This window comes from Dama dama, chromosome 13 (assembly GCF_033118175.1).
Source record: "Dama dama isolate Ldn47 chromosome 13, ASM3311817v1, whole genome shotgun sequence".
Classification (NCBI taxonomy): domain Eukaryota; kingdom Metazoa; phylum Chordata; class Mammalia; order Artiodactyla; family Cervidae; genus Dama; species Dama dama.
The window spans coordinates 62,058,629-62,180,524 of NC_083693.1; the positions used below are offsets into that span (position 1 = coordinate 62,058,629).

The following is a 121,896-nucleotide window of genomic DNA, read 5'->3' on the forward strand; positions in this document are numbered from 1 at the left end:
TACTTGGTATCCAAGGAAATAGTTCAACTATATTAGTTTCAGAGGTGTATTTTCTAGTGTTTAGCCCCAGGTAAAAGTTTTATATAGAGAATCTATGCAAAAATGTTTGTATTTCTTTTTTCTTAATCCCAGGTTATTTTTATACAAGCATATTTTATGTTGAAATAAAATATATCTTGTAGCATTTGTATTTTTTATTTATATGTACCGCAAAGGTTTTTTACAATTCTGTCTTTGAATCTGAGAAAATAATTCATCATTTGAATTCTCAATTTTTCCTTTTGGATATCCAAATAAAACCTGGGTACAAATCAGTTTTCAGTTTATGTAAACTTAACAGTTCAAAATACCTGACTGTATTTATTTGCCCTACCTCATTATAATCCAAAGTGCACTATTGGATCTAGTGTGGATTTGAATGTACAACTTAGAGATGGTTTAGTCTATTTTACCTGACTTGCCTAATGTCCCTGCAGCAATTTTTTTAAAATACTTTGGTAAGAATGTTTCTCTGGACTTAAATTATTTCTTTATAATGGCAAATAACTTCACTTGCTAAAGTATTAAAAACCTAGCAGTGGATTTTAAGTGTTAACTAAGCTCCAAGCTTAATTAAGCTTATTTTTACTCAAATTATATAACTAATGTTTAAATGTAATAGAAGTTCTCTAATAAAAATTTATTTTGCAGATAAGACAGCTATAAAAAGTGTTAGGCAAACTGTGTGTTTACTAATGTTGAATGAACAATGGAAATGTACTTTAAACATGTACTTAAGAGAAAATGGGTGCCTGAGAATACAGTTGACTCTTGAACAACTTGGGGGCTCGGGCCCTGATCCCCCAAACAGCCAAAATTCCCCCATGTAACTTTACAGTTTTCCCTCAAAACTTGTGGTTCCACATCCTTGGATTCAGACAACTTCGGATCATGTAGTACTACCGTACATGTGAACTGAAAAAAATACCTGTATAAGTGGGCCCACACAGTTCAAACCCATGTTGTTCAAAGGTCAGTTGTCTTTCTCTTCCTAGTAAGTCACATTGGCACAGAGGAAAAAATACTTACATTTTGGGGGTAACATCTGTGTGCTGCCTTAATAATAGTAAATTGATACCATGAGACTTTCTTTGATTTGAAGTATAAATCCCCGGAAGTGTGTAGTTATCAGAATGTTATGTTTCTTTTCAAAGACCTAGGATCTCTCTTCCTTTTGCAATGTAAAGGAAAAGTAATAAGTAATGTTCTCAAGGGAAAATGCTTTTTGAAATCTATCATCATTTATTTTAGTGTTTTCAGTGTGGTTGACCCTAGGTTTGGGGTTGAGATTGAGTGCAATATATTTGGAGATTTGTACACAGCATCACAATTCACTGCCATTTACCAAATTGCTAAGGTTTAATTCAATAAATTAAGTCTTACATTGCATTGGTGCCATGTTAAGATAACTTACTGAAGAATGGATAAATATAAGTGCAACATTGATGAGTATGCCTTTTTATCATATGTAAAAAAGGAATATTCATTGTATATGCTCAAAGTCGTGATCTATTTTATTTTTTTAAAAATTCACACCAAAGTTTATTTAAATAGTTTCCGCACGTATTTAAATAGGGTTTGATTTATAGTCTACTTTTCTGGGAACACCTTACTGCATGAATCAAAGTATACAGAAACACAAATATTAGCATATACATAAATGATATCATTAACAAAATTATTCCTGATGCAGATTTATTTTTTTGAATTGCACTTTATTTGGAATAATTCTAGCTTATCACGAAACAGTGACATACCTACCTCACAGGGTTGTTGTGAGGATTTAAATGTTTGTTAACATCTTGACTACCTTGAACATGCTAATAAAAAAAAACATTTTTTCTACCTCTTTCATGTACAGGCAAGTTTCCTAGATTCTCCCTTACTAATGAACTTTTCAGATCTTTTTAAAAATTATTTGAGCAGTAGTTCTTATCGGTAATGGAATTAATGTGTAGTGAAATTTAAGTATGCCTTCTGGACCCCAGATGATTAGGATTTAAGGGTAATAGATATTTTATTGTTATGGTGGTAATTGAAGACATTATTCCCTCCAAATAGTGACTAGGAAAGGGGTGAAAAAGTATGAAGTAAACAAGATTATCAAAAAATGTGAAGGTGAGTGTAAGGAAAAAATTTTATAGCCTTAAACACTATTAGAGAAATTGGAATGCTGAGGGGGACAAAAGGTATGAGGGAATAATCAAAATATATTTTTAATCCTAATGTCACAAACCACAACTACACCTAGGGTAGAGCAGAAATTATTTTAAAGCCCTACCTCCATCAAAGGGGGATAAAGAACAAAGCAAATTTAAGGGGAAATCTCCAACATGGCTTCCTTGGTGGCTCAGATGGTAAAGAGTCTACCTGCAACACAGGAGACCCGGGTGTGATCCCTGGGTTGGGAGGATCCCCTGGAGAATTCCATGGACAGAGGAGCCTGGTGGGCTACAGTCCATGGGGTCACATAGAGTTGGACACGACTGAGTGACTTTGGCTTTCACTTTCTCCAACATATAAGTAGAAATCTCCAACTTTTCTTCAAAGAAACTTTACCCTCCACCCAAAACTTAACAAATGACCTTAGATTTATCCTTCAAAGTAGGTTTTCATTACTAATTATTAGGGTTGATTTAAGCTAGATTGTCACTGGATCCGATCCCATCAAAGAGGAGGAGAAAGATCATCACCACAAGCATGAATCCTAGGTTCTATTTTATTCCTAGAGTATGAACAAACAGCTAAGCTATATAAGCAGATGACTACTGTGACACATAAAATGCCATATTTGTTGAGCACATCAACAATTTAATGATTAAACAATTTAATAATAGTTATTTGACAATAATTGTAATGCACTGTAAGTAAGCAGGAAAGGTAAACAGTTCAATGTAAAAACGACAGCAATTACTGAACAACAGCCTAAGCAAACATCTATAACTTACCATCTTCCTTTATTAAAATCAAAAGTTAAAATCACATAGGTTTTGAAATTCACCTTGACAACTTGATGCCTTACTAACAGTTCCTACCCACCCAACTGGCCCAGGGTTCACCAGCTGCTCAACTGGGCAGCTTTTAACTTCAAATTTAATTCAACCTGAGGGAAAGCAGCCTTTTACTTTATCTCTGGGAAGTTGAGAAAGTTGGTGGGGAGCTAGGTGATTTCTTCATATGTTGATATCTACCTGAGGATATATCTTAGATTATTTACCCTCAAAGAGTCATCAGTTCCATAGTCCACCCATTGTTTTCACAGTGAGGTATAATATAAGGTATCAAAAGGAGTACCACTGAAAATGAAAAAGTGAGCTGCTCTGGTAAGGCCCTCAGTAACGTTTGGAAAACCAACAACATGGTAAAATTAGAAACCTGCTGTTTATATCCTTAGCTATATTTTTATTACTTGCCTGTTTTCCTTTTGAATTTTCTAAGGTCTGATTTTCAAGATGATTATAAAAATAATACATAGATAAGTAAGAAATCAGTAACCCCCAAAAAAGGCTAAAGAAGAAAATGATCATCCATGATATCTCCACCCAATGGTTTACACCAGTAAAGATGTTTTGAAAAATCCAGCTCTATAGTACTGAAGAGAACCAAGGAGTTCAGGCTTTGAAGAAAGAAATGTATATTCCTGGGAGCCAGCATGAGGGTGATGGAAATACTTGGCACAACAAAAAGTCTAGAAGAAAATGAGTCTCTGAAGAAAACTGCAGCCGCCACCTATTCAGACATCTCTTTCTACCTGAAAACTTGCCTTCAGATGCTTTTTTCTCAAATCTTCAAGAACTTATTATTCTATTTTAAGAAGGATATCATTCCTTTACATTCCTCTATCAATATCTCAAGACTAGTATCCAGGTTCCAGAGTTGGAAAGCAACACTCTGATGATATAAACTGTTGCCAGATACAGCCCAAAAGATTTTCTATGTATCCCTGTTAAACTAATAGGAGTGTAACAACTTCTGTGAGGTCTTTGAAACAGTCCTTTCCTAGTTACTCCCTAGCATCCCTGGAGGAGGTTTGGAGGAAAGAGACTCCAGGTTGGCCAACTTGTGATTTCAAAGGCAGTTGTAAGGTCCTCTTGAAACCACACAATTGGGACTTGAACCCACTGCCTTTTAATTGAGATCATACATCTGATCTCAGGACCTAATGAGGCTCAAGTTCTTTATGCGTCATCAGAGAAAGAATTCAGTGAGACAAAAAGTGTTAGGTAAGAAGTGGATTTATTTAGAGAGATATACATGCCATAGAATGTCATCCATCTCAAAGATGAGAACAGCCTTGGGAGAAACACATCCCACAGATAGAGTGTGGGCAAGAGGCCCTGAAACATGAGGGAGGTAGTTTTTATGGGCTGGGTAATTTCATAGACTGGGCTTCCCCACTGGTTCAGCAGTAAAGTATCCTGCTGCAATGCAGGAGATGAGGGTTCAATCCCTAGGTAGGGAAGCTCCCTGAAGAAGGAAATGCCAACCCACTGCAGTGGTCTTGCCTGAGAAATCCCATGGACAGCAGAACCTGGTATGCTACGACCCATAGGGTCACAAAGAGTTGGACACAACTGAGCAACAGAACACAAACACAGTTTCATATACTAATGAACAGGAGCATTATTCCGACTATTTTGAAGAAGGGGCGGAGATTTCCAGGAATTGGGCCATTACCAACTTTTTGATTTCCTATGGTCAGCCTCAGAACTGTCATGGCATCTATAGGTGTGTAATTTAGCATGCTGATACATTACAGTGAGCATGTAATAAGGCTCAAGGTCTGAAGCTGAATCTTCTGCCATCTTGGACCTAGTTGGTTCTAACCAGTTTTGATGTGTCCTCAAAGGCTATGTCATTCTTTTAAAGTTATGCCCTGTCCCCTTCCTTTCTGTTTCATTATCACCTTTACATCTAACTTCAAAGCCTAACCATTTTTAATTTCTAATCAGTTCAGTTCAGTTCAGTCGCTCAGTCGTGTCCGAGTCTTTGCAACCCCGTGAATCGCAGCACACCAGGCCTCCCTGTCCATCACCAACTCCCGGAGTTTACTCAAACTCATGTCCATCGAGTTGGTGATGCCATCCAGCCATCTCATCCTCTGTCGTCCCCTTCTCCTCTTGCCCCCAATTCCTCCCAGCATCAGGGTCTTTTCCAGTGAGTCGACTCTTCGCATGAGGTGGCCAAAGTATTGGAGTTTCAGCTTCAGCATCAGTCCTTCCAATGAACACCCAGGACTGATCTCCTTTAGGATGGACTGGTTGGATCTCCTTGCAGTCCAAGGGACTCTCAACAGTCTTCTCCAACACCACAGTTCAAAAGCATCAATTCCTCAGTGCTCAGCTTTCTTCACAGTCCAACTCTCACATCCATACATGACCACTGGAAAAATCATAGCCTTGACTAGACAGACCTTTGTTGGCAAAGTAATGTCTCTGCTTTTTAATATGCTATCCAGGTTGGTCATAAATTTCCTTCCAAGGAGTAAGCGTCTTTTAACTTCATGGCTGCAGTCGCCATCTGCAGTGATTTTGGAGCCCCAAAAAATAAAGTCTGACACTGCTTCCATTGTTTCCCCATCTATTTCCCATGAAGTGATGGGACCAGATGCCATGATCTTAGTTTTCTGAATGTTGAGCTTTAAGCCAACTTTTTCACTCTCCTCTTTCACTTTCATCAACAGGCTTTTTAGTTCCTCTTCACTTCCTGCCATAAGGGTGGTGTCATCCGCATATCTGAGCTTATTGATATTTCTCCCAGCAATCTTGATTCCAGCTTGTGCTTCTTCCAGCCCAGTGTTTCTCATGATGTACTCTGCATATAAGTTAAATAAGCAGGGTGACAATATACAGCCTTGACGTACTCCTGTTCCTATTTGGAACCACTCTGTTGTTCCATGTCCAGTTCTAACTGTTGCTTCCTGACCTGCATATAGGTTTCTCAAGAGGTGGGTCAGGTGGTCTGGTATTCCCATCTCTTGAAGAATTTTCCACAGTTTATTTGGATCCACACAGTCAAAGGCTTTGGCATAGTCAATATAGCAGAAATCGATGTTTTTCTGGAACTCTCTTGCTTTTTAGATGATCCAGCAGATGTTGGCAAATTGAAACTATAAATCCTAAAATTAAAGATAAATGTCAGACAGCATCAAATTTTAAAAGAAATTTGTTGTAGCTTAAGTTATCCACACCATGATGATGTGATCACTCACCTAGACCCAGACATCCTGGAATGTGAAGTCAGGTGGGCCTTAGAAAGCATCACTATGAACAAAGCTAGTGGAGGTGATGGAGTTCCAGGTGAGCTATTTCAAATCCTGAAAGATGATGCTGTGAAAGTGCTGCACTCAATATGCCAGCAAATTTGGAAAACCCAGCAGTGGCCACAGGACTGGAAAAGTCAGTTTTCATTCCAATCCCAAAGAAAGGCAATCCCAAAGAATGCTCAAACTACCGAACAATTGCACTCATCTCACATGCTAGTAAAGTAATGCTCAAAATTCTCCAAGCCAGGCTTCAGCAATATGTGAACCGAGAACTTCCAGATATTCAAGCTGGTTTTAGAAAAGGCAGAGGAACCAGAAATCAAATTGCCAACATTCGCTGGATCATCGAAAAAGCAAGAGAGTTCCAGAAAAACATCGATTTCTGCTTTATTGACTATGCCAAAGCCTTTGACTGTGTGGATCCAAATAAACTGTGGAAAATTCTTCAAGAGATGGGAATACCAGACCACCTGACCCACCTCTTGAGAAACCTATATGCAGGTCAGGAAGCAACAGTTAGAACTGGACATGGAACAACAGAGTGGTTCCAAATAGGAACAGGAGTACGTCAAGGCTGTATATTGTCACCCTACTTATTTAACTTATATGCAGAGTACATCATGAGAAACGCTGAGCTGGAAGAAGCACAAGCTGGAATCAAGATTGCTGGGAGAAATATCAATAAGCTCAGATATGCGGATGACACCACCCTTATGGCAGGAAGTGAAGAGGAACTAAAAAGCCTGTTGATGAAAGTGAAAGAGGAGAGTGAAAAAGTTGGCTTAAAGCTCAACATTCAGAAAACTAAGATCATGGCATCTGGTCCCATCACTTCATGGGAAATAGATGGGGAAACAATGGAAGCAGTGTCAGACTTTATTTTTTGGGGCTCCAAAATCACTGCAGATGGCGACTGCAGCCATGAAGTTAAAAGACGCTTACTCCTTGGAAGGAAATTTATGACCAACCTGGATAGCATATTAAAAAGCAGAGACATTACTTTGCCAACAAAGGTCTGTCTAGTCAAGGCTATGGTTTTTCCAGTGGTCATGTATGGATGTGAGAGTTGGACTGTGAAGAAAGCTGAGCACTGAGGAATTGATGCTTTTGAACTGTGGTGTTGGAGAAGACTGTTGAGAGTCCCTTGGACTGCAAGGAGACCCAACCAGTCCATCCTAAAGGAGATCAGTCCTGGGTGTTCATTGGAAGGACTGATGCTGAAGCTGAAACTCCAATACTTTGGCCACCTCATGCGAAGAGTCGACTCACTGGAAAAGACCCTGATGCTGGGAGGAATTGGGGGCAAGAGGAGAAGGGGACGACAGAGGATGAGATGGCTGGATGGCATCACCAACTCGATGGACATGAGTTTGAGTAAACTCCGGGAGTTGGTGATGGACAGGGAGGCCTGGTGTGCTGCGATTCACGGGGTTGCAAAGACTCGGACACGACTGAGCGACTGAACTGAACTGAACTGAAGTTATCCACAAGAATTAGCAATATGAAATATTTTCTAATTCTCATCGGAGGGAAGATAACTTGAGAAAAAAGTGAGATGCCCATAGCGACCTGTTCTCTCTAACTTTTCTGGACTTGTGGAAGGATAGGATAGTTCCAAACTCTTGCCATTTTCTTCACGAACTCTAGGTGGCAGAAGCTCCTCCATACAGAGTGTAAAGGACCAAGACAGACTCATGCCTGAACTTCTGACCTTTATCATTTGGGTGAGATAAGTCCGATGTTCCTTCAGTACTGTGACACTATACGCAGTCATAGCTTGGGGATAACATAGAGTGGTGACGTCTTTGATGAAGTTAGCTGTGTTCTCTGCCAACAAGAACCAGTTCAAATTATGCCTGTAAATTGACTCCTGGGGTTTCTTCACTTCCACTGCCATCATGTTTTCAGGCCCCCTCTCTGCTTTCTATAGTTCTTCTTTGAAAAGTACTAGGAATTCCTGTCCTTAGAGAGTTTTTGAAAATCCCGGAAGACCTGATACAGGATTGGTATTTCTCACCCAGGAAAAAAAAAAAAAATCATAAAATTTCAGACTTTTTAGGTGAGTTGTGTTATGTGATCACATTACCATTGGATTCTCTTTATCATCAGTTCTTAGCTACTGATTTTCTTGTCAATAAGAGGCAAGAGTATGGCAGTTAAAATGACTACATTCTGAAACCAGATTGCCTGGGTCCAGATTTGGACTCTGGTTATGTCACTTTGGTCCTATTACTTTAATTCTTCAATTCCCAGTTTCCTAACTGTAAAATGGAGATAATAATAGAATATATTTTGTAAGATTGTGGTGAAGATTTAATGGTGCTTACACAGTAAGCACCATGAAAGTGTTCTCTACAGTTATTGTTGATTCCACTTTCAATATTCTATTAAGAAATTAAATTTGTAGGTAAGTAGTGCTGCTGCAGAAGATGAACTAAATTCTGTGTGAATATTTCAAGTTTGTTGACGGAAAACCATTGCTGGTATTTCCTTGGCCAATAAGCTCAAAGAACAAACTATAATATCAAACTAGTGGGGGAAAAAAGTTAAATTCATGAATTAGTTTGAAATGCAAAAACAAAGCAAAAGTTAAAATGTTGGAGGAAAATGAAAAGCTTAAATTTTCCTAGACACTAAATAATAATGAAATATCACATCTTGTTTCTGCTCAAAATAGTTTATCCACAGATACTGTCCAAAATAGTTTATCTGCCATCTGACTATAAAACTTTTGAGACACAGTTCTCTATTTATTGGCGAACACCTACTCTATTAAAATTGTGTGCGTCTTCAGGGCACACACAAGAATATCCTTTCCAATACTTCCTCATTAGGACAACAAGTGATTGGCACATCCTTATTTCAGTCTTGCCTTATTCAGTAAGGGATTTAAGGTGTTTTTCATGTGCATTAAAAATAAGTTTTCATGTCTTATAGTGTTAGACATAATTTGAGTCAAAAGAAACCTGAGGCCATGTTACCTTTTAATAAGACCCTAAGCAGATGAACTAATAAAAACAGCCTGTAAGATACTCTTGTCTGTTACTGATGGGAATGCATAGTGGTACAACCCCTTAGGAGAATTGGGCAATGTTATGAACTGAAAGTTTGTGTCTCTTCAACATTTAAATCCTGAAACCCTACCCACCCCCGTACTGGTATTAGGTGAGGCCTTTGGGAGGTGATCATGATTAGATCAGATCATGAAGATGGAGCCCTCATGAATGGGATTAGTGTCCTTATAAAAATCATGAGGGAGCTTACTACCCATCTCTGCTCTCTTTCATGCGAGGATATGAGAAGTTGGCAGGCGGCAACCCTGAAGAGGTTCTCACCAGAACCCAACCATGCTCACACCCTGGTTTTGGACTTCCATCCTCTAGAACTTTGAGAAACAAATTTCTGTTCAGTCCATGGCATTTTATCTATGAAAGCCTAAACTGAAACAGGCAAGAGCTAGCAAAATTTCACATCATCTACACTTTAGTCCAGTAATTCCACATGTAAAAATCTGTGTTCAAAATACAAAATGACAAATGCACAAAGCTATTCAATGTGGCATTATTTGTAAAAGTCCAAAAACAACCCAAATGTCCATCAGCATGAGGCTAGTTGAAATTCTTAAAAACAGTAAGGTGCTATGCAATTGTGAAAAAGATTAGGAATCATCTTCATATATTGATATGAACTAATCTCCAGAATATTTTAAGTTGAAAAATGGTGTTTTTATAGTATGCTTTTTTGCTAAGGAAATGGGGAAGGATTTTCTCAAAATGAAATAAAGGAACCAGCACCTGATAAAAGTGATTACCTATGAACAGAGTGAGGGACTTCTCTTGTGGTCCAGTGCTTAAGACTCCAAGCTTCCACTGCAGGGGTCACAAGTTTGATCCCTGGTCAGGGAACTAAATGGAGAGGGCAATGGCACCCCACTCCAGTACTCTTGCCTGGAAAATCCCACGGACAGAGGAGCCTGGTAGGCTGCAGTCCATGGGGCAGCTAAGAGTCGGACACAACTGAGCGACTTCACTTTCACTTTTCACTTTCATGCACTGGAGGAGGAAATGGCAATCCACTCCAGTGTTCTTGCCTGGAGAATCCCAGGGATGGGGGAGCCTGGTGGGCTGCCGTCTATGGGGTCGCAGAGAGTCAGACACGACTGAAGCCACTTAGCAGCAGCAGCAGCAGCAAGGAACTAAGATCCCACATGCCTCTTGGCACGGCCAAAAAATAAAATAAAAATGAACAGAGTGAAAGAAAAGGAAATACACACAAAACTTATGTGAATGTATCTTTTCATTTTTACTTGACCTTGCGGTCAAGTAAATATTCCATATAATTTTAAAATGAAATTTAAAAGTATATTCCTAAAAATTAAATCTTCCATTAAAATAACCTCACTGAACATCAATGATGTTTTAACCAAATATTTCTTCATTTCACTCTAAAACCAGTATTTTTATTGTTGATACTTGTGAAATACATTCTAAGGACAAAAAAAATCACAAAGGACTCAACGGTACTTATTGGTTTTATTGTTTATATCAGTATTGTTATTTTGAAACCATTGTAAGTATGTTGTAAAATAAAATAATTAAATTATGTTAATGTTGATAGAAACCAAGATTTTCAGGCTAAGAAAAAGTCATTAAAATCCAAAAATTTAAGTAAAATAAAATTTTAAAGGAGGCATTTCCTGATTCTGCTTATTGAATAACCTACAAACAACGACAACTCAGGAACAGAAATTACCACTAGCAAAACATTGGGATCTCTACATACCATTTCCCAGCAAAAGGTGACAGGGTCCCTTTGAGGAAAGGCTGATTCTAGATCTGAGGATGAAAATGTAAATGAAAAGCCAAAACACAATTTTAACACCTGAACTGTAGTTACATAAGAGAACGAGTAGCCTTATTCTTGGGATCTATGTGTTTAAGTATTAAGGTTTAAAAAGATATACTGTATGCAACATTACAAATGGCTTGAAAAAAATGAAAGGAGGATAAAACAAGTGGCAAAATGCCAAAAACCGGTGTATCTTGAAAAAGTTATATAGTAATTTCTGTATTGTCCTTACAACTTCTTTGTAATTATTCTAAATTATGTGAAAATAATTTTTTAAAAGCAAGCAGGCGTTCAATGGAACTTCATGGAGGTATTCACAGGCTTAATATGCGTTGATTGAAACACATACAAACATATAAAAATATATCATGAGTTTTATACTTGATCACCTTTGGAGCTTTGTAGAGCACCAATTCATTATTTTAAATATTGAGAAAGGAATGAATCACATATTTTCCCCAGCTTTTCCTGTACAGACCTTATCTCAAGGTACTCAACTAAACGATGAGGAAGAGCCTTCTTTTATAGAATTCCAGCTAATAAATGCAAAAGGAATGGCAGAGACAGAAAATAACCATTTTACCACCCAATATGATGATGGATCCAGTAGTACTAACAGCTGCTAAAACCATCAACTGAGAGTTTGATGGGGAACTTGATAATGAAGGCCAACAGGTTGACAACTGAACCCAAACTGGGATCAATGTTAGCATCTCTTAAAGTGCTGTAACCAAACATAACATGCCTCAGATACAATAGGAAGTATATGCAGCATCGACTATGCTTGCCCAAAAAGAAAAAAAAAACCTAAATCTAGAGTCCATAGCCATTAGTTAATATATAGAACATTTGCAGAATAGGACATAAGTTAAAACACAAAAAGCAATCAGTCAAATCTAGACCATGGGACAATCTACTAGATGAACAATCTCATTTATTAACAAGTAAATGACATGAAAAGGGGGAGGAGGGCAGTGACTGGTAGGCACAGATTAAAAATAACTTAAGGGTGTTAACTGTCAAATGCAATGTATAAATGTTATTTAGATCCTGACTCAACCAAGTAACAGCAAAAAAAATTCTGAGACAGTAAGGGAAATTTTAATACAGACTATACTAAATATTGGGCTTTCCAGGTGCCTTAGTGGTAAAGAATCTGCCTGCTATTGGAGAGAAGCAGATTCAGTCCCTGGGTCTGGAAGATCTCCTGGAGAAGGAAACGGCAACCCTTACTCCAGTATTCTTGCCTGGGAAATCTCACGGACAGAGAAGCCTGGTGAGTTACAGTCCATGAGGTCACAAAAACAGTCAGACATGACTTAGCAACTAAACAACAAATACTAAATATTATAAAAATATTAAATGTTTAAAGTGTGATTATATCAGTGGAGTTCATAGAATGAAATTTTTAAGTGTGTTTATCACTTTGAGATGCAGCCTCAATTACTTACCAGTTATATAATATTGCTTGTTTGGGATTCTCTTTAAAGTATTTCAGCAAAAAAAAAAAAGGGGGGTGAAAAAATGAGGAAAAGTAGGATTAACAAAATGTGCTTAATTGTTGAAGCTGGGTGATGGGTAGAGGAAGATTCCATTTCTATTAAAAAGAGGGGGGAAGAAGACATACCAAAACCATCTGAACTGTTTGAGCCTATCTTAACACAGAACTCAACTTTACTCCTGGCCTTAATAGTTTGGACTCTTGAAACAGTTTTTTGTATCCCATGATGAGTCTACTGCTGACTCCTACAATGAGTCTACTGCTGACTCCTACAATCCAGTCATCCAAACTGAGTTGAAACTCACTCCCATTACCGCACTGGCCCCAAACAAGAGAAGCATCTAGTAATTTTAGAAAGAACATAAGAGGCACTGCTAGGGCTCTGCCAGAGTGGCATTCTATTCTCCCTTCCTGAAACAACAAAAACCAAAAAAACCAATGAGATGTCTTTTTCATTCCTTAAGCAGGTTGTAGGATATGGCTTATTACCCCTTTACACCTTCCATTATGTCTTAACATACTAAGCTCTAATAACTGCTGACAGATTTTCTGGGTAACATTAAAGCTATTTGTGAATGTCTTAGAATTTTGGGCTTCCCTGGTGGCTCAGACGGTAAAAGCACCTGCCTACAATGCAGGAGACCGGGGTTCAATCCCTGGGTCAAGAAGATTCCCTGGAGAAGGACATGGCAACCCACTTCAGTACTCTTGCCTGGAAAATTCCATGGATGGAGGAGCCTGGTGGGCTACAGTCCTTTCAGTTTCACTAGAGTTAAAAAGCAGAATTTCAAAAGCATCCAGTCTAGAAATCTTAAATCCAATATTTTAATGTCTTCCCAAAATGAGTATTTACATGTATCATCTATAATACTTTAAATACTTCAGTATGTATCTGTTTCTACTTCAACTCTAGGAGTTGCCCTCATTAAGAATGCAGTTGAGGGATGGTTAGCTGGCCTTCTAACCAGGAAACCCATGCTCAAGGCAGATACAAATATATCTCTTTCCCATAATTTGATCTGTATCCAATGTTTTGCTAATTAGTATATTAAATGTCAGGGATATTTACCGGGGAAATTAAAGTTTTAAGATACGTGGAATGTCTAAAGATATTTCCAGACCTTGTATGCAAAGGTTATCAGAATTCATTTGTTAATCCTGCTTTGTTAATCTAAAGAGTCTAAATATGCAGTAGAATTTAGTTTAAGACACGTTTTCATTATAACCTGCTAAGAAGGATGTACAGGAGTAGCTATCCCACATTCAACTCCAATTTTTGTGGCCACTATCTACTGAAAAGAACCTAAGAGCTGAGCATGACAAAGTTAGCTTGGGTTAATTCACAACAATGGACACACACACACAGTCTTGTTTTTCATATTTATTTTAAATATTTCACATTAAATGAAATTTAACCATATAGTCAATACAGAGCATAACCACAATAGTACACACAAAGAACTTTAAAAATAAAAGACAAAAGAATACAACCTTCAACAAGTTAAATGCCACTTTACTATGTAAACAAAAATAAAATAAAACCCTGATGCTAAAAAGATACATATTCAGAGGTAAAATACATATACAAAAACATTTAAACACTAACATAATCCACAACTAGATCACATTCTTTGCAAGAGAGTACAAATATTAGTACTCTACATCTACAAAATTTCATAATCCTGTTAAAATCAAAACCATCTCTGGTTTATGATACAGCACAATTCATAAGGCAAAAATATAGGCATTATCATCCAGTTCTTTAATTTCACTTGTTTTTAAGGCAAACTTGGAACTTTTTGCTTAGTATTTTAAAATAAACGGGACTTACACATGATAATTTGACAAAATTAACAATAAATTATCTCTAGTTAAATATGTATACAATAAAAAGACATATGGATAACAATTTTCCTCTCTGCAGAGATGTAAACTGGATTTTTGACTCCATATTCACACCAGTAAGAAAACTTGTAAACCTATAGTATTCAAAACTTTCTGTATTCCTCATTCTTTTCAAATGTATATCAACACTGAATCAACATACTGTAAGTGAAATCTAATATATATGCAGTCACAAAATAACTGTATCTAATTAAATCATGTCTAACTAAAGTGCTGTTTTACAAAGGAAAAAAAGGTTAAGAAGTAGAACTGGATGTTAACTTGACATGTGACATCTTTGTAAGTTCTTAACTTTCAAACTACAGAGGTTACAGAGGTTATCACAAGTTTATTGAACTTGAAGCAGTATATTTATTGTAGAATCTGATTTTCCTGAAAATGAGCACTTAGGTGACAATACCAGAAATCCAACACCAAAACTGAAAACAAACAGCATTGTATTTACATATTTTTTCCTTCAAAGTCAGCCAGAGCCTTGAAAGCATAATAAATATTTTTAAAATTTTCTATAATTCTGTATTTCTACTAGAAAATATATTATCCAATTTTAGGAAAGCTGGAGTTATATAAATATTAGTTTTTTAAATAATTCTATTTTATGTCATGTCAATAAAACCTAATTGGACACTAGAAGAAACAAATGTTTATACATAAATTGGATCTCTGATCACTTCTCATGATGTTGGAAACAAGGAATTAGATTCACACTACCATAACAGTTATTTGGGTATAAGTCTCCCTCACTATATTTTACTCTTTGAATGAAGACTATATTTGCTTTATATTCCTAGCTCTCATAGCATCTAGTACAGTATCTTGTATGTATAGTAAACCCTCCATATTCGTCAAGTTACCAAAATAATTTTTCAAAACCTAATGCCATTCTATTACTTGATAGTACATCCTATAATGTAATATTCATTCATGTTTAAAACAGTATTAGCAATAACATGTGGAAATTGTGTAACTAAACTATCCTTTGGACTACATTAATCACTTGAGTTCTACTACTATAGTCAACAAATATTAAACGGCTAAAAAATTCCTAACAGATTAAGTCTTATCATAATTACAGAGGGCAACTGTCTTCTAGCTGATTAGATTAATTTCTATTTCCCACTGTACTTTTTTCCAAAATAGTTTAGGCAGTCTTAAATAGCCTTTTCCTTTCCTTGAGTGTACAAAATTATTTCTAAAATCTTCAGTCCTGGGAATTTATATTAAAACATTTTGATCCTTTTTAACATAAGAAATGTGGATTTAAATTCACAATTTGTCAGTAAAGTATTCATGATGAAACTTCTCACAAATGCGAACAAGAAGGCTCTATTATAAGGTTATCAGTTGTCAGATTATAATACCTCTGGTTGTTACGCTCAGTAAAGTTGGTTTACCAAGCCTAACATAAATATTTCTAAATTTGAGGGTTTTTTCTCTTCCTTTTCCAGGTTTTCATAATTGGTTCTCTAGGATATGGCTCGTACTATTGCCCAAGATGTTTCACATTTAGTCTTCACTGAGATGAAATTTAGATTGTTCCAAAACAATGATCAATTTATGCATTGGTCTAATTTACCAAATGATTATATGTTTTATACTAACATGACAGTGGGAATGATATGTGCAGAAAATATTGTGAAAATAAGATGTATAGTATAGATCTGTTTACAATTAAAATAAATTTCTAGTCTTTCAAATTCCCTTATCTTCTGGGGAGAGGGAATTAAAAACATGCAATAAGATGTATTTAACAACTGATTAACATTTTTAGTATTATCAAGAAAAAATTCTTTTGACAGATATAAACAGAAAGAAAACTGAGTTGGGGATTTAAAATTACGTATGTGATGGAATCTATTTTAAATTGCTTTAAACTGCTTCCTTTAAATAAAATCTAGGCCAGTCACAATAGTGCACCTTGTTTCTATTCAACAGATTTATTCAAATCAATTAAAAAGTTATTGCTATATATCATTAAGTTATTCAAACAAGCAACATAGAAAATACTCAGCCTGTCAATTTTATTAGTAGCTCTTGTTGAGTTCTTAATTAGAAAGAGACTAAAATTCACTTGCAAGGTTTTATCATCTGTGCAAATATTTATAAAGCATGAAGCTACCTATATGATTAAAGATGAGTTCACATAATTTCGTAGTATATATTTAAATCTACAACTGGCAGTTTATGGAAGAACAAGGAAAACGGAAAACTGCCTGGCTATAAGTAGTTTTCAAGAAATAACACATATGCTAAAAATGAACCTATGTTTTATAATTATAAATGGCTTCTTAACAATAGTTCAGAACAATATGGCACTTAAGAATATAGTATGAATTTTTTTTTGAGACAAATATATATTAGTTTATAGAGATTATGAGACAGACAGTGGGCAGTCTTAAAAAAGAAAAAGAAAAAAGAAAGAAAAAAATAAGGAAAGGAAAACAAAATTACTACAGTACCAAAAATACAAGTACCAACCCTCTAATGCAAAGTAACGTATTCAAGATTAACAGACATTTACCAAAACATGCAGAACAAAATGAGTTAGCCAGTTCTTTTCAATAAGCTTTCACTTAGTTTATAGCAAACAATTTTACTTTAAAAGATTATTTCTTTAGTCAAAGGAGAACTGAATTAGAACCATTACTCAAGTAAACATCGAGTTCCAGTTTTCCTCAATAACTTTAAATTATTCAGTTACCTACGAAATGTACAAGGTAATGCTTAACGGCCTAGTGCTTTATATTTAATGCATATATTTCTGTTTTTAAGAAGGGCATATAACATCCAGCACAACAAAAAATGGCAAAGTATATCTTTCTTTAAATCACTGTTCAGGAACCATGAAAAGCATAACACAGGCTGCGTGATTAATTTTTGGATGTAAATATTAGTATAATCACCAACATTTTTAACAAGCACAGATGAACCAAGCTAGTAAAAATGAAAAATACTATAAAAACATGTCATGCATATTTCATATTTAACATCCAAAAGAACATTGTCACAGCCTTGTAATAGATCCTACAGTTAGCACCATTTTTATATCTGAACACTTTGAGAAAGCAAATAAAAGTCTTAAAAAACTAAAATTATTATAAGGTTACATGAAAAAACTCAATGTGCACTAAGGGTGGCAACATTTGTCAAATATTTACATCAACACCGGGGAGCCTGCCATACTGCTATAAAAAAAATTGAAACTGATATGTTTAACTCTTTCTATCCATGCTTAGCATAGCATAGATGGGTAACTAAATTCATCCAGCATTAACCTGCCCATATAAAAAAGGCATACACAGTAAATATCTGATTGCTTAAAACAGGACTCCAAATCATGATAGTAAATGCATTTGTCTTGCAAACTTATTATATCCCCAGCCCTAAAGCCATTTAGCAGGAAGAAAATCCAGGTGATTCACTACGGTATGTAACTTACAACCCTTCAAAGTACCTGGAGGCGTGGAGGCGTGGGGGTGGCGGGATGGGAAAGGACGGGGGAAGCAGCCCTTTGTTTAAAATGTGAAGCATCTGAATTTATATCCAACAGACAGTATCAGCACTGTCTAGTCACTCAGTATACTCCAGCATCTAAGCATCTCTCATCATGGTGCACAACAAGGAGAAGGAAGAAAGCTAAAATTTTTTAAAAAGCAGCAAGGTTTTTTCCACATGTACACTTAATGAACATAAAACTATTCTATCCCAATATTAGGGGAAAGAAAAAGTGCACAATCCAGTTGGCAAGATCTTTGTTTTTTTGTGGGTTTTTTTTTTGGATTACTGATTCACTATGTAATCAAGAGCAATCAAAGCTACTTGTCAGTTCAAAGTACCCAACGAAACTCTGAGTCTTCATGCCATTTTAAGTTAAAAAGAAAGCAGTGTAGCTTTGGGGCTTCAGAACATTGGGCATCCTCTCATGCAGCACAAGGTTCAATTCATCACTACACCATTTCCACAAGTCCACACTAGTTAAAGTGCAGTGAGTCCAAAATTGCAGCGACAGTATATCATGCCAGCTGAATCCAGCCACGTATCTGAGATAGGGTCATACTTCTGCACGGTGTTCAGATAGGAAGACCCTGAGTGACCACCAACTACATAAAGGTAGTTATCAACTACTGCAGCACCAACTCCTAGGAAAGGCAGGTAAAAAAAAAACAGGAGGAAAAATACGTTAACCATGAAGCCAACTTCACACTGCAAGTAAATTTGTATTTAAATGTTTTCTTAAAATACATTTCAACAACCTATTATTCATTTTACAAGCAACAGAGCAATATGTGCTTACAGGAAAAAAAAATCCCTTGGTGTATAACACAGCTGAAGTATTCCTTCATCTCTCCTCCCCTATCCTACTCTCCCTCTCCACCATAGTTAAATATTAAGAAGGTAGTTATGTATCTTTCCACATGCTTTCTTCCCAATTTAAATATGTATTTTTAAAAAATCATTGTTTTCAAATATATTGACATTTCAAACATATATTAAACTATATAATTTATGCTTTATAAATTCTACTTTATATACAGTTCTAAAACAACAAGGCTACTCAATTATTTTATATTTTAATTGTTTTTGGGCTTTCTCACTCAATGGTATCACAGAAACTAATTATAGTAGATGACTAGAACAGTGCATCCCATTTTCTCTTTTCAATTTCCTTTGTATGTTTATTTTTCAGGAGTTTTTTAAATCATAAATGCAAGGGATACTCTTAAAGCATTTGCACCAGTAAAATATTCCTCTTAAAATCATGTGATTTGAGTTTGGGTTCAAGGATAATTTCTTCTTTTCCTCAAAGAAGTTATTTGTTTATCTTTATGAAACCTGAAGTCCAATCCTTTCCAGAGCAACTGTATCTCTTGAGGAAGAGAGAACATTTGAAAGTGAACAGGCAGATCACTGATGTACAGTGTAAAAAAAAAAAAACAAACAGAACAATCCAAAGATTGTGTGTGTGTGTGTAACACATAAAACAATGACATTTGTTACATGGACAAAAAGAGCTTCTATAAGATACTTTCTGTTATCGGTATTTCTCAAAATGTATTCTACAAGTTTAAAAAAATAACAATATGTGCATTGGCATATTAAAATCACAGTAAAGAAATCTATATAATTTTGTCTAATCAAGTTGTCTGTCAAGTTCATCATAAAAGGTTTTTTCTGGACAAGTCATTTACTGTTATATCCCAAGAAACTACTATTTTAAGAATATCAGTATAAAAACATATTGTCCTATATACTTAGATATTGGGACATTATTATTACCTGTTCTGGGTTCTTTCATTGGTCTGCACACAGTCCACTGATTTTGATGAGGATCGTATCTTTCAATGCTTGACAAATGCGAAACACCATTATGTCCACCCACCACGAAAATAAAGCCTAGCATGACACCCACACCAAAGTGAATCCTTTTATCTGCCATAGATGCAACCATCTCCCAGGAGTCTTTACTTGGATCATAGCGCTCCACACTGCAAACATTCACAAAAGAAAGAATTAATTCACATATTCTTTGTGTCACTCTTCCTCCTAAAGCAACTAAAACCCACCAGAGTTTTAAAAGTGCAAATGGACATACATAAAACAAGAGCAGTTTGTTCCAAATATTTATATTTTGCTGATTAAATCGCAGGATTAAGGCTTACCTTGTAGACTGGTGCAATAATAACCATATCCTACTCCATTATACTGTATGAACAGTAAGGTGTATGAAGGGCATATAGAGCATTTGAAGTCAGAAAATTTGGATTCAAGTACTAATAATGCATACCCAGAGCTGAATAATCCCTAGCCCTACTACTTTGGATTTGTGTAATCTTAGAGAAGTCATTTCCTCTCATCTGCAAACATGGGGATAATACAACATCAAGGATTCATGTAAGAATAAAGTCCAACGAGTATGCACGTGAAAGGACTTTGAAAATCACATACTGAACACAGATGTTTCCTAAAGATACTAAGGATCTTCCACACAACTAAGGAGAAGGAAAGATGGTGAGGAGGAAAGAGGATTTTTTCTTATAGATGAATTCATGGTGACTTACTGCAGAATAAACACTACAGATTTCCAAACACAAACTGGCTAATCATAATAATCTGAGTCATTCAGGAGAATTCATTCAGGATTCAGATCAAGTCATTCAGGACTGAGATAAAGTGTGTATTCCACAGAATTCTTGGCATTTCCAAACTGGATTAGGAAATTCAAATCAAATCAGAATTTCCAAAAAAGTTTCCCTGGAAAATCCCAGAAGGCCTCCAAGCCTATGCTTTGCCCTGAAGAGGTACAAAGGCAAAGTGGGCTGAGCCTGTTCTGGTTCTAGCCTAACTTCTCAAGAAAGCCTGAAGCATTTGAGAGTCAGTCTGGAGTTCAGAATAGGCACTAGACTGTAGGCTAGACTAAAAGACTAAACTATAACTATTTCTGAAAGTACACCAGGATAAAAAGAGTAAGAGCAAAATCACCAAACAAGAAGTCTAGTGATAAACTTGTAACAAGAACTTAAACTTTTCAACAGCATTATCTCAAAATTAAAGTACTTAATCTTTTATCTTACAAATTTCTGCTAGCAGCTTTTCAAAGAACACAAATGCATGTCTGGGCTCCAAATACTTTTCCTTCAACTAAAGAAGCAACAAAAAGGAGGAAAAATTTTAGTCTGCACAGAAATAAAAATTTATAGATGAAATACTATTGTGTAACTGCTTTCTCAGTCTGTTAACAAACCACCATACACTCTTTCATTAAAATGCTTACAGTAAGTAAAATATGTACCACTATTACAGATAAACACTATTAGATTCCTGGTGAATTTTTAAGCAGAATTAAAAATTTTGTGGGAAAAAAAATATTAGAGATGGTATTTTTAAAACTTCAACTTTCAACAAAGATTCAGAATTATGATTAATTTTCCATATAAACAGTCACTTTATACTTTTTTTCTCATATCTATTTCTCCTTTATTAAAAGAATACTACAAAACACAGAAATTTCACATTTAAACTCTAGCACAGCTCAGATACATAATGATACACGTATGATTATAGAATAAGAATACAGAAAGGCATATTTAAATAAGGTTTAAAGTTTATGATGCAAAAAATAAAGTTTATGATGCATTATAATACCTTAAAAGTGTATAGAAATGACATTTTTCACTTTTTTATTCTATTAAGCAGTGCAGTAACATATAATTCACACACACACACACACACATACTTATACATATACACACTGTCCCCAAATCTAAAGTGATCTAACTTCACCATATTTTCAGACTCATGAATTTTAAAATCCAGTCCATTTATACTGAATGAATGAATGTAAAATTTAATAAGTGGGAATTGATTTTTAGGTAAGTATTAAATCTCCATGTAGATCAATTACAGACATACCCGTAGGTGGAGCAGACTAAGTTTCCCAAATATCTATTAACATTATTTTAAAATTAGAGTTCATTTATATGCACAAATCATTTTAAAATCCAGAAATCATTGTCAATGATACTTTCAAAAATCCGCAAGCATGTGCAACTTGATTAAATTAAATACCTGTTCATGTGGGCAGGACCATACCCTCCAATGGCATATATCATTCCATCCAACACCGCTGCGGCAAAACAACTTCTTGTCGTAGTCATGGGTGCCACAGGTTGCCATTTTCTTACTTTGGGAATATACTTCTCTACAGATTGCAGGTAAGACTGTCCATCATAACCACCTAAAGCATACAGTTCTCCGGCAAGTACCACTACTCCAAGGGTGCTTCGACTCTCATTCATTCTCTCCAGAGAAGTCCAGGTATTTGTATCAGGATTCCAGCATTCTACTGAATTTTCATGTTTTCTGATAGTGATGCCAGGACGCACGTTAGTTTCAATACCACCTATAACATACACTTTTTGGTCTAAAACGCATATTCCAAATTCATAGCGAGGAATGTTTAGGGGTGCCAAACCAATCCAAGAGTCATTCTGAGGAAAGTACATCTCCACACTAAAGAACAAGCAGACAAACATTAAAATTTAAAACATCAAAATGGCCCATAAACAATATCTGGCAAAACAGAAGATACATATGCTCTGATACAGCTATTGCATTCTTGTGTATCTATTCTACGGAACGCCTAGACAGACAGTTTTGCAAAAGGACACAAATAGAAAAATGGTTATAGCAGCACAGCACAATCATCTATCAAAAGGAGAATGAGTAAATGTGATGTGTCCATCCTATGACTAAGCAATTTCATTCCTAGATACACATGCAAGAGAAATGCACACATATATATATGTACAATGATGTTCACAGTAGCATTATTTTTAATAGTCAAAAACCAGAAATAATCCAAATTTTTCATCAGTTATAAAATGGATAAGTAAACTGTGCATATCTTATAAGAAAATAGTATATAGCAATGAAAACGAACGAACTACAACTACATGCAACAGCAAAGAATCTCACACATATAATGTTCAGGGAAACAAGCCAAATTGATTCTGTAATACAGTTTCATTTCCATCAAATTCTAACCTCTAGATTAGAAATGAGGATAGCAGTTACCTTCAGAGAGGACAGGGAGGGACCTTAAGGGTGGCTTCTGAGTGTTGTTCATATTCTTTTCTTGAAATGGTTTGTAATGTTTACTTGGTGATAACTCACTGAGCTGTATGCTTGGGATTTGTGAACTTTTCTATATATGTGGAACATTTCAACTAATTTTTATAGCTTTCATATTTATTGTAGAAAGAAAATGTTACATTATATCCATCTACTATAATATCATATACCAATGAAACTAAATGAACTACTTCGTCATGCAATCTCAATTTTATAAACTTTCTGTTCAATGAGAAAACACATCCTTGAAGAATATACATGGCATTACTGCATTTATATATAAAAATATACAAAACCTAACTATATATTGGGGCACATATGTGGCAAAATTACAACAAAATGCAAAGGAATAATCTATTAAAAATTCAGAATAGTGGTTACTTCTGGGGGAGAGAAGGAGATGGTACCAAGGAGGGGCACAAAGGAACTTTAAAGGTATTGTTAGCCCAACCTCAACAATACCAGTTTTAAACCACAATTAAAATGCACACTGAGGCTTTTTAAAAGATGAAGGACCCACCAATTGACTTTGATTAAAAAGACAACAGTCTCCTCTTATTGGAGGAAACCCATTCTACTAAATGTCTGGAAATACTTTAGAATATTAAATATTAAAGAAATATATTACACATAAACGCTTTCATAAAGCAATCTCAGTTAAGAGAAAAGCAAAGGTAACATCCAGCTATATTTTCAATGTACAAAAATTATCTGTATAACACAGCACTGTTAATCAACTATATCTAATATAAAATAAAAAACAGATTAAAGTTACCAGTGGAAAGCTCTAAATCATGATTACTATGGGTCTAATTCAACCCACCAGCTATTTTTTCTTTTCCTTTTTAAAATTTTTTTTTCACCAGCTACTTTTGTAAATACAGTTTTATTGGAACCCAGCCATTTCATTTGTTTATGTATTGTCTATGGCCACTCTTGCACTACAATGACAGACTTAGGCAGTTACAACAGACCATATGGTCACAAAGTTTGAAATATTTACTATTTGGCTGGCTCTTCACAGAAAAAGTGTGACAACTCCTATTTAAGTTATTAGAAAAGAAAGCACCTTTTTACTACTGTTAAAAAATATTTACATGAAGAAAATAAACTGCATGGAAATTCCAAGACTTGTATTAGTATCCTATTTTTTATTTCCTTAGAGGTGATTCTGATTAATTGCACTCATTCAGACACATTCTTGTCCCAGTCTGCCCTCATCACAGATTCTCAACTCTCTTCTTTAGTATCGTCTGAAATAGTTAGCAATAATAAATCCCCTCTGACCTAGTTTGACTTAAAGATGTAAATGATTTCACAAAGGAAAAAAAGGGCATAAAATGGTAGAAAAGTTCATGAGTAAGTAGGATGGATAAAATTTGGGCACTGGGAGGGAAGAGGGGTTAATCGAGAGTGTTATAGAGAATGGACAACAATCTGATTAAAACAAACAGGCAAGTGCTTTAAGAAGAAGAGAAAAAATCAAAAAGAAGCAAAGAAAATAAACAGGAAAATCAAACTATTTAATTGAGAGTTAATTGAGAGTGTTATAGAGAATGGACAACAATCTGATTAAAACAAACGGGTAAGTGCTTTAAGAAGGAGAGAAGAAATCAAAAAGAAGCAAAGAAAATAAACAGGAAAATCAAACTATTTAAAAAATAGAAAAACCCAGCAAATGTTAAGATTATAAAATCTATTAGTGTGTGTTGTGCTAAGTCGCTTCAGTCGTGTCCGACTATTTGCGATGCTACGGACCACAGCCCGCCAGGCTCCTCTGTCCATGGGATTTTCTAGGCAAGAATATTGGAGTGGGTTGCCATTTCCTTCTCCAGGGGAGCTTCCCGACCCAGGGATCAAACCCCCGTCACATCCATCCTTTAAAAGCCTTCTATTTACCTATCCAAACAGGCAAACAGTCCAGATTTTCCTCCTACTGCACAAAGTACTTTGGGAGCACAGCGAGGTCGTGTCATCAAGACTGTCTGATGAGACAGTCTGTGCTCGGGCATAAAGTGGTACTTCAGAGCTTCATTCAAAAGATGTTTACAAGTGCGATCGTCACGGATAAGATGATTTGCTTCATATAATCTAGTGAGAAACTTAACACTGAGCAATGGTAATCGCACACTGTTAAGTAGCTGAGCTAAGTACTTCTGGCGTTCTTGGACATCATATTTGATCCAAGACTCAAGTGCATAAAAAACAGTCTCTTCGGTAGCTACATTCAAACAGTCATTGGAAACGATTTCATCCAAATCAGCATGAGTGAGCTCAAAAAACTCTTCAGTCTGGCAAACAGCCTCAAAATTCTGGCATATGTATTTAGTGGCTGCCAAATAAAGGTCATGGCAACCATACGTTTCTGCAAAACGAGAAATTCCAATACAATTACCAGGATCAAGCTGGCTTTCAAGAAATGCACAACATTCTTTCAGGACAAGTTTTATCTGCAGTAGGTTTGCTGCTGGAAGGAGAGATTCAACTGTGTCTTGCGAAATAAAAACAGTCCCTGTATAGGCATATTCCACAATGGCCTGGAGAGCAGTCTCATCAATGCACTGAAACTCAACTTCACTGTTCTCTTTTTCAGAGAGGTTTCCAGTGAACATAGCTTTGAAATATGGGCTGATGCTGGCAAGTACCACTTTGTGAGCATGAATTTTAACATCACCTACTCGAAGAATGATGTCACAGAGTTCGTGATGTTGACGAAGAAGATTCAAGCCTTGTAGAAGTTGTTCAGAATGTAAGTGGGTTAAGTTAGCAAGCATGTAGGTCGGGGATGTGTGGTCCATCTACAGAAAAACAAAAGGCACAAACAGCTATTTCAAAATAACCTTACAAATGATTCCTTTTTCAAGTAGCACAAAATAAATGAGATTTGTTGTTTATTTGCATGTTTGTTGGTTTTTAAATACCTTATACTACATACTAGACAGAGGTTTTTAGAGTTATTAATAGAAAGGATGTTAACAATCATTCAACTCCTTTATTATACATATTAGGAAACAGAGGCTCCAAAATCATAAAAGTCTCTTGACATGGACTTTTGAATCAGAACTCTGCCAACTCTTTTGTTTCCCTTCATTAGATTCAAGTCTGAGCTATCCCTGAAACAAAACACAATTGTGAAGTAAAAAAAAACTTCTTAAAGGAAAATTAATTTTCAAACAATGCTTGTAGTTATTTGGCTATTTTTCTCAATAATGATATCAATGTCTGCCAATCTAATCAACAGATACTTTAACTGAAATGCAATTTCATGTTAACTCACATACTTTACCCAAAGATTCAATAATTATTTTGAAAAAGCATGCTGAATTTAACAAAGATACCACTACCGTCAACTGATTCGATGACAACAAAAAATTAATCTGAACACAGTCTGGTATTCTATAAGGGCAATAAGGCTCACTTACTGATCTAGACCATACCTACTCAACTCCTGATAAGTCCGGATCATACCCACTCCATCTACCTGAGACCCTGTGCTTCTGGAAGATGAAAAAGAATAAAAATAAAGAGAAAAGAAAAGATGAGACAGCAAAGATGAAGAAAAAGTGAGAGACAAGAAGAACCGGGGTATGCTGTTCTGGGGTATGCTCTGGCAAAAGACATCCCAACCTAATCCCTGGAAGCTTTGAATGGTACTTTACATGGCAAAAAAAAAAAAAGACTGTGTAGACATGATTGAGGATTTTGAGAGGGTGACATTATCCTTGATTATCCAGGTACAATCACATGTACTTTATAAGAAGGCAGAAGGAGATCTGACACAGACAGAAGAAAAGAAGGTAATCTGACCACACAGGCAGAGATTGGAGAGATGCAGTCACAAACCAATTAACACTGGCAGCCACCAGAGGCTGGAAGAGGTGAGGCACGCATTCTCCCCTGGAACCTCCAGAGGGCGCGCAGCCCTGCCAACACCTTATTTCAGTCCAGCGTTACTAATTTCAGACTTTCGGCCTCTGTGACTGTAAGAGAATAAAGTTCTGTTATTTTAAGCAACTGAGTTTGTGGTAATTTGTTATAGGAGCCATAAGAAATTAAGACACCAATACTTCAGAATGGCTCATAGCAGCCGCTTAGAATAGATGAAAGGAACATAAGGCATCTACACAATAAGAACTGTTTCTTTCCTATCTCATTCACTCTTCATACACAAGTTTCAGGGATAATAATATTTTTTTAAAAAGCAGAAGATCAGTTCCTATTTTAAAAGTATTATCAAATAAATTACAAAATTCTGAACATTAGTAAATAATATGAATGTTGGTAGGCAGGGGAGAATCTAACACTTCATTCCTGGGGCATTTTAAAGTGAAAATATTCAAATATTGAAACTTTGATCTTCACTAAGAATGTCATCATTTCACATTTGTTTCATCTGAATTTTACATATGCTAAAATTTTTTGTTAACATGACACTATAACTGATATCACCAACCTCCACTTCTGACCTCTCCAAATAATCCTATATACATCTAAGAGAATAATTCTCAATCAGGGTACAGATGAGTCTCAAGAAATTTGTTGGTTTTCCAGCAGGTACTTTATTCCAGAACAGAATATTTTAAGAAAACAGCAACCAGAAGGCATATGTTTAGATCTGGATCTGTTCTTTTTACTTACTATAGTATTGACCTCTTAAACTTATTTAACTTCTTTTTTAAGCCTTCATTTAATAGAAAAAAACTAGTTAATTATCTAGACTAAAAAGAAAAAAATGAACAACAGGAAAGGTGAGTAGACATAGAAAATAAGCAATAGGATTAAGAAAGTGGTCCTGGCTACTTCACATCATCAACTTTACCTTACCTTCAATTCCCTTATCAAAGTGAGATCATAATATTAATAATGCATGAACGTGTGCTAAAGTCACTTCAATTGTGTCCGACTCTTTGAGACCCTATGGACTGTAGCCCACCAGGCTCCTCTGTCCATGGGATTCTCAAGAATACTGAGTGGGTTGCCATGCTCTTCTCCAGGAGGTCTTCCTGACCCAGAGATTGAACCCACATCTCGTAAGTCTCCTGGCAAAGGCATGCAGGTTTCTTTACCACTAGCACAACCTGGGAAGCCCAATGTTAATAATACCTGAACTATATGTACCTCACAAGGTTTTTGAGGATCAAATTAGATAATGCACATGAAAACACAACAGACTGTAAGAATGAGGAGTACAGGACACTCTGCTGAGGCAACAGAAACGTAACAGTATCCGTGAAGAACAGGGCCCTTGGAAATACAAGATAATGAGTTTTAGTCCCAACTGGGTCATATACTATTATACGGAATTGGCACATTTCTTAACCCAAGTATTAATTCTTTCATCCATAAAACAAGAATACACCCATATTTCTCAGAAGGTTACATGAAAATGGTTTTATAAAGTTTAAAGTTCCACAAAACCTGAAGTGCTATGAATACAGCACTTGTCTCATTCTCTTCTCATGATCCTTACTTTCACTAGTTCCATTCTTTCCATAATGACCTTTCACTCCAATAAAGCTCATATAATTACAACAGCTCTATATAAATATTTTCTTACCATTTGCCAGATTTTGTCTATAAACTTTCTCCTCTCCCATCTTCTATCCAATTCAAATTTTCAAAAGGCTAAGTCAAAATTAATTTCATCTGAAAGTCTATAAACATTTAGGTACATCAATTCCTTTACATGCAATTAATTAAAAATGGTGTTTTGTGAAACATATCCCTTTCTACTCTCATTTGTCTGATTTAACAAGGAGATGTTATTCAGAATGAAAAGTGAGCAACAAACAGGAAACTGAATGATACAGAAAATAAGAGAAGGGTATGAAAAAGGACACCTGGTTAATACAATGAGACAAGAAAGGGAAATAAAAGGCATATTGATTGGAAAGAAAGAAACAAAACTGTCTTTGTTGACAGATGACATGATTGTCTATGCAGAAAATCCAAAACAAAACGAAACAAAAAACCCTCAAACACTGGAACTAGTAAGCAAGTATAGCAAGTTTGCAAGATATAAGGTTAATATACAAAAGTCAATTACTTTTCTACAAAGCATCAATGAACAAGTAAAATTTGAAATTTAAAACATATTATCATTTATATTAACACCTAAAATTTGAAATACTTATATATAAATCTAACAAAATATGTAGAAGATCTATATGAGAAAAAGTATAAAATTCTAATAAAAGAAATCAAAGAACTAAATAAATGGAGAGATAGTCCATGTTCATGGATAAGACTCTCAACATTATCAAATGTCAATTCTTCCTGACTTGCACTACAGATTCAATGTAATCCCAATCAAAATTCTAGCAAGTTACTTTGTGGATGTTGCAAACTGATTCTAAAATTTTCACAGAGAGACAAAATACCCAGAATAGACACCTCAATATTGAAAAAGAAGAATAAAGTCAAATGACTGATACTACCCAATTTCAAGCACTATTATAAAGCTATAGTAATCAAGACAGCATGGCACCGGTGAAAGTGCAGACAGACCAAAGGAACAGAACAGAGAGTCTAGAAATAGACCCACATTAATACAGTTGACTGATCTTTAACAAAGCAAGAAAGGCAATACAATGGAGATCTTTTCAACAAATGGTGGTGGAATGGTTATCCACAAATTAAAAAATGAAATTACACACAGACCTTACTTACATCCTTCAGAAAAATTAACTCAAAATGGATCACAGACCTAAATGTAAAATGCAAAACTATAAAACACTTAGAAGATAACACAAGAGTAAATTCTAGATGACCTTGGGTATGGCTATGATTATTTTTAGATATGACACCAAGGTACAATCCATACAAGAAAGAATGGTAAGATGGACATCCCTATTAAAAACAAAACAAACACACATACATTCACTTACACACAAAAAAACCCACAAAAACTTCTACTTTGGTAAAATTATTGTCAAGAGCATAAGAAGTCAAGCCACACACTGGGAGAAAATATCTGTAGAGAAAAACCACAACTGATAAAGAACTATTATTCAATTAAACAAAGAACTTTAAAAATTAAACAATAAGAAAATTAACAACCTGATTAAGAAATGGATTAAAGACCTTAACAGACACCTCACCAGAAAAGATACAGATAGTAAGTAAGAAGATGAAAAGATGTCATGGGTCATCAGGAAATTGCATTTTAAGACAACAGTGAAATACTACCACACACCTATTCAGTTCAGTTCAGTCGCTCAGTCGTGTTCGACTCTTTGCGACTCCATGAATCACAGCATGCCATGCCTCCCTGTCCATCACCAACTCCTGGAGTCCACCCAAACTCATGTCCATCGAGTCGGTGATGGCATCCATCCATCTCATCCTCTGTCATCTCCTTCTCCTCCTGCCCCCAATCCCTCCCAGCATCAGGGTCTTTTCCAATGAGTCAACTCTTCACATGAGGTTAGAATGGTTAAAATCCAGAACACTGAGAACACCAAATGTGAGGAACAATATGGGGCAAAAGGAACTTTCATTCACGGCTAGGGGGAATCCAAAATTGTACAGCAACCCAGGAAGACACTTTGATAGCTTCTTATAAAACTAAACATACTCTTACCATACAATCCTGCATTCGCCTTCCTCGGTATTTACCCAAATGAACTGAAAATTTATGTCCACACAAAAACTTGCATATGAATGTTTATAGCAACTTTATTTTGAAGTGCCAACACTTAGAAGCAACCAAGGTGTCCTTCAGTAGGTGAATGGATAACTATTAAACTATGTTATACCAAGACCGTAGAATATTATTTATTCAGTGCTAAAAGAAATGGGCTGTCGAGCTCCGAAAAGACATAGAGAAAATGTCTTCTCAAGTAAAAGAAGCCAACCTGACAATGCTGTATACTGCAAGATTCCAATTATATGATATTCAGGAAAAGGTAAAACTATAAAGACAATAAAAATATCAATGGTTGCTAGGGGTTTTGGGGGGGGGAGGGTGAATAGGCAAAGCACTCAGGACCTTTAGGGCACTGAAATTACTCTATATAACACTATAATGGTAGATATGTATCATTATACACCCGTCCCAACCCATAGACTATACAACACTGAGAGTGAACCCTAAGGTAAATTATGGACTTTGGGGGGTAATGTGTTAATATAAGTTCATCTATTGAAACAAATGCACTATTAAAGTGGGGGACGTGGATAATGGGGGAAGGTATGCACGTGCTAGTGAAGGGTATAAATGGGAAACCCTCTGTATGTTCCTTAATTTTGCTCTGAACCTAAAACTGTTCTAAAAAATAAAATCATTTAAAAAGTAAATTAAGCAAGAAAAAAAAGAGATCTAGCTACTTTATAAGATCATATCTCTCCCAGACCAAACAATTATGTCCTATGATATTTAAAAGAACCTCTGAATGAGACCCCTGAATCACTGCCAGTGCCACAGGACTAAAGACTATTTTAAAAAATAAGACAGTAATTTCTACTAATATCCTGGAAAGGATAATGTTAATATAGGTAACACTATAAAACAAATTATTAAAGATTTGATTTGTGAATACTGAGAAGATGATGTAGGGATCTCTAAGACTAGGATGGATGAGCTAACAAGAAGATACGTCACAGATGAATCTTGGGTGTTTTTTTTTTAATGTATTTAGAAGACTTGCAGATCAGAAAAATACATGACCTTTAACTACATGTTTGTAATGAATTTTATAATGCTTTCACAATTTTGAGAACAAACCAGAAGTATAATAAGCTAGTTCAGTGGGCTAAATTAGCATGTGGTTGCATAACCACCCTACAGTATACTACTTAATGGAACGAGCTCTACCTCGAGGGAGGTTTCTGCTGGTATGGTGTAAGGCCAAGATGAAGATACTGGGGGCAAGCCCTTCAGCTTTGCAGATGATACAAAGCTGCAGAGGACAACAAATCCATCAGCCAGTAAAACATGGATCCAAAAAGACCTGACATCTAACAAGAAGAAATTTAAGAGGGATAAATTTTAAGATTCTATAGTGGATTCCCGAACAACTTTATAAGTATAGAATAAGAGAAAAAAGACTCACCTGTTGGATGTGCTTAAAAGGTTTAGGGAATTTTAATTTTAGCACATTTTAGCACACTAATCTTATGGAGGTTTAATGTGCATTGATAGAACTATAATACATAGAACTAGAGAGGAGACGTTCCACTTGGCTCTGCAAATGTCAGACCATATCTGGAATACAGATTTGGAGTACCATCCTTTAAAAGGGATCTAAGCAAAGTAAAACATCTGATGAAGAGAACTTCAAGACATGTATTACGGGTATGGAGTCCTCTAAAAAAAAAAAAGGAAATCTAAGAGCTGTGTGAAAAATCAACGGTTGAAAGTTACTCAATAACAATAATATAGAATTGTTCTGAGGATTAAATGTGTTTATACATATGAAGGGCTTAGAATAGTGTCTATCATTTAGTAAGCTTGTGATAAATATTATCTTATTTCTTATTAAGCTATTACTAGTGAATTTTTTTTTTTTTTTTTACATTGTCTGCTTAAGAGTTACTCTGCTTTTTACATTCTACCATCTCTTACTATTGGGTAAGAAATCTACTTTATACCACTGACATCTTGGACTACATGAAGTGTTAAAGAATTGTTGATTCTCACAAAACCACAATGAGGTACCATTACACGCCAGTCAGGATGGCTGCTATCCAAAAGTCTACAAGCAATAAATGCTGGAGAGGGTGTGGAGAAGAGGGAACCCTCTTACACTGTTGGTGGGAATGCAAACTAGTACAGCCGCTATGGAGAACAGTGTGGAGATTTCTTAAAAAACTGGAAATAGAACTGCCATATGACCCAGCAATACCACTTCTGGGCATACACACTGAGGAAACCAGATCTGAAAGAGACACGTGCACCCCAATGTTCATCGCAGCACTGTTTATAATAGCCAGGACATGGAAGCAACCTAGATGCCCATCAGCAGATGAATGGATAAGGAAGCTGTGGTACATATACACCATGGAATATTACTCAGCCATTAAAAAGAATTCATTTGAATCAGTCCTAATGAGATGGATGAAACTGGAGCCCATTATACAGAGTGAAGTAAGCCAGAAAGATAAAGAACATTACAGCATACTAACATATATATATGGAATTTAGAAAGATGGTAATGATAACCCTATATGCAAAAGAGAAAAAGAGACACAGAAATACAGAACAGACTTTTGGACTCTGTGGGAGAAGGCAAGGGTGGAATGTTTCGAGAGAACAGCATCGAAACATGTATATTATCTATAGTGAAACAGATCACCAGCCCAGGTGGGATGCATGAGACAAGTGCTCGGGCCTGGTGCACTGGGAAGACCCAGAGGGATTGGGTAGAGAGGGAGGTGGGAGGGGGGATCGGGATGGGGAATACATGTAAATCCATGGCTGATTCATGTCAATGTATGACAAGACCCACTGCGGTATTGTAAAGTGATTAGCCTCCAACTAATAAAAATAAATGAAAAAAAAAAAAAGAATTGTTGATTCTCAAAATAAGTTGATGAGTTATTGGTTAGATCCATTTTTAATGTAGGAAGAAATCATACAGTAATAATCAAAAATTAAACTAATTTTTGTGTACCCAATTGAAGACTGGCAAATTACCATTAACATGATATGAAAGTATAACATAATACTGGTTTGTAAATAAACACATATATGTACACATGCAAAACACAAAAACATATACATGTGTATAAATATGACACATATACAGATATGCAGGACGGTATGATTTTAAGAAACTGGGCTCTGGAAATCAGGCTCCTAGGGTTACAATACTGTCTGTGCTATTTCATAGCAATGTGACCTTAGGAAAGTGATCTTTAAGTCCCAGTTTCCTCACCTATAAAGCACACACAAAATGGTAGCCATTAAGTACCCGACGCAGAGAAGGCAACGGCACCCCACTCCAGTCCTCTTGCCTGGAAAATCCCATGGATGGAGGAGCCTGGTGGGCTGTGGTCCATGGGGTCGCTAAGAGTTGGACACAACTGAGCGACTTCACTTTCACTTTTCACTTTCCTGCATTGGAGAAGGAAATGGCAACCCACTCCAGTGTTCTTGCCTGGAGAATCCCAGGGACGGGGGAGCCTGGTGGGCTGCCGTCTATGGGGTCGCACAGAGTCGGACACGACTGAAGTGACTTAGCAGCAGCAGCAGCAAGTACCCGATGACTGTTACATACGACTTATAATTATCTTCCTTAGGAATATTCAGTTTTTGCCAGCTAAACCCATGTGACTCCCTTCCATGCTCACCAAAAAACGAAGCTGACTTACTGTCAAATGAACAAATACAAACAGGTCAAGGCCAAAGTCTGACTGATCTGACCAGAAAATATACAGTAAGCCATTTTTATATTTAGACAGTTTATTACTCACAGACAGTAAAAGACTAAGCTCCCTGGATTCCTGCCCCACACATCAAAAAGAAAAATGCATACAAAGGGGGCTGGGCGGATGCAGCATTTTTGCATCCCACAGCTCTACTTTGTGAAAGGGGACACGAAAGTCCCACACCTCATCACACTTGTGTGTGTTATAGTTGCTTAGTTGTGTCTGACTCTGCAGCCCTACGGACTGTAGCCCACCAGGCCTCTCTGTCCATGGAATTCTCCAGGCAAGAACACTGGAGTGGGTTGCCATTTCCTTCTCCAGAGGGTCTTCCCAACCCAGGAGTTGAACCCAAGTCTCCTGCATTGCAGGAAGATTCTTTACTGTCTGAGCCACCAGTGAAATCCCATCACTCTAGGAAGGTAAAGAGAAACAGCTTCATGGCAGACTTCCAGGGGAGACAGAGAGGCAGGTGGCAGGTGGGAGATAGCCTTGTAGCAGTTCCTTAACGCCTTACTCTCGTGTTCCAAGAGGATCATAAAAGTGTTCCAAGACTCACAAGCTTCAGTCCCACAGTCCAAGCTTTTGCCTATGTGGATATATGCAAGGTCACCAGAATACCATGTTGAAGCAGTTCCCCTATACTTATACCCTTTATAGTATTTCTCCTTTTTTTCTCTCCAAAATAATAATAAAAAAAAAAAAGTTTTAAAAACCACTCAAAGGAAGGATACTGGTAAAGGTGACTTTGTAAAAGAACACCCATACACATTTCTATCATTGGACTGGATACAAATGACATGATGTCCACTCCCTTGAAGAACTACTGAGAATAAAGTTTAAGAGATTATACTCTTAGAACCATAATGATTTGAACTATGAACTTTAAAAGAACAAATAAATATAGGGAACTTAAAGTGAATTACATTGAAGATTTGTCATAACACATAATTTTTAACACTTTAGACTTGACTTCTGTCGCTCAAGAAATTTGACTTTAGAGAAGTTCACAGAACTTTAAAAAGAGGAAGCTTTAAAACAATGGTTCCCAAAATATGATCCTTGCACCAGCAGCATCAGTATCACCTAGGATCTGCTAAAATGCAAATTCTTGAGTCCAAGCACACACCTAACCTCAGGATTCAGAAACTACAGAGAGGAAGGAGCAGCAATTTGTGTTTTAAGAATGTGTTAGCATTCTTATGCACATTAATGTTTTAAAATCAGTTAAAATACTTCCAACACAAGTGTAACTACTTAAAAATTATTGCAAATTATAACTGTACCTCCTTCAAAACTATGTATTACAACTGTGACTATACTTGGTTCTTATTTACCCATAAATGGCTAAAAATAGCTCACAGAAGCAAGAATTCTTAAACTTCAAAACCTGACCTTTGCCAGCTTTAACACAGTTTCATTTATCTTATCAACAACCTTGTGCATAATGAAAGGTAAGTACCACGGAAAACAGAAAAGAACAGTGAGTCAAAGTGTGAATTTCAGGGCCAGAGAGGTGAGTGGGTTCAAGTCAACATTTGACTACTTAGCAGCTGTAGACTTCAGGCAAATTACTTACTCTAAACTTGAACATTCTCATTTGTAAAATCTGTTGTGGATTAAATAGAATGCTTGGTTTGGAGAAAGAAATCAGTGGAGAAGAAAAGAAAATACAAAAATGGATAATTCAACATAGGAAAATTTAGCTTATGATAAAGCCAGCATTTCAAAATCAGTGAGGAAAAGTGTGACTTTTAAATAAACATGTTGAGATAACAGAATAGCCTCAAGAAAAAAAGATGAAATTAGATCCCTTCCACATATCTATGCCAAGATAAATTCCTAATGGATCAGAGGTATAAATGGAAAAAATGAAAATATACATGTATTTGAATAAAATGGAGCAAATTTCTCTATAACTTGAGATTGAAGAACAGTTTCCTAACTATGGTACAAGTGAAAAGACAGGTCAGATTAATTACATTAAAAAACTTTGGATAGTTAAAAAGCCCATAAGCAAAGAAAAAAATGTGGATAAGATTGAGAAAAATCTTTATAATATATATAAAGATGCAACATCAATAAACAAAACATTCCTAAAATACTCTAGCGCTATAGAAAAAATAGTCTAAAGAAATGAACAGAAGGTTAAAAAATATATGGTTCTTAAGTATATGAAAAACTGTTCAACTTCATTTGTAGTCAAATGAATTAAAACTATATGGAGGCCTCTTTTTCTGCCCAGCACAGCCACGGCTAGAGGTCCCAAGAAGCACCTGGAGCCCGTAGCAGCTCCAAAGCACTGGATGCTGGATAAACTGACTGGTGTGTTTGCCCCTCATCCATCTACTGGTCCCCACAAGCTGAGGGAACGCCTCCCCCTAATCATTTCCCTAAGGAACAGACTTAAGTATGCCCTAACCAGAGATGAAGTAAAGAAGATTTGCAGCAGCGTTTCATTTAGATCGATGGCAAAGTTGCACCAATATAACCTACCCTGCTGATTTTATGGATGTCATCAGCATTATTAGACTGGAGAGAATTTTTGTTTGATCTATCACATGAAGGGTCATTTTGCTCTTCATCATATTATACCTGAGGAGGCCAAGCGTAAGTTGTGTAAAGTGAGAAAGATCTTTGTGGGAACAAAAGGAATCCTTCATCTGGTGACCCATGATGCCCCCACCATCCTTTACCCTGATCCCCTCATCAAAGTGAAGGACAGCATTCAAATTGCCTTGGAGATGGACAAGATTACTGGTTTCATCAAATTTGACACTAGTAACCTGTGCATGGTGACTGGAGGTGCTAACCTGAAAAGAACAGGTGTGATTACCAACCGGAAGAGACATTCAGGTTCTTTAGATGTAGTTCATGTGAAAGATGCCAACAGCAACAACTTTGCCACTTGGCTCTCAAACATTTTCATTATTGGCAAAGGCAACAAACCATGGATCTCTCTTCCCCATGGAAAGGGTATTTGCTTTACCATTGCTGAGGAGAGAGACAAAAGACTGACAGCCAAACAGAGCATGGATAAAATGATCTCCATGTGACGTGATTGGAAAAGTCTTTGTACTTAATTAAAGAAAATACCACACACACACACACACAAACTATATGGAGTTATTAAAAACAATGCTTTCCTGACAATATACTTTTGGTGAGGCTATGAGAAACAGGCACATTCATCCATCCCTTGGGGATGCTGAATGATAGAGGCCTCTGGAAATAGACCTGGAAAATTTAGCAAAATTACATTTGCATTTACTCATTAATCCAACAATTCTACTTCTAAGAAATTATCAAAAAATACACTGGTAAAAAATATAAAAAGACAAATGCATAAGGTTAATAATTACAGGTCTATTTGTAAAAGCAAAAGAATAATACCTTATGCTTTTTAGTTTTGTATTTGAGAGACTAAGAGGCAACAAACCAAGAATTTTAAGCTCTAATGCCCACCAACAAAAGGGTGGTTGAAAGAAACCTATGGCACATCCACACAATAGAATACTACGCAGCTGTGAATGGGAAGGAGGAAACTGTGTATACTACTCTGCAGGGTCTTCCTGATCCAAGCATGAAAGAGAAATATGTGTACAGTAGGCCACTATTTATTTAAGAAAGGGGGGGGGTTACAAATATATTTACCCACCTATTTTTTTTTTAAGGAAATATAACGTGGTATATTTTTTAAAAGGTTACCTAACAGAAGAGGGAGAGAACAGAGTGGAGGGGATAGAGATAAAGCTACACATCTTTGAACATATCCCATTTTTATAGATGTGACTGTGGAATTAAGGTGGTATTTTACATAACTATAAAGCAAAATTAAACCTTAAAAACAAAAATTTGAAAATAAAAGGAAACAAAGGAACCCAACGTAAAGTTAGCAGCCTAACCATACCATACCAAATAACTTTAAAACAGTAATTTGATGGGCCACCCCTAGAGAGGTATGCCTTAAAAAATCTTATCCTACTTCACATAGTTGGTGAAGATGTTATCTGCATTCTGAAATGGTTACTGTGCACTGCCATGGTGCATTATCTGACATTTCTAACTCTATCATCCCTGGTCATCATTTGTGATCTGGGATTTTTAGTAAAGGAGAAAAGAGAGAAAGACATAAGGCTGAGATGTTAAACATAAACCCTGCAGTCTGATTTTTTTTAAATATTTCATTTATTTGGCTGCTCTGAGTCTTAGTTATGGCATACTGGATCTTTATTGCATCATGTGGGATCTAGTTCCCTTACCAGGGATTGAACCCAAGCTGCCTGCATTGGGAGCATGGAGTCTTAGCCACTGGACCACCAGGGAAGTCCCTGTAGTCTGATTTTGAAGTAAAAATAACAGAATAAATATATATATATATATATATAAACAATATTATACACACTAACTATATAAATTATGCATATAACATAAAATATATATGATACAAATGTATAAAATGTATAATTAAGGGGGAAAAAATCATATTTTTGAGCTCTGACAACTGAAAAGGGCTAGAAATTATGACCAATCCAGTAGCAAAGAGCACTCCTAGCACCAGATGCGGTCCCTAAATATCGTTTCCCTCTAAGGAAATTGAATTCCTTGGGCAAACAGCTGATTCTAGACCTAGGACAGAAAACGTCAAGATAAATTTGGAATCATTACATACTAGATAGCAATAAAGCTATCAATGATGACTAAGGTCATAAAAAACTTTGGACCACTGTAGTAACTGCAACTGATTAAAACATAGCAGACAAGCTTAAACCCATGAGTTCATAATAATAATATAATTATTATAATTTTAAAAATTTGATCACCACTAGAAGAAGTTAATGAATCAACTCATTATTTGAAACCAAGCAAATAAAGGGAAAGAATCAAGAATTTATGATACCTTTCCTACATCTCAAATCCTAAAAGATGATGCTGTGAAGGTGCTGCACTCAATATGCCAGCAAATTTGGAAAACTCAACAGTGGCCACAGGATTGGAAAAGGTCAGTTTTCATTCCAATCCCAAAGAAAGGCAATGTCAAAGAATGTTCAAACTACCGCACAATTGCACTCACCTCATGTGCTAGCAAAGTAATGCTCAAAATTCTCCAAGGTAGGCTTCAACAGTACATGAACTGAGAACTTCCAGATGCTCAAGCTGGATTTAGAAAAGGCAGAAGAACCAGAGATCAAATTGCCAACATATGGTGGATCATAGAAAAAGCAAGGGAATTCCAAAAGAACATCTAACTCTGCTTCATTGTCTATGCTAAAGCCTTTGACTGTGTGGATCACAACAAACTGGAAAATTCTTAAAGAGATGGGAATATCAGACCACCTTACCTGCCTCCTGAGAAATCTGTATGCAGGTCAAGAAGCAACAGTTAGATCCGGACATGGAACAATGGACTGGTTCCAAAGTGGGAAAGGATTATGTCAAGGCTGTAGACTGTCACCCTGCTTATTTAACTTATATGCAGAGTTCATTATGTGAAATGCCAGGGTGGATTAAGCACAAGTTGCAATCAAGATTGCCGGGAGAAATATCAATAACCTCAGATATGCAGATGACACCATCCTTATGGCAGAAAGCGAAGAGGAACTGAAGAGACTCTTGATGAAAGTGAAAGACAGTGAAAAAGCTGGCTTAAAACTCAACATTCAAAAAACAAGATCATGGTATCCAGTCCCAGAACTTCATGGCAAATAGAAGGGGACACAATGGAAACAGTAAGAGACTTTATTTTTTGGGGCTCCAAAATCACTGCAGATGGTGACTGCAGCCATGAAATTAAAAGATGCTTGCTCTTTGGAAGAAAAGCTATGACCAACCTAGACAGCATATTAAAAAGCAGAGACATTACTTTGCTAACAAAGGTCCATATAGTCAAAGCTATGGTTTTTCCAGTAGTCAAGTATGGATTCGAGAATTGGACAATAAAGAAAGATGAGTGCTGAAGAATTGATGCTTTGGAACTGTGGTGTTGGAGAAGACTCCTGAGAGTCCCTTGGACTGCAAGGAGATCCTACCAGTCCATCCTAAAGGAAATCAATCCTGAATATTCATTGGAAGGACTGATGCTGAAGCTGAAACTCCAATACTCTAGCCACCTGATGCAAAGAACTGACTCATTTGAAAAGACCCTGATACTGGGAAAGACTGAAGGCAGGAGAAGGGGACAGAGGATGAGATGGTTGGATGGCATCACTGACTTGATGCACATGAGTTTGAGCAAGCTCCAGGAGTTTGTGATGGACAGGGAAGCCTGGCATGCTACAGTCCAGAGGGCTGCTAAGAGTCGGACATGACTGAGCAACTGAACTTCCTATATTAACTGTACAAGTGGGTTACCAAACAGATGAGGGTAAGTTTTTCTTTATAAAAAGTACCCCAATTTTTAGAGAAGGAATGACAGAATATCACCATTTCTCAATCTTAACGAAGTAACAGAGGCAGGCATTGGTTATGAAGGGCTGCTAACATCCCAAAAACAGAGACCACCAGACAACAGGGCCTTCTGATAGAAGATCATAATACCACCCATAACCCACCACACACACGCCAAAATCAAACCAAGTCAGTAGACTTGGTCCAAGTATTAATTTATAAGAAATAAAGAGAAAAGAAAAGCATTTTAAACCATAACAGAAAGATGCAATCAGCAAATGTTAGATAAAATTAGATTCAAACTTTCCATAGTCTACAGCAACTTCACAATTTTATATTCTGAAACCAAGCTAATAAAGGTCAAGTTGTAAGTTATTATACTTAAATTGACACCTAAGCTACAAAACAGTGGGGCTGAAATCAGTTGGGAGGCAATTATCTGCTACAATAAGAGCAAATAAATGGTGAGGAGAAACAAGAATTGTTTAAATTTCTTTTCCACATTTCAATTCTCACAGAATTCAACTAATTATGGCATATAATTTTTTAAATTTATTTATTTTTTAATTGAAGGATAATTGCTTCCCAGAATTTTGTTGTTTTCTGTCAAACCTCAAGAGGCATATAATTTTAACAATGAACCTATGGAACAAGGCGGCATATTTTCCTTTTATCCGAGACTGACTTTCATTATATCTGGAGAAACAAAAGTAAAATTAGAAGCCTGTTATGCAAATCACTGGACACAGATTCCAAAATAATACAGAAGAAAGCAAGTCCCCAAAGCCATTACCACATCCAGTAAAAGCTCGAATTAACCCATCTACTGAAAAACTGGTTAGAAAAAATGTTAAATTCTGTTAATTTATAAAGATTAGTGCTTAAAATGCAACCCGTTTTGTTTTTTTTTTCCATTTGTTTTTATTAGTTGGAGGCTAATTACTTTACAATATTGTAGTGGTTTTTGCCATAGATTGACATGAATCAGCCATGGATTTACATGTGTTCCCCATCCCAATCCGCGCCACCCCCCCCCCTTCATCCCATCCCTCTGGGTCTTCCCAGTGCACCAGCCCCGAGCACTTGTCTCATGCACCCAGCCTGGGCTGGTGATCTGTTTCACCCTTGATAGTTTTTATTGTTTAAAAGTACAGTTTTTGACTTGAACAATGGATGTGGGACATAAATCTAAGTAAATGAAATATAACACTGATACCACAGTAAGAAAATCTGTCTAATTCTATATGGATAAAAATAAGCTCATAATTTCTTAACCTTATTAAAGTTTTGACTCAAGCAAGAAACCAAAAAGGCTCAGAACAGAAACTCAAAGAGGAAAATTAAAATACATACAATCAAATAATACACAGTAACAGATATGAATGATTAATGATGGAAAAACCTAATTTTATCCTAGTTTCAACATCCTCCTCCCTCAAAACTTTTCCAAAGCTCTAAGCAAATAGCTAAAATGACTAATTTCAGTAATTACTTTCCAATGGAAACACCCACTAAATGTGCCATAGTACAAATGTAGATGATGTAACCTCAGAAAACTGTTGTGAGGATTAAATGAGTTAATATTCATTAAGTACTCAGCAGAGTGTATGGCACATAGCAAACACTCAATAAATAACAGTATAATTATAATTACTTGTTAATGTTAAGAGCACCTTTTATTTGCATAGCATTTCTTCACAATAACTTCTTTAACTATACAAAATTCTCAACAGTTTACAGAATGCACTTATTTCCAGTATCCCTCGATGTCTGTAAATTTGAGTAAGAATAAGGAAAAAACTACAGTGGCTAATTCAATCAATTAATATTTTATTCTGACTGTGGAAATAAGGGATGTTTTTAGGGCAACTGTGTTTATCTTAACTTCAGTTCAAAAAATTAAGGTCTGTATCACACATTCTTAGAACCCATTAATTTAACTAAACTTTCTTGAAATTATCTTAATTTTTAAAAAAGCCTGAATTTGCTATTTGCAATGTATTCTTAATTACTCCCTTTCAACTTTCAGACGTGTACTATTAATACACCCAATAGTGTATTCCACTATTCTGAAATTTAAGAAAACTTTATCTCTATATACAGATAAATACAAAACACAAGTCAATACACAATGTCTAGAATTCCCTTGATCCCTAGAATTAAAGAATAAGATTTTTTTAAAAATTTGTTTCATGACAGAAATAAACAGAATACACATTAAATGGGTGAGATTTATTTTCCACAAAATAACCCTCAAAGATGGGCTTCCCTGGTGCCTCAGGGGGTAAAGAATCCGCTTGCAATTCAGAAGACCTGGGATGGATACTTGGGTAGGCAAGATCCTCTGGAGAAAGGAAAGTCTACCCACTCCAGTATTCTGGCCTGGAGAATTCCATGGACTGTATAGTCAGTGTATGGGGTCTCAAAGAGCCTGACCCAACCCAGGGACTTTCACTTTCAACCCTAAAAGATAATTAGTAAGATATGGGATGCTGGTAAGGTCCCGTTTCCTAAAAATCCATCATAGAGAATAATGCATCTTCCAAGTCTTCATCAAGGAAGTTAAAGGTAATAGATATAAAACAGATTGCAATCTATAACATAGTGATCTACAGGGCCCTAAGAAACAGGGGTTAAAATGAAAACTCATCTTGCTTTGTTTCAAGGAAAAGGATATAAGTAGTTGATTTAAGCATTTAAATCCCTTGAAAAGTATTCTTTATAGAGAGAACAGGTAATTCTTAAACTTCTACCATAATTTTAATGATGCTATATAATTCAGGACTTTCCAAATTCATTTTTTGTTCCATGATTACCACACAACTTCCCAAGTTCTTGGATACAGGAAAGAATGCACTGGATTTTCAACCTGAAAATTCTGATCACTGGACAGGGTTATCTTCTATTCCAACATAAACTGGCATTCTAATGTTACATTCTGTTGTGTGTATCATTCTTTTACTTTAGTCTGAATTGAGTTCCTGAAGTCTTAACATATGAGTAAAAGTATGAATTTGAACTTCTTTCACTGGAAATGAGAAACTGACATTCTTTCTCATTGACAACTGTCAAAATCATGTCTTGGTTTTCACTCTTCTGCCGTTATCCTACCCACAAAATTTAAAAAAAAAAAAAGTTTTGGTCTACTGAAATCTAGTCAAACCAAATTAAGGGAGATTCATTAAACACTAAAATAATTAACTAAAATCAAGTAACATCCTAGAATTTAAACCAAAGCAGAAGGAGGATGTATGTTTACACAGGCTTCGTTTACATTTATTCTACTTCCAAAAGAAAAGGAAAAAAGAAACCTATAATAATCAAATTGTGCTTTAAGACACCATCCAGAAATGATTTTTCAACTTGCCTTACTTATCCAGCAAATTTTTTTATAAAATTGGTTTGGCATACTAAGACTTACAGAACTGGGTAGGAACACTTGCATTTTAAGTGCATAAACTGAAGACTTCAAATGATAACAATTTTCTCACTGGGTCATTCAAAAACAAGTGTATTATTCCTTCCCCAAAATATTCTCTTCCACACTTGAAAGAACTCTGCCTCACACTAGGCACTCAAGCTTTTCAATTGTTTCCGCCTACATTTAATTACAAAGAAGAAAGACTGCTTACCAAAATCACAGTTCGCCTAAAACAAAGAAATGTCTATCATCGGCTCTAAATCTATAGGGCGGAATTCTCTCAGGACGGTGAGGCAAAGAACTTCAACCGCAACTGAAATTGTCTTTGCAATCTCGGTTTCCAGGAGACTGAAAGGCTGCAGAGCTGCGAGAAGATCCTGCAGGGAGGTTGGGGTGGCAGAGGGAGCTAGCGGGGGAAAGGGGTGAATCCCACAGAGGAGCTGCATTAGACTTTGAGAACCTAAAAGGGACAGAAGTTTAGCTACAAGGAAAAATAGATTTATCTGCAGATCAAGTACGTTTTCAAAGAGAACTTAAAAGTGATGAGGATAAGGGAAAACGACAGAAAACCATCAACCCTTCACAACCCGAGGGTAAGAGAAGTAGGAAAGGGGGACTGGGGCTGGGGAGGGGGGAGGTAGGAGAGGAGAGTAAGGTCCCCAAACACCGGGATTTGAAAAAAAGTACGCGAGCTCTGCGCTTGGCCTTAGTCCGCATCTCTCGTATCGGTATGCGGACGGCAGGAAGAAAGGATCGCCCTTACTCAGGGCTGTAGACCACAACGCGTTTACTGCGATAACGAGCCCTGCACAAGAAGATGTCGCCTCTGTCCCTGCTTGCTCCCGTTCATTTCTTTACATCTTACTCTAACACCAGCAGCACTCCAGCAGAACTCTGTCAAAGCCTGCGCTGCAGAAGGACAGCAAAGGAAAATACCTGAGTCCCAGGAATCACGCCCGCAGCGACAGGAGGAGGAAGAGCGGTGGACAACTCGAGACCGGGCAAGATCCTTACTTGTCTCTAGTCAAACCCTAATTCTTACGGGTGGGGCGGGGAACTTCCGCCCTGAGCGAGGAGAGCGTCACTTCCGCTTAATGCTTTATCTGTTCCTCGCCTTCTCCATTCCAGATACGTTCCTTACGTTCGCAGTGTTCTCACTTCCTTTTCCAGAGCCCTTCCGCCTAGCCCGAATGTCTGACGTGGACTACATGACCCTGCATGCATCACGGCAGGTTGATTTCCGGGTCAAGAGGTCCGCGCTGGGTACATCACCATGGAAGCGCTAGGTTTGGTCACGTGGTGCCCCTGGTTACGCCCGGTGGCAGCTGTGGGGTCTGGGGCTCAGGCGGGGGCCATTTTGCCGAAGGCAGCCTCCGGGAGTCAGGGGCTCAAGTTGTTCATTTTCCTCCTCTGCAGGTTGAGGCTTGGAGAGGAACAGGAAGGCTGGGCTCCATCGAGCCCTTCGGAGACGATGGTTTGCTCTAGTCTCCGCCACTTGACGACCCTCCATGGCGGCTGCGCCCTCAGCCCTGCTCCCGCTGCCGCCTCTTCCATCCTTCTGTGCCTATCGCCTCCAGAGTCGCAGTCGTCCTTCCGCCCCAGAGACTGATGATAGTCGAGGTGGGGGCGCCATGAGAGGCGAGAAAAACTATTGCTGCCGTGGAGCTGCCGGAGACCACGGTTCCTGCCCCCCGACACCCTCGCCTCTGGCCTCGACCCTCTTGATGCCCGCGGAGGCAATCTCAAGTAGTTGGTCTGGGCCTGGAGGTGGTTTGTCGGGGGGAGATGAAGAGGAGACTCGGCTCCTTCAACAACTGCGGACCGCGCCCGATCCTTCGGAGGCCTTCCAGGCTTTACAGGCTGCTTTGCCGCGGCGGGGCGGTCGACTTGGCTTCCCCCGACGAAAGGAAGCGATGTATCGGGCCCTGGGCCGAGTGCTTGTGGAAGGAGGTAGTGATGAGAAACGACTCTGCTTGCAGTTCCTCTCGGACGTTCTCCGGGGTCAGGGAGAGTTAGGCCAGCTGGAAGAGGCCTTTAGCTTAGCTCTTCTGCCTCAGCTTGTCGTCTCGCTACGAGAAGAGAATCCAGCCCTGCGAAAGGATGCGCTGCAGATCCTACACATCTGTTTGAAGCGTAGTTCTGGACAGGTGCTGAGGACGCTTATACAACAAGGACTGGAAAGTACCGACGCCCGGCTTAGAGCCTCCACAGCACTACTGTTCCCTATATTGCTTACCCCTGAGGATTTGTTGCTCGACCTAGATCTTACCGAAGTGATAATATCCTTAGCCCGAAAGCTTGGCGGTCAGGAGATAGAAGAAGAATCTGAGACAGCTTTCTCTGCACTTCAACAAATAGGGGAGCGTCTTGGCCAAGAGAGATTTCAATCCTATATCTCTCGCCTGCCTTCTGCCCTGAGGAGACACTACAATCGCCGCCTGGAGTCCCAGTTTGGGAGTCAGGTTCCTTATTATTTGGAACTTGAAACATCTGGATTTCCTGAAGATCCCCTTCCCTGTGCAGTGAGTCTTTCTAACAGCAATCTTAAATTTGGGATTATTCCTCAGGAGCTGCATTCAAGGTTGTTAGATCAGGAAGACTATAAGAACCGGACTCAGGCTGTTGAGGAACTAAAACAGGTGATAGGACGCTTTAACCCAAGTTCCACCTCTCATCCTAGCCTTGTGAGTTTCATTAGTTTGCTGTATAATTTGTTAGACGATTCTAACTTCAAAGTGGTCCACGGCACACTTCAAGTCCTGCATTTACTGGTTATTCGCCTTGGAGAGCAGGTACAACAGTTCTTGGGACCTGTTATAGCAGCTTCTGTCAAAGTGCTGGCAGACAACAAGTTGGTGATCAAACAAGAGTACATGAAAATCTTCCTCAAGCTCATGAAGGAAGTAGGTCCTCAACAGGTGCTTTGCTTGCTCCTGGAACATCTCAAACATAAGCATTCCAGAGTGAGAGAGGAGGTGGTGAATATTTGCATCTGCTCCCTCCTGACTTATCCCAGTGAGGATTTTGACTTATCCAAACTGTCTTTTGATCTTGCCCCAGCTCTTGTAGATAGCAAACGCAGGGTACGCCAGGCAGCTCTTGAAGCTTTTGCTGTGTTGGCATCGTCAATGGGCTCAGGTAAAACCAGCACCCTTTTCAAAGCTGTGGATACTGTGGAGCTGCAGGATAATGGAGATGGAGTGATGAATGCTGTGCAGGCCAGGTTGGCTAGGAAAACCCTCCCAAAGTTAACAGAACAGGGATTTGTGGAATATGCGGTACTCATGCCATCATCTGCCCAGGGTAGATCGAGCCATTTGGCACATGGAGCAGATGCAGACTGGCTTTTGGCCGGTAACAGGACTCAGAGTGCACACTGTCACTGCGGTGACCACGCAAGGGATAGCATGCAAATGTATGGACCTTATAGTCCGACTGTCTGTACTCGAAGGGTACTGAGTGCAGGAAAAGGAAAAAATAAATTACCATGGGAAAATGAGCAGCCTGGAGTCACAGGAGAAAACCAGACTTCCAGTTCCAAGGACATAGAACAGGTATGCATCTTCTCTAATTTCCTTGAGTTGAAACTATGAAAGAATTTAAAATAGAAATATGCCTGTAATGACTGAGGGGTGAGGCTCCTTGAGGGTTGTCATGCTTTTGTTTTTACATCAGTTTGCTGATGTATCAATTATAATGGGGCAGAACACACAGGAACCTTCAGTAGGCTTCCTGCTTGATGGATTTGATTAAATTTGAGGCACAATTTGGTATAGACAATACCTGGATTTCAGTTTTGATCTGTCACTTTGGCATATCTGTTATCTCATTCATGCAACAAACACTGAATACCTAGTAGGTACCAGAAAAAGAACCACGTTCTAGGAATGAAGATCAAACGGGTTTTGCAGAATTTAGTTAAGGGAAGGGACCTATAAATGGGCAGCTACAAATTGGTTAAGTGCTAAAATAGAAATTTCGAGTCCTATGGAAATGCTGAAAGTAGAAAAAATAATTACACTGGTGGGGGAAAAACCTTCCAAGATCAGACATCTGAACTAAGGGATCCCCCCCACCAAAGTCTTTATTTTGAAAATTCCAAGTCTATAGTTTACTTAAAAGAATAGTACAGTGAATATTGGGGCTTCCCAGGTGGCTCAGTGGTAAAAAATCTGTCTGCCACTGCAGGAGACATGGGTTCTATTCCTGGGTCGGGAAGATGCCCTGGAGGAGGAAATGGTAACCCACTCCAGTGTTCTTGCATGGAAAATCCATGGACAGAGGAGCCTAAGGGTCTCCATGGGGTTGCAACGAATTGGAGATGACTGAGCGCGCATGCGCGCACACATGCACACACAGTGAATATTCATATACTTCATCTGTACCAGTTGTCATGTTGCCATAGGTTCTTCGTATTTGCTGAACCATTTGAAAATAAGTGCAGGTATCTTGACATTTCATCCTAAATGTTTCCGTATATAACTCGTAAGAATGACATTCTCATTTATAACCATCATACCAGTATCACACCCCGGAATACCAGTAGTAATAGCCTCTATTAAATAATTTCTGCAATTGTCCCCAAAATGTGTTTTATACTATTTTGTCTTCCAGGATCCAGTCAATCAAGATTCACATGGTTAATATGTCTTTTATATAGAAGTACATGCCCATCTGTGTGTTTTTTCATGACATTGACCTATTTTTGAAGAATCTTAATCTGTCTTGCTGTTTCTTTATGTTACATTCAAGATAAACAGTTTTAGCAAAAATACAACCTTGTGAACTTCACATTGCCTCAGTTGGTTAAGGTGTAATAACCATACCACTCCATTGCAAAGGTTTATTTTCCTCTTTATAATTAGCATATGATCTGTAAGATACTTCTGTGACACTAGGAATACCTCAACAACCTTCCACCCCTGTTAACATCCACTAATGACCCTTACCTGTATCATTTATTACGTTGGGAACTACAAAAAAGGGTAACTTTTTTGAAAATTCTAACATTGCTTCTGTATTTGTTACCTGGCATTCTTTTTTATCCTATGTGTAATAATTAAATGCATGAGTATTCCTTTTGATGCTAAAATTGTCTCAAATTTGATTTGATGGGTGGCTGGCACCTGTGTCCTGTAACATGACTCTTAAGTCTTTGAACACTTTCTTAACTTAAACATAGTATGTTTAAGTTTAAGCCCAGGGTTACTTTGTATTTTTCTTGCTCCAGACCTGGAGCCAGTGTTTTTTCCAAGAGCCCAAGAAATGCTTTTTGAATTAGAAAGTGAAATTTTAAAACCAAAGTCAGGGTATAGATGTGCTCAGTGGTATTGCTTATCATTGTGGATTGACTCTTTCAGTGGATGGAACCTAGGAATACCTTTATTTTTTTTAAACAAATTCATATTGATACCTCCAATGCAAATCCAGCACTACGAGATTCTTTCTCATATTCCTTTAGTCCATGTTTGTATCTCCCTTCTCTCACAATTTAACCCTGGTCCCTAATTTCAGTTCAGTTCAGTCGCTCAGTCATGTCTGACTCTTTGGGACCCCATGCACTGCAGCATGCCAGGCCTCCCTGTCCATCACCAACTTCCAGAGTTTATTCAAACTCATGTCCATTGACTCGGTGATGCCACCCAACCATTTCATCTCTGTCGTCCCCTTCTCCTTCCGCCTTCAGTCTTTCCCAGCATTAGGGTCTTTTCCAGTGAGTCAGTTCTTCTCATCAGGTGGCCAAAGGATTGGAGTTACAGCTTCTGGTCTGTTAATATCAGTTACATTTATTTGTGTTCATACACAAAACATAATTACTACACCAGTAACACAACAGCTGACTACCTACTACAGCTCAGTATTTCTTTGCACTTGTTTGTTTCTATGCTTAGAATTATCCTACACTCATGTGGTCAAACTTTTCTTAATTTGTTTGTAGGTGATTCAAATGACATGATAAAAGATGAATAGTAATTTGCTAAATGTGGATGTGTCCTGATGAATTTCAGACTGAAGAAAATGTTCAGAGATACTAAATTATAAAAGGATTTGCCAAATTAGTAAGAAATGGTGTATTTCTGCATAGCTGAACCTGTTTGGTGGAAAGTAGCAGATGAAACTAGAAATGTAGGCAAGAGCCCAGTATGGAGATCATTTGTGTAAATGAGTTCGTGCCTTTTGCAGTATGGATGGAAGTGAACAGTGTTCCCGCTCATTCTTTTTAATTCTAAAGTTATTTTTAAAGTAATTTTCCTATTTACATAATTTAGTGGTATGGTTTTTCTCGTGTATTTTAAACCACCTGGGAATGAATGATTTTCTGTAAGCATTGATTTTAACACTGCTTGTTATTTGTCAAATCTAAAATGTTAATGTAGGAAGTTCTGTGGCAGTCCAGTGGTTAGAACTCGGCACTTCCACTGCCCTGGCTCAGGTTCAATCCCTGGTCAAGGAACTAAGATCCCACAAGCCGTGCAGCACAACCTAAAAAAAGAGAAATGCTAGTGTATTAAGATTCTGGTGCTGGCCAAAGTGCCAAGAATCTGAAAATAGTACATTTCTGAAATTCTAGTGTAGACATACATTGCTTTTGAAAGAAGTTTGTCCCTCAGTATCTTAGGGAGATTGGTGTCTGGGCCCTGGAGCATACCAAAATCTGTAGATGTTAAAGTCCCTTATATAAAATGCCATGTTTATAGATGCCTATAACCTCCTCCTGTATACCTTAAGTCATTTCAAGATTTCTTATAATATTTCATACAATGTAAATACTATGTAAATAGCTACATAAATACAGTGTAAATGCTATGTATTACCAAAGAATGGAAAATTGAAGTTTTGCATTTGGGAACTTTCTAGAATTTTTTTTTATTTTAATATTTTCAATCCGCGGTTGAATCTGTGGGTGCAGAACCCATCGATTTGGAGGATTGACTGTACTTTCTTGCTCAGAAATGGTCTGTGGAAGAATTATTGATTACATTGGAAATTATCATAATGGATGACAGGGATTAAATACTTAAATATTTTTATGTATGAAGTTTTTAAAAGTACATGTATATTTTTAAAAAAATAGGGCAATACTATATTTTAGCAGGTTTAGGTTCACAACAAGATTGAAAGTACAGAGGGTTTCCTTAAAGCCCCTTTCTACACCCACCCATGTAACTTCCTTCACTAACACCATCTCTCCCCAAGTGGTGCATTTGTTAACAACTGATGAACCTCCATTGACATTAGTGTTTATTTTTGGTATTTGTACATTCTGTGGGTTCGGACAAATATATCCATGACCCATATCCATCATTGTAGTATCACACAAAATAATTTCACTGTCCTAAAAGTTCTCTGTGCTCCTTCTATTCATCCCTCCCTCCCTCCCTAACTCCTCGCAAACACTGGTCTTTTACTGTCTGCATAGTTTTGCTTTTTCCAAAATGGCGTGACCCCTGTTCTAATTTGTCCTGACTCGCCCAGGCTCAATTGTAACATTTGCAGTCTATTGTTAAAATGTTATTTCTGTCTTGTCCACATAGAGCAAGTTAGTGACATAAGATGCTTCAATAAAAACTCACGAATGTTTCAGTTACATACTCCTATAGCTCATTTTGAAGATAAATAGATTAGTTTCCTTAGAGGGATTATTTTGTATTACAGTGGTAAGAAAAAGGAAAGGTTAAAGAGGAAGGCCCTTTCTAGACTGGAGACCCTTGAATGCTAGATTAAAGAGTTTAGTCTATTATTTTGACAGTGATTTGAGACTACAGGGGTTGTTTGGTTTTGGTTTTTTCCTTCTCTTCTTTTTTTAAAGCAGTATTTTAGGAAAGCTAATCACAACAGCAGCAATGTCTAAGTTGTGTGAGTTTTTCTTTCTTTCTTTTTTGAGAAGGTGGAGACTGGAGACTTGGAAGATCAGTTAGTACATTTATTGGACTACTTTACATGTGCATTGTTGAGTTTCATTAGAATTAGCAGGATGTCACGTAAGAGGTATTTCAAAGGATTTAGTGGCCAAAGTGTTGGAGGAAAGGAAGATAAAGAGAAAGAGGGATAACTCAGATTTGAATGAAGTGACAGTCTACGGCCATACCACCCTGAACGTGCCGATCTCGTCTGAATGAAGTGACAAAAATGCATAATAAATCCACGAATAAGAAAGACTCAACAAGGGAAGTTAATTTGGGGGGAAAATGAGTTTTAGATAGTGGAAGAACACTTAGTTGAATTTGTTGAAGACCACTATTCAAGAGACAAAGAAAGAACTAGGATGTAGAACTTGGAAGTCACATACTGAGAAGTAATTTGTTGAAACTGTGAGATTTGAGGAGTTCTCAGAACAAGAGCATAGTGCTTAAGACTCAGTCTCCGCATACAGCCCCATTTAGGGAAAAGCAGTAGGAGACAGAACCAAACAAGGTAAAGAGAAAGAGTGCCTAAGAGTTGGAAGAGAATCAAGGAAGAACAGAGGTTTTAGAAGTGAAGTAAAAAGAGAGTTTCAGGAAGCACATCATTGCTGTTAAAGGCAGGAGAGATTTTTGAGGAGAATGAAATCTGAAAAGGCATGATTTATTCTTATATATCAGCTTGCTACTTGTAAAATAATTTTAGAAGATACTTTTCTCATAATTTTATCTTTCTTAATTTCCTCCCAATAATTCATCTGATTATTAAAAGTTGTATGTGCTTGTTATAGAAAATTTGGAAACTATAGAAAGGCAGAAAGACGAAACTTAGGATTTTCAGCAGTCTCACTACTGAGAAAAGCATTCAGTGAACATTTTGTTGCCTCGTCTTCAAGTGTCATTTCAATTTGTATATACTAATATACAGATTCTTGTGGTATTCTAGCTTTGAATCTCTTTCTGTGCTTTTAGGACTATTTTAATGGGTTAGTGGGGTCCAATAATCAGCCATCACTACCTGGCCACCATATTAGCTTTATTTTTCTTAACAGATTTCTCTACAATGAGTTAAGAGTCATGGTAACCTAGACTGAAAAGTAAGGAGCATACTTGCTTCACTTGTATGTAGTTATTAGGTTCTATAGCTTTTTAAAGGTATAAAACATGGTTACTGAAAAGTCAGTGAGACATGGAAAAAAGTGGTTTTAGAGACTAAATTTATAAGTTTAAGAGATGAACTGATAAGAAAATACTTATTAATATAAGCAGTAAACATTTATTAAGCATCTTTTTGGCCATCCACTAAGTGTGAAGCCAAGTTCAAGCTTATAGATTACTCTTAAAAGCACTGCCTAGCATTTTTTTCTTCTTTTGGTATTTAGCCCATGTGAACCATGTCTTCTTTCTCTTAAGTGATGGTAAGCACTGTGTTGATAATGACAGTTGTTGTTTGTTTATATAACAGTACTAACAGTGCTGTGTCTACAATCAGTAGCCACAAATATCTAAGTGAGAAAATAGAATCTCAGGGTTTGAGGGTAAAAGACAAGACCAAGCAAGATGTAGTAGGATGTAGCAGGATGAGTTATCACTGTGTTTTATTTTTAAACAGGAACCACGTCATTTAAAAGTAGCAAAGAGCCACTGGTGACTTCACCATGCCTACTCTGTACTGTGGTAGATCTTAGATTTCCAAGGAATATATGATTTGATCTCTCTAATCATAGTTGAGAATCAAATTGAGAGGGAAAGGCAAGGAATTAATGTCATTATATACTGAATGAATCAGGAACATGGTTATAAAAAAAAAAAAGAACATGGTTATATAGAGAGGTTAGCTTTGGAACAGAGGCAGAAGTCTTTTTTCTTCTGGACCTGGAGGAAAAAATAAAAGGAAGATAACTTAGGATTCAGAAAAACTTTGAGTCAGCAGGTTTTTTTTTTTAACCAAAAGAATGGAGCTCTGGACATTGAAGACAATGAGCTCTGGAATAGTGCTTATCAAATTTTAACGTCAATAAATATTCCCTTAGGATCTGGTTAAAGTACAGATTCTGGTTCAGTTTGTCTGGAGAGGGATTCTGAGACTACACGTCTGCTAAGCTTCTAGTTGTTGCTCATGCTGCTGATTGGTGAGTCACATTTTAAGGGCAAGGCTCAAATATTAGGCTTCCATAATCTTGTAAATGAAGAGCCAAGCTGAGAATGGAAAATAGAGAATCAGACATTTGAAGAATGTGGGAAAGATTTAGAATACTTAATGTGACAAATTTAAAGGTAATAGAAAATCCCAAATCAGCAAGTTGCAGTAATGTGTTTGGTGTGAACTTAATCCTAAAAATTGAAATTTCCTTGGATAGTACATTGTTTCCAGCAAGTAGTTTGTTTTTGTTTGTTTTTTATTGATTTTTTAATTGAAGGGAAATGGCTTTACAGAAGTTTGTTGTTTTCTGTCAAACCTCAGCATGAATCAGACATCGGTACATATATATTCCCTCCCTCTTGAACCTCCCTCCCTGTTCTTTTAGAAATATGATTGGAGTATCTAAAAGAGAAAAACCTTTAGTTTTAAAACATGTCAAAATCATGAACAATCCTGAAAATATATCTAATATCAGTGCAGATGTTAGATTGTTTCCAATAAGTAATCATTATTTTTCTTCTTAAAATTTTTTCAAGATGTCTGAAGTATTTGAAAAACTTTTTCTGTTTATTTATTTATGTTGTTGTTATTGATTGCACCACACGGCTTGCAAGATCTTAGTTCCCTGACCAGGGATTGAACCTTGGGCCAGGGCAGTGAAAGCACTGAGTCCCAACCACTGGGCTACCAGGGAATTCCTGAAAAGCTTATTTTAGTACTTGTCAAAATTAAGAGCAATCCAAAAGCATATCTATTCTCAGGTCTATTTAAAAATTTAAAAGTAATTTTAAAATAAGTTTTGAAAACTAAACCTTAAAAAGAATATTAAATAAGATAACATATACATTATATTGATTTTATGATCTAAAAAAACCATAGCAATTATCATGATAAATGGAGAAAACATACGCATTTCCTTGGGTACCTCCTTTTATTTCCCTGTAACTTTTTAACCTAAGGCAGTGTCAGTTGTATATATTAAATATAACCTCACCCAAAGATACCAACTTTTGTTTCCTCACAGACAAAAAATCAAAATTCATATAACCAAGAGCTGTCTTTTCATTCTTTTCGTGACTATATATGTCCTTTTTATAATGGTTTAAGTGACAGAAAAAAACATGTATTTGTCATCATCCAGAGGCTTTTGTATATCCTTTAACCTGTTTGTTGATGGTTATCCTACAATGTATAACAGACAAGGGTAAATTAAAAGCATATTTAACACAGAGAACTATATTTAATAACCTGTGATAAACCATAATGGAAAAGAATATGAAAAAGAATACATACATATAACCAAGTCACTTTGCCATACAGCAGAAATTAACACAATATTGTAAATCAACCATCACTTCAGTTCAGTTGCTCAGTTGTGTCTGACTCTTTGCGACCCCCTGGACTGCAGCACGCCAGGCATCCCCATCCATCACCAACTCCTGGAGCTTGTTCAGACTCCTGTCCATCAAGTCAGTGATGCCATCCAACCATCTCATTCTCTGTCATCCCCTTCTTCTCCTGCCTTCCGTCTTTCCCAGCATCAGGGTCTTTTCCAATGAGTCAGTTCTTCACATCAGGTAACCAGAGTATTGGAGTTTCAGCTTCAATATCAGTCCTTCCAATGAATATTCAGGACTGATTCCCTTTAGGATTGACTGGGTTGATCTCCTTGCAGTCCAAGGGACTCTCAAGAGTCTTCTCTAACACCACAGTTCAAAAGCATCAATTCTTCGGCATTCAGATTGCTTTATGGTCCAACTCTCACATCCATACATGACCACTGGAAAAACCATTTTGACTATACGAAACTATCAACTATATTTGATAGTTTAATTTTTTCATTCAATTTTATATTAGTCTAAAATCTTAAGAGTCTGGAAATTATAAATAATATATTAAGCATTATAAGATTTATGGCATTATAAAGTTGATCCCTGTTAATAAAGATATTATCTATTATGAAATTTAATTGAACATGTGATTTCTCAATTTTATATTTTGAAAAGGAGTAATGTTAAGGTATCCAACCAATGAAACCAATAGAGGAAATTTAAGTTAATTAGGTGTTTCCTGAGACGATAAGTTCAACTTTACACAAATAATTATACTATTATTTTTACATGGTGATAAAATATGGGCAAAAAAAATAGCTGCCTTCTAATGAGTCTGATTTGTCCAAAGAACCATCTTAAGTAGAATTTTTCTGTACAAGTACATGCCATATATTAAAAACTTTTAAGTTTATGAACATTTTTTTCCTTGTTCTTTAACCTAGTAACCAAGGTCGTTAATTAAATGCACAGTCTGTGTTTTCCCTTGAATGTGCAAAAGTAGGAGATAAAACTTGTTATATATGGTATCACAACTGTGCTTTCTTAAAGTTTACATAGAAAATGATTTGAAAAAGCATACAAATATGTTTCAGAAGGTGATTTTGGAGGTGATTGGAAGGTAATTGGAATAAACTTTTTTTAATGGCTATCATTAAGAGGCAAGGTTGAAGTCCAGGTAAAACCAGAAAGAACCAGTAGAAAATGAAGGTCCAAAAACTGGAGGCTGGAGATTAAGATAAATTTAGTATGAGCTCAATAAAGGCAGGAGTGTAGGTGGTTTCTGAGAGAGTTAGCTATTAAAAGGTGTTATCCTAATAATTTGCTACTATCTATACCAAGGTAGAATTGAAACTATTTTTGTGATGTCCTTAACACTCCTTGCCAAAAGCTGAACTAAGATGTGTTAGGTCAAAGAAATGTTTTTATGAAAAATATATTAGGAGTCAAGTCCAAGGGTTAAGAGTTACTAAATAGCGAGATTAAAATAGTAGATTAGACTATGTGAATTTCAAATCATTGTTAATATTAAATGTGAAACTCGTCTTTTATAACACTTTCATTTCCTACAAGGAATTAAATGAATTATATTTTAAGACATTAACTTCAAACACTGAAAACTCAGTTCTGTCCTTCTGAGTGTCATAAGATCCCTTAAACAGACTGCTTCATATTTTGTAAATTTAGCTCAGAACTTTTGCAAACTATATGTGTACTTTTCCCACTTATGCTAACTCATTCCTTTTCCCTTGTTTATTGTTTAGTCCCATCAAAGCTTATCCTGATGAAAATAATTTACCTACTTTTGAGAAAGAGCATAAAGGACCTCTCATGTTAATAATAATTGGTATGTCCTACAGTCTGCTTTCAAATATTTGCAGATTTTTCTACAGCAGAGTGTAATTCCTGACTGACTTCTCCAAAACTCTGGAAAATGCCACACACTGCTACCGCTACCCACTTTATGTCCACCCTCATTACCACTATCACTAGTTGTTGTATTCACTGTCATACATTCTAATGTTCTGTTCTCTAAGTAGAAATTAATTACTGGATGGGAGGGGAGTTAAGCAGAGAATGGATATATTATTTGTATGGCTGCATCCCTTTACTGTCTACCTGAAACTATCATAACCTTGTTAATTGACTATACTCCAATATAAAAAAGTTTTTTTAAAAAGAGATTAATTACAGAGTAAATCTAATGTAAATGCATTCTGTACTGGAGAATTATTTCTGTATTATTCATGATATTAACTGGGTTAGTATATTTTCTTTTAATGTATCTAATCAAAAGTTGACTGTAATTGGTTTCATTTTTATTCCATTGTGTCCTTTTCATGGGCTTCCCTGGTGACTCAGCTGGTAAAGAATCCGCTGCAATGCAGGAGACCTGAGTTCGATCCCTGGGTTGGGAGGCTCCCTTCTTTTCATTCTGACTACTATAAAATCAGTCATCATTGTTGTTTAGTCACTAAGTCATGTCTGACTCTTTGCAGCCCTGGCGGACTATAGCCCACCAGGCTTCTCTGTCCATGGGATTTCCCAAGCTGGGATACTGGAGTGGGTTACCATTTCCTTCTTCAGAGGATCTTCCCAAACTAGAGATTGAACCCATGTCTCCTACACTGCAGGTGCAGTCTTTACCACTGTGCTCGCAGGGAAGCCTATAATCAGTCTCAGAAATTATAATATTGGATTTTGAGAAAGTAAAGTCAGGCCTTTTTCAGCTGAAGCATTCATTACTTCTTACTAGTATTTGGGGGGTTAATTTTTGAACGAGTTAACAGTTTTCTCACAAAATTTGATGAGGAATAACAAGTTACTTGTTATCTATTTGATAATCTTAATCTTGTAATAGTCAAGTAGCTTAGAAGTTTTCAAATAGATGTATCTGTAATTTTATTGTATTTCATTGCTATTTGACACTTTACAAAGTTTGCTAAGGATACCTGAGAAGACTTACAGTTCACTGCATGTGTAGATTTGATTGTGTCTTTAAGCTCCAAATTATAAGGACAGTAAATAAAATTTCTTGTCTGTTCACTCAGTTTTTAAAATGTTCTGTAGCCATGATCAGTGTGAAATGATCCAGAACAGTCGAGGCCATTATTGGTGAAGGAGTCTTAACACTTGAATCATGCTTTTACATAGTTCTTTAACTATGATTAGGTTGAGTTTCAGAATTTTATTCTGGCACTCTTGTACCTTACAGATCAAACTGGGTATGTGGAAAAGGAGTTGGAAATTATAAAGTACTAAGCATATTTAAGTATTATGATTTTGGTTTTAACTAAAAGACCTCTCATAAAAATCTTCTAAGGGAACCATGATATAGATTACATTTACATTTGGGCTGCAGATTATGGATAGTAAATTTGCCTCAGTAAGAAGAGTAAAGTGGGATGCTTGCTGGTTCAGTGGCCTTCAACTAGCATTGATTGTCCACTGCTCAAAGATGGCATAGTGTGACAGGCCATGCTGCTGAATCAGAAATGTTCTTTCCTTTATTCAAGTCATCATTTCACTCTTTTTGTCATTTGCATTCTTTCCTTCCTAGCTACCAGTTGTGTACTCTAGGAAGGTAAGGTACAGAAAACGTTTGGGGTAAGATTTAAGAAAGGAAAAAAAAATTAGCATTTATATCATAGCATGAAAAAATACTGCTGGTGTACTATATGTGGATGTTTATTTGTATCATTGTATATTTGATACATTTATTAATTTTTTTCTTTTAATCTGAATTTCATAATTAGGTCTAAATTATTCCATCATATTCATTACCAAGAGGACTTAACTACATTTGCTAATTTGTTATTCTGTTTTTATAGTTTACAGCATATGATTTCATTCCATCTCCAAAATTAAAGCCGTCTCAAGGAATGCCAGTCAATGATGATTTATGTTTTAGCAGAAAAAGAGTGTCAAGATCCTTATTTCAGAATAGTCGGGAATTTAACCCAGATTCTCTTCCTATGTGTGCTGCTGGTAAGTGAAAGTTTCAGGTAATGAACATGTTGAACTAAGTTAAAGATTTCTCTAATCTTCATAGGTCATTCAGAACCTCTTAGAACTTATAATCTGGTAGACAGTTCAAATTCAGTAATATTTGTTAAAGACCTGATAAAAATGGACAGTTCGACCTAATTGTCTCATAAGATCCTGGGAGGGTTTCTCATTGAAACCCTTTGGGTATTAATGTAAGGCAATATTTGCTTCATCAACAACCCATGTTTACTGAGTATATCCTATGTACAGATATGTTTCTAAGTATGTGCAGATACTTTTCTAAATACTGGGTATATTTGCTGTTGTCCATGGACTGTAGCCCGCCAGGCTTCCCTGTCCATAGGATTTCCTAGGCAAGAATACTGGAATAGTTTGCCATTTCCTTCTCCAAGGGGTCTTCCCAACCCAGGGATTGAACTTGTGTCTCCTGCTTGGCAGGCAGATTTTTTTTACCAATGAACCACTATGGAATCTGGGGATATAGCAGTCAACAAAATAGGGAAAACTTTCTGCCTAATAGATCTTACATTCTAGTTGGGACAAAGCAAACATAAAATAAATGCAAAGCAGAATAAATTAGATGGTGATAAATGCTTTGAAAAAAAATAAGCAAAGAAGAGGAATATAGAGGAGGGCCTATTTTAAATAGTGTGATGAAAGAAGGCCATATTGAGAAGGGAATAATATTTGGAGCAAACCACATAGATACCATGAGAGAACAGCAAATGATTCCAAAAAGAGGGAACAGTTAGTGCAGAGTACAGGACATATTTGAGATAGATCGAAGAAGCTAGTAAATCTGGAATGAAACGAGTAAGGGGAAGAGAAGTAGAAAATTAAATTGAAGAGAATAATATGGGTTCCTATTTAAGGCCTAATAAGCTGTTGAATGGGCCTCAAAATATTGAAGAATATTTTGGGGAAAGAAGTAACATCAGTTGGCTTGCTTTCCAGACTTGGGGGATGTTGCATTTGAAATAGATTAATGCAGGCAAGGAAAAAAAACATGGAGTCTGTTATGATCCAGGCTGGAGTCAATGGAAGTTTTAACCAATGCAGCAGTGATTATAGTGAAAAGTGATTGGATTCTGAGTATAAGTCAAAGGTACAGTTACTATGATTTGCTGATGTGTTGTGTAGGAGTGTGAGAGGGAGGTTGAAAGTGCTCTAAGGTTTTTTTGGCCAGAGCAACTGGAAAGATGTTTAGTTGCCTAAAATAAGTGTTATAGAAAGTAAATATTATACTATTCTGAGGACATTGTCACTGTCATAGGCCTTAACAGAAAAATCATTAAAGAGGAGATAATACCTGAGCTGCATCTTTTTGGGATATATGTGTGATTCCAGATGTTAAGGGGAGGTATGAGGAGAGCAAAGGCTGGGAATGGGCTTGAGATTTCTGACAGCAGTCTAAAGGTAAGATTCATTTTAGGTGGTCAAAGAGAAATTGGAATATGGGGAACCCTTGTGTGCTAGATTCAAAAATTTGAGCTAGTACTTGTAAGCTATAGGGAGCTAATGGAGACTTGTTTCATTAAAGAACAAAGCAACTAGGGTGACAAGGTTGTTTACAGATTAAATAGAAATGAATAATCAGAAAAATATGATGATGACACAAAATAGGAAAAAGGGGAGTAGAGAAAGATTTCTAGACTTAGCACCCAGGTAATTAGAAAAATGGTAATGTGTTGACAAAAGGAAATCATTTAGGAGTGGAAAGTGGAGTATGAGATAAAGATTGAGTTTGTCTTTTACTTAAGATCCAAGTGATACCAGTTATTGAAATTTATTGGCTATGACACAATATTTAGAAAACATTGTTACCCTAGGAGAATTTGTAGATCTTTATGTAATAAAATTCCATAATATTTTCATATAAAAACGAGGTCTTCCAATGATTGTGTAGTTGAGTGTTTATTTGATAGAGAAAAAGAAATGCAAGAATATATCCAGTTACGTTTGAAGCATTGCTTGGGATTTTTATAAAGCCTGTGTTTTTTTGTATAATCTAGAATTTCTTACCGAACTGTACAGATTTTAAATAGAGAATAAGACAGCATGTAACTTAATGTTAGGTTGAATGATATAAATTATAAGTACTATAGCAGTTCAAGGAAGGAAGAGATCATAGGTATTGAAGTGGTTTATGATAACTCCAAGAAAGAGGTTGAACTTGAGCTGAATTTTAGAGAAGAGAAGGGTTTGTGGGAGGGTTTGTGGTTGGTAGTGAGGCAAGATTTAGGGAGAAAGTATAACCAGAGTATTTAATTCAGTTCAGTCACTCAGTCGTGTCCAACTCTTTGTGAACACATGAACTGCATCACGCCAGGCTTCACTGTCCATCACCAACTCCCAGAGCTTGCTCAAACTCATGTCCATTGAATCGGTGATGCCATCCAACTATCTCATCCTTTGCCATCCCCTTCTCCTCCTGCCTTCAATCTTTCCCAGCATCAGGGTCTTTTCCAGTGAGTCAGTTCTTCAGATCAGATAGCCAAAGTTTCAGCTTCAGCATCAGTCCTTCCAGTCAGTCAGGACTGATTTCCTTTAGGATTGACTGGTTGGATCTTCTTGCAGTCCAAGGGACTCTCAAGAGTCTTCTCCAACACAACAGTTCAACAGCATCAATTCTTCAGTGCTCAACTTTCTTTATAGTCCAATTCTTACATAACCAGAGTATAGAGTGAAGAATTAACTTAGCAGACATCCAGTTCATGCTGGATAAAGGGGCTTGAAATCACAGAATTATAAAAATCAGAATTTTAGAACTACATACAAGGAATTTTACATAGAGAATTAACTAAACATCAGAGAGGTCAATATCACCTTTTTTCCTTCAGACTTATTCCCCTGCCCAGGAATAACCTTAAAGAGTCACAGGTGGGAGGGAAGGGATCTGGAAAATACGCCTGGGTAAGCTTGGAAAGTACATGAATGTGTGTTACATGTTAGGAAAGAAAGAAAAAGAGTCCCGCAGTAGACCTTTTTGAGTAGAGTGTAAATTTACTACAAATCCTGGGAAGAAGGTAATTGAGGTCCAGAGAAACCTTCCATGGTGAGAGAGGGGAACATATAGGAAGAAACTGCCTTTGTTTGTATTTTTCAACGTATTTTTCTTTTCTCTGTACCTGACCAGTCTGTCTTCTGTCCTTTAACCCCTGTCACTAATCAGATCTGCCAACAGCAAATCTGATTGCAGGCAAATCTTTCTTGCCTGCCTGGCTTAATGTACATATACTCTTAAATTTATTCCCACACAAAGGACACCAACATTTGTGAAATTAGTTGTGTTCATGAAGTAAACTTTTGATTTTATGTTTTTCTTCTCCTTCCAAAGGCACTAGTGGGACTCATCAGACAAATCTCTCTGGGAAATGCGGACAACTTGGATTTTCACAGATATGTGGTAAAACTGGCAGTGTGGATTCTGACTTACAGTACCTGGGAACAACCAACAGTCATCAAGATAAAGGTTTAAATTCCAACTTTATTTGAATATATATGATTTATAAATATTTTGTGGGGTTTCCAAATCTAATATGTTATTTTGTATAATTATACTTACTACAGAAAAGGATGTTTTATTTTTAATCAAATTTTTCATAACTGTTAAACTGAAATGTTAGGTTTAGTATTCTTGATATAAATATGACTGATTAGAAACTTTAGAAACTCATGGTAGAGATGAACATTTTCATACCAAGTAATTAAAAATAAAATTATCCCATAAGGAGTACTGTAGTAGCAGAAGACAGTTATTTTCCATAACTTTTTTTTTTTAATTTATTTATTTTAATTGGAGGCTAATTACTTTACAATATTGTAGTGGTTTTTGCCATACATTGACATGAATCAGCCATGGGTGTATATGTGTTCCCCATACTGAACCCTGCCCCCAGCCCTCCCCATCCCATCCCTCTGGGTCCTCCCAGTGCACTAGCCCTGAGCACCCTGTCTCATGCATCGAACCTGGACTGGCGATCTGTTTCACATATGATAATATACATGTTTCAATGCTATTCTCTCAAATCACCCCACCCTCGCCTTCTCCCACAGAGTCCAAAAGACTGTTCTGTGTATCTGTGTCTCTTTTGCTGTCTCGCATATAGGGTTATCATTACCATCTTTCTAAATTCCATATACATGCGTCCATAAAAGTTTTAAATTTTAAAGCTATTTAGAATTTATTATGTTTCCTATTAGGACCCATGACTGCTTAACTAGCTATCATTTTAGATATCTTACATATTCATAAGATAGAACAAGAGGGAGAGTTTGAGGCTGGCTGTCAGACATATGAATTTTGGATTTGAAGGCATGTCTTCCATGTCTATGCTAGTTAATAGCTATATCAGTTGTTACTTAGAAATAGGATAAACTCAGAAATTTTGGAAATACTTTGTTGTTGTATATCCTTTACTAAAATTTTCTGAGTGATCAGGATGTATGTCTGTCTTTATTTATTGATGAAAAAACAATGCTTATTTGAAATTAATAAAGAAGATGGAGTTAATATAGCACTTCCACTTTAGCCACCCTTTCTTCTACCCACTCCAAAGGGCCACATGACTACATAAAGTTTTTCTTTATGGTGTTATTCACACTAAGATAGTTTATCTCTCTTTTTTAGTTTGTCTTTCTTAATGATAGAGATTTTTTCCCCAAGTCTGGACAGGATACCTTTGAGACTGCTGATTAGTAGAAATAGAGAGGCTTCTCTGTGTTGCTTCGTCTCTTCTGTTTCCAGATGTCCCTGAATGCTTACGTTACCTTTGTAGACAACCTCCACTGTCAGTGTAATAAGATCTTCAGAGTGTCTTTGGTTTTGGTAACCTCTCAGAATACCTATTAGAGCAGCTACTAAAGGAATATTATGTTTTTCTAAAGTCAAGATTTAACTTACTAGTAGGTTGTATATATAAATTTGTGACCATTTAAGTCTCCTGTAAGGTTTAGGTAGAGGTAGAGGTCCTAAGCATGTTAGATATGAATTAAAAGTAAATAGTATATGACATACATAGTCAAATAATATAAGTCATACATACATGGCTTCCCTTGCAGCTCAGATGGTAAAGAATCTGCCTGCAATGCAGGAGACCCAGGTTCAATCCCAGGGTGGGAAAGATCCCCTGGAGAAGGAAATGGCAACGCACTTCAGTATTCTTGCCTAGAGAATTTCATGGACAGAGGAGCCTGGGGTTACAAAGATTGGATAAGACTGAGTGATTAACACATACTTAGTCATTTATGTCTTCAGAAAAATGTTTTGTTATATAATAAGCTAAGTCTGTTGTCTTGGAAACTCTTCAAAAAGATATAAAGAAAATTGGAAGGAACCTCTAAAAAAATTACAGATTGCCTTTTTTAAAGTTGAAGTGTAGTTGATTTACAGTATTATTTAAGTTACGCGTGTACAATGTAGTGATTCACAATTTTTAAAGTTATATCCCATTTATAGTTATAAAATAATGGCTGTATTCTTTGTGTTGTAAAATATATCCTTGTAGCTTATTTTATATATAATAGTTTTATATCTTATCTCTTATTTTATATCCTATCTCTTATTCCCCAACCCTATATTGCCCCTCCCCCCACCTCTCTCCCTACTTGTAATCATTAGTTTGTTCTTTGTATCCGTGAGTCTGATTTTTTTTTTTTTACTATCTTCACTAGTTTGTTGTATTTTTTAGATTCATATATGTGATATATATTGTTGCTTTTCAGTCGCTGAGTGTCTGACTCTTAGCAACCTTGTGGACTGCAGCATGCCAGGCTCCCCTGTCTTCACTATCTCATGGAGTTTGCTCAGATTCGTGCCCATTGAGTCAGTGATGCCATCCAACCATCTCATCCTCTGCCACCCCTTCTCCTCCTGCCTTCACTGTTTCCCAGCATCAGAGTCTTTTCCAATGAGTTGGCTCTACACATCAGGTGGCCAAAGTATTGGAGCTTCAGCTTCAGCAACAGTCCTTCCAATGAATATTTAGAGTTGATTTCCTTTAGGATTAACTAGTTTGATCTCCTTGCAGTCCAAGGGACTCTCAAGAGTCTTCTCCAGCACCAAAATTCAAAAGCCTCAGTTCTTTGGTGCTCAGCCTTCTTGATAGTCCAGCTGTCACATCTATACATGACTGTACTTTTGACGATATGGATCTTTGTCAGCAAAGTGATGTCTCTGTCATTTCTGCTTCAGCCTATCTGCTTCATTCTTCTGGAACTGTTAGTAATTGCCGTTTGTTCTTTCTCAGTAGTGTATTGGATACCTTCCAACCTAGAGGGCTTATCTTCAGTGTCATATCTTTTTACCTTTTCATACTGTTCATGGGGTCCTTGCAGCAAGAATACTGGAGTGGATTGCCATTCTTTCCCCCAGTGGACCACGTTTTGTCAGAACTCTTCACTATAACCATTCTGTCTAGGATGACTTTGCACAGCATAGCTCATAGCTTCAATGAGTTATGCAAGCCGCTTTGCCACAACAAGGCTGTGGTCCATGAAGGGGGTAATATCAAATAGTATTTATTTTTCTGTCTGACTTACTTCAGTTAACATAATATAGCCTCCAAGTCCATCCATGTTGCACCAAATGGCAAACTTTTATTGTTTTATGGCTGAGTAGTATTCCACTGTTAATATATACCACATCTTCTTTAACAGTTCATCTGTTGAGAGACAGTTAGGTTGCTTCCATATCTTGGCTATTGTGAATTATGCTGCTATGGACATTGGGGTGCATGTATCCTTTTGAATTAGTGTTGTGGCCTTTTTTTTCCCCAATATATACCCAGAAATGGAATTGCTGGGTCATATTATGGTTCTCTTTGTAGTTTTTTGAGACACCTCTGTACTGTTTTCCTCAGTGGCTGCACCAATTTACGTTCCCACCAACATTGTCTGAGGGTACCTTTTTCTTCACATCACTGCCAACATTTGTTATTTGTGTACTTTTTGATGATAGCCATTCTGACAGATGTGGGGTTACACGTCCTCGTGGTTTTGATTTGCATTTCCTTGATGTTAGCAGAGGCTTCCGAGGAGGCTCAGTGGTAAAGAGTGCACCTGCCAATGCAGGAGGTGTAGGATATGAGGGTTCAACCCCTGGGTCAGGTAGATCCCCTGGAGGAGGAAACGCTAACCCACTCCAGTATGCTTGCCTGGGGAACCCCGTGGACAGAAGAGCCTGGAGAGCTCCAGTCCATAGAGGCGCAGAGTTGGACGCGACTTAGCAGCAGCACGGTTTTTCATTCTGTTGATGGTTTACTTTGCTGTACAAAAGCCTGGAGGCCCGTTTGTTTATCTTTGCTTTTATTTCCTATATTTTAAGAGCTAGATTAAAAAAAATACGGCTGTGATTTATGTCAGAGTGTATTTTGTCTATCTTTTCTATTAGGGATGTTATAGTATATGGTCTTACATTTAGGTCTTCCATCCATTTTGAGTTTATATTTTTTATGTGGTGTTACAGAAATGTTCTAATCTCATTCTTTTACATGTAACTGTCCAGTTTTCTTAGCACTACGATTCCCCCAGCTCTCTTCTTCTCTCTTAAGATTGAATTGGTTATTTGGGGTCTTCTGTGTTTCCATACAAATTAAAAAATTTTCTGTTGTGGTTCTGTGAAAAATGCCATTGGTCTCTTGATGGGGATTGCCCTGAATCTGTAGATTACCTTGGGTAGTGTGGTCATTTTAACAATCTTAATTCTTCTGATCTAAGAACACAGAATATCTTTCCATCTATTTGTGTCATCTTTAATTTCTTTCAACATTATCTGATCATTTTACAAGTATGGGTCTTTTGCCTCCTTAGTTAAGTTTATTTCTAGGTATTTTTTTCTCTTTGATGCGATAGTAAATGGGATTGTTGCCTTTCTCTCTTTCTGATAGTTTTGTTTTATTTTTGACTATGCCACATGACTTGTATAATCTTAGTCTTAGTTCCCCAACTGGGGATTGAACCCAGAGCCTTGACAGTGAAAGCACAGAATCCTAACCACTGAACTGCCAGGGAATTCCCTGAAAGTTTGTTGTTATTGTATAGAATTACAACAGATTTCTGTATATTTTGTATCCTGCAACTTTGCTGAATTCATTGATGATTACTAGTAGTTTTCTGGTAGTGTCTCTAGGATTTTCTGTATGTAGTATCATGTCATCTGCAAACAATGACAGTTTTACTTCTTCCATTCCAATTTGGATTATTTTTATTTCTTTTCCTTCTCTCATTGCTGTGACTAAGACTTCAAATACTATGTTGAATAAAAGTGGTGAGAGTATGTATCTTTGTCTTGTTCCTAATCTTAGAGGAAATGTTTTCAGCTTTTCACTATTGAGTATGGTGTTAGCTGTGTGTTTGTTATATGTGGCCTTCATTAGGTTCAGGTAGGTTCCCCCTGTGAGCACTTTCTGGAGAGGTTTTGTTATACATGATGTTGGGTTTTATTGAGAGCTTTTTCTGCATCTGTTGATATGATCATGTGATTTTTATTCTTCAATTTATTGAAGTTATGTGGTTATGTGGTATATATCACATTGATTTATAGATACTGAAAAATTATTGCATCTCTGGCATAAATGCACTTGATCATGGTGTAGGAACCTTTTAATGTATTGTTGAACTTGGTTTACTAGTGTTTTCTTGAGGATTTTTACATCTATGTTTATCAGTGATGTTGGCCTGCAGTTTTCTTTTTTGTGTGATGTTTTCCACTGGATATGATACCAGAGTGCTGTGGTCCTCATGTAATGAATATGGAAGTGTTCCTTCCTCTGTAATTTTTTTTTAATAGTTTGAGAAGGATAGGTAAATTGGTAAAATTCACCTGTGAAAGTCAACTGGTCCTGGACTTCTGTTTGTTGGGAGTTTTAAAATTACTGATTCTATTTCATTACCAGTAATTGGTCTGTTCATATTATCTGCTTTTTTCCTGGTTCAGTCTTGGAAGGTGTAGCTTTCTAAGCAGATAAAACATGGTGTAATATAGTGGTTTAGAGCACAGGATTGGAGCCAGAGAGCTTAAATTCAGTAATTTCCTTAGTATGTGATTTTTAGCAATTTACTCTGTCCTTTTTTTTAATCCATAAAATAGGAATGGTACCTTCCCCCACAGAATTGTTGTGAAGATTAAATTAGTTAATACATAGAAAATACTTGGAACACCCCTGGCACATGAATATTAGCTCAATAAAGATTAGTTCTCATCATTGCCGTTGTAGTTTTCATCATTAATATTATTATCATTTTTGGATTATCTATATAAAAAAGTCCAGAAGGATATACAGAAAACTATTAAAATAATAAGTGATTTAGCAAGATTGCTAGATATAAAACCCAAACAGAAAGGTGAGTAAAGTTCCCAGATACCAGGAATATTCAGAAACTGATTTTTAAGAAAGAAATTACAGTTATCAACAAAATTTGTAAGTATATGGAGGCCTAACAAAAGACATTCATTATGAAAGCTAAAATACTGTTTTGAGAGACATAAAAGAAGGCCTGCATAAATTAAAAGAGATCGTGCATTTTTTTTGCAATCCTATATTTTTAAACAAGGAAACTCAATTTCATTTCTATCAAAATCTCAACAGGATCTTTAATGGAGCATGGCAAGCTAACCCCAAAACTCATATGAAAGAACAGAGGACCAAGGATGACCTAGATAATTCTAAAGAGGATCAAAATGGAAGGAGACAATATGATGACTATAGTTAACACTGCTGTGTGGCATATAGAAAAGTTGTTACAAGAATAAATTCTAAGAGTTCTCATCACAAGGAGAAAGTTCTTTTTCCTTTTTTCTTTTCATTTTATCTATGTCAGAAGATGTTAGCTGAACCTATCTTGTTAATCATTTCACCATACATATACATTTCATTCTCTATATATGCTGAAGCTGAAGCTTCGATACTTTGGCTACCTAATGGAAAGAGCTGATTAATTGGAAAACATCCTGATGCTGGGAAAGATTGAAGGCAGGAGGAGAAGGGAGTGACAGAGGATGACATGGTTGGATGGCATCATTGACTCAATGGACATGAGTTTGTGCAAACTCCCTAGAGACTGTGAAGGACAGAAAAGCCTGGCACACTGCAGCCCCTGGGTTGCAAAGAGTTGGAGATGACTTGCAGACTAAACAGCTACTATATATATGTCAAACCATCATGGTGTATGCCTTAAACTTATACAGTAATGTATGTCAGCCATCTCTCAAAACTGGAAAAAAATGGAAGGAGACTTATCAGTGTGAGGATAAATAAAACATGGTGGTACTACTGTAGAAACAGGAAAAAAGGTTAATGGAACCCATAAGAAGCACCTAAGAATAGACTTAAATATACACATGGGAGATTTATAGATGCAAGGAAAAGAATGGCTGGCTCAAAAACTGGCACTGGGAGAACTCCAGTGTATCTAAAGAAGAAAGTTAAATTAGGTTTTTACCTGCAAAAGTATGGATGCCAGATAGGATTAAAAACTTGAATGTGAAAAGCAAAAAAACTTAAAACTTAGAAGATGTGTATAAATAAATAACATTCTCTTTTGTCTTATTACAGTTTGTGCTAGCCTATGTTTCAGTAGTAAGACACAGCAAACATTTGGTGGTCAAACAGAGCGTTCTTCATCATACTCTGGTCCAAATTCAAGTTCAGGAGCCGTCCTTCTTCCATCCTATCCTCTCTCGTCACCTCGAACTAGTCCAAAGCACACGTCTCTTACTGTGTCTCCAAAGAAGTCTCAAGATAATTCCATTAATTTCTCAAGTTCCTGGCCTCTTAAAAGCTTTGAAGGGCTTTCAAAGCCAAGTCCACAAAAAAAGCTTGTCAGCCAAAAATCATCGGATCCTACAGGTATATGTGATGGTAAAAATTAATACTTTGTTCAAATATTTGTACGTTTGAATAATTATTTGAAGTTAGGGTTGTCAGATCTTTAAAAGCTTATAAATTGCATTTTATTTCTCTGAATTAGTAAATATTTAGCAAAATATTAATGGAATGTTCAGTAGATCAAATGTGTAATATAAAATTCAGTTAAGATTGTCATTTCTTTTTTTTTCTTGTATTGCCACTTCAGAACCCTTTTGTAAAACTAAATAAATAATAGTGCTTTATAATGGACATGAATATGAACAGTCTGAGAGCCTAATAACAAGTTTTAGCTTTACAAATATAAAATATTGTTCATATATTTACCTCAGTGTCTAGTATTTATTCAACATTTATTGAATGTTATTATCAAAATTATTTTGATGGGTTTTCTACTGTTTGTTGGGCTTCCCAGGTGGCACAGTGGTAAAGACTCTGCCTGTCAATGCAGGAGACACAAGAGATGCACGTTCAGGAAGATCTCCTGGAGTAGGAAAATGGCAACCCACTCCAGTATTCTTGCCTAGAAAATTCCATGGACAGAGGAGCCTGACAGGCTATGGTCCATGGTGTTACAAAGCGTCAAACATGACTGAGCGACTGAGCGCACACACACTACTGTTTGTTATCAACTAAAATATCCTTAACAATAGCCCATGCCCAAATCATAATATTAGCATGTATGTTTATTCAAGACAGATTCAGTTTCAGAAAGTCTGTGAAAGGTGAGTCCCATGTCCCAAATGCTTCCCTAACCCCAACCCCTAAGGTCAAATATTTCACTTTTAAACTACCCCACAGCACGAATACTCTAGTTTATAACCATAACATCAATTTATTGCATAGTCAGCCGATTTTGTTACTGTCTTTTAGCATTGAGCCTTCATTTTCTTCTGATAATTTTTTTCTGTATTTGTCTTTCCTCCAAAATCAGATACTGTATTGAAAGCTGAAATATTGTTTAACTTGTTCTCCTCAGTGCCCAGTATTACTGCTTTGCACATAGTGGTCATTCAAGTGTGCTTACATCAAGTGTTGCTTAAATCAAGCCAAATCATTAACGTTTCTAGGTTATTATGGACTTTACTATATGAAAGTCATGGTGATGTGTATGAAGATAGACATTTCAGGAAGTTCCCTGGCAGTCCTGTGATTAGAACTATGAGCTTTCACTGCTGACAGCCCGGATTCAATCCCTGTTTGGGGACCTAAGATCCTACAAGCTGAGCAGCATAGCCAAAAAAAAAAAAATTCACTTGGTTTATAATATTTGTATTTTGTATGAAAGGATTCTGGGTGGTCCATTTTTGTTATATTTGTTAGGGAACAATTTCTTGTTTTTTATCTCAAGTAGCAATCTTTATTTCTAATATAATATAGTGTGCTTTTTAATTTAAAAACAACTAATTCTAAACACGTGATTTTAATGCTAACTTGTTTTTCAACTTGAAGTTGAAAAAAGAAAAGAAGTAAAAGAAGTAATGTGCCTTTTCCACGCAGGAGAAAATTCTCAAGAGAAACCTCAAGTTCAACTTACTCCTGCTTTGGTGAGATCACCATCTTCCCGACGAGGCTTAAATGGGACCAAACCTGTACCTCCCATACCACGGGGAATCAGCCTTTTGCCTGATAAAGCTGATCTAAGCACAGTGGGACCCAAAAAGAAAGAGCCTGATGACATTTGGAAGAGTGAAAAAGATAATCTTACAGTTGATCTTTCAGAATTAAATATCAGGGATAAAGATTTGGATCAAGAAGAGGTTAGAACCAAATATTTTCAATAATTTCTAAATGCTTGTAGTTGTTTGTAATATAATAGTTGTCATTTAAGGAAAAATCAAGTACTTTGAATTCCATAACATCTTGTCTTATTGTAAAAATATTCTATGTGTTTACAGTAGAAAACATGGAAACTATAGTGAAGTATTAGGAAGAAAATTTATCACACTAGATTACACTACCCTGAATAGTTCATCGTTAACACACTAATGTCTTTCCTTTCAATGTTTCTTCCGTACACATGTTATTCCTTTTAAAATCAAAAATACAAATAATGCAGCAATACACGTATGCACTAAGCCCCCCCAAATGAACAGTTTGTCATATTTTTCCTACTTTTTAAATAAATGAAACATAACGTAGTTCCCTCCCCAATCCAGTTTCTCTTTCCTCTTCACCAGAGACAACCACTATTACCATTAATTTGTGTTTTATGTATTTCTGTACTTTTTATGTTAATATATTAATATTTGATGCATTTATTCATAATGTATTCCTATACATTACAATGTATATAATATATATTACAATATATATAATATATAGTATATATGTATTGTAATGTATAGTATATATAATGTATGAGTTTCCCAGGTGACACTAGTGGTAAACAACATCTGAAAATGCAGGAAGAAATAAGAGACACAGGTTCGATCCCTGGGTCAGAAAGATCCCCTGGAATAGGGCACAGCAACCCACTCCAGTATTTTCGCCTGGAGAATCCCATGACAGAGGAGCCTGCTGGGCTACGGTCCATAGGGTCACAAAGAGTCGTACACAACTGAAGTGACTTAGCACGCATACACGTGTAACTGTAATACAGAAATAGAGCACAGCACATTCATATAATTGATTTTGGCTTATTCCTCATCTTTTGCTATTGTAAACAATGCTGCAGTAAACATTCTTGAGCATATCCCTTGTGCATATGTACAAGTTTATCTTTATGGAATTGAGGTCATATTTTATATTCACCTTCGAATCCTAGATAACTCCATTTATGCTATAAAAATATATTGCCAACATGATAGCTATGCATATTAATTATGCCAGAGAAGGAATGTGGCTGCTCTATTACTTTGGATTTAGAGCACTGTTTTCACAGATGCTTCCTTTTTAGCATTTCAATTTGTCTGATGTCAGGCTTGAAAGTGTTTTTCATTAAATATGTAAACTGAAACACCCAGTGATGGTATTTCATGGTCTTATTATGGTCTTAGTTTAGCCCATTTTTAAGATCTGAGGCATCGGTACTAATAGTTGACTCAAAAAAAAATTAATGTGTATTTATTTAAAAAGCTAACATTAAGCCTGTGTGAAACTGACTTATAAAGAACCAAAATTGGTTCTTAATTAATTGTTCATTCCAGCTTCTAACTGCTTATTAAGTTTCCTTGGTTTTTTCTTTTTGTTTTTGTTTTTCCTGTTATATTCCAATGGTACTAGAAATGGAATTTATTTGCAGAAAAGAAACTTACAGAAGAGGTACTTTTTTACAATATTGTGAATGGTTTTAAAAAGACACTTTCCTATGTAACTCATAAATTTCATTTGATCCTACGTATTTTTGTAATTTTTTTATGATAACTTAAAAATAATCCTTTTAGTGGGTAATTGAAGAGGTAATTTCTTTTTTATAATTAGTACATATAAACAGATACTACTATTTTTAAATATTCAGCTTTCCAAGAACTTACTAGGGAAGTGGCCATACTTAATCAAAATGTAAGCAAAACATAATTTATGTATATTTCTGAGTTCCTTAATTTGTTCAAGGTTCTGTTCCCAAACTTAATATATATGTAATGAAGATTTCTATTCTGCATTTTTGTAAATACTTTTCTTCAGAAGTTATATACACTGATCTATTATTCTCTGAACACTGGCAAGCTTGACGTAAGCTTCAAATTTAGAAAACTGATTACTGTTAAATAGCCACGTCAGCACACTGTTGACCTAAGATGACTTCAGCTGGGCTGTCTACAATCTGATTCAATCATTCTACTTTATGAACTGAATTTTTACAATGTATTAGTCATTATACCCAGTGCTGAAAATAGCATGATGAATAATATCTTGAGATCCTTCCTCTTAAGGAACTTTTAGCCTAGGAGGTTATTTATAAATACCTGAGTACTGAAGTCTGTATTTATACTATATATAGTTATTTTAACATCCATCTTGTTAGTGTTAGGTTGAAGAGTGGCTAACTCGGTTTAGTTATTAGAGTTTTAAAATCTAAGGATAACTTTTATTTATATAATTAATTTGTAAAGTTTTTTTTTTCCTTAGATGCAGAGCTCTCTTAGGTCCCTTCGTAATAGCGCAGCTAAGAAAAGAGCAAAACTGAGTGGCAGTACTTCTGATCTTGAAAGCCCAGACTCCGCCATGAAGCTTGACTTGACTGTGGATTCCCCGTCTCGATCTTCCTCTCCAAATATCAGTTCCTACAGTGAAAGTGGAGTTTACAGCCAAGAATCCTTGACTTCTTCTCTGTCGACAACTCCCCAGGGGAAGAGAATAATGTATTTTATTTTTTGATGTGTTAAATGAATTTTAATCTATAATTTTTAGTCTGAAGCTCTTGATATCATATTTTTTTAAAACTTTGAAATTATTTATTTACTAGTTTTTAAAACATTGAAATACATTTAAAAGACAACAGGAAAGTTTACAGATATTACCTTGCTTAGCCTTAGTTTGGGGTGTCGGTGGAGAGACAGAACAAAACCCCAACTAAGTTAATATAAAGCCTAGTCTCAAAGTTGCACTTGTTATTATGCCTATCTAAGATTTATCCTAATACTGTTTGTCCTTTAGCTCTTTTCTGTATCATTAACTCTTTGGCAATCGACTAATAGCTGATATTACTGCTTTTGTTTAAAACTCAGCACTAATTTCCTCTCAATGTGGATAAACTCCACCCAGCCATTGCCCAACTACTTCTTTTTTTGTTACTCCATTTCCTTGTGGGAGTTTAGGGCTCCATGTCATCGCTTTTGTAGCCCTCTTGGGAGTTCCCTTACCACAGTAGAGCTGGAGTGGAGTCCTGATCACTCCACACTGACAGCACAGCACTTCGGCAGGCTTTCCCAGATTACCTCAGTAACCTCCCAGTCTTCAGAGTGATCCTTCCTTGATTGTTGAAAATGTCTCTGACCCTATTCTAGGGCTTTGGGGAATCCTTTCCCTCTTTATTTCATATTAGTGATTTATTTTTTTAATTTTATTTTATATTGGACTATACTTGATTTGCAATTTTTTGTTAGTTTCACGTGCATTCCTCTTTACTTTAGACGATAACCTAAGAGTAGAATTGTTAGGTCTTGGGTATATGGACATTTAACTTTTCAAATAACTGCTAAACAGTTTTCTAAGATGCTTCTGCAGTTTTACACCCCCATCAGCAATGTATGAACAGTTTCAATTGTTTCACATCCTTTTTAACCTTTGTTGTTGTTGGTCTGTTTAATTTCGTTTTCCTTTGATTTTATCCTATACCATGTATATATATGTTTGCTAGGTCGCTTCAGTTGTGTCCAACGCTTTGCGACCCTCTGCCTACCAGGCTCCTCTGTCCGTGGGATTCTCAAATCAAGAATATTGGAGTGGGTTGCCATGCCCTCCTCCAGGGCATCTTCCCTACCTAGGGATCCAATCTGCATTTCTTACATCTCCTACGTTGATGGGCAGGTTCTTTACCACTGTTGCCACCTGGAAAGCCCATGTTTATATATAGCTATTGACATTAGAAGTAAATATTTAAAATTAAATTTAAATTATTTTCACTTAAGTGAATTAGAACCTCTAATAATGTAGGTAGAGATTACATGTTTAAAGGAAAGATGGTGTTCTCTGAACATTAACGTGAAAGAGTGTTTTATTTCAGCAGTACATAGAATTAAACAAATTTTTATGTCTGTTGTGAAAGGTTTGTCTCATCCCAGATTTTCTTCCCCATATTTTTTAACTTCAATAGCAGCTTATTTTGCATTTGGAAATTTTTTCTTACTGGAAATTCCTTTGTTGTAATTACCTGGGTAGAATAATGTAATAGATTTACAAAATGAATTTGGAATGGCTGTGTGGGCTGGTGAAGTTACCAGATACTTAAAATATATACATTTATCTTTTAGACCTAAAGTTTTTCCTTTATCTTCCAAAGATGTGAAATTTTATATTACATATTCTTACAGTTTCAAGGTTCTGTAAGTAATCTGGAACACAGTCGGGAAGGAAAGTTCATGTTTATATTACAACATTTAGAATTTACTGTTCCTGATGTTGTCTCATTAGGTTATCTCTTCAGATATTGAGCTCTGTGTAAAAGGAATTCAGTATACCCTCAGTTATGGACTGAATTATCTTTAATGAATTTACTATTTCCACATTTAATTTTATTAGTTTAAGAGCAGTAATTCTCAACCTGCTTACATCCTGCCTTAAGAATCCTTGCCAAAGAAAGTCACTACTATTGACTATAGGGCTTTCATCCTTAATGTAGATTAGGAAGGAAAAATTATTGAGAAACACTTTTCTATAGTATGAAATACTTTCTTTCATCCAAGTCCAATACACCCAGTATAAATGTAAATTGACAGTCATCTAATCTAAAGTAATTATTCTTAAAATTTTTAGCATTGATTTCTCACTAGGCCAATTAATAAATATGCCTGCCCACCTACAAAAATTGTACTTCTTTGTAAAATCTCTTCTTTATAATATCCATCACTAACTTATTGGCATACTAGCTCTTATTGATTTTAAACAGTTCCCTTATCTACAGACTTAATATTCTTCAGTTTGATTTCTTTGTGAAACAAGGCCTATAGGCCTTTTTAAAGTCAAAGAATGAAAAAAAAAATAAATAAAGTCAAAGAATAGCAAAAGATAGTCCAGGAAGAAAGCACGCATTTGCTAAATTCACTTGTTGCTGATCTCTTATTTATTATAAAGTCCCTATTTCTATATTATATATGAAGGTAGATAATATTTTAGATAACTGGAATCATTTGGCTTAGTCCTGGAATGGACTGTTTTTGGATTGGGTTCCCCTCCTCCGACACACACACGCAAAGATTTGTTGTTGTTCAGTCACCAAGTCATGTCCAACTCTTTGCGACCCCATCACACTAGGCTCCTCTGTCCTCCACTGTCTCACTGAGTTTGCTCAAATTCATGTCCACTGAGTTGGTGATGCTATTTTACCTTCTCATTCTCTTTCTCCCCTTCTCATCTTACCTTCAGTCTTTCCCAGCATCAGGGTCTTTTCCAGTGAGTCAGCTTGTCTTGTCGGGTAGCCGAAGTATTGGAGCTTCAGCAGTAGGCCTTCCAATGAATATTCCGGGTTGATTTCCTTTAGGATTGGCTGCTTTGATCTCCTTGCAATCCAGGGGGATTTTCAAGAGTCTTCTCTAGCACCACAATTCAAAAGCATCAATTCTTTGGCAGTCAGCCTTGTTGATGGTCCAGCTCTCACATGCGTACATGACTCCTGGAAAAACTACGTTTGACTGCATCAATCTTGGTCGGCAAAGTGATGACTCTGCTTTTTAATACGCTGTCTAGGTTTGTCATAGCTTTCCTTCCGAAAAGCAAGTGTCTTTTAATTTTATGGCTGCAGTCACCATCCACAGTGAATTTGGAGCCCAAGAAAATAAAATTTGTCACTATTCCTACTTTTTGCCCTTCTCTTTGCCTTAAAGTGATGGGACCAGATGCCGTCTTGGTTTTTGTAATGTTGAGTTTCAGGCCAGCTTTTACACTCTCCTCTTTCACCCTCATCAAGAGGCTTTTGAATTCCTTTTCGCTTTCTGCCACTGGAATGATATCGTCTACAGCATATCTGAGGTTATTGATATTTCTCCCTGCAGTGTTGATTCCAGGTTGTGATTCTTCCAGCCCGACATTTTAAATGATGTATTCTTCATATCCCCTTCATGAATCACAGCCTTGCTGTGGCAAAGGGGCTTGCATAATTCAAAGAAAGATTATACAGCACAAATTGCAGTGTCTTAATTTCCTTTGGTAATCTTCTCATGAATAATTAAGGATTGACCATATGTTGAAAATATGCTTGCTCCTTGGAAGAAAAGCTATGACAAACCTAGACAGCATATTAAAAAGCAGAGACATTACTTTGCCAACAAAGGTCCATATAGTCAAAGCTGTGGTTTTTCCAGTAGTCATGTATGGATGTGAGAGTTGGACAGTAAAGAAAGCTGAGTGCCAAAGAATTGATGTTTTTGAACTGTGGTGTTGGAGAAGACTCTTGAGAGTCTCTTGGACTGCAAGGAGATCCAACCAGTCCATCCTAAAGGAAATCAATCCTGAATATTCATTGGAAGGACTGATGCTGAAGCTGAAACTCTAATACTTTGGCCACCTCATGCAAAGAGCTGACTCCTTGGAAAAGACCTTGATGCTGGGAAAAATTGAAGGCAGGAGAAGGGGACGACAGAGGATGAAATGGTTGGATGGCATCACCAACTAGACGGACATGAGTTTGAGCAAGCTTTGGGAGTGGTGATGGACAGGGAAGCCTGGCGTGCTACAGCCCATCACAAAGAGTCAGGCACAACTGAACTGAATTGAACTGATAAGTTGAAAAGGTTGGAAGTTCAAAAGGTGAACTAGGAATACCAGTAAGAAATATTCTTAGCCTTATTTTTTCATTCTTTTTGCTGCCTTATTATCTAAGGCTAGTAAGTTAATTAAAGTATAGAGAATGTTTTATATAAGAACGTTAATAGCTCTGGATCTTCAATGTTTATTGAAATTATCTTGTTTCATTGTAGGTCAGACATATTTCCAACTTTTGGATCAAAACCTTGTCCAACAAGACTTTCTTCGGCAAAGAATAAGAACTCTCAGACAGCTGAACAAAGCCCCAGTACAGGTATTCTATGACTCTGTGATAAATACGATTTACAGATTTTTAGATGATAAAAAAGTGATGGACTGATGGCAAATGCATTTTAGATTTAGAAGTTTTGTAATTAACAATTAAGACTAATCATCTTTTAACTCCTTAAAAGGTCATTGTGGCAAGAATAAATACTGTATTATTTCTGGAAGAAAAAATACTTACCTGTATAATTGGTCCCTCCTTTAAGTCTGTAAGTTACCCATGCTGGCTCCTATGCCAGGACATTTTGATTTAATTGATACAGGATGCAACCTGGACATCAAAGTTTTTGAGAACTCTCTAGGTGATTCTAATGTGCAGCATACTTTAGAAACCACCAGGGAACCAAATAACACATTATTAAATATTAAATATTAAAAGTAATATTTAACTAGTGTATCTTGTGTAAGCATTTTACAGACCAACCTGGAAGTCACTAATTTATAACATCAGTTCCTAGAAAATAGATTCTGTTATTGGTAACAAATTAGAAAAGTATTTGAATTCTCATCCATTTAGGATGGAATCTATATGTGGTCTTCTTTATGATTTGTAAAACTATTGAATTATGAATTAATTGTAACATGGATTGGATCTGGTAGACAGAGTTCCTGAAGAACTATGGTTGGAAGTTTGTAACATTGTACAGGAGGCAGTGACCAATACCATCCCAAAGAAGAAGTACAAGAAGGCAAAGTGGTTGTCTGAGGAGGCCTTACAAATAGCTGAGAAAAGAAGAGAAGCAAAAGGCAAAGGAGAAAGGGAAAGATATACCCACTTGAATGCAAAGTTCCAGAGGGTAGCAAGGAGAGATAACAAAGCCTTCTTAAGTGAACAATCCATAGAAATAGGGGAAAACAATAGAATGGGAAAGACTAGAGATCTCTTCAAGAAAATTGGAGATACCAAGGGAACGTTTCATACAAAGATGGGCACAGTAAAGGACAGAAATGGCAATGACCTAACAGAGACAGAAGCAATTAAGAAGAGGTGGCAAAAATACACAGGAGAACTATACAAAAAAGCTCTTAATGACCTGGATAACCACAGTGGTGTGGTCACTCACTTAGAGCCAGACATCTTGGAGTGTGAAGTCACCTGGGCCTTAGGAAGCATCACTATGAACAAAGCTAGTGGAGGTGATGAAATTCCAGCTGAGCTATTTAAAATCCTAAAAGATGCTGCTGCTAAAGTGCTGTACTCAATATGCCAGCAAATTTGGAAAACTCAGCAGTGACCACAAAACTGGAAGAGGTCAGTTTTCTTTCTAATCTCAAAGAAAGCCAATGCCAAAGAATGCTCAAACTACTGTACAGTTGTGCTTATTTAACATACTAGCAAGGTAATGCTCAATATCCTTCAAGCTAAGCTTCAGCAGTATATAAACTGTGAACTTCCAGATGTACAAGCTGGATTTAGAAAAGGCAGAGGAACCAGAGATCAAATTGCCAATATCCATTGGGTCATAGAAAAAGCAAGGGAATTCCAGAGAAGTATCTACTTCTGTTTCATTGACTATACTAAAGCTTTGACCTTGTGAATCACAAGAAACTGGAAAATTCTTAAAAGAGATGGGAATACCAGACCACCTGACCTGTCTTCTGAGAAACCTGTATGCAGGTCAAGAAGCAATAGTTAGAACTGGACATGGGACAGCAGACTGTTTTGAAATTTGGAAAGGAGTATGTCAAAGCTGAATATTGTCACTCTGTTTAAATTTTATGTGGAGTATACCATGCAAAATGCCAAGCTGAATGAATTACAAGCTGGAATCAAGATTGCCGGGAGAAATATCAACAACCTCAGATATGCAGATGATAAACCTCTAATGGCAGAAAGTGAAGAGGAACTAAAGAGCCTCTTGATGAAAGTGAAAGAAGAGAGTGAGATAACTGGCTTAAAACTCAACATTTAAAAAAAATAAGATCATGGCATCTGGTCCCATCACTTCATAGCAAATAGATGGGGAAAAAGTGAAAACAGATTTTATTTTCTTGGGCTGCAAGATCACTGCAGATGGAGACTGTGGCTGTGAAATTAAAAGACACTTGCTTAAAAAAAAAAAAAAAGACACTTGCTCCTTGGAAAGAAAGCTATAACAAACCTAGACAGTGTATGAAAAAGAAAAGACATCACTTTGCCGACAGTGGTCCATATAGTCAAAGCTGTGGTTTTTCCAGTAGTCGTGTATGGATGTTAAGAGTTGGACTATAAAGAAACGTGAATGCCGAAGAATTGATGCTTTCGAACTGTGGTGCTGGAGAATACTCTTGAGAGTCCCCTGGACTGCAAGGAGATCCAACCAGTCCATCCTAAAGGAGATCAGTCCTGGGTGTTCATTGGAAGGACTGATGCTGAAGTTTAAACTCCAGTACGTCACCTGATGTGAAGAATCAACTTATTGGAAAAACCCCGATGTTGGGAAAGATTGAGAGCAGGAGGAGAAGGGGACAGCATAGGATAAGATGGTGGGATGGCACCAGTGGACATGAATTTGAGCAAATTCAAGGAGACAGTGAAGGACAGGGAAGCCTGGCGTGCTGCAGCCTGTGGGGTCACAAAGAGCTGGATACAACTTAGGGACTGAACAACAAGTTTAGGATATGCTATTTCTTTTTTTTTTTTTTTTTTTGCTATTTATTTTCAAATGAGCTCAGTGTAAAAGTCCTATAACCTTAAGGCTACTTTAACTTATAAGTACTTTCTTAAAAAGTTGTGTGTGTATCTAATTGTTTGCTAAGATTTTAAATTTCTTCCTCCTAATTATGTCTTAGCTTCATCTCTTTAATTCCCACTATCACTCTTAAACATTTTTTACTTAGCCACCTAACATTTCTCTCCAGCTTTGGTTTTGTTCACTTACAGTCCACTCCCCATAATGCAAAATTGACTATATTCCCCAGTGTAAATTTATTCAAAGGATTCTTCTGTGATCTGGTCCATGCAAACCTCTCTAGCCTCATTTTCCTTTTTGCTTTGTATCTTGTGATCCATTTAACTCAGACCACATTCAGTACCATTTCCTATCTCTTTGCATTTGTACATACTGATTCTTCTGGATGAAGTCTGAAATCCATACCCTACACCAGGCTACTTGGAAAACAACTCAAGTTGCTTTCTCTGGGATGCCTTCCCAATTCACAAATAAAATTCATATTACCTCTTTTGTAATGTCATTACATTTACACTGACATTTTTATAGTGTATTATAATTATTTTACTTTTTTGGACTCTCAGATTCTTGATTCTCAGAAATTATTTACACCTGATTATCTCCAAGTACCTGTCGTAATTATAAATGCTGAACTCAACCACGTGTACCTAGTATACTGTCTTCCACAAAGCTTGTGTGGTAGACTAAGAGATGGTTATTCTACTAAGCACAAGAAGACAATGCCTATGTACTTTGGAGTCTGAGAGAACCCAACTGGAATCTCAGTTTGATATTTAATAATCATATGCATGTTCTGTGGAAGTTACTTAATTGCTTAGAAACTCAATTTCCTTACTTGGTGATTCAAACCTTGAGAAGGGTAGTAAAGATCTAAATGTATAACATACATAAGGCACCTACTACATAGTGGGCACTTGGTAAGTATTTGTTCTCCTAAAGGGAAATACCCAAGGAAATATTAATATAATACATAAACTTAGTCTTTAGTTCTTTTTTAAGGCTGATCATCCTAAGGAATCATTTATTAGTTTGAAGAGATATTTTCTTGCTAGGTTGTATCCAGTTTATAAAATGGAACCTACTTTGGAAGAATATCCTTGGAATTAATTTGAGAGTCGGGCCATAGAGAAGGCTAAATGCTGAGAATTCATGCTTTTGAACTATGGTGCTGGAGAAGATTCTTGAGAGCCCCTTGGATAGCAAGGAGATCAAACCAGTCAGTCATCAACCCTGAATATTCCTTGGAAGGACTGATGCTAAAGCTGAAACTTCAGTACTTTGGCCACCCGACATGAAGAGCTAATTCACTGTAAAAGGCCCTGATGCTGGGAAAGATTGAGTGTGAGAGAAGGGCGACAGAGGATGAGATGGTTGGATGGCGTCACCGAAGCAATGGGCATGAGCTTGAGCAAACGCTGGGAGATAGGGAAGGACAGGGAAGCCTGGAGTGCTGCTGTCCATGGAGTTGCAAAGAATCAGACAGGACTGAGGGATTGAACAGCAGCTAACTCTAGTTGTATCAGCTTGTGAGTCATTTAAATTTTAGTGGAGTGATAGGGCTTATAATAACATACGCTTCTATATGCGATGTTCAGTGTTTCCCCAACTTGTCTAATAGTGTTTTTCAAACTTGCCTAATATTAGGAATCATGAAGAATGCATATAACATAGATTCTGGGGCCTCACCTTATACATACTGAATCAATCTTCGGGGTTGGAAATATATATTTTTAACAAATAAGTTAGGTATTTCTAAGATCAAATTTTGGAAATACTGTTACTGAATTTACTATGAGAAATTCTTGGTTAAATTTAATATGCTTTCAAAGTGTTAAGTTTTGGTGGTTTAGGATTTTATTAATTTGGATTTACATTTTTTTATTATTTAGGATAGGTTTTGAGTTGGTTTTAATATGCAAGTCATTTGTACAATTTTTTGTTTAATTGGTGAGACATCAAAATGATAATGCTTAGAATAAGAGCTTCCTGAAGATAAAAATAACCATGTCAGAATTGTAAATCTAATCTGTCTATACTACAGCATCTCCAATAAGGGTTTTCACATTGATTACACCACTACCCTACTATAGCACATTGTGCTGAAGTTCCTAATGAATGTTACAGTAAACTTTTTTCCTGTAGCTTTTGTTATCAACTATTAGTAGAAAGCATTTCCATCCAAAGCCAGTATCTTTATGAGGCTTACTTTATGAATTAACTATCAAAACCAAGAAGAATTTAGAAGAATATCCATGTTACTCCCAGAAGCTCTGTATCACTTAATATCAGATATTTTTAAAATCTTCATCAGTGAATCTGACTAGAGCCCTTTACTCTGCAATAGTCTCTAGCCAGCTGCCACCAGCCATGTCCTCTCGCCACTGTCCTGTTTTTATTAAAATACCATCAACGGTATTAAATTATATTTTATTATTATTACTTAATGGCTTACATAGTAGATATACATAAAAATGGATGGTAACTCAAATATATATTGCCTGGGATTTTCCACTTTGTAGTTTTGTGGTCTTACCAACTGTGAAGTGTTAGTATAGAGTGTTCAGTTTAAACATTCACGTGTAGATAAAAGTTTTAAGTATTTATTAAAAGGAGGCCTACATTAAGGTTTTGATTTGCTTTATTTTAAACGGGAATGTAACATTTGGATGTTTACCATATGCTAGTCTCTGTGATAAGCCCTTTACATTTTCTTCATTTAATCCTCAGAAAGGTTCTGAAAGAGCTATAATACTTTTATCACCATTTTACAAATAGAGTTAGATGTCTTGCGCATTTTCTGTGTAGTTTAAGTGGCAATACTAAGATTTAAAGCCATGAAGCATGAGTCCAGATTCTGAGCTCGTTTACAGCATAGTTTACTGCCCCACAAGCTAGATCATGAGAGTGGGAGAAAAGCAAGAAATGGAAAATAGAAATGGAGGCTTCTCAGGACATAGTTTATATATTCTAGATTTTAAACAATTTTCTTTTGCTGCAAAGTGTAAAATTTCATTTAAGCATTAAATGGCTATCATATTTTTAAAACATGATTGATTACCTCTTTGATTCATTGAATTTTTTATTTCATTGTCATTTTAAAGCCTGTCTTATAAAATAGGATAGTATAGCATATAAGTGTTCTGATCTGCTAGTAAAGTAAAAAATATTACAATATTTGAAAGAAGGTAAAACTTAAAAAAAAATAGTATGATGTTATAATTTCTAGTGCTATTGAAACCTCTCTAAAACGTTAGGAGCCAGGATAGAGAAGAGATCCATACTTCCCTATGGTGTTACCTACATCATTCAGATAAGTTGTTTTATGTATTTTATTTTATAGGGACTACAACATCCAGTGTAAGCATAATTGGTCATCGTATGAACTATGGGTTTGGATGTGGTGACTTTGAAGAGGATAGGTCACATGACATTTCACCTAGTGCTTTAAAAATACAAAATAAGGAACAACCAAGACATAAGCATACAAAAGGTTAGTACATTTCAACCACAAGTTCATTTTTAGGACTGAGTGTCTTTGAATTTCATATCTTCCATTAACATGCCAATAAAGAAAAACTAACTGAGATTTCTCAGTTTTGAAACTTTTTATCTTACCCTTCTGATGTGTTGTTGTCAAAATAATTCTGCCAAATAGAACACATAGTTTACATATTAATATATGGTTATGTCTCAGGAGTCAATCCAGGGAACCTCTTACTGAGAGGTTAAATCTAGGGAGTCCTTGCTGGCCTTTACCCACATACACATACAGACACACATTCTGTACGTGTGCCCCTTTAAAATGGGGTGGAGAAGTCATATGAACAAATGATTCCCAGATGCCTACTTAGGTTGTAACCACGGAGTAAAACTGTGGAAACAGGATTATAATTTTCCTGTGGTAGAACCTGGAAAGTTTTTTTGTTATCACAAACCATTTTTAACAATGTACCCTTTTTTTCTTTCTTATTTTAAACTTAATAGCAAGCAGCACTTCTGTGACTGCTCTTTTTTTTTTTTTTTCCAGAGATCCTGTTACAGCTGCTTTTAACATTTTTTCCTCAGAGTAAGAGGCAATAATTTTGAGCCATCAGGGAAGCCCAATTCTGAAGGGCATAAATATTTAAATAGAGTAAATACAAGTCACCTATATTTCAGCATTGTAGTCTACCAGTAAATGTACAGAACTGTCATTTTTGTGTGTGTAGCAACTTTTGTAATAAGGTCAACTTTTGTTGTCTCTCGTCATCTTAAGTCATGTATGTCCACGATAGTCAGGCATTTTAGTTTATGTACACTTTTTGTGAAACTAATGCAAATTGAGTAAGAGTGAGCTTGATTAGACATTTTTTCTTGTTTTTTTGTTGTTTTTATTTTGGTAAATTTCTAAAAATTTAATCTGTAAGATAATTCGTAGTATCTGTTCTTTGTGGGAAAGATCATTTGCCCATTGTTTTTATTAATACAAAAGAGGATGACAAGGTTTTTTCATATTTACTTACATATATTACTTTTTATATAAGAAAAACCAAATACAAAAATATTTTTTTCCTAAAGGAAATATAATTTCATTGTTTCAGATAATTGCTGAATATATTTTTTTTACTGCCAATGGCTTTTTTTTTGGATCATAAAAATATTTGTATCTTTGATAACAATTAATTCTACTCCAGAAAATTCCATCAGACTTACACTTCCAACTCTAAACCAAACATCAACTAGATTTATATGGTCAACAAGAATAAACATATTCAAAACCAAACTTATCTTCCTTTCTAGACCTATTCCTCTTCCTTTTTTTAATCTGTTTTTATTAGTGGCATTATCATTTTCCCAGTTATGGAGATGTAAAACTTTAGAGTCATCTTTTCTACTTCTCTTTACCCTTCAGGCAGTAACCAGTCCTACCAGTTCTTTTCAGTTTAACTTGGGTTTTCATAACTTCTTCCCTGGGTAATTACAGTAGCCTTCTGATAAGACATTTTGTCTGTTTTCACTTCTTTTCAATTCAGTGTACATACTCTTCCAGAATTATCTTTCCTTTTTTTTTTAATTTTTAGTTCTACCAGTTTATTGCTACCAACCCATCTCCCTCCACCCTCGTGCACACATGCTCAGTCATGTAATCCCATGGACTTCAGCCCGCCAGACTCCTCTGTCCATGGATTTTTCCAGGCAAGAATACTGGAGTGGGTTGCCATTTTCTTCTCCACAGAATTATCTTTCTAATCATCTCTTCCTTGCTCAAAACCTTTAGTGGTTTTCACAGAATAAATTTCCAACTCTGTAGCATCATTTTTTCATACCCTTAATAATTTTGCCTCAGCTCACATTTCTTGCATTACCTCTTGAAAGTGAAAGTGAAGTCACTCAGTTGTGTCCGACTCTTTGAGACACCATAGACTGTAGCCTACCAGGCTTTTCCGTCCATGGGATTTCCCAGCCAAGAATACCGGAGTGTGTTGCCATTTCCTTCTCCAGGAGATCTTCCCAAACAGGGACTGAACGCAGGTCTCCTGCATTGTAGGCAGGCACTTTACCGTCTGAGCCACCAGGGAAGCATTACCTCTTACTACACCTCTATTCATGGCCAATCCTCTGGCATTATTTATTTATTTTTGGTAGCACTGTGTCTTCATTGCTGCACACAGGCTTTCTTTAGTTGTGATGAGCGGGGGCTGCTCCTCCTGGCAGTACACAGACTTCTCATTGTGGTGGCTTCTCTTGTTTCAGAGCACAGGCTCTCAGTGCATGGACTTCAGTAGTTGTTGTGTTCAGGCTTAGTAGTTGCTACAGTTTGGCTTAGTAGTTGTGGCTCGAAGGCCCTAGAACTCAGGCTTAGTAGTTGTACTTAGTTGCTTAGTTGTGGCTTAGTTGCTCCGTGGCATGTGGAATCTTCCCAACCAGCGATCGAACCCATGTCCCTTACATTGGCAGGTGAAGTCTTACTTACTGTATCACCAGGGAAATCCATGTCTGCTTTTTGAATACTGGCTAAAATCCACTTCTTTATAAAGCTTTCCCCATGCTTCTGGTCTGGAGTAGTATAAGATAAAATTAAGATATAGGCATCTTTCTGTCTGTATTTTGCTTTGTATATAATGGTGCGTGTGTATGTGTGCACTCAGTCACTCAGTTATGTCTGACTCTTTGCGACCCCATGGACTGTAATCTACCAGGCTCCTCTGTCCATGGAGTTTTCCAGGCAAGAATACTGGAGGGGGGTTTGGCATTTCCTACCTTAGAGGATCTTCCTGACCCAGCGATTGAACCTGCATCTCATGTGTCTACTGCATTGGCCTTTGCCACTGAGCCACCTAGGAAGCCACATATTAAATGAATGGAGTGATGATGAGCCAGCCAAAACTAATAATCATGCGAAACTTGCATCCTCAAATAATCAGGTCAAAGTAAATATTGAGTGCAATGCTAAAAGGTATAAAAAGACTCCCAGGAGAAATATTGGTGATGAATGACAGATGTGAATGGATTCCTTTTGCAGAAAACCTTGGACTTTTTTAGAACTAGCTCTCAAAACCACCTCTTCTTTCTCTCCTCTGCTGATTGTCCCTTTGAATGTGCCCATTTTCTAGCATAATAACCTTGAACTTCAGTTAATGATTTAAGAAAGTGATTAAGATAGATGTTTGTTGCTAACAAACTAGATTCTATAACTTAATATTTTCTCTTTCTCTGTTTGAATAAATGAGGCAGAAATAACAACAACAAAAAAGGATAGTTCATATGCAAAGAATCTTTTAAGCATCTTTATTTTAGAATTGAGATTTGAGCAGTATTTCGTTCAATAATTCTTTGCTTTAAAGAAAATATAGGGTAAAAAGTGAAAGTAATATTAAAAATGATGCTATATCAGACTTCCCTGGTGGTCCAGTGATTAAGACTCCATGCTTCCAACGCATGGGGCACAGGTTTGACTGATCCCTGGTCGGGAAACTAGGATCTTACATGCTGAGTGGTGCAGTGAAAAAAAAAATGATGTCATGTCAGGTTTCTTATAAATGAAATTAAACTATTTAGGTATAGTCTGTATGTATTTCCTCCCATGAGATTTGTTTAATTATCAATCACCTCTTAATGTATAGATTTTATGTTTGTTAACTATTGTGGAGCAAACTTCCATTTACTGAGATTTGTTTCTGTGTCTCTGAACACTTTCTGGGGCTACCTGATGTTTCTGTCAGTTGACCCTAGATTAATTATATTTTGCTTTCATTTTTTGTCTTGTAACGTTCATTTAACATATTTATTGAGCACCTGCTGTGTGCCAAGCACTGTACTAGTGGTCTCTGGAAAAGAATGATAATCAAAGCTAGACATGAGTCCTATCCCATAGAGCTTACAGTCTAGTAGGAGAAAGAATAATTAAATAAATAATCATAAACTGAGGTGGAAGTTAATCTAGGAAAGTAAAGATTCCTGTGAGATTGACTTGATCTGTTCCCAGGGATGAGAAGCTTTCCTTCAAGGTTATCCTCTTTTTGTTTGATTATCGTGCTATTATTATTTTCTAACATCTTCCAAACTCTTAATTCTGATATGTATGAACCCCTTAAGTAAAGAAAGTTTTCTTTTCTGTCCAGTGCCTAGTCTGAACTAGGTTTCTTTTTTTTTTAATTAAGATATAGTTGATTTACAATATTGTGTTAGTTTCAAGTATATAGCAAAGTGATTCAGTTTTATGTATGTATATATAGAGAGATGTAGTTCAGATTAATTTTCCTTATAGGTTATTATTAATACAAGATATTGAGTATAGTTCCCTGTGTAAATCCTTGTTACTTATCTATTTTATGTATCAGTTCAGTTCAGTTCAGTCGTTCAGTCATGTCCGACTCTCTGCGACCCCATGAATCTCAGCACGCCAGACCTCCCTGTCCATCACCAACTCCTGGAGTTTACTCAAACTCATGTCCATCAAGTCGGTGATGCCATCCAGCCATCTCATCTTCTGTTGTCCCCTTCTCTTCCTGCCCCCAACCCCTCCCAGCATCAGGGGCTTTTCCAACGAGTCGACTCTTCGCATGAGGGGGCCAAAATATTGGAGTTTCAGCGTCAACATCAGTCCTTCCAATGAACACCCAGGACTGATCTCTTTTAGAATGGACTGGTTGGATCTCCTTGCAGTTCAAGGGACTCTCAACAGTCTTCTCCAACACCACAGTTCAAAAGCATCAATTCTTTGGTGCTCAGCTTTCGTCACAGTCCAACTCTCACCTCCATACATGACCACTGGAAACACCATAGCCTTGACTAGACGGACCTTTGTTGCCAAAGTAATGTCTCTGCTTTTTAATATGCTATCTAGGTTGGTCATAACTTTCCTTCCAAGGAGTAAGCGTCTTTTAATTTCATGGCTGCAGTGACTATCTGCAGTGATTTTGGAGCCCCAAAAAATAAAGTCTGACACTGCTTCCATTGTTTCCCCATCTATTTCCCATGAAGTGATGGGACCAGATGCCATGATCTTAGTTTTCTGAATGTTGAGCTTTAAGCCAACTTTTTCACTCTCCTCCTTCACTTTCATCAAGAGGCTTCTTAGTTCCTCTTCACTCTCTGCCATAAGGGTGGTGTCATCTGCATATCTGAGGTTATTGATATTTCTCCCGGCAATCTTGATTCCAGCTTGTGCTTCTTCCAGCCCAGCGTTTCTCATGATGTACTCTGCATATAAGTTAAATAAGCAGGGTGACAATGTACAGCCTTGACGTACTCCTTTCCCAATTTGGAAACAGTCTGTTGTTCCATGTCCAGTTTTAACTGTTGCTTCCTGACCTGCATATAGGTTTCTCAAGAGGCAGGCCAGGTCTGGTATTCCCATCTCTTTCAGAATTTTCCATAGTTTATTGTGATCTGCACAGTGTGTATATGTTAATCCCGTACTCCCTAGTTTCTTCTTTTCACATGCCCGTTGGCCATCTGTATGTCTTCTTTGAAGAACTGTCCATTTAGGTCTTCTGCTCACTTTTTGATTGGGTTGTTAAGTTTTTTGGTTATTGAGTTGTATGTGCTATTTGTATATTTTAGAAATTAAGCCCTTCTCAGTCACATCATTGACAAATATTTTTTCCAAGTCCGTAGGTGGTCTTTTCGTTTTGTTTATACAGCAGTTTTGGGTAGGTCTAATTTGTTTATTTTTGCTTCTGTTTCTTTTGCCTTTGGAGAATAATCTAAGAAGACATGGATACAATTTATGTCTGAGAATTTTTTGTCTATATTCTCTTCTAGGAGTTTCATGGTGCCTTGATGTTTAGGTCTTACAAGGTTTATTTTTCTGTATGGTGTGAAGTAGTGTTCTAATTTCATTGATTTACATGTAACTGTCCAGCTTTCCCAACACCACTTGCTGAAGAGACTGAAAACTTCTCAAACATAGAGAAGGAAACATATCCAGGTACAGGAAGCACAGAGGGTCCTAAACAAAATGAACCTAAACACCCACACAAAGGCATATCATAATTAACATAGAAAAAGTTAAAGAGAAGATCATTGAAATCAAAGAGGAAATCAGAAAACACCTCAAGATAAATGACAGTGAAACACAACCTTACAGAATCTATGGGATGCAGCAAAAACTTTTCTAAGAGGGAAGTTTATAGTGATATAGGCCTTAAGAAAGAAGAAAAATCTCAAAAAAATCTCCCATCTAAAAGATCTAGAAGAAGGACAAATGAGACCCAAAATCAGCAGAGAAGGAAATAAATATAAATCAGAGAGGAAATAAATAAAATGAGATAAAAAATGTGAAGATCAATAATATCAAGAGTCCCTCCCTTTTTTTTAAAAATAAAATTTAGTAACCTGTAGCCAAGCTCAAGAAGAAAAGAGATAGGACCCAAAAAACAACATAAGAAAGAGAAATAATAACTGATTCCACAGAAATACAAAAACTCATATGAGAATACTATAAAGAGTTACATGCCAACAAATTAAAGTTTTTAGAAATATGCAGTCTGCCAAAATTGAGTCAAGAAGAAACAGATATTTGAACAAACCAATTACTAAAAGTGAAATCAAACAGCTGTTTTGAAAAACTCCCTACAAACAAGTCTAGGACCAGATGGTCTCACTGAGGAACTCCACCAAACATACAAAGACCTTACACCTATGCTCAAACTATTCCAAAGGACTGAAGAGAAGGGAACACTCCCAAATTCATTCTGTAAAGCCACCATCATCCTGATATCAAAACCAAAGATAATAACAAGAAAAAAAAAGAAGAAAATCACACATCAGTATGTTTGATAAATATAGATGTAAAAATTCTCAACAAAATATTAGCAAACTGAATCCAATACAGTACATAAAAAGGATCAAAAAACATGATCGAGTTGGATTCACTCTAGGGTCTTGAGGACAGTTTATTATACCTAATCAAATCAATGTGATACATACCACATCTTCAAAAGAAAAGACAGAAACTATATGATCATTTCAATAGATGCAGAAAAAGCATTTGATAAAATTCAACCATTATTTTAAGAAATAATTATTTAAAAATAAAATAACCTCTCACCAAAGTGGGTATAGGTAAGTAAGTGTTAGTCACTCAGCCATGTCTGACTCTGCAATGCCACGGACTTCAGCCTGCCAGGCTTCTCTGTCCATGGGATTCTCCAGGCAAGAATACTGGAGTGTGTAGCAATTCCCTTCTCCAGAAGATCTTCCCTACCCAGGGATTGAACCCAAGTCTCCTGCATTACAGACAGCTTCTTTTTTTACCATCTGGGCTACCAGGGAAGCCCTATAAGTGTGTACAGAGAGAACAAATCTCAAAAGTGATTTACAACAAACCCATAGCCAACATAATATTCAATGGTGAAATGCTGAATGCCTTCCTGCTAAATTCAGGAACAAGGCAAGGGTGCCTGCTCTCACCACTTCTGTTCAGTGTAGCTTTGGAAGCTCTAGCCACAGCAGTCAAACAGGAAAAAGTAATAAAAGATATCCAAATCAGAAGGGAGGATGTAAAGCTGTCACTATTTGTAGATGATATGATACTCTATATGCTGCTGCTGCTGCTAAGTCACTTCAGTCGTGTCCAACTCTGTGCGACCCTATAGATGGCAGCCTACCAAGCTCCTCCGTCCATGGGATTTTCCAGGCTAGAGTACTGGAGTGGGTTGCCATTGGCTTCTCCAGATACTCTCTACAGAGATCCCTAAAAACTCCACACAAAAAGTGTTAGAACTAATAAGTGAATTCGGCAAGGTAGCAGGATACAAGAGTAATATACAGAAATCTGCTGCATTTCTTTATATTTAAAACCAAATACCAGACAGTAAAAAAAAAAAAAAATTAAAATCACACCCAAGTATTAAATAAAATACCTAGGACTAAACTTAATCACAAGGGTGAAAGACCTATACACCAAAGACTATAAAACATTGATAAAGGAAATTGAAGATGATTTTAAGAAATGGAAAGATATCGTTTGTTCTTTGATTTCAAGATTTAATATTGTTATACTGCCCAAAACAGACTGTACAGATTTACTGTGATCCCTATCAATATAACCATGTCAAATTTCACAGAACTAGAACAAATAATAATAAAATGTATATGGAACCACAAACACCCAGATTTGCCAAAGCAATACTGAGGAAAAAGAAAAAAGCTGGAGGCGTATTCCTTCCAGACTTCAAACAATACTGCAGAGTTACAGTAATCAAACAGCTTGGTATTGGCACAAAAGCAGATATATAGATCAATGGAACAGAACACAGCTCAAAAATAAACCCACACACCTGCAGTCAATTAATCTATGACAAAGGACACAGGATATACACCGAACAAACCAAGTATTCTAAGTATTTATTGAATTAATGTGTAAATATATAAATTATAAATTCTTTGTATGAAGTTAATTTTCAGTTTTAAAAAAACATCCTAAAATACTACATAAGGATGTATTTTTTAATATGTTTTTTTGTTTGTTTCTTTAGCATCTACAGGGTCATCATCAAATTTCCACCAAATTTCCAGTTTTGACTTCACATCTACAAATACCTTATCAGAAGACTCAGTAGTAGTTGTTGGAAAAGGTATTTTAAAATTATTTAGCTTTTTAATTGTATGTTTTCTTCACGTATGAGCAAAGCATGTCAACAAAGAATAGAGCAGAGTGCGCTTCAGGTGTTGAATAGAACTTTCTTTTTGAAAAAATTGTTAAATTGAAAGAATTAAAAGTGAATACTTAGCACCATATTTCTATCCTCTAATGAAACAATGGTAAATTTATGTCAGTAAATTTTCAGAGATATGTATTATGTGACAGGTGCAGTTTAGGCACTTTCTAAGATACTTCTTGGATAGTTTAAATAATTTTATTGCAGTTTAAATTCAAATTATAGTCCTTTTTGATTGACTTATTAATCAATATAAATTAATATAATTCTATAACATCTCATGCAAAGACTAGACAAATCTTAATTAGTATCTGTTATATATTTCATGTAGGTTGAGAAACCTTTGGACAACTTATTTGCAAATACCCTTTAAAATTATCATTTTTCCCCCAACTTGATTGAGGTATAATTGACAAAATTGTAAGACATTTAAAGTGTACAATATGATGATTAAATACCTATATACATTGTAAAAAGGTTTCTCCATCTAGTCCTTTAATACAAGCCAACTAGATTTTTTTTTTTTTTTTGCAAAACTAAAATATGATGATGGATGTTGAGGGTGTATATCTTATTTTTGGTAAATAGAATGAAATGCTTAGGAAGCTTTCCTGACTTCTTTGCTGATATCGTTAATTTTAGATCCTCCTCAGATTGACTTCAACCTCCCGTTATAAGCTTATTTCTCTAATTGTCTTGTGCCCAATCAAACTTCACTTCACAACCATGCTTTCTACTTGTTCAGCTCTGCTTATGAACATCTTTATCTCATAGGATGTTCTCCCTGCCTTCCTCACTTGTCTACTCAAATTCTTTGTGTCTTCCAGTCCCAGCTCAAATCCTTGCTCTTTGAGACCATCTTAAACACCCAGCTCACCCAACCTTTCATTCATGTGAACTCAGAACTTACAATATGCAAAGAGCAGTTCTCATTTGACATCATCATGAAATGTCTTGTTATTATATTATCATCTTGATAAGGTGTTTTTATATTTTGTGACTATTTAACATGTTTTTCTTATTAATTATATTGCTTACTTCTTTTAAAACCTTGTCTTAAAACTTTGTTGTCCAGAATAACATCACATAAATACTTAATGACAGTTTGATGGTTGGTTGCTTTCAGGGGTATTTGGAAATCCAATTCCAGCACCAGCAACCTGCAGTCAATCAGTGATAACTTCTGTGGAAAATGGGGTTCCGTTTTCAGTTAAAAATACTGAACCACCATCAGGGATTTATGGAAGAGCAGTTCAGCAGAGTATTCCATCATATGTTGATTCTGAAAATGAAAAAGATGTAAGGTTATTTCCTAATTATTAGGATATATTCAAGCTTATAATACATCATTGTTTTGTGTATATCAGATTTGGGGTGGTATAGTAAAAGTGCTTTGATTATAATTTTTTAAATCTCAATGTAATTGAAATTCCTGAACCTTAATCATGTAAATGATAGATTATTCTCCTTTTCCACCAAATATATTGTTATTCTGGTGTAAAGTATCTAATGTACTTTATATTCTACATGTACTTTATATACATGTGTATGTATATATTCAACAGTTTTCTAGGATATCCTCAAGGAGTAACAAACTGGTATCTTTAGGCACAAATTTAGTTCGCAGTTGGTACTATGTAATTCTGTTCAATTTTAGAATTACTGAAATAAGGACTGAGAAATGTATAATTTATTTTATATAGCTTACAGTTGCCTAAGATGAAGATAGTTATTTTAAGTGTCAGACTTTCTAAATGGTTAGAGATATTTCAACTTTTTCATGCAGATTAAAGTTTCTATTTCAAAATCTACTTATGACAAGATGAGACAAAAGAGAAAAGAGGAAAAAGAACTTTTTGACATTAAAGATTCTGAAAAGAAGGAACAGAGTCCCTGGGAACGAATGAAACATACAGGAAATGAAAAAATGGCATCTCAAAGTAAGTGGGATTTAACATTTGGTGTGATTTTATTTAACTCATAATACTCTAAAACTACTGTACTGAGGTTTAACTGAGGGTGATATATGACTAATAGTGGAATATGTTGAACTATCATACTGAAATTTGAATGACTCAGTAACATATATAATTAACTAGTGTATATATATATAATATTAATATTATATATAATATATTAGTATTGTATATTATATATATATATATAGTTAACTACATATAAGTAAAGTGAAAGTGAAGTCACTCAGTCGTGTCTGTCTCTTCATGAGCCCATGGAATGTAACCTACCAGGCTCCTCAGTCCATGGAATTTTCCAGGCAAGAGTACTGGAGTGGGTTGCCATTTCCTTCTCCAGGGGATCTTCCCAACCCAGGGATTGAACCTCATTGCATGCAGACGCTTTACCGTCTAAGCCACCAGGGAAACCCCTGGTTTATATATATTTATATATAAGTAACTATATAACTATATATATATGTATATATGTATAGCTATATAACTATTTGAAATTTGAATTTATAACTATTTGAAATTTGAATTTTCAGCATTCTCAAATAATTTCACTATTACTGTCATAAAATCTAGGGGGAGAAAAACCCACAAAACTTCTTACCTAAGCCAGTAGTTCAAAGTAGGAATGGAAGTACAAATATAGCAAATAATATATATAGTAACAAATCACAAATTTGTTGTATATTCATTCTAGAGACATCAACTAATTTTGTGATTTTTCACCTATAATGTAGGCTTTACAGGTTTTATTTCTAAGAAGTATGAGGAGAGTGCTTCCCTGAAGTTACCCTTATATTATTTGAACAGAAGAGTATACTTACAAGATAAATACAGAAAGTGAGAATAACCTTTTAGAGACTGTTGTCATAACACTTTTATTGTATTTTATAAAAGTATCAGTCTGCAAGAATGGACGTTTAAGAAACAAAACAAAACCCCTAGCCTGGGCATCCCCGCTGTAGACTGACGTTCTGTGCACCTCCTTTTCCAGAGTAATGTTTGTTTTGTTTTGTTTCTCTTTTTTTTCCAGGTAAAAACAGTAGAAACTGTCATATAATGCCAAGGTTGATAATTTGGTGTTATATACGCATCCCTTCCTAATGAATTATTCTCTCCTGAGAATTAAAGTAAAATAGATATAGAGAGGGAGTCCTTAAAACTTTAGCAACAGTTTCTTCACCTGTAATACAGGAATAATAGCAACATAGTAATAATAGTAATAATATAGGGTTGTCGAATGAATCAAATGAGATGATGTAAATGAAGCATTTAGCACAGTGCAGGCAGGAGTTCAATAAATGATAGTGGTGCTGTTTTGAATTTGCTGTTCTTTCTGGGTTGTAAAATTCCAAAGGTTTTTTTTTTTTTAAATACATATCAATCTTATTTATGAAATCTAATGAAGGTGCATCTGAACCATCAAAAAAATGATTGAGGTCTATTTATTATATTCATTAATTGTCATGTAATTTTCTTCAGATATGATTTACTCAAACAGAAATTGGTACTAATTTATCACAGTAGTACTCCCAAATAATATATTCATCTTTTTGCATGCATCTTCTTATCTGGTATGTGATAAAGTTTGGAAAGCACAAATTCTTTCTTAGACCTCTTTATATAAAATCAAGAGTGATAGTAGGCCTAGATGAAAATCCTGCCTTTGCCAGTCATTAGCATTGAGACATTGAATATATTTCTTAGCCTCTGTAAAACTCAGTTATATTTTCAGCTGCAAATTGGAGATAATGAGAATATATATCACACCTTTGTTGAGAGAATTAAATGTAAAGTTTGTAAAGCATTTGTCACAACATCTAATATGAAGTGTTTAAATATCTCTTTAGGGACTTCCCTGGTAGTCCAGTGGTTAAGAATCAGTGCTTCCAATGCTGGGTATGCAGGTTCAATCCCTGTCGGAGAACTAAGATCCCATATGCCATGTAGGGTAGCCAAAAAAAAATTCTTAACATGAAAAAATAACTAATCTTTACCCATTTACAAAAGCTATTACACATTCTATTCTATCTTTTTGATTTTTTTTCCTTTCTGACATCTTCACTACATGTGTCTTACAGTGTACAGTGCCTTTGTGGTAGGTATTACCCTGGGCACTTATTCCCCAATATCTAGCACAATGCCTTATATCTGGGAAGTGGATAGTAAATGGTTGATTGTGGAAGAAACATTGATCATGCTACTACATATGATCTTAGGATTTTTAGTATACCATTAATGCTATACCAATAGCAAAAGTGATAATTTATACACAGTTGTTACGAAGGTTTATTTCTGTTATCAACTATATGGGAAATTAGGTATGCATCCACATTTTTTTTACAAAATGGGATCATATTCTTCTTACCAACTTTTATTGATAGCTCTTAAAGCTCAACTTGGTTGTATGACTCATGGCTGCAGAACCACTCAAACATTTACAGTAAATGTAACTTAATGGTTTTATACATAAAAAGGGAGTTTTAAAATAACTGGTATCAGGTATTACAGTTTTGTTGGAGAATGAACTAATAGTTGGGACTTCCCCACTGGCTCAGCAGTAAAGAATCCACCTGCAATGCAGGGTTCGATCCCTGGGTCAGGAAGATTCCCTGGAGAAGGAAATGTCAACCCACTCCAGCGTTCTTGCCTGGAAAACCCCATGGAACAGAGGAGCCTGGCAGGTTATAGTCCATGAGATCTCAAAAGAGTCAGACACAACTTAGTGACTAAATAACAATAACAACAAACTAAAGTAAGTTTCTATAAGAAATATTTATAGACTCCATGGTCGGAATAATATTTGTACCCCTTTGTATCAGAGTTGCTGCTGCTGCTAAGTCACTTCAGTCGTGTCTGACTCTGTGCGACCCCATGGACTGCAGCCCACCAGGCCCCTCCGTCCATGGGATTTTCCAAGCAAGAGTACTGGAGTGGGTTGCCATTGCCTTCTCCGGTATCAGAGTTGGTTTATGCTTTATTTAGTATGTTTCTTTGTTTTAGATGAAGCATCTCCTGGATCCATTCCACAGTATAAAGAAAGGATGCCTTCTGTCACTCATAGTCCAGAAATAATGGATTCATCAGAACTACGGCCATTTTCCAAACCCGAAGTAGCACTGACAGAAGCTCTGAGGCTTTTAGCTGATGAGGATTGGTGAGTTAACCATGCCTGTTTGAAAAGTTTTCTGAAATTATTTTTTATAAATTGAAACATTTCCTCCTATTATAGTCTTAGAAATGATTCTTTAAGTTCTTAGGCAGTCTGGGTTTTTCCCAACTTACAATTAATAGCTGAACTCTGGGCCTCATAGAGTACTATATTACCAGTTTATAACATGTATTATAAGGATATAGTTTAGCTTTATTAACCTTTCAGTATTAAGTAAAAATTTCATCACTTTTCCAAGTGTTTCTCTGTGAAATATATTCTACAAAAGTCTTGAAAATACTTACTCTGTTTCTACCACGGCTGCATAGCTGCCCAGCCAGTAAATCAAGGCAAACAGAAAGACAGTGGCCTTCCACTTGCTTCAACTGGAGCATGTATTGACTGCTCTGTCCCATTTCCTCCCCTGTTCCTTCAGTCTGTCTTCATCCTCAGGGTGTGTGTACCTCATCATCAGTTTTGCTTTTTGTCCTTGATCATATTCATCAGCATAAAAATGTGCCATGATATTTCTTCTTTTTAAAAATCCTTCTTAAACTGCACACCTTCTTCACATTTTCACATTTCTTTTCTCCTCACTTGTTAGCAAAAGACCTTAAAAATGCCAATTCACTTGTTTACTTTTTCACCTCCTGTTCTCTTCTGAACCTTCTTTAATTAAAGACTTTCAACCCTCCCCTCCACGACCATCACTTTACTTCACTAAAATTGCAATGGTATCCATTTGCTCAATCTACACTGGTCACGTACTGTCATCGTACTTAGCCTCTCAGCATCATTTGTAATGCAGTTGACACTCCCCCCCGTTTTTTTTTATTCATTTTTCTTTTGACTGCATTGGGTCTTTCTTGCTATGTGCGAGCTTTCTCCAGTTGCAGCAAGCTGGGGCTACTCTTGGTTGCAGTGCAGAGTTCTCACAGGAGTTGCTTCTCTTGCTGCAGAGCACGAGCTCTAGGCGTGCGGGCTTCGTAGTTGCAGCTCTCGGGCTCCAGGGCAGTCTCAGTAGTGGTGACACACGGGCCTAGTTGCTCTGCAGCATGTGGAGTCGCCCCAGATCAGAGAGCCAATGTATCCCGGTATTGGCAGGCAGTTTCTTAACTACTGGACCACCAGGGAAGTCCCAACACTACCTTCTTGATATGCTTCTTTTTCATTTCACCTTGGAAAAATTAGAGACTATCTTCGTTCTTTTCCTGCTTCAGTACTTAGTGCTTCTTGGTGTTCTGTTTGATTTCAGTATTGAGGAGTGCTCCAGAATTTAATCCACTGACATTCTTTATTTACATTCATTTCCAGGATCCAGGCTGGCAATCTTTTCCTATAAAGAGCCAGACAGTAAAATATTTTAGACTTTGCAGGCCACATGTCTCTGTTGTAGCTACTCAACTTTGCTGTCATAATGAAAAATCAGTCTTGGACACTGTGAAAACCAATGGGGATGGCTGTGCTTAAATGAACTTTACTTATAAAAATTTGACTTATAGAAGAAAACTCTGATGGGGCCAGATTTGGTTAGTGAGTCATAGTTTGCCAATCCCTTTCTTAAATGATCTCATTCAGTTTCATAGCTTTAAATTCCATCCATACTCTGATTTCTCATAAGTGCATATCTGAATTCCTGGTATCTTCTTGAGCTCTAAGCTTGTAAGCTCTAAGCTTCTACTTGACACTTCCACTTGGATTACAGTAGACATTTTAAATTTAATATGTCTAAAGAAGAACTGTTGAACTTCCACTTCTTGCCAAGATGGATTAACAGGTATTAGATTTGCCTTCATATTAGAAAGAGCTAAAAGAAATCATACACAATACATGAAGCAGTGGTTTTGAGAATATTGTTCACCAGGCAGTGAAAGACAGTGGTCCCTGAGAAACAAACAAGGTGAGCCCTCCAACTGCCCTTGCTAACTTCCTGCAGAGTTTTCATATCACAGCTTAGGGGGAAAACCATGTACATATCAGCAGAAATGGAGATGAAACTGGGAGTTTGGGGAGGTCAAGATAGCTAGAGCTTGCAGGGAGAATGCCAGAGGACGATATAGCTTCATAAAGAACTCTAAGATCCTTCAGAGAATTACTGTCAAATGTTTAGCTGAGTTTTGGTCAAGGCATGAGTGTGAAGCCAGAATAAGAAACACTCATAGAAGTTACAAAGAACAATCCCTGGAGCATATACAAGGCCAAGAATACTTTTCTCTCCCCACCAGCAGAGTGGAAAACCTTACAAGTCACATGGCATTGGGTACAATAGTCCAAAGAGTTTTGCTTCATCTATGTAATGAATAAACCCTAGGCTAAAGACTGCTTTTGTTCCACCAAACAGAACATAAAAGCAAGACCTGAGAGGATCAGACTTTCCGAATAACTACATCTCATAACAAAGCTAAGAATATTTATAGGAATATAAAAATATCTAAGATAAAAATTCACAGTGCCTGGCATCTGGTAACAAATTACCAGGCATGCAGAGAGGTAGGAAAACACACCCATAATGAGAGCGCAGGCAAAGGAAACAGTGGAAACTAATCCAAACACGGTATGTCAGCTCATTCTCTCAGTCGTGTCTGACTCTCTGCGACCCCATGGACTGCAGCACACCAGGCTTCCCTGTCCATCGCCAACTCACAGAGCTTACTCAGACTCATGTCCATCACGTCAGCGAAGGCATCCAACCATCTCATCCTCTGTCGTCCCCTTCTCCCACCTTCAATCTTTCCCAGCATCAGGATCTTTTCCAGTGAGTCGGTTCTTTGGTGGCCAGAGTATTGGAGTTTCAGCATCAGTCCTTCCAATGAATATTCAGGACTGATTTCCTTTAGGAAGGACCGGTTTGATCTCCTTGCTGTCCAAGGGACTCTCAAGAGTCTTCTCCAACACCACAGTTCAAATGCATCAATTCTTTGGCGCTCAGTTTTCTTTATAGTCCAACTCTCACATCCGTACAAGACTACTGGAAAAACCATAGCTTTGACTAGATGGACCTTTGTTGGTAAAGTAACGTCTCTGCTTTTTAATAAGCTGTCTAGGTTGGTCATAACTTTTCTTCCAAGGAGCAAGCATCTTTGAATTTCATGACTTCAGTCACCATCTGCAGTGATTTTGAAGCCCCCCAAATTAGTCTCTCACTGTTTCCATTGTTTCCCCATCTATTTGCTATGAAGTGATGGAACTGAATGCCATGATCTTAGTTTCCTGAATGTTGAGTTTTAAGCCAACTTTTTCACTCTTCTCTTTGAGTTTCATCAAGAGGCTTTTTAATTCTTCGCTTTCTGCCATAAGTGTGGTGTCATCTGCATATCTGAGGTTATTGGTATGTCTCCCAGCAATCTTGATTCCAGCTTGTGCTTCATCCAGCCTGGCATTTCACATGATGTACTCTGCATATAAGTTAAATGAGCAGGGTGACAACAAACAGCCTCGATGTACTCCTTTCACAATTTGGAACCAGTCTGTTCCATGTCCAGTTCCAACTGTTACTATAGATTATAGAATTACTAGACAAAGACATTATTTTAACTATAGTTATAATTCGAATCCATTTGTTAGAGAAGCTAGAGGAAAGACATGAACAGAGGATTGGTGACCTGTAGGGTGACTTGCAAAATCCCTTTTGCCGTATAATGTAACATGATTGAGGGAAGTAATAGCCCATCATATTCACCCTTAAGGGGAGAGTATTATTCAGGTCATGTATACTGGGGGCAGGAATCAAGGTTTAGACTTCTGTCTTATCATTTAGACTATCATTAGACATTTATCATTAGAATCATTTAGACTTCTGTCTATCAAATCACGAATAAAGAGGGCCATTTAATATTGATAAGGGAGTTAATTCGGCAAAAAGACATGGCAGTCCTGAACATTTATTTATCATGTACTGGAGCTTCAGAATATATTAAGCAACTACTGGTAGAACTGCAGAGAAATAAACAAATCCACAATTATAGTTGGAACTCAAACAGTCCTCTCATTAATTGATAGAACTAGAAGAAAGAAAATCAATAAGGATATAGAAGACGTTCAACTTGACCTGATTGACATTTATAGAACATTTCAGCTAAAACAACAGAATTCATTCTTTTCAAGTCCAGGCAGTCTTTACTGAGAAAGACTCTGTTCTGAAACATAAAACAAGTAATTTAAAACGTTTCAGATTATGCAAGGTTTGTTCTCTGACCACAGTGGAATTAAATTAGAAGTTAATAACACAGACCTGGAAAATCTCTAAATATTTGTAAACTAAGTATCATACTTACGAATCACCCATGGCTCTAAGAATGGAAAATTAGAAAGCATTTTGAAAAATTAGAAAGCATTTAATGAAATTAAAAATTAAACAAAATTTGTGGAATACAGCTAAATTAGAGGAGAATTTATAGCCCTGTAATACCTGTATTATAAAAGATGAAAAGTTTTATATCAGTGACCTCAGGTTTCACCTAAAACTGAAATGCAGATGAAGCCCAAAATAAGCAAAGAAAGAAAATAATAAAGAATGTAATGGAAATCAATGAAATAGAAAACAAACAATTGGAAATAAAAATGAAAATAAAAGCAGTCTCTTGGAGAAGATAAATATAATTGATAAACCTTTAGTCAGACTGATGAAGAAAAAGAGAAGAAACAAATTACTACATCAGGAATGGGAGAAGGAATATCATCACTATGGATCATACAGCTACTAAATAAATAATGAAGGGAAAAATAAATAATAAAGGAATATTATAGACAGCTTTAGGCCCATAAATTTGACAGCTTAGTGAAATGAACAGGTTCTTGGAAAGACACAATCTACCAAAACTCACTCAAAAAGATACAGATAATCTGTATTACCGAATATCTCCTGAGGAAATTATATTTGAATTTCTTTCCCACAAAGAAAACATCATGCTTGGATAGTTTCACTAATGAATTATATCAAACATTTAAGGAAGAAATCAATTCTACACAAACTTCTAGAACATCGAAGAAGCTGGTGTTCTTCCTGTCTCATTCTTTACCGTCAGCATTACCGTGATACCAGAACTATGCAGATAAATGTTTCACATGAACTTGACAAACCAGTCTGCATTCTGGTGTTGGTTGTAGCGTTCTGTCAATGTTAAGAAGATCAAGTTGGTTGGTGGTGGTTGAAAGTGTTAAATTTTTTGTATACTTACTGGATTCTTGTTTATTTTTTCTGTCAGTTACTGGGCTTTTAAAATCTCTTAGTTTAAGCTTTGTATATTCCTTCTTAAATTAAGTTGACTTTTTTGGTTGTTGGTTTCTCTTTAGCACTTAAATTTTGTTCAGTGTTTTCTGGCTTGCATATTTCTGACCTAAAGTCTTTTATCGTTGTTATCTTTGTTCTGCTGTATGTAATTTGCCCTTTTTTTCTATGGCTGTTTATAAGAATATTCCCTTTAACAGTCTTTTTAGTAATTTTGTGGTTTTTTTGTGGTTATCCCATTGAGGATTTGTTCTTGGATCTGAGAATTTAGAGCTTTGATCAAATTTGGAAAAATTTCAGTCACTCTTTCTTAATTTTTCTGCCCTCCTCTCTTGACTCCACTTTCTATTATTTGTGTTTAGAATCTGGTTGTTTACGAATCTGAATGGTAACTGTAACAATTTTATGCTTATCTGAAAAATGAAAGTCTTGAACCAGACATCTGCTAAACAGATTTACTCTTGCCACCTTGGAATCTTGGGTCTTTTCTCCCTGTTATCCCATAACTTATTCAGGGGATTTAAATGCTTAAAAAAGTAACCACTATCAATATTACCAACTAAGGAAATTCAGCTTATATTTTTCAAATGATTAAAATGGAAACCATAAAGTTTGAAATGTAATGTCTCAATCCCACTTAAATCTACTCTCTTGTTATTATTCACCTCCCTTCATCTGTCTCATTAGGTAAGATAATGAAGAACAAATACGAGTTATCTTATCTTATCATCAATAACTATCTTATTGATGTTTTTCTGCTCTTGGATCACCAACAAAATTATGGCTAGTTATTTAATCTCCTTCCATTTTTGTTTTATTGCTTCCCTCACATTTGCCTTTCCTTTCCTTTCTATTCTCTAAAAAGAATATGACATACTTACTAGTGGAGAAATGTTCCTTTTTATTTACAAAGCATATGTTTAATTTGACTGTCAGTAGTGGTTTTGGCTCATAAATGGTGTTTTGAATCAGGAGTAGAACTATGGGAGTAAATAAAACTTTCCATATCTTTTATTTGAGCTTCCTGCATGATAAGGGAAGATAGACAGGGTCTCGTCATTGGCAATAATCCATACTCACAAAAGAGGAAATCTGAGATCCCATTCCAGTGGAGCCACATTTAATACATGATTTTGTTGTTTGTTTCTTTTTCTCATAGGGAGAAGAAAATTGAGGGGCTGAACTTTATTAGATGTTTAGCTGCTTTTCATTCTGAAATACTGAACACAAAGTTGCATGAAACAAATTTTGCAGTAGTTCAAGAGGTAAACTTATTTTTCAGCTGAGTTAAAGAGTGTTTGGATAACAAAATATAAACATGCCATATTTACTTGACCTTGAAAAGAAAAGCTGTACTAAATGAAATCAGTAGGCTTGTATGAAAAGTAACTCATGCCTTACTTTGCCACATTTAAAAAAATTTATAAAATGTTGATTTTTTTTAAAAGACATAGTATTATACATATTAAAGCATGTTGTTTTGATAATAAATTTGGCTTTAAGGTCATTATTACTGATTTTCTTTCAAAATTTCAGAAAAATGTACATTTTGGAAATTTTTTTTAGGTAAAAAATTTACGCTCTGGAGTTTCTCGTGCTGCTGTGGTCTGTTTAAGTGATCTTTTCACTCACCTGAAAAAGAGCATGGACCAAGAACTAGATAATACAGTAAAAGTTTTGTTGCAGAAGTCAGGAGAATCAAATACATTTATAAGAGAAGACGTTGACAAGGCATTAAGAGCTATGATCACTAATGTAACTCCTGCACGTGCAGTTGTTTCTCTTATCAATGGAGGACAAAGGTAATGTTCAAAATAACCTGGACATGTCCTTAAACTAAAAATGCAGTTGTTTGTAATCTGGGGTATAGGGGAAAAAAGCAAATTTCAATGTTATTTCAGTCAGAAAACATGTATTAAATAATTCATTATGATAAAAGTCAGATTAGGTACTAAGCATACAGAAGACAATAATGTGATTTTAATAGGTTACTTACCCTCATAAATCTGGAGCTAAATAAATGTCAGTGATTATAACTTTGTTTTTAACTTCTTGGAAGGGATAGCTAATGTAAATAATTTGTCATTTTGGCCTACAACGATGATGGCTGAGGCTTAGGAGTAATCATTTAACTTTTAAGGTATATCTTTGGAAAATAGTTTCTACATCAGCTCTATTGTAATTGAGCATGTTTCCTCTAGCCACTTACACATTGCAGTAAGAAGATGTGCAGCCCAGCATTTGTCAGATGTGGTAGAATTTATGGAACCAGAGCGTGCTTTATCTGGAACAAAGGATATGGCTGACCGTATATTACCCGCTGCTGCTAAATTTGCTCAGGACAGCTCACCGGAAACCAGGTGAGTAGATGCTAGTGATATTTGTTGAGTCTGTTATTTACTACAAGGGCTTAAATGTGGAAACAAAGGTTAAAGAAGAACGAACATTTTTCTAAATGGAGAAGTGGGACCCCCACAAATTGGTGCTGGGAGGTGATCTTTTTTGACTGATTTGTAAATGATCTTGAGGGAGTGCACAGTGAATTCTCCAAATTTACAGATGACACTACATACTTCTGGGTAGTGAGATGCCATGTCCCAGGGGTGCTCTGCTTGAAAACCGTACAAGACTGTATAAGTAGGCAGAAAAGTCACAGAAGAAATTCATTGTGGGCAGATACAAGGTAAATGCATTTAGGGAAAAATGATGTATTTCCAAGCAGTCGGGTAAAATCAAGGAAGAATACAGGAAGCAAACTGAATAGCATGAGATATGTGCACTTAGAAAATTTCCATGAATTCTTGATTGCTGTCTGTACTCGAAGAACAATTTTATGAAGGTTAAGAATGGTCAGAGAAGGGTAACAGAGTAATTAAGAAATGGATGGTACTATAGCTGTAATGCTGACAGAAGTTTGGATGTAATCAGAAGCTTAGGTTCAATTCCTAGCTCAAACCACTGTCAGCCCTTAGCGAGTTACTTAACCTCTGTTAGCCTCTGTTTTATCATCTATACAATCAGTAAGGTTTGACTAGATGTTTATAATGCCCCATACAGAATCTAAAAATTATGGCAGTTATATGTGAACTCAGATTAAAGGGAGAAGGTAGGATCTTGACTTTGTGGAGACTAAAAAGTAAAGAAGGACATCAAACTTTTAACATTTTAAGACAGAGATGTTCATTACTTTAAGTATCTACAGTAGTCTTGTGGAAGTCATTATGTCAAAAAAATATTATAGAAACTAAATCTATTCATTTAATATTACTGCATAACAAATAACCACTAACATAGTGATTTCGGCAGCGTAGGCTCTTTTAGCTTACCATTTTTAGGTTAGAAGTCTGGCATGCTTAATTGGGTTCTCTGCTTAGGGTTTCCTAAGACTGATATCAAGGTGGTATCAGTGCAGGGCTCTTGCACTATAGAAGAATCTGCTTGCAAACTCAGCCTGTTGGCTGAATTCAGTTTCTTGTGATTTTTGGACAGAGGTTACCATTTCCTTGCTGGCTCTCAACCGGGGTCTTTTCTCAGCTCCCTCACGTCCACCTGAATTCCTTCTCATGCAACCCACCTCCGTCTTCAAGCCAGCAGCAACAAGTCGAATCCCTCTCATGATTGGAATTTCTTTGACTTCTTTTTCTTCTACCAGCTACAGAAGGCTCTGTGCATTTAAGGGTTCATGTGATTCACTTAGGTCCGCCCAGATCATCTCCCTATCTTAAAATAAGCTGTACCATTAAATATAACATAATCCTGGAAGTTATATCGTATATTCACAATTTGTAGAAATTAGAGCAGTATATCTTTGGGGGAACCGTTTTAGAAGTTGTGCATACCACAGTAAAGTTCAAAACAGTTTAGGAGGGTTGGATCATAATAGACCAGTTAGAAACAAAATAAAATTTACAATAGTTGTTTTTTGTACATTTTGACTTTTCCTTAATGGCATAGTAATTCTTCTAATCCATTTTGTCATTTCTTAGATTCTTATTTAAAGTTTTAAAATTAAAAAATAATGACAACTTTCCAGTTATAGTATTTCTTACATTTTTTGTCTTTTGCTTGCTCATTTGTTTGTTTTAGCCATTTGCATATCATTAAGGTCTATGGTACACCTACAGTCCTTACCATTCAGGGATAAAAGTTAGAGTCAGCTTTGAAACTATAACTGCGTACGAGCTGCTTATCTGGTGTTAACCTTATTCTGGTTGTAGGACAAGAAAATTAATTTTTACTCTCTGATATTACCTCCCGTTCTGTAATTTCATTACATTTGAACAAGTCTAGTTGATATAAATGATTCTGAGATCATCTTATACATCTCCCCCACAAAAGCTTTGCCTTCTCTGGTTCTTCTAGTGTCATACATTCCAAGTTGTAGGTGAAGGTATAATTGTAATTATTTTAGGGTCAAGTCTCTAAGAAGAAGAAAACTACAGTTTTATGAGGTAATATAAGACCCCCTGTCCAAAAATATCTCCAGTATGCACTTCCACCACATCATTTACCATTATAATGATATCCTGGCTTAGGGTATTATCCCAAAAGAATTATGTTAAAACTAATGTAGCATTGAAAAAAAAAAAAAAAAAAAACCCTAGTTTTGGAGAACATTAGACATTTCATTAATGTATCAGCCACGAGTTACCAGCTAACTCTGGATGAATTTTAGATAGCAAAGAATAGGTTTTTGAAGAATTGAAGCCCAGGTAAGTTTTGGCAAGAAGAAGAAAAGAGAGAGAATCAGAAGTACAGAATCTTGGGTTGACTTGGGCCAGGACATCTGGCCAGCCTGTGAGCAACAAAAGGTCACCAGAAAAGAAAGTCAGGACAAGCACTTATTTTAATTCACAGTTCTGCCAAATGCCAGTCTTGATATGGACTCTTGGGTGCCTGAAAAATAGTCATAGCTTTTGACTCTCCATGACATATAGCTAAAAGATTTGAAGCTATGTTTTTTTAAAGGTGGGTGGCAGGAGAATGCCATACTCTCTAATCCAGTTAGTACAACTACATTTCAATGGCTTATTTAATATAGGGATGATAATCTTGATGTTGATAGTTTTTTTTTCTACTGGGGAAAAAAATTAAATCTAAGGACAGAAACTTAAGCTTGTTAAGATTTATAGAATTATTTTACATATTTCTTAAATATCCATAGGTATTATGGTCGAAAGATGCTTTTCCTCATGATGTGTCATCCTAACTTTGATAAAATGCTTGAAAAATATGTCCCATCTAAAGATTTGCCATATATTAAGGAATCTGTTAAAAGCTTACGGCAAAAGGTATGTAGAAGAAATTTATTTTATAACACAACTTTAAAAGCAATGTTCATTTGCTGAGGAAGGTAAAGGATAGAAATAATTACTTCTTTGGTTATTTCTGTTAACCATTCAGAATAGATCTACAGGAGCATTTCAACAACTGCAATACTGAGGAGACATTCATAGTGTCAGTAAATGTTTATTGAATAGAAGGTTAATATTTGGTAGAATGTAGTAGTGTGGCTTATTGGAATTACAAGACTTGTGTTTGAATCACAACTTGAGAAGTAGCAATTATATAATCTTACACACATCATTTCTTTAACCCACAATTTTTATTTTTATAAAATGAGGATAATGTTTATTACACTTAGTTCGTACTTTATTTACCTTGTACATTCCACTGTTAGAGCTTCTACCACATTGTTGATAAAGGAGTTCCTTGAGGGGAAGCCCCATGTCTTATATATCCTTGTAGATAACGAGTATTCAAAAATGTCTGTAAATGAGTAACTGAGGGACAAGTGAAATGAAATGTGAAAAGTGCTTTATAAAGTAACCCAAAAGTTGGTAATGTTATTTTTCTTACCTTTGAGTTTCTTAACTATAAAAGTGATCAATTTATAATTATCAACTCTATATAGCTAAAGATTATAAACTTTCTGAATGGGTTGATCATGTTCCCCCCAAAACCAAGGGCTTTTATTTTTTTGTTTTTTGTATTTGTTATTTTTTTGTTTTGTTTTTGTTGTATTATTTTTTTATTTTTTGTTTTTCTTAAAGACAAAAGACAGGGGTGGGGGAATCTATCAATAGTAATATTAGGCCAGAGCCCTTTTCAAAAGTGTAAAGTCAACCCTTTTAAAAGAAAATCGATTCTTGGGCTTCCCTGGTGGCTTAGTAGTTAAGAATCCACCTACCAATGCAGGAGACATGGTTCAATCCCTGATTCAATCCCGGACGATCCCACATGCCACGGAGCAACTCGGCCCAGGCTCATAAGCCCAAACGTCACAGCCATTGAGCCCGTGCTCTAGACCCCAGGAGCTGCAACTGCTGAAGGCCGCTTGTCTAGAGCCTGTGCTCCACACCAAGAGAATCCACCACGATGGGAAGCCTGCACACTGCAACTAGAGAGTAGCCCCCTACTCAGCACAGCTAGAGAAGAGCCCAAGGAGTGTGGATGACCCAGCACAGCCAAAATATAAGTAAATAAATAAAATTATATATGTATAAAGAAAATCAGTTCTTTTTAGCATTGGGAACACAACAAGAATACAATTCCCTGCACATTTTGTTACCTATAAGGTAATGGAAATGAATGGGACTTCCTTATAAGATGGGAAAACAAATAGACCTACTTTTCATATAGTTGGTGTTTAGTCGCTAAGTTGTTTTCAACTCTTTTGCGACCCCATGGACTGTAGTCCACCAAGCTCCTCTGTCCATGGGATTTCCCAGGCAGAAATACTGGAGCGGGTTGCTATTTCCTTCTCCGGAGGACCTTCCCGACACAGGGGTCAAACTTGCGTCTCCTGCATTGGCAGGTGGATTCTTTGCCATTGAGCCACCAGGGAAGCCCCTTTCATATAGTTACCTGCTCAACATACATTTTTGTTTAGCAAAAGAAAAAATGTAGTCTATTTATGTATTAATTTTTGCAAAAATGTGCTTAGTTTAATGATGTGGAATTTTTCTGTGGTAATTTATGTTGTTCCTCTCTGGTCAACTTAGGTAAAAGATTCATTTTTGAAGGGATACTACTTCAAATATGTGTGGTGATAAACATTTTAGAGTATTTTTTCTTCTTATTGGTATGAGATGTCAGCATTTTTCATATAGAATTTATCAAAATAACCATGTAAAAAATTATCTTACTAAAATGAGGCTGATTATATCTGTGAGTTATTTCAAGTACAAGTATCAGAAAAAAATAAATTTTAAATAGTTCTTATTTAAATGTTTATTCACATACTGGTATTGCATAGGAATTCATTGTTTATGTGATGTATTCATATTTTCTATATAAATTCATGATTTCCATATAGATTTTAAGCTTTAAGAAGAGTAGTTATAAAATATAGATATGAAGGTTTGCATTTTAAACAGTTATACAAAGTCAATATCACTTGCTAGTGTTGGGCACATATTTTGTTAATTTACTACTAATTGCAAGGTAATTTATATATCTGATACCCTTTAAAGCATAAATATAGCAGATTATTAAAATGCATTCAGTTATAAGAGATCAGCAATGACTACTATGAAAATTACATTGTCCAAGTTAATTTCACTTTTACTAGTTTTAAGACTTTTATTGCACTGCCTCTCTTTATTTACAGGGTTTGGGAGAGATACCACTAGATACTCCTTCAGCAAAAGGAAGACGATCTCATACTGGCAGTGTTGGAAATACAAGGTCATCATCCATTTCTAGGGATGCTTTCAATTCAACTGAAAGGTAGAATCATTACTCCCTACTGATGATAGTCTCATTTAGTCTCATGGTAGTCTCATTGGAATATTTTCATGAACTATTCCAGGGGTGTTTGTCAAAATTTAATGGAGTTTTGAAAGTTGGTAAGGACTTAGAAAATATGAGATAATTTGATTTAACAAGGCAATTATTTATTCGCAGTACCTTGCTTTTACATGAACTAAACTTTAGTAAAACTTTAGTGTTATTGAACTTGTCAATATTAGGCCTGTCTTGGACAGCTCTTAATTTTTTTCAATTTATAGCCTTTACTTCCCCCCTTGATTATAAAAGTAATACATAGTTACGGTTAAGGGAGAAAAAAACCTGTATGAAATACAAGCATTGAAAGAGTATAACCAATCACCTGTAATAACCATCAACCAGAAAAAGAAATACTCTTAAAATTTTTTTAAATATAATTATATATGTAATTTTGTAACAGGTTTAAACTACTAAGCAGTATTTAATAGATTGATTATATAGTTTTTAAAAATCTTTCAGAAGTATTATGATCTCTTTGGTGTATTTTAAAATATGTTTTAAACATTACTTTAAAAATTATATGAGTAGATGCGTAGGTATCTTTCATATTTTCTGTGTTTGTATATCTTTGAATAATAAATTTTCTAAAAAATAAAAATCCATGGAGTTTTGGAGCCTTGCTCTTCAAAGTGTAGTTCACAGAGAGAGTACTACACGTCCTGAATGTAATGCTATATATGAATGTATGTTATGTATGAAAGTTAAGAGAGTATGTTCTGAGTCCTCAAAACAAATAAAAGTTACTTATTAAACTTTTTTCTATTTCTTTTAATTTTGCACCTATATGAGATAATGGATGTTCACTGAAGTTATTGTGATAATCGCTTCATGAAATATGTAAATCAAGTCTTTGTATACCTTAGACTTACACAGTACCGTGTTTCAGTTATATCTCAATAAAACTGGAAGAAAAAAGAAGTGTAGGAGAAACAAAGACTTGCTTAGACAAAAAATGAGGGAATTTGTTTCATTAGATTTTCTTTGCAAGAAATGTTAAAACAGTTCTTTAGAGAGAAATAAAATACTATAGGAACTCGCTTGCTTCCAGAATAGAGATAGAAAGTTCAGCTTGAGAGGTTAGCCTTTAGCTAGCATCGGGTAACCAGGATTTCAGGAGGATTCCCCACCGTTGTCTAACTGATAACAGTAGTTTACTGTGCCTCTGTTATTTGGGCAAACAGTGTGGTTTTGGGCAAACAGTGTGAAGAACTGCTTTCTTCCTGGAAGTCAGGAATTTTGGTATGTCCCAGGCAGAGGACCAATCATGAACAACTCCCCATTAAAAATCCTGGGTACCGCACCTCTAAGCTTCTTTGGTAGACAACATTTGACATGTATTGTCACAGTTTGTTGCTGGAGGAATTAAGTTTAAACTGTGTGACTCCACTGGAAAGGGACCCTTGGAGGCTTGCATCTAGTTTCTTCCAGACTTTGACCCCATGCACCTTTTCCTTTGCTGATTTTGCTTTATATCCTTCTACTATAATAAATCTTAACCATGAGTAAAACTACATGCTGAATCTATGAGTCCTCCCAGCAAATTACCAAACCCAGCAGAGACATTAGGGACCCCCAACACAAGTATTGTGGCTATGGGTTGCTTTGTGAATTTTTTAAAAGTGAATACATGATAATTATTTATTATGTTTGTTTTTTACCTTTGTTTCACTTTAGAGAGGTAACTGAAATTCGTGAAATCACCAGAAAATCAATTCCCCGAAATTCCTTAGAAAGTGCTGAGTACATTAAAGTCATAACTGGTTTATTAAATGCAAAAGATTTTCGTGATCGTATTAATGGGATTAAGCAGCTTTTATCAGATACTGAAAACAATCAAGAGCTTGTCGTTGGAAACATTGTGAAGGTAAGGACCGTCAAAATCAATTTTTATCTTCAATCAATAATAATTAATAAAGTTCATCAGTATAATAATTGCCTTATTTCTTAATATTACATATGTATATTATTTTAAAGTGTTAAAATTTAGTGAAAAGTTTTGACTCCTCCCACTAGATAGTGACTCCTTGAAAGCTTTATAATCTCAGTGTTCTTAGAACCTGGCAGTCAGTAAATATATATGTTGAGTAAGAGAGTCCCTTGGTGGCCTAATGGTTAGGATTCTAGACTCGATCATAACCCAGGTTCAGTCCCTGGTTGGGGAACTGAGATCCCCAAAAGCCATGCAGTGGGGCCAAAAAAAAAAAAAAATTGAGTAAATCAATCAGTATTTTAAAAACCAGAGCATTTAAGAGACTTGATATTCAGTTCAGTTGCTCAGTTCTGTCCGCCTCTGCGACCCCATGGACTGCAGCACTCCAGGCTTTCCTGTCTATCACCAACTCCCAAAGCTTGCTCAAAGTCATGTCCGTTGAGTTGGTGATGCCATCCAACCATCTAATCCTCTGTCATTCCCTTCTCCTCCTGCCTTCCATCTTTCCCAGCATCAGGGTCTTTTCCAATGAGTCAGTTCTCTGCATCAGGTGGCCAAAGTATTGGAGTTTGAGCTTCATCATCAGTCCTTCCAATGAATATTCAGGACTGATTTCCTTTAGATTGACTAGTTGGATCTCAAGAGTCTTCTCCAACACCACAGTTCAAAAGCATCAATTCTCAGGCGCTCAGCTTTCTTTATAGTCCAACTCTCACATCCATATATGACTACTGGAAAAATCATAGCTTTGACTAGATGGACCTTTGTCGGCAAAGTAATGTCTCTGCTTTTTAATAAGCTCTCTAGGTTTGTCATAGCTTTTCTTCCAAGGAACAAGCATCTTTTAAATTTCATGGCTGGAGTCACCGTCTGCAGTGATTTTGGAACCCCCAAAAATAAAGTCTGTCACTGTTTCTATTGTTTCCTCATCTATTTGCCATGAAGTGATAGGACCGAATGCCATGATCTTGTTTTTTGCACGTTGAGTTTTAAGCCAACTTTTTCATGCTCCTCTTTTACCTTCATCAAGAGTCTCTTTAGTTCCTCTTCACTTTCAGCCATAAGGGTGGTATCATCTGTGTATCTGAGGTTATTGATATTTCTCCCTGCAATCTTGATTCCAACTTGTGCTTCATCCAGCCTGACTTGATATTACTTAGGAATAAATAATGAAATTTTAATATGTAAATTAGAAATCTGCTTGTGCTAATTTTATATGTTAATATATATTTATAAATATGCATTTGTATATTTTATAACTTATATAGAAAGACTAGAAGCAATAGAAAGGGAAACAGTAATAAATCTTAGTGGTACCAGAGCATAGATTACTTATGCTTCATCAGAATTTGGTTCAGTTAATTCCATTAGTAATTTAGTCATTAAATTCTACTGGTAACCTACTCCATTATTCTTGCCTGAAGAGTTCCATGGACTGAGAAGCCTGGCGGACTACAGCCTATAGGGTTGTAAAGAGTCAGACACGACTGAGTGGCTAACACTAAAACTTATATATGATGTATATCACAGATTATTAGTTAATAGTCTCATTCTCACAGAATAGCTCTTTCCTCACCTGACATAGTTAAATTGCTCAGCATTTACTTCATTATATCTTGAATTTACAAAAGCTAAGAATTAGAAGAGGAAGGCTGTATTGTTTAAGTACTCAGGTTAAGAGGTAATAATAAAAACTTAAATCTGAAACTAGGTCAAATCTCTGTAGTAAAACCTACATGTCTACTTCTGTTACAAATAGAGATAAGAATAGAAACCTTTAAGTTCTTAAAGTTAGCTAAACTAACCTACACATTTCAGAAAACAGCATTTTTTATTGAACCAAATTTCTCAGCCTTAATTTAGTAGAATTTGTTTTTAGGTGGATTTTGAAGCCTTCTCTTTTTGGGGGAAGAAGACTGGACACTAGCATCCAATTTTTTATGAAGTTCCTATTATCTCAGTCCAAGTTAAATAAGATGTGTGTGTGTGTTTTTAAATAGTACATTTATGCTTTAGTAGGATGAATACTATGAAATGCCATTAGGAATTTACGTATAATAGATATCAACATTATTTCACTTTAATTTACCAATTTACTTTCAGATCTTTGATGCTTTTAAATCTCGGCTTCATGATTCCAATAGTAAAGTAAACCTGGTGGCTCTAGAAACAATGCACAAAATGATTCCTTTGCTTCGAGACAACTTATCTCCTATAATCAACATGCTAATCCCAGCGATAGTAGATAACAATCTGAATTCCAAGAATCCAGGCATCTATGCTGCTGCCACCAATGTTGTTCAGGCACTGAGTCAGCATGTAGGTAAGAAATCGTACTTTGGCATTCAAATTATTTTGGCTTTACTTTTGTGCTTTCTCATTCTACACATTTTCTAAAATGCCAAAAATGTAGCTATTCAATTTTTGTCACTTAATGTTGTGATAAAATTTTTAAGATTTTCTCAGTAGCAGTTTTAATTATTTTTAGTGATTAAATACCATTCCATTAAACTGACTTTCTCTACCCTTATTTTTAACTTTTCAGTTCTTATTTTTCTACCTCAACATCACATCTGATACAAAGTTAACTCAAATGGATCATAGATTTAACTGTATAACTTTTAGAATATATGAGAAAATCCTTAGAACTTAGGCTTGGTGAAGAGTTGTTAGCATGGCATTAAAAGTATGATCTATATAAAGTTCATAAATTGAACTTCATCAAAATTTAAAACATTTCCTTTGCATCCCATTTCTGTAATATAGTGGTTATCATGTTTACTTCACATTTACTTTGCAAAAGACTTTTTTTATTTTTTTAGATCAAAATGTTTATTTTTGTGTTAAAAAAATAAGTCCAAATAGATAGTGAAATAAATATAGTTTTTAAGTGTCCCATCCTGGGCTCTCTTTTCTAGAATTTAATAAACAGTTCAAGTTTAGGTTGCTTCAGAACCTGTTTAATTACTATGAGGTCTCCATCCTAGAACCATATTTCTATAGTTTAACTCATAATTAACTGGACAAGTCATCCTCTATGATGCCATCTTTCCAGCTATCCTTCCAGACAAATTACAGATTTGCAGAAAATATTTGCAAACCACATATCTGATACATATGCTTATCTAGAATGGGCTTCCCTTGTAGCTCAGTTGGTAAAAAATCTGCCTGCAGTGCAGGAGACCCGGGTTCAATCCCTGGGTTGGGAAGGTCCCCTGGAGAAGGAAATGGCAACCCACTCCAGTATCCTTGCCTGGAAAACCTCATGGACAGAGGAGCCTGGTGGGCTGCAGTCCATGGGGTCGCAAAGAGTCTGGCACGACCAAGCCATTAACACTAACTCTTATCTGGAATATATAAGGGGCTTCACTGGTAGCTCAGCTAATAAAAAAAAATCCACCTGCAGTGCAGGAGACCCCAGCTCCATTCCTGGGTCAGGAAGATCCCTGGAGAAGGAAACGGCTACCCACTCCAGTATTCTTGCCTGGAGAATTCCATGGACAGAAGAGCATGGCAGGCTGCAGTCCATGGGGTCACAAAGAGTTGGACACAACTGAGCAACTTACTTTCGGAATATATAAAGAACTTGTGGAAATTCCATGGCACTTCCACTGCAGGGAGTCCAGGTTTGATCCCTGGTTGGGAAGTAAGATCCCAGAAGCCACATAGTGCAGCTAAGAGAAAGAGAAAGAAAGAATTCTTAAAACTCAACATTAAAAAAAAAAAAAAAAAGAAAACCTATTTAGAAAATGGGCGAAAGACATGAAGGAAACACTTATATGGATGGAAAATAAAAACATGAAAAGATGTTTAACATCACCAGTCACTAAGGAAATATAAATACAAATTAAGACCATGATCATTATGCAAATTTATTAGTCTTTTTGGGTAGTTATAACAAACTGCCATAGCTTGGATGACTTATAAACAACACATACTTATTTCTCACAGTTCTTGAAGCCTGGGAAGTCCATGATCAAAGCATCAACAGACTTGTTGTTGGGTGAGGGCCCTCTTCCTGGTTTATAAGTGGGCATCTTCTGGCTGTGTTCTCACATGGTGGAAGGGACTGGGAGCTCTTGGAGCCTCTTTTATGAAGGCACTAATCTCATTGGTGAAGGCTCCACCTTCATGACCTAATTTCCTCCCCCAAAGCCCCACTTTCAAATACCATCACACTGGGGATTAGGTTTCAAGGTATAAGTTTGGGGGGGGGGGCCTGCAAACATTCAGTTCATAGCAAGTATTAGAACAGCTAAAATTAAAAATAGTGACAACACCAAATGCTAACAAGGTGCAGAGAAACTGGATCTGACACATTGCTGGTGAGAATGTAAATAAAAAATCATAGCCACTTTAGAAAATTGTTGGGCTGTTTCTTAAAAAACTAAGCATGTACTTACCTATCTGTTGTTTTCCTAGGCCTTTATTCCAGAACAGTAAAATCTTATGTTCATGCAAAAACCTGTACGTGATTGTTCATAGCAGCTTTGTTTGTAATAGCCCCAGACTGTCAATTGCCTAAGTATAATTCAGTGGGTTACTGGTGAAAAAACTTGATATATCCATACCATAAAATACTTAGCAGTAGAAAGGAATGGATTATAGACACATGCAACAGTTTGGATGGATCTCAAGGTCATTATGCTGAGAGAAAAAAGCCAACCCCAAAAGGTCACCTGCTGTAGGATTCCATGTGTATAACTTTTTCAAAATAACAAATTTGCAGAGATGGAAAACAAATTAGTGTCTATCAGGGTTTAACAGCAGTTTAGGAAGAGTGAGTATATGTATAGCTATAGATCTTTGTGGCGATACAATAGTTCTGTGTCTTAACTGTAGTGATCGTTTCACAGATCTGCACATGTGATAAAATGGCATAGAACTATATACACATATATAGTATATAATATTATATATTATGTGCTATAACTATATACTATATAGTATATATATTATATACTATATACTATAATATATATTATATATACTATATATACTGTATATGCATATGTATAGTATACTATATGTATACTATATAATACTACTATATTATTGTTGATTATGTATACTATAATGTTATGGATACTATAATTATGTAAATTTTCACCAGGTTGCAAATCTGCGTGAAAGTACACAAAGCTTCTCTGTACTATCTTTGATATTTCCAGTGAAACTATAAAATTAAAAATTTGAAAAAAAATCAATGAAGGTAAAAACTATACCAAAATTTCAGTTCTTTATTTCTTTTCTTTTTTTTTTTTTTATAAACCTGTATACTATCATTTGGAATAAGATGCCTAGGACATAGGTAGTTCTTTTTCTTTTTTATGCCATGTGATAGCTCCTTTAATATTCTGTGAGGTATTTTTACTTTTTATTTGCTGTAAGAATATTACTGTATTAAGGTTGTATCGAGAATTTTTAAAAGTTGTTAACTATGTAGATTAAATCTTTCTAACACATTTTCATCCATTATTTTTTCCTTTCAATGCTATGTAATGAAAAATAAATAAGATCTTATAACTGTTTAAAAATGTGTCTATGTGTTATTCTTTTTGTTTAGATAATTACTTACTTCTACAGCCATTTTGCACAAAAGCCCAGTTTTTAAATGGAAAGGCAAAACAGGATATGACTGAAAAGCTTGCTGGTAAAGATTTTTAAATTGTTATTTCTTAAGAAATAGTTGATTAAGGATACGCTGATGGGCATTTCAACTCAAATTTTAGGATAGCTACTAAGCTCATTATCATTATCTATGAAGCAGAAATAAATTGTATAATCATCTGTAAAAAGACCTTTTAAGACTTTTACCCCAAAAATTTTCTTCAAAAGAATTTTATTCCTTTTTCACCCCAGTAAAAAAGTCTTGTTAGGAGAAATAGGATCAATAAAAGATATTAAAATCAAATATTGGTACACATAGAAAACTGCTGTTTCAAATTGTGTTTAATGAGAGGTCCAGGAGTTTAAAATATGTATGTCTTGATTAAACTACATTTGGAAAACATTGAGATGAATTGTTGGTTTGATTTCTGTTTTTACTGTTTTTGCCTGTCATATATAGATTTCTAATACTTGAAGATCCCAATCTTTGGGGGTAAAGTTTCTGGCCTTACTTTTTTTAAGATGCTGAACATTTTAGCGTGAATGTCAGGAAAGAAGCCTAGTTTATTTTATATGCTTTTTAACTGTCAGAACTTGAATTTGTTTGTTTTTAAAAAAAAAAACCTCACTGTTTACTATTTTTGTGTTTCAGATATTGTTATGGAACTTTATCAAAGGAAGCCCCATGCAACAGAACAGAAAGTGTTGGTTGTTTTATGGCATCTCTTAGGGAACATGACAAATAGTGGCTCTTTGCCTGGAGCTGGAGGAAATATACGAACAGCCACAGCTAAATTATCAAAAGCACTTTTTACACAGATGGGTCAGAATCTGTTAAATCAGGCTGCATCTCAACCATCACATATAAAAAAGAGTTTAGAAGAATTGCTTGATATGACAATTTAAAATGAATTATGAGTCTTTGATGAAATATGATGAACAAAACTGTTTACATGATGACAAATGGAAGTTTGTTAAAGTTAGGTTTTCAGTGCCTGCGCTTCTCATCCAGTAATTAAGTCAATAACTATTTTTATTTGCAGCCTATGAGTACACATCCATCCTACATCAACCCTATCACTTGCGCCCATCACACAAAAATCTAAAATAATATAATCTAGTGCTCATGAAATCTGAGGCATGTGGAGTGAATCCAAAAAGAGTTTTAATATTTTTGAGGAAAGTCCCGCTTATTTGCACTATTCTATAGAAACTGCAGTTTGTTGCCCTATATGTACAATTAGACTTTTAATTAAAAATATACTTTTTGTTATGTAATCATGTTTTGCTATGTCTCATTACTCAGCCTTGTTTTATGAAGTGGAAGAAAAGTCATTGAACTGTGTTGTCACAAACTATGTTTTATGTGCTATTTGTGAAAAACATGTATTTCTGGAATCAGTCTGCTAATATGATTGTGCAGTATTAGCTTGCTTTTGCTGCTGTGTTAAGTGAGATATTTGCTTACCAGTTGGGTTTAATCATCTACATAATTGTGAAATTTTACAAGTTATAATAAAGCATGATGACCAAAGTTTTAGAAAACATTTAAACATTAAATGCACGTTTAAGAAAACGTGTTGAATGTAACTTCCCTATTTTTGTGTGCAAACACTAAATTTTATTTCTATATGTCCTGACATTTATAAAGGTGTTATTTTGCCCAGTTGTATAATTCTCAAGTATAGTGCCAGGTCTTCTCTAGCTTTTCTCAGAATTCTTGGGCTACAAGTACTGTATGCATCTTAAAAAAGAAAAGGAATGTTATATAATAAAAGGATTTATTTCTGTAGATGTGTGAGAGGTGTCCTATTTTTCCAATTTCAATGTATATTAAAATGGGAAATATATATATTAGGTATTGACCTATCACTTTCACCTGTTATACTTGATGCAATTTTGACCTATCTCTATTAACCTAACAGTAGACCTGCGTTATAGTTTTACAGAAAATTCTCTCTGTGAACTTGCGCAAGCCACTTGCCAGATACAGGCCTCAGTTTTCTCATCTCTGACCTGTGAAGACTAGACTAGATGATTTTTAAGGTTCCATTTTGCTCTAAAATTCTGTGATTCTATGTTGTAGTTTACTCTAAGATCAC

The 121,896-nt window shown here is 36.1% G+C and overlaps 3 protein-coding genes and 1 pseudogene across 6 annotated transcripts in view; 3 read left to right on the forward strand and 1 right to left on the reverse strand.

The window, feature by feature from the left end:
* C13H14orf28 (chromosome 13 C14orf28 homolog) overlaps window positions 1-1,884 on the forward strand; it is a 10,066-nt gene extending 8,182 nt beyond the window's left edge. For both annotated transcript variants that reach the window (XM_061159236.1, XM_061159237.1), the window contains exon 5: window positions 1-1,884. This exon is cut by the window's left edge and continues 260 nt beyond it. The gene's annotated coding sequence lies outside the window, so the exon portion shown is untranslated.
* Window positions 1,885-14,021: 12,137 nt separating this feature from the next.
* KLHL28 (kelch like family member 28) lies at window positions 14,022-45,416 on the reverse strand. 2 transcript variants are annotated; one of them, XM_061159218.1, is made up of 6 exons: window positions 45,301-45,390; window positions 39,631-39,713; window positions 25,089-25,987; window positions 22,125-22,568; window positions 19,836-20,044; window positions 14,022-18,697 (listed from the first exon to the last, which is right to left on the reverse strand). In XM_061159218.1, the coding sequence occupies exons 3-6, from the start codon at window positions 25,985-25,987 to the stop codon at window positions 18,534-18,536; spliced, it is 1,716 nt and encodes a 571-aa protein (XP_061015201.1). In that variant the 5' UTR covers window positions 39,631-39,713; window positions 45,301-45,390; the 3' UTR covers window positions 14,022-18,533. The 2 variants fall into 2 exon arrangements, with proteins under 2 accessions (XP_061015201.1, XP_061015199.1); XM_061159216.1 differs by lacking the exon at window positions 39,631-39,713 and having other exon boundaries at window positions 45,301-45,416.
* LOC133068045 (small ribosomal subunit protein eS4, X isoform-like) lies at window positions 32,474-39,619 on the forward strand (annotated as a pseudogene).
* Window positions 45,417-45,662: 246 nt separating the features above from the next.
* On the forward strand, window positions 45,663-121,586 carry TOGARAM1 (TOG array regulator of axonemal microtubules 1). 2 transcript variants are annotated; one of them, XM_061159219.1, is made up of 21 exons: window positions 45,663-47,918; window positions 59,570-59,726; window positions 63,085-63,219; window positions 70,301-70,594; window positions 72,113-72,372; window positions 74,684-74,916; window positions 79,189-79,289; window positions 85,313-85,462; window positions 93,936-94,034; window positions 95,245-95,417; window positions 95,905-96,058; window positions 99,089-99,242; window positions 105,623-105,728; window positions 106,030-106,265; window positions 106,665-106,823; window positions 109,628-109,754; window positions 112,076-112,194; window positions 113,929-114,118; window positions 116,288-116,507; window positions 119,751-119,837; window positions 120,447-121,586. In XM_061159219.1, exons 1-21 carry the CDS (start codon window positions 45,873-45,875, stop codon window positions 120,698-120,700), a joined length of 5,454 nt encoding a protein of 1,817 aa, XP_061015202.1. In that variant the 5' UTR covers window positions 45,663-45,872; the 3' UTR covers window positions 120,701-121,586. The 2 variants fall into 2 exon arrangements, with proteins under 2 accessions (XP_061015202.1, XP_061015203.1); XM_061159220.1 differs by lacking the exon at window positions 85,313-85,462.
* Window positions 121,587-121,896: the final 310 nt, after the last annotated feature.

Excerpts from the sequence above, each read along its gene's own strand:
- TOGARAM1 (XM_061159219.1), top strand. The coding sequence starts at position 45,873 with ATGGCGGCTGCGCCCTCAGCCCTGCTCCCGCTGCCGCCTCTTCCATCC. Across the intron at positions 85,463-93,935 it reads AAGACATAAGCATACAAAAG|CATCTACAGGGTCATCATCA; the intron begins GTTAGTACATTT and ends TTGTTTCTTTAG. Across the intron at positions 105,729-106,029 it reads ATTTTGCAGTAGTTCAAGAG|GTAAAAAATTTACGCTCTGG; the intron begins GTAAACTTATTT and ends AATTTTTTTTAG.
- KLHL28 (XM_061159216.1), bottom strand. The coding sequence starts at position 25,987 with ATGGACCACACATCCCCGACCTACATGCTTGCTAACTTAACCCACTTA. Across the intron at positions 20,045-22,124 it reads GGTCCTGCCCACATGAACAG|TGTGGAGCGCTATGATCCAA; the intron begins GTATTTAATTTA and ends GAATGTTTGCAG. Across the intron at positions 18,698-19,835 it reads AATGAAAGAACCCAGAACAG|GAGTTGGTGCTGCAGTAGTT; the intron begins GTAATAATAATG and ends TGCCTTTCCTAG.